Source organism: Chaetodon trifascialis, chromosome 23, assembly GCF_039877785.1.
Source record: "Chaetodon trifascialis isolate fChaTrf1 chromosome 23, fChaTrf1.hap1, whole genome shotgun sequence".
NCBI classification, from domain to species: domain Eukaryota; kingdom Metazoa; phylum Chordata; class Actinopteri; order Chaetodontiformes; family Chaetodontidae; genus Chaetodon; species Chaetodon trifascialis.
Window position 1 is genome coordinate 5,542,501 of NC_092078.1, and position 114,811 is coordinate 5,657,311.

General features: G+C 43.3%; 11 protein-coding genes across 16 annotated transcripts in view; 3 read left to right on the plus strand and 8 right to left on the minus strand.

Annotated features, from left to right (window-relative positions):
- The window catches only part of arhgef11 (Rho guanine nucleotide exchange factor (GEF) 11), a 19,205-nt gene extending 858 nt beyond the window's left edge, over positions 1-18,347 (plus strand). Inside the window, exons 1-42 of one of the 3 annotated variants that reach the window (XM_070992962.1) lie at positions 1-839; positions 3,106-3,120; positions 3,406-3,497; positions 3,585-3,689; positions 3,949-3,998; positions 4,087-4,144; positions 4,244-4,443; positions 4,562-4,633; positions 4,887-4,994; positions 5,172-5,220; positions 5,437-5,474; positions 5,597-5,689; positions 6,132-6,200; positions 6,319-6,423; positions 6,557-6,655; positions 6,811-6,853; positions 6,950-7,046; positions 7,138-7,260; positions 7,783-7,806; positions 7,982-8,108; positions 8,991-9,084; positions 9,315-9,344; positions 9,523-9,655; positions 9,752-9,958; positions 10,178-10,225; positions 10,442-10,590; positions 10,687-10,827; positions 11,108-11,184; positions 11,262-11,387; positions 11,495-11,612; positions 11,720-11,868; positions 11,975-12,050; positions 12,139-12,321; positions 12,411-12,492; positions 12,581-12,661; positions 12,783-12,838; positions 12,967-13,101; positions 13,193-13,426; positions 13,813-13,923; positions 14,056-14,354; positions 14,876-15,008; positions 15,106-18,347. The exon at positions 1-839 is cut by the window's left edge and continues 858 nt beyond it. In XM_070992962.1, the coding sequence (XP_070849063.1) occupies positions 805-839; positions 3,106-3,120; positions 3,406-3,497; positions 3,585-3,689; positions 3,949-3,998; positions 4,087-4,144; positions 4,244-4,443; positions 4,562-4,633; positions 4,887-4,994; positions 5,172-5,220; positions 5,437-5,474; positions 5,597-5,689; positions 6,132-6,200; positions 6,319-6,423; positions 6,557-6,655; positions 6,811-6,853; positions 6,950-7,046; positions 7,138-7,260; positions 7,783-7,806; positions 7,982-8,108; positions 8,991-9,084; positions 9,315-9,344; positions 9,523-9,655; positions 9,752-9,958; positions 10,178-10,225; positions 10,442-10,590; positions 10,687-10,827; positions 11,108-11,184; positions 11,262-11,387; positions 11,495-11,612; positions 11,720-11,868; positions 11,975-12,050; positions 12,139-12,321; positions 12,411-12,492; positions 12,581-12,661; positions 12,783-12,838; positions 12,967-13,101; positions 13,193-13,426; positions 13,813-13,923; positions 14,056-14,354; positions 14,876-15,008; positions 15,106-15,155 (4,314 nt within the window). In that variant the 5' untranslated portion in view covers positions 1-804 and the 3' untranslated portion in view covers positions 15,156-18,347. The remainder of the gene's footprint in view (positions 840-3,105; positions 3,121-3,405; positions 3,498-3,584; positions 3,690-3,948; positions 3,999-4,086; positions 4,145-4,243; positions 4,444-4,561; positions 4,634-4,886; positions 4,995-5,171; positions 5,221-5,436; positions 5,475-5,596; positions 5,690-6,131; positions 6,201-6,318; positions 6,424-6,556; positions 6,656-6,810; positions 6,854-6,949; positions 7,047-7,137; positions 7,261-7,782; positions 7,807-7,981; positions 8,109-8,990; positions 9,085-9,314; positions 9,345-9,522; positions 9,656-9,751; positions 9,959-10,177; positions 10,226-10,441; positions 10,591-10,686; positions 10,828-11,107; positions 11,185-11,261; positions 11,388-11,494; positions 11,613-11,719; positions 11,869-11,974; positions 12,051-12,138; positions 12,322-12,410; positions 12,493-12,580; positions 12,662-12,782; positions 12,839-12,966; positions 13,102-13,192; positions 13,427-13,812; positions 13,924-14,055; positions 14,355-14,875; positions 15,009-15,105) is intronic. The other 2 variants (XM_070992964.1, XM_070992963.1) reach the window with 2 other exon arrangements.
- A 1,003-nt stretch (positions 18,348-19,350) lies between these two features.
- On the plus strand, positions 19,351-29,300 carry LOC139351311 (vang-like protein 2). 2 transcript variants are annotated; one of them, XM_070993147.1, is made up of 8 exons: positions 19,351-19,690; positions 23,107-23,345; positions 23,580-23,703; positions 23,782-24,389; positions 25,184-25,320; positions 25,741-25,876; positions 26,176-26,422; positions 26,906-29,300. In XM_070993147.1, exons 2-8 carry the CDS (start codon positions 23,275-23,277, stop codon positions 27,161-27,163), a joined length of 1,581 nt encoding a protein of 526 aa, XP_070849248.1. In that variant the 5' UTR covers positions 19,351-19,690; positions 23,107-23,274; the 3' UTR covers positions 27,164-29,300. The 2 variants fall into 2 exon arrangements, with proteins under 2 accessions (XP_070849248.1, XP_070849249.1); XM_070993148.1 differs by lacking the exon at positions 19,351-19,690 and having other exon boundaries at positions 23,049-23,345.
- Positions 29,301-29,663: 363 nt separating this feature from the next.
- Positions 29,664-32,041, plus strand: LOC139351776 (CD48 antigen). Its single transcript, XM_070993780.1, has 4 exons — positions 29,664-29,727; positions 30,807-31,016; positions 31,102-31,212; positions 31,722-32,041. The coding sequence occupies exons 1-4, from the start codon at positions 29,694-29,696 to the stop codon at positions 32,039-32,041; spliced, it is 675 nt and encodes a 224-aa protein (XP_070849881.1). The 5' UTR covers positions 29,664-29,693.
- Positions 32,042-37,253: 5,212 nt separating this feature from the next.
- On the minus strand, positions 37,254-43,409 carry LOC139351545 (CD48 antigen-like). The gene is made up of 7 exons (XM_070993488.1): positions 43,299-43,409; positions 41,064-41,366; positions 40,363-40,635; positions 39,309-39,416; positions 39,099-39,160; positions 38,905-38,979; positions 37,254-37,742 (listed from the first exon to the last, which is right to left on the minus strand). The coding sequence occupies exons 1-7, from the start codon at positions 43,375-43,377 to the stop codon at positions 37,665-37,667; spliced, it is 978 nt and encodes a 325-aa protein (XP_070849589.1). The 5' UTR covers positions 43,378-43,409; the 3' UTR covers positions 37,254-37,664.
- Positions 43,410-46,516: 3,107 nt separating this feature from the next.
- Positions 46,517-49,793, minus strand: LOC139351634 (SLAM family member 5-like). The gene is made up of 6 exons (XM_070993612.1): positions 49,702-49,793; positions 49,248-49,550; positions 48,520-48,792; positions 47,724-48,123; positions 47,537-47,587; positions 46,517-46,574 (listed from the first exon to the last, which is right to left on the minus strand). Exons 1-4 carry the CDS (start codon positions 49,778-49,780, stop codon positions 47,999-48,001), a joined length of 780 nt encoding a protein of 259 aa, XP_070849713.1. The 5' UTR covers positions 49,781-49,793; the 3' UTR covers positions 46,517-46,574; positions 47,537-47,587; positions 47,724-47,998.
- A 1,558-nt stretch (positions 49,794-51,351) lies between these two features.
- On the minus strand, positions 51,352-63,482 carry LOC139351778 (Fc receptor-like protein 5). The gene is made up of 17 exons (XM_070993781.1): positions 63,417-63,482; positions 62,443-62,495; positions 58,183-58,331; positions 57,789-58,052; positions 56,935-57,201; positions 56,559-56,831; positions 56,216-56,470; positions 55,861-56,127; positions 54,647-54,922; positions 54,279-54,554; positions 53,874-54,176; positions 53,017-53,280; positions 52,569-52,808; positions 52,270-52,377; positions 51,781-51,831; positions 51,479-51,535; positions 51,352-51,359 (listed from the first exon to the last, which is right to left on the minus strand). Exons 1-17 carry the CDS (start codon positions 63,480-63,482, stop codon positions 51,352-51,354), a joined length of 3,177 nt encoding a protein of 1,058 aa, XP_070849882.1.
- Positions 63,483-64,138: 656 nt separating this feature from the next.
- Positions 64,139-66,396, minus strand: LOC139351779 (low affinity immunoglobulin gamma Fc region receptor II-like). The gene is made up of 6 exons (XM_070993782.1): positions 66,252-66,396; positions 66,025-66,060; positions 65,362-65,667; positions 64,943-65,206; positions 64,495-64,737; positions 64,139-64,269 (listed from the first exon to the last, which is right to left on the minus strand). The coding sequence occupies exons 1-6, from the start codon at positions 66,385-66,387 to the stop codon at positions 64,139-64,141; spliced, it is 1,116 nt and encodes a 371-aa protein (XP_070849883.1). The 5' UTR covers positions 66,388-66,396.
- Positions 66,397-67,128: 732 nt separating this feature from the next.
- LOC139351780 (Fc receptor-like protein 5) lies at positions 67,129-78,013 on the minus strand. Its single transcript, XM_070993783.1, has 26 exons — positions 78,006-78,013; positions 77,906-77,922; positions 77,455-77,760; positions 77,002-77,265; positions 76,607-76,849; positions 76,127-76,231; positions 75,828-75,922; positions 75,172-75,222; positions 74,631-74,662; positions 74,285-74,330; positions 72,908-72,977; positions 72,734-72,766; positions 72,381-72,647; positions 71,101-71,352; positions 70,751-71,014; positions 70,380-70,655; positions 69,917-70,222; positions 68,984-69,250; positions 68,622-68,885; positions 68,302-68,418; positions 68,184-68,199; positions 68,003-68,073; positions 67,857-67,907; positions 67,698-67,754; positions 67,523-67,582; positions 67,129-67,136 (listed from the first exon to the last, which is right to left on the minus strand). Exons 1-26 carry the CDS (start codon positions 78,011-78,013, stop codon positions 67,129-67,131), a joined length of 3,546 nt encoding a protein of 1,181 aa, XP_070849884.1.
- A 2,058-nt stretch (positions 78,014-80,071) lies between these two features.
- LOC139351781 (T-lymphocyte surface antigen Ly-9-like) lies at positions 80,072-83,968 on the minus strand. Its single transcript, XM_070993785.1, has 5 exons — positions 83,926-83,968; positions 83,434-83,727; positions 82,707-82,955; positions 82,461-82,510; positions 80,072-80,089 (listed from the first exon to the last, which is right to left on the minus strand). The coding sequence occupies exons 1-5, from the start codon at positions 83,960-83,962 to the stop codon at positions 80,072-80,074; spliced, it is 648 nt and encodes a 215-aa protein (XP_070849886.1). The 5' UTR covers positions 83,963-83,968.
- A 2,940-nt stretch (positions 83,969-86,908) lies between these two features.
- Positions 86,909-88,766, minus strand: LOC139351782 (T-lymphocyte surface antigen Ly-9-like). The gene is made up of 5 exons (XM_070993786.1): positions 88,709-88,766; positions 88,082-88,375; positions 87,359-87,607; positions 87,099-87,163; positions 86,909-86,926 (listed from the first exon to the last, which is right to left on the minus strand). The coding sequence occupies exons 1-5, from the start codon at positions 88,743-88,745 to the stop codon at positions 86,909-86,911; spliced, it is 663 nt and encodes a 220-aa protein (XP_070849887.1). The 5' UTR covers positions 88,746-88,766.
- A 2,344-nt stretch (positions 88,767-91,110) lies between these two features.
- Positions 91,111-103,887, minus strand: kcnj10a (potassium inwardly rectifying channel subfamily J member 10a). Of its 3 annotated transcripts, none has more exons than XM_070993585.1 (7): positions 103,461-103,887; positions 103,286-103,355; positions 97,697-98,089; positions 97,203-97,414; positions 96,902-97,033; positions 96,240-96,417; positions 91,111-93,376 (listed from the first exon to the last, which is right to left on the minus strand). In XM_070993585.1, the coding sequence occupies exons 3-7, from the start codon at positions 98,079-98,081 to the stop codon at positions 92,967-92,969; spliced, it is 1,317 nt and encodes a 438-aa protein (XP_070849686.1). In that variant the 5' UTR covers positions 98,082-98,089; positions 103,286-103,355; positions 103,461-103,887; the 3' UTR covers positions 91,111-92,966. The 3 variants fall into 3 exon arrangements, with proteins under 3 accessions (XP_070849686.1, XP_070849688.1, XP_070849687.1); XM_070993587.1 differs by having other exon boundaries at positions 103,286-103,325; positions 103,461-103,702; XM_070993586.1 differs by lacking the exon at positions 103,286-103,355 and having other exon boundaries at positions 103,461-103,753.
- Between the last annotated feature and the right edge of the window lie 10,924 nt (positions 103,888-114,811).

Below are 114,811 nucleotides of genomic sequence, written 5' to 3' on the forward strand. Positions count from 1 at the left end.
TGTGTATGGAGTAATGTCCAGTAGCTAGCCACATAACGTTACTCATGAGCAGAAATAGTCTCGCTATCAACATCACTTTGGGGCATTTCTGCTAGACCTTAACATAATCTATGCAAGCATATGAGAAGCGAGCGACATTGACGTGGTTCTTAGCTTGTATGGGATTATTTAGGTTGGCACAGCTCAACCTGTAAACAAGTCTGGCTGCGTGTAAGGTTGTGCTTATTTATTTCACTGCAGGGTATCACTATATATCATTCAAAGCAATGTGCTGTTATCTGGACGTCAGTTGCGCGTGTTGAAGCAGGTACTTTGAACTTATCTTCCAGGAATTAGCTTTGCACAGACCCTGAAATGCATGGGAGCTGTTGACCTCCTGCAGCATAGCGACGCATATCAGCCATTCATTCATGATTGATGACCTTTGAGGAAGCTCACTGTCCTTTATTCATTTGCCACTACAGCTGAACCCACATCAAGCCACTAACAGCCTTTGTTCTAGCGTTTATTTTCAACCACTAATGTAACCTAGTTAAAAAAAGAAACACTGGAGGAGGATTTTCTTTTCAAGTCTTACTGACACCTGACTGGAAGCACTGGCGTGGATGGGAACATGAGGAGCACTCTGTCTGATCTGAACCAGCTTCTGAGTAGCTTGAAGATCTGATCAAAGCACAACATAGAGCCCCATTGTGTGGACTGCAAACCGACGAGGAAAGAGATGATGGGGATGGCGATAAAAGAGGCCCAGTGACAGTGTTGATCCCACACCAGGAAGCAGAGGAGTGTTGCAAGGCTGCAGACATGAGTCTCCGCCAGCCCACCTCTACGCTGGACAGGTACGAGCCTCGCATCCACTACACGCTGCTGACGCTTTCTGTTTCTGTGGTTAAGGATGCAATCTCAACGCCTCGCTCAAAAATGTGGTACTCCCAGATCAGCCAATCGACGTGTCTTATCTGGCTGAGGTCCCGTCTGGCCACTGGAAATACTGGTCAGACAGGCTGCTTGCTGGGAAGTGATAAAACTGCCCTCTGCAGCAAGGAGAGGGAGAAAATACTGCATGCACGACAATAGCAGGAGTCTGAAATTTCTTATTCAAAACAACCTGAAATGAGATTTTGCAATTATGTGTGGATCGTTTCTAATGGGTAGAGGGAAATCGGTGCAGAAAAGGAGGCGATTCTTACCCTCTGTGGTTCAGAATCGATTCACAAAAGGCCCAAAAGTCTATTTCTGTAAGATGTTAATAGAGTTTGTTGAGGAGCTCAACAGGAAAAGCACCTGGACGATGTGCAGCTTGTGCATGCCGGAGCTATCTTGCAGGTCATCTTCAAGAAATGGTGTTAGGATGCATTTCGCATTTAATGACGTGATCATTAGATTTGCATGACCACTCCTGCACGAACAAACAAGGCGGGAACATGCTTCCAAATTCATGCAGTGATTAACGTAAGCAAGCTGCACACACACTTTTCTTTGCATTTTGGTGAGAGAGTGACCTGTAAGTTTATCTACCACTCGTATTTTATCTCGCATTTGTGGTGTAAGTGCAGACTTTTCTATTCATTCAGTCAAGAATCGATCCTGAATCAAATCGTGTGACTCCCTCAGACTCCCAGCGCTCTTGTTTATAGCGAGCTTCAGTGTCTGTCTGTTGCTTGGGCCTCGTGTTGTGACTCTTCTTCTGACCCGCCGTCTGGCGCTCTGCCGCGGCTCACACCTGATGTGGCGTAGCTCCTCCTGTTTGTCGCCGTCAGTCATCACCACATTCACTGTGTAGCCCTGCGCTGTGTTTCTGTGATCATCTCTTTAGATGCACCTGTGTCTTGATCATATGTCTTTCCTGTTTCTCCTGCTGTCAACCTTTTTTTTTTTTTTTCCTGTGTGCGTTCTTGTGCACGTGCCTACTGCTGTGTGTCATGTGACAGCAGGGCGGCCAATAAGAAAAACGCCCACCTGTTCAGGTAGGACAGCTGTTCGGTGAGCGCTTATGTCGGGTTGGGGGTGGCGGGGGGGTCATTGACATCTACAGATTGTACAGCTGCGGCAGCACATTTCAAGGCGCTTTTGGCTTGACGCAGCAGCGTAGGTGGAGTCAGCGACAAAGGCAGCATTTTCTTTTCTTAAACACACATAAAAGGCATTTCACACACTCAAATTGTACCATCTCATACCAAACTCATCTAAACGTGGCTCCGTCACATCGTGGCTTTACCTGGTCGTTCGGTCTTGGCAGGTGTGGCGAGCCAGTTTCGGTGGATGGGATCGATTCATTCCCAGCAGCTGCTTTTGTGTGAAGTGCTGACTCCACCTACCTGAGCTGAACACACACAGAAAAAAACCACAGCTAATCTAAGATCTCCCATCTGTTACTGAGAGTTAATCAGTCCATTCGGGTAGTTTTGGCTCTTTATATTGAGATGTGATAAGACTGGCCACAGGGGATCCTTTTCACGATCAGTGAATCCCTCCTTTGTTCTGGTTATTAAGATGAATTTGTAACATCTGTGTTGGACTGCAGCTGAAAAATAACCTCTCAGCTAACTCTGGCGCTTTTACAGCAGTGTTTATTAATGTGAACGGTCCCTGTTAACAACAAGCTAAAAGAGATTAATCTTCCTTTTCCAGAATCTAGTATGAAGTCTGCATTGCTTGTGTTGCCCAACCAAAAAGTCCAAACCCCCAAAGCAGTGAAAGTTTGCCGTTTTTCCTTAACAATCGACAGAAGTGATCACTGGTATCTTGGTATCTCCAAATCCTAGTAAATCCCACCAAACGTATCTGAATGGTTTCACTTTATTTTGGGCTGATTTGTCTCTTTTAAGCCAAGCTGTCAATCGACCTCTGGAGTTCTACTGAACCACTGCAGTGTTTACACCGCGGCCTTGCATCAGACACCCTTAGATAAACACGTTCTTGGAAGTGAAGGCTGCTCTCGGCGTTTACAATCTGTATGAGTATAAAGGGCGTGGGGATGATTTGAACTCTTTCTGTTTCCTCAAGGTTGGCCTTCATTCTGACTTTCTTTTCTCTCTTTTCTCTGCCCCCTCCTTCTTCCCGTTATCTGCCTTCTCCATCTTTTCTGTCATGCTTCGCTTGCAGTCCCTTTGCTGCGTGGTGAGTTTTCCTGTCCAGTGCTTTCTCGTCGCCTCTCGTGCATTTTCTCATATTCTCACTCCCTCCGCCACACTTTTTCCCACCACCCTTTGGATCGTCTGCCCCTGGCCTCCCTCTCTCCTCTCATGTTGCTCTGTGTCTGACTTGCCCTCCTTCTCTTTGACCTGTTCTATCACTTTTTATTCATCTCCATTTCAACGATTGTCGCTGTCATCAAAATCACCTGGTTTGTATAGTTTCATGCTCAGCCTCTCTCTCCCCCTCTCCCCCATCTCTCAAATCCAGGCTCAGCAGTCTGACCATCGGGGACTCTGAACGCAAATCCTCTGCTGCCCAGCAGAGGGAGCCAACAGCGGACATCCCCGCTGAGAGTACGGGTAATTACGACATACCGCGCTGGTTCGTGCCTTTATCATTAAATTTCTCGAAAACGGCCCTCACCTCCCTCCGTCCTCCTCCCGCAGGCCCCGGCCTTGTCCAGAGATGCGTGGTCGTGCAGAAGGACCAGCTGGGTTTCGGCTTCACAGTGTGTGGAGAGCGAGTCAAGCTAGTGCAGAACGTCCGACCAGGTGAGACTCGTGCACGGCTGTCGCGCTTTTTCTGTCACTTTGCACAAAGATGCTCCAACAAACAAAGGAGGCTGACACTTGTGGTGCAGGGTTCAGATACTGACGGTTCCCAGGTGCTGAAAAAACAGTGGAAACACATCATTTTTGTCTTAATTCGTACAAATTATTGCTTACTTTGGAGATTATTTCCCAAATGTAAGACACTGATGGTGATGGTGATCTTCCTCTACCTGAGCTGAGCCTGTGTTCGTCTTCACAGGTGGTGCAGCAGTCAAGGCCGGGGTCCACGAGGGAGACAGAATAATAAAGGTGTTAATTATTTCCCATCACAGACTTTAAATATGAGAGTTTTTTGGGGTTTTCAGTGTTGCTGACTTCCCTCTTTTCCGTCTGTCAGGTGAACGGCTCGCCGGTGTCCTCCATGTCCCATCAGGAGGTGGTGAAGCTCATCAAATGTGAGTTTGAAATATTGATTGTTGTGTATTTGCTGAAAAAACGTGTTTTCTTTCTATCTTTCTATCTAATTCTATCCCTTTTTTTTAATCATCCCACAGCTGGAACATATGTAGCTCTGACACTACAAGGACCGCCCCCTTCGACCGCTTCCTTACCCCTCGAGCCCCTCCCCACTGACCTCGCACCCAATCAAAGAACGTCTCTGGGTGGGGAGGCTCCACCTCCTCCACCTCCACCCTTGCCCTCTGGACTGAGCAGCACCCCTTCCCAAAGAATCACTGGACCCAAACCACTCCAGGTAAATGTCATTATTTTAAGGATTAATAGTAACAAATGGACTCTCACTTCCTGCTAAATGGGAGCGTAGTTTTTAGTAGCACAGCATCAAAATGATGCTGATTTTGCTTTTTTTTTAGGACCCAGAAGTACAGAAACACGCCACTCAGATACTCAGGAAAATGCTGGAGCAGGAAGAGGCTGAACTACAGGTACACACACACACACACACACACACACACACACACACACACACACACACACACACACACACACACTTCCAGTTCTGCTGCCTAACTGCATCCTCTGCAATCGAGGGAGGCTCCACAATGTCTCACCTTATTCTAGAATACGCTGCAGCATCCAACGTTAACCCCTTGTTGCATCGTTCCGTCTGCACAATGAGCTGTAGCGACGCTCTGCAGCTAACAATGCTGCTGATAATCAGACCTGACCGATTTACAGGACCTGATGGAGGAGCAGCTGAAGAACCCGTCGCCGTCACTGGAGGAGCGGATTGAAAGTGCCAAGAGGAGGGCTCACCAAGTCAGGGTCAAGGTTCAGCAAGATCTGGTGAGCAGACGTGACGTGAAAACCCCTCGATGTGTTTAAATATTTTACGGGAAATAGAATTTAATTTGCAGAAACGTTGAAGAGCCTTGTGTCAGACACCAGCCGACACCATGAGGAAGTGTTACTGTTACTGTTCTAATCATGTGATCAGATAAATGCTTTGTTTTTCTCCTCCAGGAGGGAACGCGATCGGAGTCTGCCTTGAGCTACGTCATGGCAGGAGAAGGTTCGTGTCTCTTTGTCTTTCACCTTTTTAATCACGTCTCTCAGCGCTGCAGAGATTCCCATGTTTAATTAGTCTTTTTGCCAGTTTGCCATAAATGAGTGGAGGTGTCGTAGGTTGTAGTAGTAGATTTCATGGTCGTGTTCAGAACCCTTACACACTTTATGTTTTAAAGTCATTAAAAATGTCGGTGGTGTAAAGCGCTCTGTGCTCTGGCAGGTCGACTGTCGGTGGACTCCAGCGAAGGCGACGTGGAGGTAGGCTGCACAGTCTTTGCATAAAGCAGTGAGATTGCATGTGCACGTTTGTGTCTGAGACGGTCCCACTCATCCCGTCCCCCTCGTCCTCCCTCCTGCTCCTCCTCCTCCTCCTTCCCCAGGCCTTTGAGAGTCCCCACTCCTCCCCCTCATCCTCCTTCAGGACCCCCCAACACCGCCGGCAGAACTCCGACACACACACCCTGTCTGATTCGGTGAGATGGACACACGCACTTGCATTCACTTTAAGACGGGCGCTGCTGGCTGTGACGTCCTCGCATGCAGTGTGAAGGCACGCTGCAGCCACGCGCCCCCTCCTGCTGCAGCCACACCGAACATAGAGAAACTCTTTGTCGACTTAGGAGTTGATCAGGTTGACCTTTTGTTTGCCAATGCCAATAAAGCTTATTTGAATTTGGAAAAGAGAGAGACAGGAGGAGAGACCTGAAGTAACGTCTGTACTGTACTTTAAGCTTTTTGCCTGCATCGCCAGCTGCACGCTTGAGGCCGTGTGGCTCTGCTCTTTCCTCGCCGCCTCCAGCTCATACCTCACCGACTCTTTCGCTCCGACGTGCTCGGACCTGCTGTCACGTGTCCACCGGCGTGTGGCTTTGCATTTCTTTAAACCTGTCTGTGTGTGTGCGTCTGTGTCCAAAGGGTGGAAAGGCCCAGATCATCGGCCCCGAAGAAGAGGACGAAGAGGACGACGGCTACGCGTTTAATGAGGTGAGAGGGCAGTTCTCAGCGTCTCATCAGCCCGCACTGATGTGATTTCCAGCCGATTTTCCTTTTCCTCAGCTGCGTTCAGCTCCGTCGATGTTCACAGCTTCTCCGTCTTTCTCAGATGGACGGTCCCTTCCAGGACATCGAGTTGTTGAAGTCCCGGCCGGCGCACATGGCCGTGTTCATGAGATACGTCTTCACCCAGCTTCTGGACCCCAACCCTCTGGTCAGTCTTTTGTCCTTTGAGACTGATTTTGCTCCTCTAGGAAGTGACATTTTTGGATAACATTGTCACCTAGAGTCCGTATGTATATCAGGGTTTGCTTGCTTACACTCATGCTTACGTGTGTCTTCGTCAGCTGTTTTACCTGTCAGTGGAGGCCTACCTGGGCTCCAGTCCTAAAGACGCCCGCGCACTCGCACCTCAGATCTGCTCCCATTTCCTGGATCCGGATGCTGTATGTACCAACACGCTTTCATGATTTTAAGCTGAAGTTCATTCATGTGTTACATCCCCGCAGTGGCTGCTAATGTTTATGTTGTCTTTGCATTTGGCACCACAGTCTCAGAGGCTGAAATCTAAAACAAAATGTCTCTTTTTTCCCCCTCACAGCCCCTGAAAATCAAAGTACGAGAGGAGTATCTTACAGATATAGGTAAGACAACTCAAAGCTAGTTTCACTTTAAGATTCAGTAGGTCTTCTTTCATGTGAGCAACGTGGCTTTAACGGTTCTGTCCATCACCCCTTCAGAAAGTCGACTTCATGCCCAGGAGGACATCAGGGGACCTCTGTCCGAGCTGCAGCAGCAGGTGCTGCCGGACATCCAGGACCAGATACAGGACTACAGGTACGTTGCTGCTTCGGCAGATTAATGACCGCGAAGGCCAGTTTTGACAGATCCAGGAGCTCCTAATAACCTGTGAACATGCGTCTCACAGGAACAAGCAGATGATGGGTCTCGGCTCTCTGTTTGGAGAAGGAGACCTGCAGCAGCTGGATGGAGACCCGGTGAAGGAGCGACAGGTGGTGGACAGACAGGTCACCGCCCTGTGGGAAATACTGTAAGTGTGTGTATTCCTCAAATGCTGTTGTTGCATCACGGTTTTCCCGTCGTTAACAGGCCAAGCCTTTATTATCAGGGCAAGCTGACAGCGTGTAAGTGTGTCAGACTAAAAAATCATTTCCGAGACTATCTGGGTTTACCTCATGTGGCTCTAAACAGAAAGTGAATGCGAGCACGTCCACACCGGGCAGTTTGCCTTGCGATGGAGTCAAGTGTTTTGGGGCCCAATAAAATTGTCATTACAAAGCAGCAGAAGGCGCTCACCTGAGCTGTCATAAAAAAAGGTCACTGCGGCTGCCGTAGAACTGGGAAACCACGTGACATTCACTCCTCTGACTTTACCAACGCGCAGGCCGATTAGCGTCACATGACCACCGGGCTGCAGTCTGTGTCTGACGTCGCTGTTTGCGAACTAAGTGGGCTCACCTTTGAGGAATTGAACTGAATCTCTCTTTGGAAGCCTGTCACATCTCCTGGAGGGAGTTAACCGCCGTTTTATGTCTTTCTGTTCCCACCGCAGATCAAAGCACGAAGAGGACAGAAGGTAAGAGACGTGTCTCATCTCTCGGAGGGGGACATCATTAACAGCAACACCTGCCTGCTTCATTCTTCCTCAACACCTTCTCTTTGTTTCCCTCTGTGGTCCTCACCTTTCCCTCCGCCGTGTTCGTCCTGTCTCTCTCTCGCTCTCTCTCCACCCCCTCGCTCCTCTCCCTCAGCTCTCCGCTGGCGTCGGCCGTTCTCCTCTACATGCGTCACTCGGGTATCAAGCTGAGAGACTCCAAGGTCTTTCCCGGTCTGAGCACAGAGAAGGAGAAGTGGCTCGCTTTCTTAAAGACGAAGAAGGTGAGAGGCACCTCTTTTTCAAACAGTGTTTATTAGTATTTAAAATCTGTTAGCTGATCTTTGAGGTCTGGTCCTTCAACGCTTTAATTGAAAGTTTTTGCAGTCATTCGTAGAAGAAGTCAGTCAGTAGGAAGTAGGGCTGGGCGATAAAACGATAGCGATATGTCTCGCGATAGACACTTAATCAAGATCAATAAAAATTGCGTTCGATGAAACATTCGATAATTTTTTTTTTCTTCGTCGAAAGAAACCTGAAGTTGCGAAGCGAGGTTGGTTGCGTGAACAAAGGCACTCGCTCTCAGGTAACCGAGCAACGGAGGGAGTAATCGCTGATCAGTGAGAGAGACACGCTAACACGCCAATCATGTAACATTATCAAGTTCGGTTGCGCCATCTCGTTGTCTCGTGTTTGATGCTCCACGAGGAGTGAGATGAGAAATAGAAAGTGAGCGCTGCAGCGCATAAAATACATATCTGAACACATTTTATTCAGCAGAAGGTGAATCAGTTTGTGAACTTTCTGCACTAAACCAGCAGAAAAAAAGTTCTCAGGTTTCTCTCTGTTTACATTTTTACACTTTTTTTACATTTATTATTTGAGTGTTTTCCATGGTTGTGTTGACATTTCCTTTCCTTTCTGCCTTGATAGCTGAGGGGATTATAATCAGAGGAAGGTTCAATTTAAAATAAAAATGTTTAAATTGAATGTATTTTTCTCCTGGTCCTTATTTTAAATAGGTAATAAAAAATATCAATAATTATCGATATCGACCAATATAAAACACTTATATGGTGATAGAGTTTTCAGCCATATCAGCCCTAATAGGAAGAAGGTGTTTGCATTGTTTGTATGACGCGGCCCCGTGGCTCCTCTCTCCGCAGCTGAGCGGGATCAAGAAAGAGAAAGATGGAGACGATAAAAAGAGGAATCCCATCCTGAAGTACATCGGCAAGCCGCGGTCCACATCCCAGTCCAGTAAATACGAACACACGCCTGCACTCATGAGTCATTGTTCCTCTGTCAGAATGCTAACATGCTAACACACACATGCAGTCATGTAAAATCTATCTGACACGCTCTCACTCAGCATTGATTTGTTTTTGTCCTCTGTTTGCCATTTTGTCGCTTTTGCAGGTTCATTTATTGATTTATGTAATTTTCGTTCTGATTTCATTGTTTCTGATTGGTTCATTTTGGTCTTGTAGCGTTCCATGTCCCGTTGTCCCCCACCGAAGGTATTTATGTTTTTCTCATTTCTCATACGTTGAATTTTGCTTTTCACCAAACACACTCAATCGTTTTTCTCCGTGGAAGATTCCACCTGTGTGCGTGCGTGCGTGTGTGTGTGTGCGTGCGTGCGTGTGTATGTGCACGCGCTGTTTTGTCATACTGTACGCCTCTCTGTGTGCGCAGTCCGTCCTGGCAGCGTGAGGAACATCATTCAGCAGTTTGAGAATCACACCGAGACGACGGGGGAGGAGGGAGGCGATGCCGCCGACCCCCAGAGGCTCTCCTCCAGCAGCCTGGGAGAGGACAGCATGGACAGGTAGCTTTGAAGTCCACCTGTCCTTTAGGTTCAGTATCGTCTTCTTGGAGCTCATTCAGAGTGTTTTTTCATTAATTGCTGCCTTCTCTCGCGCAGCCCCGCGGTCTCAGTGCGTCTGGCGCGTAGCGAGTCGTTGAAGGCTCAGGGAGAAGGGCGGCGGCGGGGCGTCGTCTCAGGGACGGAGTCGGTCCCTCGGTCCCGTAGCGACGTGGACATGGAGGACTGCGGGGAGGAGAGGGAGGGGCCGGGCCTCAGGCCGCTGCAGCACAGCGCCTCGTCATCTGCGTCCAGCAGCTCTGCACGGTAAAGACCCATCAACACTCCCAGGGGGGATTTCTTACAGATGAAACTTAATCACAGACATTTTTTGCACCGTCAGGGAGGGAAATAACAAAATAAGCTTCAGGGAATCAAATCCTCCCCTATCATGAGAGCTTTACGTCCCAAACACCCCGGACGTTTCCCCTGGAAGTGTAGTTTTCACCTCATGCCCTCTCTCTCTCCACTCTCTCTCAAACTCAGGTCTCTAGAGAACCCTACACCCCCATACACCCCTCGGTCTAGACGCAGGTGAGTCTCCGCCCCCATAGACGATTGATGGCTGACTTCTTTCCCTCATGCAAAACACGGAACTGGTTCACAAGAGAGAAAAGTGTTTTTTTTTTGTAATAGTTATGTAACAGTCCATTTGTCTCTGCATCCATACACATGCGTCTGTTTTCCACGTGCACGCCGCTCCGCCCCCCCCGCCTGCGCTCACGCGTCTGTTTGCATGTGGCCCCGCAGGAGCGTCGACTCGCCGCTGGCGCTGCTGCCGGACGCCGCGGCGCTGGAGGAGGAGGTGTGCGACGGTCAGAACTGGCAGGACACGGTCCCCCCTCAGCTGCTCGCCACCCTCACTCCGAGGGAGGTGGACAGACAGGCCGTCATATACGGTACGAGTCAGTAGCTGCAACATAAACAAATATGCGGTTGTGATCTGATGGCGGTGCGCTGATCTCCGTTTGCTGCTCCCTTCCCTTCATCCTCAGAGCTGTTCACCACCGAGGCGTCCCACCTGCGGACCTTGCGGGTCCTGGACCAGGTCTTTTTCCAGAAGATGAGGTCTGTGCTGAGCTCCGATGAGCTGGCCTGCATCTTCCCCAACCTGCCCCAGGTCTATGAATTCCACGGTCAGTCTGTGTGTGCGTGAAATGAGCGGAAAATGAAATGAAATGACCCTGTGCAGATCTGCTGTATTTATCGGTGTAGCTGCATGTTTTCTCAAGTGAAGAATCATTTTTTGGCTCTGGGTGGATAGGATCTTATTTATGGTGATGGAGTCAAGAGCATTTCAGGGAACTTTCAAATTAAAATAAAATATCATTATGTCTTTATTAGCAGTGTTTGAAATAATTGACCTGATGATGAAGCCACACATGCATTTGTCACTTCTGTGTCGTTTCTCTGCAGCGAGTCTGTGCGAGGCGATGAAGAAGCGGAGAGAGACCCCCATCGTTCAGGACATCGGGGACGTCATGCTGGCCAGGGTGAGTGAAGCGATCGCGTGAGAGGTGTTTCTGTGCATGAACGCGTGCGGCGCGCTGACGGCGGCGTGTTTTCGTAGTTTGAAGGTGCAGCCGGAGACGAGTTTCAGGAGCAGGCGTCGCAGCTGTGCAGCCAGCAGTCTCAGGCGCTGGAGCTCATCAAGAACAAGCAACGCAAAGACCCTCGCTTCGCTCACATCATCCAGGTAAACACACACACACACACACACACACACACACACACACACACACACTCTTAGCTCTGTTAGCGCTCGTAGCGTCACGCTCTCACGAGTCTCACGTATCCGTTCAGGAGTGCGAAGCGAGTCCCCACTGTCGGAGGCTGCAGCTCAAAGACCTGCTGGTGTCAGAGATGCAGAGACTCACCAAGTACCCCCTGCTGCTGGACAACATCATGAAACACACAGAGGGTAAGGAGGCAGGAGATGCAGCCCATAATAACCAGCAACACAGCAAAACATGTGGCCCAAAAAAGCTTAAAAAAAGTGTTTAAAGCGGATGTTTGTTTTTCCTTCAGCCGGCTCGTCGGACCTCCCCTCGCTGCAGCGCGCCCAGGCGTGTTGCCGAGGGATTCTGCAGGCCGTCAACGAGGTCGTGAGGGAAACTGAACACCGGCAACGCCTCAGCCAATACCAACGCAGGGTGGATGCCGCCCCTCAATTCAAGGTGGTGGCATAGTTTATGCTGGTTAAGCGGTTTTTGTATCTCATCTCTTCCGTCCGTTCACGCTGCCGATCGAAGGCTACCAACCTTTTCTCCTTCTCCCTCTCAGAGTCTGGACTTCTCCTCTAAGAGGATGATCCATGAAGGACCTCTGACGTGGAAAGTCAGCAAAGATAAGCAGATAGGTGAGCGCCTCCGTGTGGATTCATGCAGTTCCATCGGTTTGGCTTTAGACCCCTTTGCTCACACTCTGTCTCTGTGTCCCTCCATCAGAGATTCAAGCGCTGCTGCTGTCAGACTGCCTGGTCCTCCTGCAGAGGGGCCCAGACGACCGGCTGCAGCTCAGGTATCCATCCCGCTGGCTGGGCGGAGGCGGAGGGGGCAGCGGGGACAGCAAGACCTCCTTCAGCCCTCTGGTGAAGCTGGACTCGCTGCTGGTCCGCTCGGTAGCTACAGGTAAGACCTCGGAAGAAAGCAAAATGGGCTTTTTGTTGTGTCTGTTTTTGGTCCCGATCGCAAGCCTACATCTCGCCATTTCTCTCCAGACAACAAAGCCCTCTACATCATCAGCACCACGGAGAGGCAGATCTACGAGCTGGTGGCCGGGACGTCGTCAGAGAAAAACACGTAAGCTGAAAACGGCTCGCAGAGCGTCCGTCTGTTTTTCTGCGCTTACGTCTGCAGGATGTGTTGACTGTTGGTCTTTGTTTCACAGCTGGAAAGATTTACTTGAAAAGGCCATCTCATCGGCGGACGGCTCGTCACCACTGATCAATCACGGATCCATGCCGATGCCGTGAGTGCATTTATGTCTGTGAATAATAAATAAAGGAATGTGTTGCGCCTCCTTTCATTTGCTTCTCTTCTTCTTTCACACATTTCATATTTCCTGATGTAAACTGTTGTGTTTTCTGCAGTTCCCCCAGTCTGCGCAGTGCGTCCCCGGTCTCCACTGGCAGTAATGTGTATGCAGGTAATTAGGCAGCCATTAAAATCAGCATTCTCCAATAGTTGAACTAATAGTTCGTTCTTTCTGCCTTCGTCACCAAACTGCTGATGGTTGTTGTTATTCATACCTTTTTACCTCCTGAAACATTCCAGACAACTCCATGACGGAGCAGTCGGATTCCACACAGACTCATTCCTCCAATGACGACATCGCGCTCTCAGCTGACACACCTTCGGACCAATCAGAAAGAACAGCAGCAGGTGTGGCCGAGGCCGCTCTGCAAGACGGTGAGAGGGATTCAGAGCCAAGCTGTTGGATGTTGAGCTTATTTGGACAGTTAGCGTGTAAATATCTTATCTTGCTTTCATGCCTCTGCAGTTGAAACGCTGAGGCAGCTCATATTGAGAGATTTGGAAGAGGACGGTTGGAGCCATGATTCGGACGACACGCCCACAAACGAGACGGCCAATGAAAGGAGCTCGTTCACAGACCCGCGGCGGCCTGAGTCTCTGGAGCCGGCCCTCGGCTTAGGCACCGGCGCCTGGGAGGCCGAGCCCGAAGAGGTCCCGCCCCCGGCCGCGGAGCAGCCCAGCGTTAAGGTCGTGAGGAAAGGTAACGGAGCCGACTGAGAGGTCAGATGTTGTCTTTGATTCTTCGGCAGGTTGATCGCTCTGAGGTCAGCCAACGCTCAGAAGCTTTGTTTTCAGATAAATGGCAGTTATCGTGTTGGCTGAACTGAGAGTGAATCCAGCTCGCTGTGCTTTCTGCCTCTTTTTGGATTATCTGACGGCTGCCTTCATCTGCATGTCTTCTCCTCACTGCTCGGTGATTCGTTATTTTGTTTCTCACACACTCTCTGTTCTCTCCTTGTGTCCGCTCGCTCTTCGCACGCCGATGCTCCGCCCGCTCCCGCATCGACGCCGCCCGTCGCTCTTTCTCGCCCCTCTTCCACTCACACTCACAACACTCTCTGTCACACGTCTGTCCTCTGTGCATAGCTGTGGTTGCGGGTCCTTCTTCTTCTTCTTCTGTCCCTGACGACATCACTGATGATGTCGCCCTCCCCTCCGACCAATCGTCCAAGCCGAGGGGCGAGGCCACTGCGCAGGGTAATGATGGCTAAATTGATCCAGTGCTGTTTTTATCAGAAAGGCACATGACATGACTTTGACCTGGATGTTCGTTTTACCCCTGAAATTACTCACCAGCACGTTTTGTCTTATCACGTCTCTGTGCTCCAGGGAACACTTTCTACTTAATAATGCCTACAGAGCCGGGAGAGAGCATCACCGACGACCCTCCCACCCCCACCGCCAGCCACTTCCCCGAGCCTCCGGAGGAAGTGACGTCACCGCGGACGCAGCCGGAGGAGGAAACGCCCGCCCGCAGCCCCGAGCCCGACCGATCTGAGGCTACGCAACTGGAACAGGAAGACGAGAGGGGCCAATCGCAGAGCGGGCACCAGAGCCACGTGATCAAAAACGTGGACGAGATTTTCCACACGATCGAGGGGCTGATGAGCAAGCTGAGGCGGCTGAAGGTGAGCTGGTGCTCAGGCTCAATAGGGTTGTTCTGTCCTCTTTTTGTTCTGTCTCTAAATAGGTTTAATTGTTTCTTTGAAGGATAAACAGAGAGATGATACACACATACAGTGAACAGGCATGGGCAGCACCAGCGTCGGATGCTGTGACCTGCATACTGCTGGGATTTTTTCCTTTCGTTCATGAGACGTGAACATCTCCTCGCAGCCGGAGTTCGTGAACACATCCTCCATTCACCAACCGCCAGATCGTTTATTCAATTTTTTAAAATGCAGCAGAGATCAGCTTTCAGGGAGGGGGGAGTTAACACCGCAGCCTTGGAGGCGACTGTGATGAATGCAGCATTCATCATCTGCCTGAAATGGAGAACACCGGAATTTCCAGCTAAAGGGTGGCGCTCGTTCCGAACAGCAGGATGTTCTTGTAGTTTTAACCCACAGTGTTCTTGGGAGGTTGTTGCACGTGAGGACTTTTCGCTTCTCAGCGGCTAACGTTAGTATGTCTGTGCACCTCTTTGCAGGAAATAGAGAAGGACCATCACAAGCTTCTGAAAACCCTCAGAGAGCCATCTGCCAGTCAGGAGCCAGAGGACCGACGGTGTTCCTCGGCGACCGTCTCCAGAACGCCATCTCTGGACCGCGGCTCAGGAGACGGTGAGACGACCTGAGTTTGACTTTGCAAACACTCGCTGACGATGCAGTTTCAGATCGTTTCTAACTTAAATAATCATGTTTCCTTGAACCCAACCAGGCAAAGAGGGCAGTCCGGCGGAGCCCAAGATCCAGTCCACTGGATTCTGACGTCGCTGCAGGGTGGACTTACTCTTGATCGTTGGCACATGAACGCACCCTAACGTACCCACTGTCAGACTCGGGCACCTCAGCCCTGCCTCCCCTCCTCCCTGCATGCACTGGCCCATGGAACAGAGCCCAGGAAGGACCGTGGATGTTTTGTTTTGTTTGTTTGTTTTCTGCTGGGAATCCAGGAAGCTGGACGGACTCGCCAGGATTTCTGAGGTCGGCGCGACCTCCGACCCCCAGCAGAGCGCGAAGGAGTATAGGACGCAGCGAGGACGAAGCATGAAGGAACAAAAAGGCAGAAGACAAGTTGACTGGCGAAGAGAAAGGTCGGGAGAACTGAGGGTGGACACTGTTGGATAGTCGTGAATGGAAACGAGTCGTACGTGTCGCTTTGACGAGCTGGTTGAAAGAACGGAGCGGAAAAGTGTTGAAATGTTAATTTAAGGAAAAATCTGAGGGACCCATCACCCCTGCACTTTACCCACAATGCATCCCTCTGTCCACTGGACAGATCAGGGACTGGAGATGCCACTGGCCTCTGGGGGTCCCCTACCCCCCCACATTGGTTGCTTTACACTGAGTTCACCTGCCACCACGGCCGAAGGACTGTGTCTATATAATTCAGGTTATTTGCACTGGGTAAGGAAACACACACACACTCATTTAACTGTATCATTCATGTCAGACCTTCATGTCCCCGCACTGAGGGACGAACACTACACTTACTGTCAGAGACAGCTGCAGCCACACTGACATCATCATACTCATCCTTAAGCCTTCTTTTAAGCTGTGCGGTCGCTCGTCACGCGGCTCGTGTTCGTGTTTTTTTACGTTCGGGGAAACACTGCTGCGCCGTTTACTACTGAAATGCTGGCAGGTTTTATTTTCTCAGCGCTGCTTCAGAGGCGTGCGGGGATCTCAGCGATTTAAAAGGGCGAGCTCAGCAGATTCACGCGCGGCTGCTCTCGCTCGACGTTCGGGACACTGAGGGCGTTCGCGGGCCGGGACAGGCGGCGTCGACGGCGAGCGAGAGGAAACAGATTCAGACTTAGAAACTTGAATTTTCTCTGAAGACCTGTTCGCCACTCAATCAAACTGCTGCCAAATATCACCGCTGACGTTGCCTGTCGACACTTTAAGGTTCGACTGTGTCCTTCAGCCCTCTCTCTCAGTGTATTGTGTGTGTAAATAGCACGGTTGATACTGTGAACCAGCAACCTACCCCCCCCCAAACCTCCCGATCCTACCGCACATAGTGTTTATATCCATCTCGCCCACGTCCAAAGCCATGAAAGGACTGCGCTCTTTACCAAGTAGCTTTCCAGAGAAAGAGAGACACCCCCCCCACACACACACACACCTGCACAGAAAAGCTTTGTAAGATCTGATTTTACAAACTCAACTTTACGCTCGTGGTCCAAGTAAAAAAAAAAAAAAAACGCCATATGCAAGTGTTCCATGATCGCAGCGCAGTTACATGAAGCAAACGTTCATTTGAAGAAACAGTTTGACATTTTGGGAAATATGCTTCTGCAGAGAGCAGCACCGCTTTCGCACCTGTACGGTAAACGCGATGCTAGCACCAGCTGCTGGTTCGGTTAGCTTAGCTTAGCATAAAGACTGGAAACACGAGGAAACAGCGAGCTTGGCTCGGTGTGAAGCTCCAAATAGATACGTTACATCTTGTTAGGAAGTTACAAACTTGCTTTTAGCTTCCTGTGCTCAGCTGTTTCCTCCTGTTTCCTGTCTTAATGCTAAGCTAAGCTAACAGGCTGCCGGCTCCAGCTCCGTACTCAACGTGCAGAGACGACAGTGGTGCCGATCTCGTCTAACGCTCAGCGACAATTCCCCAAAATCTGTTCCTTTGACCGTTTTTGGATCATATGTAGGAGTGATTTAATGTCCTCGACGTTCAGAAACGTTTTGTACGTCTTGGGTGTAACCAGCAAAGACTGACACTAAAGCCAAGTGCTTTTTTTTTTCCCCTCCTCCTCGAACTCAATCTGTCAGAAACTAACTCTAACACACACTCGACAGAACGTATTTAAGCTGTTAAAAGGGAAGGACTTCTGTTCTTTGTGCGCCGGTTTAGATGTTCTTTCTCTGATCAAGCTGGGCAGAATCACACTGGACTGAATTTTATTTGAGCTGGTTTCAAATACAAAGCGAGGAGCGCACTAGTGAGCTTCCCAGCCTCTTCACCAGCCTCAAGACTGACGATACCAAACTGAACCAAACCAGAAGCCGCTACCAGCCGATGATTCTGCCATCCACGCTGATATTTCACTGCCTGGTGGAAGGTTTTCGCTCTTTAGCCAAAACACACCGACGTTTCACTTTACATATGAACAAAAAAAAAACAAAAAAATCAGAGCTACTGATGAGCAGGACGGCCGATTTCGCGGCTGACCCTGTTTGAACTTGAGGGATTTGTGCTAAAATGTGAAAATGTTCAACCAAAGTGAAATATCTCCTCAGAGGTGTTGAAGGGAGCACTGTTTTGTTTGTTTTGTTCACGTTTCGGATGCAGATTTTCGAGCAGCTCGGACCAGGAGACTCCCGTTTAGTCCAGGAAAAGACAAAGGTTCTGCAGTTTTAACACCGTCTGCTGGTCTGAGCTGCTGTCCGTGCATCTCCTCTTCTTTCATCCCACCTCTCACTACAGCATTTTTCATCCAATTTCTACCTCTACACTTCGGTTTCTTCATATCTTCCATCGTTTCCTTTCTTTTCACACCTTTATCTTGTACATTGACATCAGCGTTGTGGCCCGAACCGGCTGTGAAAACAAAACAAAACAAAAAAGCTATAACTGATTCCTTTTCTAAGAAAAAAAAAAAATGTTGCACAAACTTCCCTGCACGGTGCAAACTACTGTATGCATAAACACGTCTTTAACTATCATCTCATTGTCTTTTTATTTTGTATTTTTAAAGAAAAGAAATCACTCGTGTAATATAGAGAGATCAGACCCACTTGTTTTATATATGTTCATTTTTTTCTGTAAAGCCTTAGTCCTCGTATTTGATTTTATTTTTGTAGATATGATTAAAAAAAAGGATGTATAAATTATTTTCTTCTCCCTTGTTTTTAAAATTGATGAGATTGTTTAGCTGCACAGAAGGAAAAAAAGAGCTCATGTCTCAGATTCATGTGTTTTGTGAGATTAAAAAGAAACTGGACAAAGAAAATCAGTCTTTTATCTTTTATGTTTTTTAATGAATTAAACACTTGGATATGTCATGTTGCCAAAATGTAAACTTCGAGCTTCAATATGTATCATCATTTTTAACCAAAGTTATTTTTTTCAGCTTCCACCAGATTAACCAATTTGAGAAGAATTGTTCAGTTGCTGTTTGGGCTTAAAAGTTAAAACAAAAAACAAAAAACAACATCCTCTTTTTGCCGAAAGTGTTGGTTTTCCCTGATGGTCATATGAAAGGGAAGGTTGTGGTTTAATTTAGTTTTACGCTCTATGAAGCCTGAATGCGTCAAGTACGCTTTCCACAGCAGAGTGTGACCGGAAATGTAGCATTGGCTAAAAATAAAAGCACAACGTTTCTAAAGGACGAGAGTATCTTCACATACAAGTATTTTTGGATCAGTACAGGTAAACATAATGCTGATTTTCACTTTTTTCCCCTATTTTTTCCACATGCAATGTACTGAATACCGATATCAGATTTCAATATGTGAGCAGATACATAAATGAGTGTCTGACTTTAGCTTGGAAACAAGTCAATCTGTTTATTATTTGGTAAAATTGTACATTTAGTATAATAATTGTATATATGCTGTAATACACTTTTTGCCACTAAATTTTTGTATTTGATTATTTGATAAATAATCCTGCAACTATTTCACCGAGTACAGAAAGGGAAGAGAATCCCTTTGTAATTATTCAAGGGATTAACCACTTTGGGAAATTGTTTTGATTTAACTTGATTTAATATTTAAGATCAGTTGTTTATCTGATAAAAGCCAGCAACACAAATTTGAGGCAACACATTTACCATTTTAAGGGATGATTTATTTCAAGTGATGTGCGTGTAGAGCAGATAAAGGCATTTTAAAGGTTTTTTTTTTTAAGGATGTTTGGTTTGTTAGACAAATCAGCTTTTATTGTGAAAGTCACCTCCGGATGCTGTGCTTGTACTCTCTCTAACTTGACGGCGCGTGTCGCTCCGCCGGTGCTGGGTGTCCTCACGGAGCCGCTCAGCTCAGCGGGGCTCCGGCGGACAGCGGATGCGGCGCCGGGATGAGGTGTGTGTCGCTGCCTTTTGTGCGGCTTCGGTGCTTCGATTCGAGCCGCAGTTTCCAGCCGGAAAAAACAAAGAAAACACGGTGTGTTCACCAAGAGGAATCCGCTCTGCCTCTGGCTGTGAGTGAGCGCGAAGCCGCGGACAGATGAGAGTCGCGACGAAGTGAATTTGGAGGCACTTTTGTTGGAAACGCGCTCGGATCGGAGCTGCTGCTGGTGGTGGTGGTCGCCTCTTTGTGCTGCGGGCTTTCCCTTCTTTCCTCCTGTCAGAAAGGTAAGAGTTTCCTGCAGGAGTGATGTTTAAAATGTGATTGTAAGTAAATGAGCATTTATATGATAACAGTGGCTGCTGTGGCTTTAATATAAAAATGACCAAATTAATATTTTCTACCACTTTTTTCGCGAAAAAATTTAAATTCCTTATTTGTCCAGCTTCGCTCGTCTGTCAGGACTGATGAGTTGGCAGATAACAGTATTGATCTCAGACTGACTGTTCTTTCACTCCCGGTGTGAACGCGTCCATAAACCAGGTTTCCACAGTGACTCGGAGTCTTTTTCGAGTTTGCTCTCACTTTCTCCATGTTGCACTTTTACGCACTGAGTGCCATACGGGACACCGCGCAGCGAAGCCCGGTACGTTTCCATCCGTGCGGTCGCACGCAGGGGAGTTGTGCGTGCAGTCCGCGGTGTGTTGCTCGCAGCCGCATCACCTCATCCTGGGTGTGCTCCGCTTTGTCTCACACGCTGAGCCGCCGCGTTTCCGCTTCTGTGGACGCAACGAGTCCTGAGCGCTCGACACTTTGCGCGCTGGTAGTCCTGAGTTTTAATTCACGCTGAGGGGGTTTTGGTAACGTAAAGGCCTCGAAGCCTGGGCTCGGGTTGCTTGTGGAGTCGGCATTGAGGCTGCAGCCACGCCTCGCTGGCCCACCGCCACCCTGAGGCCTGGAGGCCCCCCCAGGAGCCACCTGAGGCTGCGCGCGCGGCCAGAAACCATAACTGAACGAGATGTTTCAAACCTGAGAGGTAAAGAGTTCACATCTGACTTGTTTGAAGGTGTAACTCTAATAAAAAGCTTTACTGAATCATCTCACAGCATCAGCAGAGATGAAGAAGAAGTTTGGCATCTTGTGACCAAATATTTGTAAATCCTTGACTTTTTCTCTGCAGTGTGGTAACAGTTTTATTCCCGGCCAGCCTGTGTCCACACTGCACGTGGAACCTCTCCCATCCCTCAACATGGAACCCAGTGTAAATCAATCAGCGGTGGATCGATTCCAGCGGGAGAGGCTCGTCAGTGGGATGGATGGGATCGACTGTCTCAGACAGGGTGGGCCTGGGCGACAGAGCACGTGTTGTTTATGCCACAACAATGCAGCTGTGAATGTGTGAGAAACCCAATGTGACGTGCACTGAAACGTAACACAGCTGCACCAACTGCCACAATCTGCACTGCACTTTTACTGATGAATGCTTGCTCGGCTTCGGCCTCTGTGTTGTGTCTGGCCCGGGGTTTGACAGCATACACTCAGGTCCTGCTGGTGAAACAGGCGTCTGCACGAGCTGCAGCAGCAGCAGAGACCAGCTTCGCCTCTGGAGAATCAGGGCTCTGGGATCGGCGTGATTTCCATTTTTAACCAGAAAGCGGGCGCTCTGCCTGACGTGATGGTGTGACAGTGGCCCTGTGTAGTCTCCTTTTTAAAAATGTAGAGCCGCTTCCCCCCCAAACAGCCTCTATAAAAAGTTTATTTTAAATGTTTTAGTGTCTCTATGGGCTCTCTGGGACAGTAACGTTGTTGTTTAGCCATCCTCGTGTAGCTTTGGCTTCACGCTTGGGCTCGTTTTCTTGCTGGAGAACAAATCTTCTCCAAAGTGGCAGCGTTCTTACAGACTTTCCTTCATGATTTCTCAGTATTTAGTTGCATTCACCATGCATTCATGTTTGGGATGATGTCCAAAATGATCAGAACCATGGTTCAGCTGAGACTGCTTTCTGGAAAACTGTAGCTCAAATCTCAAATCTTTTTACTACAAATATACCGAACATGCATGCATGTCCGACGACACTGGATTGAGAAACTCGCTGTGAAGCGCTGCAGATTCTTGGAACTGAAATACATTTTCATTGCCTTCCTTGAGTACAGCCTTGTATGCCTGCTCACAGATCACACGAAAGCCATTACTGAGAACTGCGATGTCTTAATGTGGAAAATGGAAGGCCACAGCACAAATTGAGAGCACGAGGAGATTTGTTATTAGATTAAGACTCTGCTTGATCTGACAGAAAGGCCTGTGTTCTGTCCAGGTGAAAAACTTCAACAGCCGTTTTTAGGTTTTTAACCTTGTTAACGTGTCTGTACGATGCTTTTTTTGTGCTACGGGACATATCGTGAGTGAGACTTGGAACTGCAGGGGACCAATGGCGGCCTCAGAGACACAGATTCAGACTGTCTGGGTTTCATACGTCACATATCAACGCATCAGTGTCACGAGTCAACATGTTGGCCAGTTTGTTTTTCTGTTGATTGTGTCCAGATAAATCCGCAGTGTGCTGGATAATGCTAGCCAGCGTTAGCCTGCCATGTTACATTCATGTTAACCAATAACGGGACATTTTAGATATCTCGGAGGTGCTGATGAAGAAAGTTCCAGCAAAGTCAAAGCAGTTTGTTCAATGACAGCTACATTGATGAGAAAGCTTCACATCAGTGCGTAGCGCTCAGTAGCAAACACACCAGAAAGTGAGCAGAAGTTTGGTGAGCTGGGACACTTCTGAGCCATTTTAAGGCACTTTTCATGGAAAACACTTCAAAATTGCAATTTTGAAAAACAGAGATGAGTTTTCAGGGGATTCATCGATGCCAGGGGAGGACAGAAACGGACTAAAGGGACTGAAAAATGAGAAAACATCATTAAACTGAAGTCAGAGTTGTGGTCTGGTGAATGATTAGTGTCTGCTCTGTCTTTTGAGGTGTGTATTTGAGGAGAAGGAGAGGAGGGGGTGTAGAGTTGATGTTCTGGTTGCTATGGCAGCTTCCCCCCTCCTTCCCCCGTCACCCCCAGCCTCCCATTCATCCCCATTGTAGTAGTTAAGCTCTGTTGCCCCAGGAGACTGCAGGGGACAGCTGGGGAATGCGGCGTCCGCATGTGCGGGTATGCATCAACCATGATCGCAAAACACTGCAAAAAGTTGAGACGAGTCGGCCTTTATTTGTTTAAACGAGACGCCCGGCATGCAGGTTTCAGCCTGGAGTCGTTCACTTGTGAAACTGGAGCGCTGTGGAGCTGCTCCGATGTTCCACCTCCCCTCCTGCGTTCCCTGCACACCGGAGACTCGTAGCCCAGAATAGACGGTGGCGTAATTGCCCTTTATTGGCTGGGAACACAGTCAGGGCCAAATCACTTGAGTTTGCTCATAAAAACTCCCTCAAAGCGGAAGAATGGGCCCAGCTCCGTCCTGTGTGCCTCAAAGCACACACACTTTCACACACTGCAGAGTGCCAGCGCTTCAACAATGCCGTCTCTCTTCTTGTTGCTTGGTATGTTTCCCTCCGAGATGCTTTTATTCCTGTCTGATATGACAAATTATCTTCCCTCTCTGCCTTCATTTCTCTTCCTGCCTGCCCTCTTTTCACTCCAAACCCACCATTTTTCTTACTTCTTCATCTCCTCTCGCTCCGTCTTCCTTCCCAGGCCTCCAAGATAGATTCCCTCAGGAGTAAAGTGGACCTGCTGCGCCTCCCTCTGGCCCTCTCCTCCAAGTCCATCAGCAGTCGCAAGAGCCAGCTGGGCATCTGGGAGAAAGGCGGCGGCTCGGGGGCAGGAGGGGCCGGGAAACCCCGACCACCGCCAGCCTCCGACATGGACAACGAGTCAACGTACTCAGGCTACTCGTTCAAGTCGTCCCACTCGAGAAGCTCCCGCAAACACAGGTAGCAGAGCACAGATTGTACCGTGCTGCAAGTAGGGCTGCAGCTAATAGTTTTAAGAACCTCCTGGTTACTGTGTTGATTTATCTTTAAAAGAGGAGCCCAAGCGTCCATTCAGTTTAATCGATAATGAAAGTATTGTTAATTGCAGCCCTAGAATAAACAAGACATGAATAAAACACATAAAAAGGCAGGAAGTTTGACATCATTGTTGTCTGAAATGTCCACTGTCTCCAGGGAGAGGCGGGACAGGCATCGCTCAAAGAGTCGTGACATCAGCCTTCGTGGAGACAAATCGGTGACCATCCAGGCTCCTGCAGAGTCACTGCTGGACGCAGAGTCCACCAGAGGAGATGACAGGGTCAGGGTTCAGTTTTAATCCGCTCGATGTGTAAGCTGTGCTCTGCCGTGCATCGCCAACACTCTCCTCTCTCTTCAGGATGACAACTGGGGCGAGACCACCACGGTGGTCACTGGCACCTCCGTGGACAGCATCTCCAATGAGGACCTGACACGGATCTCGAAGGACCTGGAGGAGTCTTCGCCGCTGGAGTGCCGGCGTTTCCTCGGACCAGCGTTGGGCGCAGTCCTCGGGTTCTTCGCTCTGGTGACTCCTCTGGCCTTCTTGGCCCTCCCGCAGCTCCTCTGGCGGGACACGCTGGAGCCTTGCGGCACACCGTGTGAGGGCCTTTACATTTCTCTGGCCTTCAAGCTTCTGATCCTGCTCATCTCCACCTGGGCACTGTTTCTCCGCCCGCCCAGAGCCACTCTGCCGCGCTTCTTCGTCTTCCGCTGTCTGCTGCTGGCCTTGGTCTTCCTCTTTGTGGCATCTTACTGGCTCTTCTATGGGGTGCGAGTGCTGGAGCCCAAGGAGACAGACTACAGGGGGATTGTGGGATATGCGGCCTCCCTGGTGGACGCGCTGCTGTTCATCCAGTACCTGGCCCTGGTGCTGCTGGAGGTCAGACATCTGCAGCCTGCTTTCTGCCTGAAGGTTGTGAGGACCACAGATGGAGCCAGTCACTTCTACAACGTGGGTTGTCTCAGGTTAGTGTGTGTGGAATATTTGTCTTCGTTCCCCATTTAAATCCGATTTTGTTGGATTTGCTTTATTGTTTTCACTGCCACATCAGTCCTGGATGTTTGTCAGTTTTAAAGCTGCAGCAATTCGTTGATCAGAAGATCAATAACACCACAAAATCTAATTTCTTCTGTTTTACACCCATATCTACTTTGAATATGTGTTGGACTCTGATCACTGCTAAAACACGGGTGACCTACACTCAATACTGTGCCTGAATGCATCCTTTGCAAACACAGGTGGAGCTCATAGCTGCTGCTCTGCTCAGACAGCCTCCTGTGCAGACACAGTGTTAGATGTCACCGTATTGTTAACCAAAAGTAGACACTGCTGCAACAACCTCTGCCTGCAATGTGCAAATATATTTAGGTGACACATAATCTTAAAACGAGTCTGCAAAATTTTATCCTTTTTGATCCTGTGAGCCTGACTCACTTACATACTTGACATAAGTTGTCTTTCTGTCTTTTGGCAGGATTGCAACCTTTGCACACATTAAAACCACAAATACAGACAATCATGCAGCATTGGCAGAAGCCTGAGCTATATGATGCTTTCATCAATACAAAATGAGCACAGGTTGCCTGAAAAATTGAAGGGTGAAGACTCAGATGAACTCTTTCTTTTCATAAGATCTCAGATTATTTTCCTGCCCCTCATCATCACTTTACCAAAGCTGGCTTGTGGCTGCCAACAGCTCTTTGTTTCGAAATATTGAAGAGGAAAGCTTTGTTTTTATCCTCTGTCTCATGCATTGCAGTATACAGCGGGCAGCAGTGTGGGTTCTGGACCAGTACTACAGTGACTTTCCAGTCTATAATCCCGCCCTGCTCAACCTGCCCAAGTCTATCCTCTCCAAGAAGATGACTGCCTTCAAGGTGTACAACCTAGGGGAAGGTACAGTGATCTTATGTATAGTATTTCATCTTTAACCTTTTTCATTCATCAGATTCCTATTGTGGATTTTTAAAATACGTTAAACAAAGGTGGGAAGCAAACGCTAAATTGCCAATGAAACAATCTTGTGTAGCCTGCTGCAACAGTGAAGTGGTACAGGTGAGTCTGCAGCATGTGATAAATGGCAATTGTTTACAAGGCAGTTTATATGGCAGTTGTTTACAATTCAGATGTAGAACAGCCATAACTCAGCAAAAGCTAAACCTGCCTGAAATGGAGCAAATTACCCCCTAAAAATTTACAAATTAGGGTGTAAATTCCTCAAATCATTAAGTGAATAAAAATGAAAATACTTTGCAAGCATGCCCAGGACTAATCAGATGTTTAGGTCGTCCTGAAGTTCAGTGTTTCCATCTACAGAGAATAGCACCAATAACTCTACTGGGCAGCCCAGATCCATGGTCGCAGCTGCTGCCCGGAGACGAGACAACTCCCACAACGAGTACTACTACGAGGAGGCAGAGGTGGAGCGGAGGGTCCGCAAACGAAAAGCCAGGTAAGGGCCTACCCCAAGCTTCATTAAAGCTTTATTAAAATTCTTTGTTTGGCCACTTGGGGGCAGCCCAACATGCTGAAAACACAAGATTGCCAGGAAATTCAAGTGTGTAATGTTTGTGTATTTGGTGCACACCTTTCAGGCCACAAAAGTTATTATCCTCACAAAATATTAAGCTGCAGGTAACATCAAGCTAATAGCATATGGCTTTATATGTAGTCATCTGACCCATTGTTAATATAAAGATATTGATCAGAGCAGCTGTAAACCCAGTGTCTCACTCCTGTTTCTCCTCCCAGACTGGTGGTGGCAGTAGAAGAAGCCTTCACTCACATCAAGCGTCACTTGGATGAAGAGGGCACAGTGTCCTCCCCCAAACACCCGCGGGAGGTGATGGACCCCAGGGAGGCGGCCCAGGCCATCTTTGCCCCTATGGCACGGGCCATGCAGAAGTACCTCCGCGCCACCAGGCAGCAGTCCTACCACAGCATGGAGAGCATCATCAACCACCTGCAGTTCTGCATCACGCACAACATGACCCCCAAGGTGAGGAGAGTATTTTTCTTTATTTCCATTTCTTTCCTATTTTAAATTTGCAGCAATTTTTGGATATTTATTTGAGCTCTTATAAGTTTAAGTTTTGTTTTTATTTGTAATTTACTTGGGTAAATGGGTTTGTCGTCTGCATATTGTGAAACTTTTTTGCGTTTACCCCCATTTTTTCCTTTTTAATTCAATTATCCAAATTATATAGGTAGTATAGCTGTCATGTGGCCTCTGTTGACCCTGTTTACCGGAAACTGTCCTCTTCTGAAAATCTGTGGTTCTCAAAGTTGTGCTCATATTTTCAGTTTCTACTCAAAAATAGCAAAATATGCACTCTACCTTCACTCTCCATATTTTCATTTTAATTCGCCCCTCCTCATGTCAGGTATTTTGTGTTACTGCCACATTTTTAACACTTTAAGCTGTTGCTGCATTAGCACAGCTGTTACTAAATTCCCACATGTTTTTCTGTGTGTGTTTCAGGCTTTCCTTGAGCGTTACCTCAGCCCAGGTCCCACCCTCCAGTACCTGGACACCAGCAGGGGGCGCCAGTGGACGCTGGTGAGTGAGGAACCAGTGACAGCCGCTCTTCGTCAAGGCCAGGTCTTCTCCCTGAGACGCCTCGACTTCTCTCTGGTGGTAACGGTGACACTCCTCCCCTTCCTGCGCCTGGGTGAGGAGTTCATCGACCCCAAAAGCCACAAGTTTGTCATGAAGCTGCAGTCAGAGACGTCTGTGTAGGAGGAAGGAAATGAATAATGGATGGAAGAAATGAGCAGGACAGTGAATCAAAGATACTAATCTTAGTGCTTTCAGGGTATGTTTTTATACCTTTCATTATTTTTCCTGATTTTTTTTTAATTAATTAATTTTTTTTTGTCAGCAAGCAGGACACCCAAATATGCAAAGCAGACACGGCTGAAATGTCATGACCATACTGAAAAAGACAAGGCAGCAGAAATACCCAAGTTCCTCTTTTGAGTTCTGCTGAACAGAAGCAGTGACTTGTTGTTGTGTTGACTGTTAACTTTTGATAATGACTGCTTCCAGTTCACACGATACTGACGAGGCAGAGATGTTTATAGCAGCATTTCACCACAAATGTAATGAAACACATTCTTTTGACAAGCAGTCTATAATTAGGCTTTTAGCTACATTTGTGATTCATGCATGTCAAGAGGACTGTCGGTGACAAGTTTTTTATACATCAGACATGAGGCTTCGCTTTAGCTCACTCTTAATCATATTTCTCTTTTTCTTTTACTTGAACTTGTTGCTTTCTGTTGAATCTGGCTTTTAGAAACTATGAATGAGCAGACCTTTTGGACATCAACTGGATTCACTGACTGACTCAAAAGGAGATGAAACTGCCTTTGAGCTCCTTTCTCTATTTCTGATTCCATTAAATCATTTACAGAAGACAGGAATACTGTCCACTCAAAGTATGAGGTACAAAACACAGGATGGACTTGATGCACTGAGTATATTCATAAACATGGTTTGTTTTCTGCTCAGGTTTTGTTGAATCAATTCTCCTTTCTGGAGTTCCACCTACAGAAATCTGTCATAGCTTACTAGCTAAGCACAATGTAGAACCAGTTTATGCCCACTAACACTGGTAGCAGAGGTTTTTACCTCTACATGTGAGGTTTGGATTGGATTTGAAGAGCTCCAGCACAACACGGCTGAGTGCTGCCAATGTGCGTCTTTTGGGCAGCTTTGTGTTAATTACTGTTTTTGATATTTTGTGAAGTGAATGTGAATTTGTGTGTGTGGTTGAGCATGACTGGATCACCAACTAGAACTGCTGTACAATACAAGTTAGGACGGGTCCTTCGTACCTTGTGGTCCTGCCTTGTAGAGTTGTCCAAATCTAATTTTAAGGCCTTAAAAGAGAACTAACACTGATGTAGCTTTGCACTTCTATAGCATTGTTGGATGAGCAGTTGATGCAGCAGAACCAGAGATGTCACCTTTTTATAATTCCACATGTTCTTCTTCATGGTTGAAACCTGGTACCCACAATGCAACTCGACTGCTGACAATACAGTTGGAGGTTTGCGTGTTTTATGCTACCTGCGGCCAATGCTTCGAGCTGTTAGCGGTTATTGGCGCGACAAAGGTGTGGTAAGCTCACTGCTTCTTAACCCATAACGCATTTGAAATAAGAATTGCACACAGACTTTTACGTGTAAATTCAGGGCAATTACCATTTAATAAGTTTAGAACTACTATTACTAAATGTACATTTGGGACAGTCCGTAATTATGAGTTGGTGAGCACTAATAATTCATGTTAGTGTTGAACTTTGGTTTTCACTGAATGTGATGTATTGGAGGCCATGCCCCCCAAAGACTAAATCACCTGTCCCAAATTTCACCCACTCTCACTGGTCACACTACTTCAAGGTACTAGACACAGCCCAAGACCTACAGATATTTGGTTATTTCCAGTAGCATATATTTACGTTTGTGAAGCCTGAGGGCCAATTACAGAAATAGTTACAAATCAATTTTCTCTTAAACTAGTTGATTAATTATTCCACTTCTAGAGTATCAGCTATGGATTCCTATTCCTATCCTATGGAGGAATGATGAAGCTGCTGTATATATTGGGGGTCATTCAGCAGGTTAATCCAGCCATGGGTTGATTCATGTGCACATTTGTGTGTTATTTGTTACTTCTCTCACTACAAATAGATTGTTGTGCCACTGACGTTTACATTTCAATGAAACGGTTGTATTTGTCCTGTTTTCCAATGGATCAGGTACTCAATCGAAGCTCCTAACACTTGTCTCTGAAGACAAAAAGAAGGTTGTTATTTACTGTTGCACTGTGTTTTTTAGGACTGAGTTTTTTTAATAAATGATTTCATCTGAAGTTGTTGTTTTTTGTTTTTTTTTATATTTTACCCCATGTGAGTCATAAGATGTCTCGAGTTTGTCTTTTTCCTGTGGAGCAATGAGAGGAAGTGCCACTTTCATGTAGGAGTATGTAAAGCTAGCATGACGTGTAAAAAAATTCCACACTTTTTACTGCACACTTGTACTGTTGGAATCCACCAAAACAAAAGGAAAAAATACCATACCAAATAATAAGTAAACTCTGTTCAGTCATGCTTGAATCTAAGCTGACAGATGGGAAATTTACTCGTCTCGATACGTCATTTGTAATTCAGGGTTGACCTCGTGGTCGGCATCACCACGAATAAAACAGGAAGTATAGAGTCGCTAGTAGCGCTACAACTCTTGTCATTGCTCCATCTGTCAGGATGAGACAAATTCTCCTCATTGTAGTCCTTCAAGGTAGGTCCTGTTTTTTTTAACTAAAAGTACCATAGAGCAGCAGCTGATGGGACATACTTTCAAAAACCTGAACTCATTAAAATGACAATTCAGAACAGAATAAGTAACTTCCTGAAACACTGTGACTGAGGGTCTTTGGTAGTTTAAAATTTTTTTTTTAAAAATTAAAAAAAAAAAACTAAATAAACATAATAATGCAAATCATTTTTAGCACCTGTAAGTTAAAACCTTTCAAATTTGCTTAGAAGTCAAAAGGAATGGAGGCAGTACTACAGTACTAGTACTAGTAACAGTATTAGTCATAGTCGTTCGCCATGTTTCCTGTCTGCCTCTTGGCTGTGCAATAAAATTAAAAAAGTTTTCTAAGATTCTATTGACTGATCCTCAGAAATTTCCTCTGGTGTCAACATGAGTTTGACATTTTTGCTTTTGATTTAAATATCTCAACAACTATTCTATGAGTTGCCATAAAATTGGCAGATAGACCTCAGATGATGATTAGTAAAAAGTCTGATCCCCTGACCTTTCATCTTGCTCGGTCACAAGGTCAAAATGTCATTTTTAGCACTTTCAGACCTGCAGACCCCATCAGCTGCAGCTGTGTTTTGGGTTTAGAGCTTATTAGCACATGTTAGCATGCTAAATTAAGAATGTGAACATGGTTAACATTATATCTGCTAAACATCAACATCCTATTAGTTGATTTTAGTCAGACTGCTAGCATGACTGTAGTCTTGTCTTGTTTGTATAATACCTGAAGTTGAGTGGTTTCTATCTATGAATAAGGAAGCAGACATTTCCCTTCTGTTGCCTTCCCTTACTGAGAAACAAAATTAAAATAAACCAGACTCCTTCCCTTTTGTTCGTCTAAATGCTCCCAAATGAGCAGTTACAAATATGTAAAGATATCCACCAAAAGGAGCTGAAACTCCAGGTTGGTGCTTAGTAGTCATTGCCATCTTACATTAAAAAGTAATCAAAGATCAGATGTTTTTAGGGGAAGCACTGCTTTTCTTATGTTTATTGCTGTATAAAAGTTATAGATATGTTGATTCATGTTGTATCTTTTTCTTTTACAGGGGTGTTAGTCGAATCCCTCACTGATGTCACTGGATACCTTGGGGATTCCGTTACCTTGCCCTCGGGAGCCGACCGATCATGGAATCTTTCCAAAATTGAGTGGTCAATATTCTCAAACAACACTTGGATCGCCACCTATCGCAATGGGCAGCAAAACATTGAACGCTTCTATTTGTATAAACGGAGACTCAGTCTCAACATCCTCTCAGGTACAAGCCCAATCTGTCGCCTCAAATCTATAAATGTAAATTAATTGTTATTTCATTTGCCTCTTTCATGTTTATTACTCATTAGGTGACTTGACCATCCATAATTTGACCGCCAAGGATGCCATGGAGTACAGTGTGGACCTCATCAACACTGAGGAAAAGGACGTCGGGAACAAGGTTAAGCTCACAGTGAAACGTAAGTGTCACTGACGTTCAAGACTGCCGCAAATATTTTGTCGGCAAGTGAAATAAATATCGTCACACATTGTATTTTCAGTTAGCTTGACTCAGTGCTTATTTTGATTCATTTTTTTCAAACACCCAAAAAGAAAAGCAGCCATAAATAGAATAAGACTGATATATTGGCAAAACTGTAATATAATATTCAAAAGTTCACCTTAAAGTGAGAATCATTGTGTTTTCATTACCTTAGAATGAGCTCTTTATATCTACAGAGAAAGCCCGTCCTCCATGTTTCTACAGTAGCCAAGAATGAACAAATCAAACACTGGCTCTGGAGAGCATCTTTTGCTTTTTTTTTTTTTTTTACAGCCACCGTACACACTGGACTTACACATGTGTTTGCATACAGACTTTCCTCACTGAGTTCAGCATGTTGCTCACATGTTTTGTTATTAATTACTGGAAATTTTGGGGGAGATTATTCTTTTATTTAATCAACAATTCCAATTCAAATCTCTGCAGAACGCCTCCAAAAACCAACCATAGAGACTGTCGTCTCACCATCTGTGAAAGAAGACTGTTGGGTGTTGCTGAATTGTTCTTCGGCTGATGAAGGCGTTGACTTCACCTGGCGGGTTGAACCTCCCAGTTTGGATACCTGGCACATGAGCGGTCATGACAGAAACTCTGCATTTTATTTAGCATTACTCTACTCGACACAAGAACCTGCTGAATTCACCTGCATCTCCAGCAGGAAAATGGAGAACGCCTCAAGTGTTATCACTCTAAAGTGTCATGGTAAGGTCACAATGGGCTTAAATAGACATGATACCATGACATGATGAGATGTCAGGAGTAAAATTGAACAGCTAATCAATTTAATTGTGAATTCCTTCAATGACTGAATCGGTCAATTGTTAAGGACTCTCAAAATGACATATGGCTGTTGAAAGCCCATGTTTAGATTTAGGTTGAACTGGACCTTCATTGTCACATGGTCACAATTTGATTCGATTTAGGCACCAAAGCTACTTGATTAGGTTTAGGAAAATCATGGTTTTGGTTAAAAACATTGGTATTATGTGTACAGATACATACCGCGGTCTCTTGGGTGACAGTCCTACGTATGTTTGTCTTAATCATGTTGTCGTCTTCTCCATGTTGTTTCAGATGATGAGACTCAGGAGAAGGTGTCACCTTCTTCATCCAGGGTTTTACATTTTCTTACATTTGTCATTGGAGTCATTGTTGGATGTGTCCTGCTTTCGATGTACTTTTCCAGAGGTGAGAGCAAATCATCATACTTGTCGGAAAAGTTTTGTCTTTTCTGTTAATTTAGGTTAACATGTAAACACAGATTCAACCTGGATATAGATTCAAAACTGGATACTAGACTCAAAATGATGCCCTTTCATTCAGGACGGGGTAGCTGAAATACATTTTTGGTAATTCTGCTTAGACCCCAAAAAGGCTTGAGGCTACTCAGATCTTCTGTAGATTATAAAGGATGTGGCTATACTTTATGTGCATAGCTTACTCAGTTTGATATGACACATTTCTCTGACTGCGGGGGCCAAGAGAAGGTGAAACTTTTGGTTGTGGTTTCTCTTGTTTTCCATGCAACACTCTCTTTCGTCAGTCAGAGTGACTCTCAGGGCTCCTCTTCTTTCCACACTACAACACACACCATGTTCCAGAATACAGCTAATTATAAACTGCTTTGATTTTACACAGTGCTGAGAACACATTGAACGATTAACACTGCATGTTGACATCATTTTTCTTCTGTTTTTACTACAGCAAAAATCAAAGCTGTGTTTGAAAATGTGTTCAAAGGTATGTAATTCATATATTTACCTTCAGTGCTCATGTTGGTCAAATGGTCACTGTCAGCATGATGTAAACGCAGGCTTGACTTTATAGCAACAACTAATAACACAATGTCATGATGTGAGAAATGACCAAATTTCTCTCCTCTTCCTACAATTAGCTGAATAAGACATGAAAGCTTCATGAAGAACATCATCATGTCCAAAGATGTCACCAGAATTTCTCCAATGCTAGGATTGTGGTATGTTGTACTGGTAACTGCTATAGAATTGCATTGGTGAAATTACAAGCACAATGTTTACAACACATGAATGAAAGAAATGAATGTATTTTCAAAGAACCTGCAGAGCCTGGATACAACAGAATGTACAGATGGAAATGATACTGAGTCATGTATATTTTGTATATACTATAAATATACATTCATGTTTATTTTTGTACATCCATGCATCTCTATGCAACACTGTTGCATTCTCTGGTTTTTGAGGTCGTCTTGTGCGCCTCACTGTTTTATATTTTATTATTCTGTCACATGTGAATGCTTCTTTTAATGGAAAGTTTCTGGAAGTGCTCTGAAGTTTTGTGAAATTTGTGTAATTGTAAATCTAGCCCTCAACCCCCTATGTGTGTGTGTGTGTGTGTGTGTGTGTGTGTGTGTGTGTGTGTGTGTGTGTGTGTGTGAGAGAGAGAGAGAGAGAGAGAGAGAGAGAGAGAGAGAGAGAGAGAGAGAGTGTATGTATTTTAAACACTTTGTGTGAACTTACTTTTTGTTTTATTGTGAGTATGGATGTCAAATCTTGTGTACCATTTTCACTGAAGTACTGAAGTAGTGTAAATACATTTGTGTGGACGCCCGAGAAGAGTAACTTCTCTTACTGTTACACTAGTTAAAGATGGTTACAGTTGATCAGTTCATCAATCACAAAAAACTATCCACAAAATAATCACAACAAATTTGACACAAGCGTACTGTGTTCATATTTAGTATAGTGGTCAAATTTAAAAGAGTTTCAAATAGCTGTCAGAAAAAAAAGGCTATAACATTGACTCACATACCTCTAAAACAGACTTTTGTAAACGAGTAGCAGAGCAGTGGTGAAGTCTGAGTGACGTCATTCAAATATTTCTGACTGGGGGAAGTGGAGGTGTGTAAAGCGGATCTCTTCCTTTAATAGTGTCATATTTCTAACAGACTGCTCTGGTCTGAGATTATTAGATGCTATCAAGACCAGTTTCCGCTTCATTCTGTACAGAATATTCAGTTCATAGCTGAAGTAATATTTACTGTGCGGTAATGCTGAAGCGGGGGGTTGTCTCCTGCACATAGGCAAATTAGAATAAAGCTTTATATCATAAGTTGATTACGTGCAGGGCTGAGCAAACAGTCCCAAAAACATGCAGCAGATCTAGGTTTTCCTGCAATGCAGTGCGAAATCACATTGAATTAAATATCTACTTTTGTCAAGTACAGAGCAACATTTAATTAATCCTGAGGGCAATTTACTATCTGTCCACCCAGCTGGCAAAGCTACTGAACAACCCAGCTAGACAAAAAACAACAATAAAATAATAGTATCACTGAAGCGGGATGGAAGGAAAATGTAAGCTGAGACAATAACCATATTTGAAATGCTATATGTCATCATGGCATTAACATACAGCTCTTGTGCTCGTTTGATGCATTTTGATAAAGAATCAGTTCTGCAGGTTCCAATAATCAAGCTGCAAAGAATATCTGACAGCTTAATTATTGAAGTGTAGCAGAACCGGCCTTTAACTGACCCCTTCTTTCCCTCCTTTTCTGGTGATAATCAAGGGAAATGGAGGTGTAAACCCGCCAACCGATTGAATTATAGACCGCCTGGTTTACCTATAATTCAATTCAATTCAATTCAGTTTTATTTGTATAGCGCCAAATCACAACAGAAGTTGTCTCAGGACACTTTCCATATAGAGCTGGTACAGACCAAGCTCTTTTATCTACAAAGAAACCAACAATTCCCCCATGAGCAAGCACTTGGCGACAGTGGCGAGGAAAAACTTCCTTTTAACAGGCAGAAACCTATAATGCAATCTGATTTCGAAGAGAGACAGGAAGTCTGGTTCAGTAAACTACTTTACTAACACACTGAAGAAAGAGAGCCAAAAGGTCAGCGCCTATCTCTAAACCAGGATGTCCCACTCTATGCTAATTACTTCCCCAATAGCCCGAGGACTCCATACAACAAGACTGCCTGAAGAGACAAATAGCAGGCCTCAGAGGAATCCACAAACATCAGCAAATGCTGATGGGTCGTAAACCGGATATCCCTTGAAGCAACTAGTGACTCATGTTTGTGTGCTTTTTCCCAATACCCCAAGATAACCAGACTTTTATGTTAAACTTCACTTTTCATGTTTTCAACTTGCAGGACTCGGGGTACGCATAATATTGATGTTTTTCCCGTATCTCTGACCTGAAGTATGACCAAGTTGTGATTTTAACGGTTTTTATAAAAGTTTGTATGAATTGTCACCACAAGACTATACTGCCATCCAGAGTTTCCTAACCGTCAGATTGAATATGCTTGACTTGGTACATTTATCGATAAGTAACCGTAATTGTGATAATCAATTTTTTTTGACAAATATAATCTGCCTCTCTCTATTCCTACCTTTATTTTTGTATTAGTTATTCATGGAGTTATTATACCTGTTGGGATAAAACTGTACCATGATTATCATTTAATGTTTTCACCCAACCATAGAAAGTGTCTAATGCATGCTGTGAGCAATGTTGAAATGCCATTGAAAATTGGTCATTGAAATTATATGTGATTGACCATAGTGAGAAGCAGATGAGCCCCTCGTATGATTCTTTGATTAGTCAGCTCCATGAGGCGAGATTACACCGCGCGTCACCAAGAGTCTCACGTGATTTGATGGCCTGCCTTTCGACACGCCCCGGAGCGACCTTTAAAAACTGCGTGTAGTGCGCGTTTCAGCAGTAGATTAGTAGCCTTTTAGTAGAGTTTTAGTTTTTGTTTTTGTTCCGTCTAAGTTTTGTTAGTTAAGTTTTTTTTCACGTCTAGTTACTCTCAGCTGAGTTCTTTTCTTTGCTTTTGTCTTAAGTTTTGCACAGTCGTTTTGCTCCTTAAGTTTTCGTCTTCGAGCTACTCCAAGCCATTCCGGGTAGCGTAAATAATCTTCAGAAGACGTATTCTTATAATTTGCCGTAAACTTCAAAGTTAACTTCCTCTTTAGCCCAACGTTTTGTTTTGTTTTCATTAGTGAATTTAGGCAAGTAATACTAATTTTGTAGCCTTCTTCGACCGGCCATCAAAGAGACTCTTAATTTGTACTATCAGTCTAAAATAATCCGTCACGGACTCAACCGAACCAAACCCTGCGGCCAGCTGTTGATCCTTGGTCCGGTTCATAACCATCCGGAGCAGTCCATCATCTGTAACCGACCGCCGAACCAGTTCCAGAGACGCCCCGTTCCGCACCAGTTTGTCATCTTGGAGGTCTGGGCCTTCCACTAGACCACCAAGTAGATCGAGCCGCGGACGAACATCTGGAACGTCTTCGAGCCAGTTCGGAGCAGAGCACAACGAGACGCCAGCAACCAAGTAGGCACGCTAAGCGGGTTTGAATAAGAGTTGGTCCGTGAGGTTAAGAGTAGGTCAATTCGTCCAAATTCTCTCCATTAATCGTTCTTTCCCTTAACTCCGCGTTCGCGTCCCCATTATTCCTTTTAGACTGCCTCTCACTATCGCCAATTTATTTACCCTTGTGTTGCCATAAGTCTCTTGTGTGTTCTGTCATATCACCTCCCATCTTCTGTCTTATTGTTCATGGTACATTACCCATTATCCACAATTCTGCTTAATAAATGATATTTTGATTTAAGTCCTGGTTAGACGGTGTCCTTTTGAACTGAATATCTACGATCCCTGTATCCAGAGTTTACACTTCAGGTTATCAGACTGGTTTACCGTTAGTTCATTCGTTAGTATTTATCAGCGTTATAGCAGTTAATTTCTGCAGTCCCTCTTAGCTGAGGAAGGTGGTGCCCCGACATTTTATCAACGAATGCAACATCAAATTAAGGTAGTACACACTACAGAAGCTTGAAATATTCTTTACATTACTCAGGTGAAATGTTGCCTATGGAATATGTGGTTACCACTTAAATAAAGTAACAACATGAGTACACAATAAAAATGTAATACAACCACCTTTGCAGATGATGAAACGTTGTTTAGGCAGGTTTCTGGAACAACACCCACAAAAGATTTGCATAGTACAGTACTTCCATTATATACAAAACACACAAAACATTTCAAAAATATAATCTCTGTATTTACAGAATTTACAATACGGTCAATTAAAGAGCTATATACAGTAGCTTGGGCCCTCAAAAAATAACATGATCAATATGATAAATGAAGTTAGAATTTCTCAACACCAAAAATAGATGTACAAAAGCATGATTTTGCAGTGTTGGACCTTTCTATCGTCATATTAGCATTGCATTTTTTTAAGCTGTGCCGTTTCCAAATGTCACACTGAACAAAGTATCTTGGTCTAGTATATTGTTTTTTACTCAAAGCTAATTAAGACATCTTAAGCTACACATGGAGCTGTGACTGTTTAAGAAATTTCTTGGTAGGGCGACACTGAGGCCTTCCTCATGCGACTGAACTGGATCTTGTCATACACAGTCTCGGGCTAGATGAGTGACAAAATGAGGTAAGGAAAAAAAAAACATCAGCTCAAGACTCATTTTAATAAGAATTAATTTCTAAAACACTTGCTGCAATAAGAGGCAGAAATGTCACAAGCATAAATTCATCACCCACCAACCACAATGTATGTAAAAAATGTATCAAGAAATAACACAATATTTTTCATTCAAATAAGAAATTCACTCCATCCATCCATTTTCTATACCGCCTATCCCTTTCGGGTTTGCGGGGGGGCTGGAGTCTATCCCAGCTGTCAACGGGCGAGAGGCGGGGTACACCCTGAACGGGTCGCCAGTTGATCGCAGGGCAACACTTAGGACATACAACCATTCACGCTCACACTCACACCTAGGGGCAATTTAGAGTTGCCAATTAACCTAATGAGCATGTTTTTGGTCTGTGGGAGGAAGCCGAAGTACCCGGAGAGAACCCTCGCATGCACGGAAAGAACATGCAAACTTTGCACAGAAAGGCCCTGCCTGGGAATCAAACCGGCAACCTTCTTGCTGTGAGGCACGCGCACTACCACCGTGCTGCCCAAGAAATTCACTCCTAAGTAATAAAAGTTTTGCTGCTAAAACCTTACTTGGTCCAGTATGACCAGTAGCCATACTAGCCTATGGTTACTAAAGTTAGCAAAGGCTTTTTTTTATTTATACTATTTTTTTATACTGCTGTTCAAATGACATTACAGTCAGTTTGCTGACATGATGACTCTCCTAAACTTGTACTACTGTGCGCTTCTTTTGAGCATTAACCATCATCCTGTAGTTGCCACTTATGGCCACGTTACACAGGCTAGCTTTAAGCCTTTTTTACACATGAGATACTCCAACGATCTTCGTGTCAATCACACCATTAGTATAAGAGTTGCTTTCTTCCAGTGCTGGAGATTTTTTTAGGCAAATTTCTTCAAATATAATATTCATGGTAACGCTGCGGGCAAAATTAATGTTTTTGTCAAAGGAGTCTGGTGGCGTCAAAAAGAGTGATATAACCAGTGTTTCTGCTGGAGAAAAAAAAATCCTACAAATTTGCATATCATTGATATAAAGGAGGGAAGAGTACGCTGTAGCCACATGCTTGGATGTAGATGTGATCTTAGAATATTGCAAGAACCTCAAAGATAAAAGTTTTGCTCTTACCCCAGGTGTGCGTGAGTTGACTCTGTTATCAATGGTTTCATACACTGAGCATGGCTTCATGGTAGCTGCGGTCTCCTGGAAGTTTGAATGCACATGCATCACAGAGAAAGGAAACATGAAAGTGGGTAAAACATGCATTTCATCCTCTAAAACAAGCACAAAATTCACACTGAAACTGCACAGAGCATACTTACGCCTTCAACTGCAACCTCAGAGATATCAGCGTACACAGTGAGATCATTTGAGTCACTACCTGCTGGTAGATTTTCACGAAAGATGGAAAAAGAAAAACAGTGATATGTCAATCATACATACATTAAAAAAAAAACTCTGAGGACATGAAAAACCATTTACATGACAAAGTTAAAACAGGGCACACTGCTCCTCAATGCAGCCTTTCTTACCCTGTTGACCTCGTTTGTAGTAACACACACCCACTGCTATTCCAAGTGCAATGACGACTATCATGCAACCTCCAATTGACGCACCCATGAGAAGGACAGATTTTTGGTCTGCAAATGGTGGTATTGTCACTGTTACTGTCATGACAGAAGAACAGTAATAGTGCTCACATTTGTGCAAACAGAATTAATAAAACAGGAATATGAATCAAAGTGAAATGGCCAGCCTGTCCTCTCCAGAAAAATATAGGAACATAAACACCAGCAAGACAAAGCCGAGGGTGACAGATTTCCACAGGAATGTCAGCATCGAGGGTTTGGACATTGAGATTATGGACGTGTACAATTACTTGGGTTTTCACCTTAACCACAAACTGGACTGGACAAACAACACAGATGTCCTGTAGAGGACTGAGAAAGCTAAGGTGAGTACATAGGACACTGTTAAGAACAATGACTCTGTGGTGGCAGCTGCAGTTTTCTACGCAGTGGTCTGCTGGGGCTGTGGTAGCTTTTGTTGCGCTATTGTTATATGTTTATATGTATGTATATGTGCAATTTTCAATGTGTTGTTTTGTTTTGTTTTTTTCAACTTTGCAATAGTACAAACACTGTATTTATTATCCATACTGGGAACAGCATTTCTATAATCTGTACATATTGTACACACACATAGACCTGTGCAATTAAATTTTTATGCAACAGCATTTCTCAAGTGCAATTCAACATTAGCAGTTTTTTCCTAAGAACATTGGCAATAGCATCTTTATGGGCAGTAGTATTTTTATAATCTGTACATAATGTACATACACATAGTTGATTTTTTATTCTGTTCCCTGTATACTCCTTATGTTTACTCCTCTATGCTACTGTTTTTGCTGCTTTTGCCTTTTAATACTTTGCTGGCTGTAACGACTTAATTTCCACGGCGTGAGATGAATAAAGTTCCATCATATCACTAATGTCATCACTATGATCTATGGTCTCATTGTCTGTAAGGCAAGCCATTAGACTGTTTATCAGTGAACACCCTCAAGAACTTAACACTGATAATTACCTTTTCCTTCTGTATTGTTGCTGCACTTCACTATTTTGAATGCAGACATCTCACTGACAGCATTGTAAATTGTGCAGGTGAAGTTCGTATCTCCGTCCTGCGGTCTGATGATGTACTGCAGCCTGGAGCCACTTCTGGTTTGGTTCCTCACGGTCCAGTTGTAGCTAACACTGCTGTCAGTGGTTGCACTGCACTCCAGCAAAACTGTACAGGATTCATTCAAGGTGTGCCAGGTGGAATTGGATGTCAGGACAGGCTGCTTAGTTATGGGCTCTACTGGGGTAGATGGGAGACAGAGAGACAGTCCTACTTAGCCATTGCAGCTGGCTGAATTTGATAAAAATACATTATATGATTATTATACCCACAAACAGAAAATTCTTCAGTCTAGCTTCTCCGGACAAACTCTTTTGTTAACCTCTAATCCAAAATCTTCTGTCTTTGCTTCCAAAACACAAATGTACAAGCTAAATGATCAAGAGATGCTGAATATTTGAAACACTAGATCAAAGATACCACCAACATTTAACAATAATACACTCTTTTGGTGCAGACAGCACAGAAAACACATGATTTCTTTCTGCTACAATTATTGTGGCATCTGTTGTGTGAATCAATTAATCAATTAATTAATCAATAATAAATTATGGTGTATCAACAATTATTAGGTTACTTGGTGAATGAAAACTTAAGTGTCTCACCGTGAACTTGCAGAGAGATGATGACTGTTGGCCTTTGTTGGTCGCCCGTCTCTGACAAAAAACTGAAATTTCCAGAATCTTGGAGAGTCAGTCCTCTCACTGTTAAACTGAAGTCTGTGGGGTTTAGGTATAATCTGCCCGTGAACTGTTGTTTAGAACGATTCTTATTTTTGTCTGCAATTATTACCCTTCCATACTTCCATCTTGCTTCAGTGACCCCTTCAGTCGGTGAGCATGACGAAAGCTCTACGCTGTCGCCAACTTTTTTATGGATGACATGCTGGCAGCTGGAAGCCTCCACATCTGAAACACGAAAGAAAACCACAGAGTGGGTATCAATGGAAGCCGTGCTTACAATATTGATGGTATTTTTGCTCTTTCTCTTTTAAAACACAAAGTGGATTTCTCAAGATAATTTATTGCGGAAACAACGTCATGAGATTCAGAAGAGTGGACGATAAAAAATGTACTCTCTTGTGATTTGATACGGGGGGAATGAATTAAAGCTTTTTATTGTAAGGGACAGGCTTACATACAGGGTCAACATAAAGCAGATGTGTTACTGCCCAGTAGACTACTAGCAAAAGAATTTTGGATTTTGGAATTGGCATAAGGGAACTGGAAAAGACACAACCCACTCTAGTGGGTGTTTGAATGGTGTAATGAAGTGTGAAGATAAATAAGTTAGATTACTGTGTAGTCTGATGTGTCGATCAGTAGGTAGTGCTTTTCCAGTTGTCAAGACACCATCTACTAGAATTAAAAGCAAAGGAAACAACCATTTGCTTTCATGTAATAATGGGCTGGTTGTCTCTCTAAATAACAAGCCTTGCAATGTCGAGATAACAGCATTGAAAAAACATTAGCAAGCTCGGCAGGTCTTGGCTTCCGTAGGTATCATCGTTTTGAAAGGTCATCTAGCAGTAGCATAGAAAAGCAAAGAAAGAAATGGAATTTTATATCAACACATGATATGACACCCATACAAAGGCATGAAATGGCATAAAATAATGAAATAGCATGACAATATTACACGAATGTGACGTAACATGCCAACAGCAAACAAAATGTCTTCTTTCAGAATAGCTTTGTGTCCAGTCTCCTCCTGCCTGCAGTCACCATCAGTTTCCTGTAACCACGACATAGACTTTTCCCTAACCACAACAAATTATTTCAGTCATCTGACTCAGCCATATACCAGCAGGGAGGATGAGAAAACATTCACGTAAGCCATGTCTTGAATTGTCGTTGAGTTTGGGGGATTTGTTGTGTCATTTAGAAAAAGGACAAATTAAAAGGGCTGAATCAGAAAAAAACAACAACAACAATTTCAGAATCACTGTGGCTGTGAACAGAAATCAATCGTTAGCAGCTGACGCTTGAATATTTTGGCACAACAGCAGCCTTATCATTGCCTTATGTCGACAGAAAAAGCGGTGCACCCACAGACTTCCACCTCTGTGACAAAGGTGACAGTAAAGCTTTCACTCAGCACTGATCATCACTTTTGGCCAGTGCTGCTGCTACTGCTGGAGAGTGTTTGGGGAGTTTTACACTCTCCTTTGCTTCTGCAAATACCCACTTCTTCCTGTCTAAGCAATTACTATTACCAACTATGATTAATCACAGCATACTAGAAGCATATTAGAAGGTATAACAAAATAACCAATCATCTCAGAAAAAATAGCACACATATGGAAAGGATGACCCATCCCTGAATTGTGTAAGAATTGTAACCAAGCAGCTGCAGCAGGAAAATTGCTGACACACAGTGAACTAAGAAAAATGCAAAGCATATCCGCAAATATAGACCACAAGATACAATATTTTACCTATTCATGCAATCACAACCACTTCAATCAATTAACATTAAGCACCATGAGGATATCATGAGTTTTTTTATCAAGAGAAAACAACGACTAACGTTTTTTAACATTTAAGAGCGATGCCTTGTATTCATTTCTTCCATCTGGATGGCCCAGTTCTCAAATTGGTATATAACTACTATAGCTTTGAAGGCGCAGCTGCATAGCTCACAGGTGCTGTTTAAACACCATTTTGCATTTGCAAGCACGCAAGACAAGCAGACTGCAGGCATCTTCCAAGGAATACACGTAATTTCCTGAAGTGGCATCCAGTAAATTCTGCAGTCAATTCTGAGCAGAGTGCTCCAGGCAAAGGAAAAGCACTCATAACAGCACAAATCGAATACAAAGCAAGCAGAGGTGTACATACCATGAAGGCAGACCCAAAGAAGCAGCACAGAAGTGCATGTGAAAAAGCAGGTGAAGCAACGATGGCAACCACCAGCCATCTCTGTTGGGAGAGGAACAACGTCTGCTTCCTCTTCTGGTCTATCAAGCTGTGCTGTGACAAAAAAAAAAAAAAAAAGAGAGCGAGGGTGTGGGACGGTTCCTGTCAAAGGAGAAGCAGAAGACGCAGCCTGGCTTTCTCTGTTATACTGCCAGATAAAAAGTAAATTATGAGAGAAAATAAGGAGAAATAAGACTTCAATTAAAAGCCATCGGTCAGAGTTTTTGCTAAATCACAGCTAGGTGTTTTGCATTAATTTGCACTGTATTACCATTGTACTAGTTATGTCTGTTAGCTTACAAAACTATTAGGTGACAAAAAACAAATGTTCAAGTTTGCTTAATTTGCCTATAAACTCTGGTAAGCCTGAATACATACTATATCAACTTAGTCCTACCCTGTTTTAACTCAAGCTAACAAAAATGTTCCTGCATACTGCGAGCAACCACATCCGAGCTTGATGTGCAAAGTTGTGTTTGAGGCGAGTGTCCAGCATCTGAAAACCTCTGAGCAGGAAGGAGCCACGACCTGTCATCTGATAACGCTAAATGAGCGGATGCTAAATTGATTACTGTTTCACACCAAGAGCAAGTGTCATCAGAATTATGGAGCACATTACATAAATAAAAGCTAGATTGTAAGTGTTACTTTAAGACTGAACAAGCAACTCATATTCAGTGCTACAGTAGAAGCTGAGGCATAGTGTAACAAGGTGGGTTTTTAGCCTGCAGCAGTAAATGGGCGATAAATGCAAGGAGGATGCAGCCTTTGTCTATTATAGCCCAAAGCATTGGAACACATTACCTATATTATATCAATGACTGATATGCAGAACCACAGGGTCAACTGTAGGCCAGCATCAGAGTCTAGATTTGAATACAAGCTGCAAAAGTGAGCGAATAGAGAAGCGAAATAGCTTGGAAAGACGTGGGTAGGTGCTACTTTCCTCCACATAATGCATAAATAAAGACCTGCATTTTTAGAGCTGGACTGACTGGGAAAATGATGATGTCAGGAGGGGATTCTTCAGAACCATAACCCCTGTCGCCACTGCAGCAGGTAGTGGAAGACTGCGGTTTCACTAGTCTCTACAAAATAGGGGAGATTACTGGTAGCCATCTCAACGATGTCCGCAACAGCCTTCCCCTTTCTGCACAATGTGTCTGCAGCGGTGGTCTTTGCAAGGCATCTAACCCACTTTGACTTCCTTTTAACTAGTAAGTGACGGCCTGTTCACAGTTAAAGAGTAGACAACCAAAACGTGCTTCATGCTTCACACAACTGTGCTACGTGTTTTACTTCTCCATAAAGTGACTGGTGAAGATTTTTTTTTTTTTTTCGAACGCTGTGACACTGAAATCTTTAGAATGTCACCACTTTACAGACCAACTGTGTTTAACCTCCTTGTGTCATGTCTGTCTTTTTTTTTTTCAAACCTACAAATTTTAAATAAACGGATCAATAATAATAATAAAAAATAAAGACCATAATTTTGAATTTTCCTGAAATTACAAATATTTGTGATAGTTGGTCCACCAGTGTGGTTCAGACTGAAATATCTCAATAACTGCTTGATGGACTGCCATGAAACATTGTACAGATATTCAGGCAACCGGCAGTTACACTACCTGCATTTCATTGTGCATTCCTGTATTTCATAATGACAATTAAGCTGATCCATGAACCCCATTTCCCATCAGCCTCAGCTGTGCTAATGAGCACTAAACATAAGCTAAAGGTTTGTGCTAATTACCAAGTGTTAGCATGCTAACACTAATTTAAGATTGTGAACAGGGTAAAGATCATCTGCAACCATCAGTATGTTAGCATGGTCACTGTGACCATGCTAACATGTCGATTTGTTAACTGCTCACAGAGCCTCACAGAGCTGCTAGTGTGGCAGTAGACTCTTAGTCGTTCTTAACTTTTTAGGGCATTAGGCGTCTGCTCTTACCCAAAGGCATTTTAGTAAAAAGATTGCAATCTTCAGGGCACTACACAATGATGACAGTGGGAGTTGGGAGGCATTTGCATTTAGCAGACTTATTTCCTTTTTTCTGACACATGGTCGAGTGGGTAAAATGTGTCAACTTCTTTTTTGGGAACAGTTCATATGATGGACACTCCCATTCTCCACTATGTCAAAATATTTTCAATTTCCAGAAACAATTTTCTATTTCCACTGATTTTCAAGTTTCCCTTCCGACCGTTTACGTGGTGAGGTTTAACATCACATGCTAACAAAGAAAAGTTTAACGTTCACGTCTGCTGAAATGTTTTTTTTCAAAGGAGAAGTGATACAGTGGCAGTAAAGTGACACTGGTCAGTGTCATTACAGAAACAGAACCAAGACATAACAACACACCCTAACCCTTGACATCCTTTAAAAAATCCCCGAATACAAACCAGATGAGTTCAAAAGTGCTTTGACATAAAGCTAATTTATTGACATAGAAATGTCTTTCACTGTAATTACATTACTGAATTGACTGTTAAATAAAAGACAACATTCATTGTTTAATACAAAGCAACGTGTGAAACAATGTGTAAGATTGCTTACCTGGATGGAAGAAAAACATTTTTGATTTCAACTTTTGTTTTTTTTGGTTTTTTTTGGATTGTTGAGAAGAATGTACAAAGCACTTTATCCCATGATATTACACAGTTAAATACACTAAATCTGCTTGTGCATTAAGTCATGAATCATGTGTGCACTCATTGGTGAAACTGTAAAAATATTTGACCACAAGAACCACCAAGTAGCAAATAACTGAAAGGAAAACCACATAGCACCACCAAGTGGCTAAAAATATAAACCTACATGCATGACAAAATTCAGTTCAATTCAATTCAATTCAATATTCCTTTATTAGTCCCATGAGGGGAAATTCCAATTATATCAGAGTCAAGAAAAATGCGTTCTTGAAAGGCTGTTTGTAAAAGGTAAAGCTTTAAAAGAGGATTATTGGCTCCATGATATAGAACGATCTATACAGTTGAGTTGAAAGGACAAATAAATGCACAAACAAGAAAACCAGGTCACTGAACTCTGCTGACAGTAACTCATTCATCCCTTCGTCATTGAGCCTCAAAAATCACGAAGAAACAACCAGGGTACTAAACTTCTATAACAAGTGATGTAAATGTCATCGGCAGGTGTCTTGTTTTGCAGATGATGATGCGCTTTTCTTCATGGACCTGGAACCAAATTAGAGGAAACAACAGAAGAAAATGATTGAGAAAAACAGAAAGCCTTTCAAACACATGCTTAACACTGTTAAACAGCTGCAGTTTTGTAAGGTTTAGGCAACAAAACTACTTGGTGATGTTTATGAAAAGATCACAGTTTGGGTCAAGCTAAGTACTCTTACATATACGTGACATAAGCTAAATCACAACAATGACTTTCAGCTGCAAATGGACATGAATCCCAGTCTCCTGGATCAAAGTCCGGTGTCTGCTCCATCCATCAACCATAGCCTGCTCTGACTGCTGACTAATTGCTCTTTATACTATATGACCTTGTTCTGAGTGTCTGATATTCCCGCAGATGAGCTTACATCAGACGGATTTTAAAGGGTACATTGTGATTTCGTATGACCTGAGAAAGAGAATGGCGTGTGACTTTTCACCTCCAGATATTGGCAGCCACGGGTGTAATAAACCAAGAAACTGTTTAGTGGGTGTAACTTGTCGCCACAGTTCCTCTTTCAGAGATGTGTTGGTGCGATAGCCACATTTGATCAGTGTTAACATCAAAGTGTATGCAGTATGTGTAAGAAAACAGAAACCATTGTCACGCACAATCATACTTAGTACAACGTAGTGACATTTGTTCATGGCCATCCCTGGAGATGCAGCATGCATCCACTGTGCACCCCCCAGGGACCAAAAATATAATAATAATGTGCACCCATAGCTTTTAGGCAGCACATATGTGTACCCCAATACACAGAGAGACTGAATGTATGTCTATTCTGGTTATCTTTATGCCTATTTTGGATTCATTTTAAATTTTATGTCACTTACCTGGGATCTTTGAGATGAACTGATGAAGATATTTACTGTATTGATCTGGTCATCCACCTGAAATCAGAATGTGTTTGATTACTTGAATTTTAACCACTGATTTATTATGTCAATCAATGTTTATACTGTACCTGTTCCATCATCTTCAGAGGCTCTCGCAGTTTCATAGACACAATCATCACCTATAGGTTGTAGATAATCAATGCAAGGTCATTTTAATGAACATTTGTATGTTCATTTTTAATACATTAATACATTTGTATTAAAACATTATTTTTTTTTCCTTCAAACGACAGCTAACTAAAAAGAGCAACTGACCATGGACGAGAGAGGAGTAAACAGGCTGTTGAGTTTCAGCTTGGTTGACCATATGAGACTGGTTGAGCCTGAAGAATGTAGTTAAACATGTATATTAGCAGCAAAGAAAGCAGTAAAGAACATGTATAATATATTGCTGGTGTTAAGTTGTAGATGAAAAGTGTCCCAACCTGTTACAAAACAGACCTGTGAAAAAGAAAAATGTTACCACTGCTCGGTTTCATGACTTCAGAATCAGGCAGTGATTTTGAATGATCAGTGTCACCCATCTAACATCAGCAAGAGGACGACTTACCCTTTGACTTTGTGTAGCAAAGCAGCAAAGACAGCAGTAGAATAATCAGTGAAATTCCAATAACCCGCCCGGTAATCAGTGGTAGAATTGATGAAGAGCTCATTGCTGCAATAATAAATAATATGTCCATCAATAAGCTGTAAAAGTACTCCACTGTAAAAAGTACATCAAGTCCATTTCTTGCATGAGCAGGCGGATCAGTGACAGATAAGGCACAGGAGTACCTGTACTTATGGTGTAAGATGTGTATATTATTAGCAGAATGTGAAGAATATTAGCATGCTAACCAGCTAGCTTCAGCCTGTTCAAATGATTAGATGGAACATATGGATTACTCATATCTCTGCGGGGTTCAGTTGTGGCTGTCCTTACCACCTTTGATGATCCACTATCTACTCATTCACGTGCCCCGTGACCCACGCGATCCCATTCACGTTCATTGATTTTGCATCAAAATGTGCATAAAAGTAAAGTAATTATATTTTCTTTCCTTGCACATACTTTTTTCTTCTGTATTGTTGCTGCACTTCACTGTGACAGACGCAGACATCTCACTGACAGCATTGTAAATTGTGCAGGTGAAGTTTGTATCTCCGTCCTGCGGTCTGATGATGTACTGCAGCCTGGAGCCACTTCTGGTTTGGTTCCTCACGGTCCAGTTGTAGCTAACACTGCTGTCAGTGGTTGCACTGCACTCCAGCAAAACTGTACAGTATTTGTTCAAGGTGTGCCAGGTGGAATTGGATGTCAGGACAGGCTGCTTAGTTATGGGCTCTACTGAGGTAGATGGGAGACAGAGAGACAGTCCTACTTAGCCATTGCAGCTGGCTGAATTTGATAAATCCATTATACATGTACATAAAAACACAGACAAATTCTTGTGTAGCAGAAGAACTAGACCCACAAACAGAAAATTCTTCAGTGTAGTTTCTCTGGACAAACTCTTTTGTTAACCTGTATTCCAAAATCTTCTGTCTTTGCTTCCAAAACACAAATGTACAAGCTAAATGATCAAGAGATGCTAAAGGGAATATATGAAACACTAGATTAAAGATACCACAACAATAATACACTCTTTTGGTGCAGACAGCACAGAAAACACATGATTTCTTTCTGCTACAATTATTGTGGGATCTGTTTTGTGAATCAATTAATCAGCTAATTAATCAATAATAAATTATTGTGTATCAACAATTTTTAGGTTACTTGGTGAATGAAAACTGTCTTACCGTGAACTTGCAGAGAGATGATGACTGTTGGCCTTTGTTTGCCGCCCGCCTCTGACACAAAACTGAAATTTCCAGAATCTTGGAGAGTCAGTCCTCTCACTGTTAAACTGAAGTTTGTGGGGTTTAGGTATAATCTGCCCGTGAACTGTTGTTCAGAACGATTCTTATTTTTGTCTACAATCATGACCTCTCCATACTTCCATTTTGCGTCAGTGACCCCTTCAGTCAGTGAGCATGACGAAAGCTCTACGCTGTCGCCAACTTTTTTATGGATGACATGTTGGCAGCTGGAAGCCTCCACATCTGAAACACAGACACAAATAACCCCTTATATAACGTCTTTGTCACTGTGAAATTGATCTTGATATTATTGCTAAAATAACTAAAACAAATAGCCTTTAATAGCTTTTAAACAGTAGATCTGCACAGCTTTACTGACCAGAGGTATACATACCATGCAGGAAGACCCCCAGCAGGAGCAGAGCACCGCATGTAAAGAAGCTGATTGAGTATCGGAGGCGGCCATCAACCATTTCTGAGATGAACGTCTGTTTCCTCTTCTGGTCTATCAAACTCTGCTGTGACAGAAAAAGAACCGATGGGGCGGAAGTCAGGCAGCAAGCAGAAAATGCACTCTGACTGCTGTCCAGGAGTTAGCTCTATTGTGAAAATAACAGCTGGATTGCACCATTTTACCATCACGCTATTCCATATTGGCAGGTGACTAAAAGGAAATGTTCAATATTTGCTGCATTACTAAAAACTCTGCTAATTGTATCCCAGACTGCATTATCAATTAGAAACTAAACAAGACTCTGAATTTCTTTTTTTAAGAAACTGTATCTATAGACTACAGTAAAGAAACATATCTGATCCAGATGTGTGTTGAGGTTAGGGTCTGCATTTGCTAAAGAACTCCCACTTTCCTCCAATTCAGTTAATTAGTTACTACAATGGTGTAAGCTACACAAGCGAAAGCTGCTGCATGTCACGACCAGAAGCTCCTCTCCAGCAGAGAACAGTGAAACAGAGGACAGTATAAACTGACCCATGAGATATTTTACCACAGTGAAAGCAAAGTTGCAGGGCGCCACCCGGTGACTGATATGTCAAACTGCAGGCATGAGAAAATTATACTGGTGTAGAAATAATAGCCTCATGAAGATTCATGAACTTTATGAAGCAATACACTGAGGAGAATAGTAAAGAAAATCCAGTAAGTAGTAAGTAATTACTATCTTTAAAGTAGTAAAATAAAGCAATTTTTGTAAATATGTGCGTTTTCTGAATTTGATGCCACAGAGAACCAATCAGCACCCTGCTCCAGATCAAGTGATTAACCAGAACAAAAGATATATTGTGTTGAAACCTGTTTACATATGTGAATGTAAGAGCAGTAAGCGTGTACTGCATAACATGTCCACTTTTACACACAATGAAAGGTTAGGTATGAAAGTGGTGTGATGTAATTAAAGCTCCTGCAGACTATCATGATAGTGTCTCATATACTGTAGTGGGTATTGTGTACAAATACTCTGTTTTTTTATGACTATAATATTCCATCAAATGGAAATAATCTTGATGAATTGTGCACCATTTTAGACACAATTCCCCAAAAAGTAGAGCCGGCAGAGGATGTTTGTGATGTTTCAGTGATTTTACCATTTGGGCATAATGTGTGAAAGAAGGCAACATTTTATTGATGGTAAAATTTTATAAATACAGTAATATACTCCAAACCAAAATGCCTTCTTATATAAAACAGTAATACTGACATTACCAAAAATGCAACCTAAATTACAAACACAGAAGACACATGCATAGATCTATGCCATCTAACCTACAAAATTATCACATTATTGCCACAAAAAATGTACATAATGAAAAATACCTAAAATGAATATAGATATAAAAGCATGTTCAGCAGAAATCAACAGAATTATTAACAGAATTATCATTCCTGCAAATGATCCCCCATCAAACTGTGTAAATCGCTGTACATCTGATGTTGGGGGGCAGCAGTTGTAGAAAACAGCCTAAACATGAATGTTGTTTTTCACATCCTTGTCCACGGTTCTCTTGTTCGCTGACGATGCACTTCTCTCTATGAATCTGCAACAAAATCGTAACAAATACAACTTAAAGAACAGTGACACCGAGGGCTCCTGACCAGTCGCCTGAACGTGATGAGGTGGGAGTGACATCTGGTTTTAACTAGAGTGTATTTGTACCTGAATCAAGACTCATGTTACCGTATTCACAGCTATCTGCTGGATCGCCACATATTCCTGTTAAAACAACACAATAAAAAATCAAGCTGTGGAAGAAGCTGCCTGGAGTTCACAGAGCCCTGACTTCAACTCCATCCAACACCTTTGGGATGACTTAAAACGTGGCCTGTGAGCCGGCCAGCACCAGTGGGTGGCCTCACTGATTCTGCTGTGTCTGGATGGGGGAACAATCCCTGAACAATGAATCTGTGTAGATCATATCATTTTGAACTGCTGTGCATGAATCAGAGTTTATACTGTACCACTTTCAGTGATTCCACTGCCATTGATTGTGTCGTAGATACAAACATCACCTACAGGCCAAAAATGTAACAAGACAAAATCAGATTAGTCCCTTCATGTGCTGTGCTGTTATTGCTATAAAAAACATGAAGCATTGAAGAGGACTGACCATGAAGAAGAGAGTATATCTGCTCATTTTCATCTTTGTGGTCATTTTGGACTGTAGCAGAGCTCTGATTGGTTCTCTGTGACTGGACAGGCCTGAAACATGAAGTAAAAGCACTGAACATAAGTAGTAATATGTAAAATAAATAAATAAATGTGTAAGTTGTGTTTGTTATGAGATGTTTTGTACGAACCTGTGACAACATGTGGCTGCAAAAAAGAATTAGAAAATTATTACTTCACATGATTTGGTTTCTGCAAACTGAACAACCACATGAGAATTCCTCAGTGGGTTTTCATAAGCAGACGGCCATTTATCTAAAATTAACAGGAAAAGGTCTCACCCTTTGACTTTTTGTACCAACAGAGCAGCAGCAGTGGCAGGAGAAGAACCAGTAAGATGCCAAAAACCAGCCCAGCGATCGACGGCACAGGAGAGGGAGAGCTGGGCGCTGCCATAAACGAATGATTCTTAATTAACTTTATGTATGAAAGTGTAAGATCACTAAGTGATGACTGAATTTTCCATGATGTTACTGATGCAGACAAAAAGTTAAACCACAATGTTTAACTGCTCTGAAATCTGTTCAAACTGAGGCAATTGTAGCACATATAAAAGACAAGCTGGATCAGCCATACTCACATCTCACCAACAGCCAGCTCTCTGACGACACGCTTCCTGAGTGCTGACACTTGTAGACGCCTTCATCTGACTTTGAGGCAGCAGAGATGTTCAGCATCGCGCTGCCGTCGCTTTGGATGACTTTTTCATTTTTGTAGAAAGTGACATTGGAAAGAGGTTGTTCTGTCTTCAGCTTGCAACCAAGAGAAACAAACTCTCCCTCGGCCACAGAATGGACAGGGCTCACCAGGATAATATCAACTGTGAAACCATTAAATATCAAGAAGATCATGAAAGACTGGACATTTCAGCTTGCATGAGCACACATGAATTCCTGTCAATCTGTTTGGTTGATGACAGTCACTTGCATTTCTCATGTAGCTCGTGTGTCCAATGCAAATACAATTCTAAACTATGAACTCACATACTGAAATGGTCGCCAAATGGAAGAAATGGGATGGAAACCTACCAGCTGCAGTGATGTTGACAGCATTGCTGAACTCTTCTGATTCAGACTCACACCAGTACACCGCACCGCTCTGCCAGTCACTGAGGTTGCATGTGGATCCGCTCATTGTCCCCCATTGAGAGCAGACTGACGAGTAACTGTTCTTCATAAGCTTCATCACTCTCCACCGTGTGGAGTTTCCCTCACAGTGCAGTGAAACCTGGACGGAGATGAAGTGCTGCACTCGGTCAGGACTCAATGTGAGAGACGCTTCTGAATGTAAATCTGAAAGACAACATGAATGAGGAGTAAAACAAACAATGCAAATTTCACAATATTGAAAAGACTTTAAGTTTATGGTGTTTACGTCATTTTAAAGGACCAGTGTGCAGAATTTAGTGGCAAACAACTGAAATTAAGCCTCAACCCTTCTTTTCAGATTCAGGAAAACTTTATTGATCCCCACAGGGAAAACGACTTGCTGCAGTTCAAATTGGTCAACACACAGTTAGAAAGAAGGACAAAATACTTTAAGGGATAGAAAAAAAATGTGTTTGGTTTGTCTGTTCTGGGCTTCTGTAGAAACATGGTGACACAACATGGTGAACTCTGTGGAAGAAGACCCTCAGTGGATATAAAGAGCTCATTCTAAGCTAACGAACACACAGCCGTTCTTATTTTCAGGTGATTATACGCTAATGAAAACACACTTGTGACTATTATAATTTCTGCCAGTAGATCCTTTAACTCAGCAGATTTCCTCTACTGGGGGCATGAATGTGCACATTCAAGCCCTTTTTTGGCAACAAACGACATTTCACAGACACAGATAATGACGTATTTATTGAGAGAATGATGGTAGAACCAAGCAAACCCACCTCCAGAGAAGACAAACTCAGGTTGACTATAATCAGTGAAATACACTGAGTCTCCTCTTCCTGCTCTGCACAAATATCCCGCTGTGCCCGTCTGTCCACGAACAATGTAGGAACCCTGTTCAGTCCCGTTGCTGTTGCCAGGAAGCAGCTCATAGGTGTAGGAGCTGTCAGACAATGTGGGAACAGCCTTATACCAGTAGAACCTCCACCCTGCAGACGGATGTTCAACCTCACACTTCAGAATAACGGAGTCTCCAGAGCTCAGCCAGAGCGGAGACACGGTGAGGATGGGCTTCGGTTTATCTGTTGAGAAGTGTTTTTCTCAGAATGAAAACATGTCTACAGTCTTGTTAGTGGATTCTATGTAATGCTCAGACACTACACATTTCACAAAAATACACTTACTGTTATATACCACCAGACTGAAGTTACCACTCCATGCTGTTGAGCCGTCTTGGGACCTTTCCAGTCGGCCTTTACACCAGTATTCCCCACCGTTTAACTGAGAAACAGAATTAATCCTGTATTCTTTCTGGTTTGGAGGTTTATTTGAGCTGGTCGTTGCCCATTCATACTCCCACTCATCTTCTTCTCCCTGGATGTCACATCTTAGGCTGACGGCCTCTCCGCTGTAAATCTTCGGCCAGTTGGATCGCAGGGTCACGACAGCCCGGTTTGTGGCTGTTGACGTTCAAAATTCACCAATAAAGACACAAAAATGACGAATGAGAAATATCATGTCCAAGCAGAATTTTGAGAAATGGCACACTTACCAACTGCGTTAACTCTGACTGGGTCACTGAACTCTGTGTAGTAAATTGGGTCTCCTCTTCCTCCTCTGCACCAGTACAGGCCTCTGCGAGAAACACTGATTTGACTTGTTCGGAGTGCAGCATCTTGTGCCGTCAGGGGTTCAGAGGTTTTGTGTCCTCTGTACCAGAAGTATTCCCAGGCAGATGATGACGGGCTCACGGTGCAGGTCAGGGTCACACTGCCCCCTACTGGAAAGGATCCGTCTTCAGCGCTCAGGTTAGCTTTTGGTCTGTGGGCTGTGCAGTTCAGAACATGGAAATGCTCATTACTGCAGAGCTCAGTGCACATGGACAAATGCAAATTAAGAAAACATCTTCACCAGTTTGACAAAAAAATGCTGCAAACATAGTTTCATCATGAAAGCAGACAGACAGCGTATTATACTGGATTATAATAATATTCAACAAAATGGAGAAGAACACCAAAAGACAGTAATTACACGCAGCTGTTGTCAAGAAATGCAACAGCAAGCAATAAAGAACAATGGTCAAAACTAAAATGGCAATTGCCAAAATAATGTACTCATTTCTGGACACTAAGGAGTAACTTCTGCATTTTGAAACAGACTCAAACTACTCAGTCCTCTGGACATGCATGTTGGGAAATGTTTTATCATTTACCACTCACGCAATAATCAGACTCAGAAGTTGGGTTATTCTGTTTGCAGCTATAGCTGAAAAGTGTTTTCTTTTCACCATTTTAGAAATTAGACACTGATATTTTATATTTTGTCAAATACTTTGTTGAAAATTTGCACATAGATTCTAAATTAAAGGAGAAAAAGGAGTAACTACTTTTTAGTTTTTAAGTATATAATTCAAAACATAATAAACAGGCTTTTCCATGTGGTCATTTTACTTCAATCGTTTATTAATTGAATTAGCAGAAAATTAGTAATTTAGCTACTTTTTAATGAGGTAATTAGTCATTGTAACTACATTTTTAGTAACTAGTTGTGGATCTTCTGCAGTACTGCAATACAGACTTTTACCAAAGAAATCTTCATTTAGTCACTGCTCTAAATATCTGTGCAGCGTCCTCAGTGGTGGTGTCATTATGCAGAAGAAACATGCATCCTCTCAACAACATGCCAATAATTACCACAGCTGAAATCTCAGTCACAGGAAACGACAAACTGAGCATGAACGGCATGACGGTGCACAGCTCAACTTACGTGAAACTGTCAGCGCCATGACCTCGCTCCACTCAGTCGATGAATACCAGTCTGATTTGTGTTTGCCCATGCACCTGTAGTTCCCGCTGTGGGACACAGCGGCACTGATTGTGCTTCCATTGTGAGCTGGAAGTGTGTTTGAGTCGGGTTTGCTCCATTCGTACTCCCACTCGGCGCCTCCGTCAATGTAACACCTCACAGTGACCACCTCACCAGCGAAGATCAGAGACCAGTTGGGTTCCAGGGACACGACAGGCTTTTTAGAAACTGTTCACAAATAAAAACAGAAATGAAACAGAGGGAACTTAAAGCTTTATTTCTGCTGTCTTGCTCCAGAGTAAGCACTAACTCTCACCTTTTTTCTCAATAATGACTGCATTGCTGTCCTCTGTGAAGAAACTCTGGCTTCCTCTCCCTGCTCTGCAGTGGTAGATGCCTCCTTGTAAGATAGTGATCGCATTATCTAGTTCGCCATCTCTAATGATCTCATTCTCAGAAAAGACTGTAGGACGTCTGAACCAGTAGTATTTCCACTCAGCAGAGTCCTCCACAGAGCAGGTCAGTATTTCGACACCTATTGTCCTACGGACCACGGCTGTGGGTTTATGTGCTGAAAAATGTTTGTGAAAAAAAGCAATGTTTTTCAAAGGTGGACCAAAAGACATGACACAGTAAGAATGAAAGACAATCTGACTCACATGACACTGTCAGCTGGAAGGCCTCGCTCCACTCTGTTGAGGTATACGAGTCCTGTCTACCTTTACACCAGTACTGTCCACTGTGGAAAGGAGAAGCGCTGCTAATCCTGTACTCTCTGTGTGCTGGCGGTGTGTTTGAGCTGTCTGTCCTCCATTCATACTTCCACTCAGCGTCTCCTCCTCCTCCCTCGATCTCACACAGGACAGCAATTTCCTCACCACTGAATATGTGAGTCCACTTCGGCTGTATGGTCACGGAGGCCCTGTTGGACACTGCTCAACACACAGTCAACAATCAGATGGAAACATAACGCCAACAGAGGAATATCATGACTGCACGCTGCTGTGTATGAAAAATAAAAGTTGCTAAACTCACAAGTTTTCTCAAGGCGCAACACATCACTGTCCTCTGTGAGGAAAGCTGGGGTTTTTCCTCTTTTTCCCCGGCACCGGTAGAGGCCATGCTGCGAGATTCTGATGTGGTTTTCAGTTCCAGGCAAAGGTTCGTAAGAGTTTGAGGCATTCTTGATTGACCATTCGTAGGACCAGCCAGCAGAGCCATCCACCGAACAGTAGAGCGTCACAGTGCTCCCTATTGGTATAGATTTGCTGCCTGCTGTCAGCGTGGCCTTCGGTCTGTGTGCTGTTTGGTTAGAAAATAAAGAATAGGAAACAGTTTTTAGTGCATTTCTTGAAAAACTTACTAGCTTGCTACGTTACTGCAGTATTTGGAGTATTGCTCTTGTAGGACAGGGGTGCACATAACTACTATGCAGGGACGAATTCGTGGCAAAAAAACAGAAATGAATAGCGAGGAAACTTGTCTTATAAAACCGGCACCACGCACAAAAAGCTGACTTTTAGTTAAAATGCAGTCTGATGGCTGGCTACGTTAGCCACGTTAGAGTCATTAACTGTGACGTAAATAGATGAACTAGATGCAAATTTGGTGATCGCGTCTATGAGAGGTGAAGCCACCAGAGTCCACTAAAAGAAGCAAACAGATTTTTTTTCATATTTTTGGAACAGACAGGCATTTTAATATGGGGGTCTATGGGGACTAACTCACTTTTGGAGGCAGCCTCAAGTGGCTATTTGAGGAACTGCAGTTTTTGGCACTTGCTTGAATCCAGTTATCTTTTTCTATTATTCTGTTGATTATGTCTGCAATGGTGCAGCGATTATCTCAACATGGCTGCCAAGACAGTGGTGGTAAATTCATTATCTTACCTGACACAGACAGAGTGACATTATTGCTCTGTTTTTTGAAATTTTCCACGTTCTTGTGACCGATGCACTGATAAGTGCCACTCGAGTGAGCCATCAGGTTAAGCGAGTACAAGTTCTTTGTACTGAAGGAGGCAATTTGTCGATCGTCCTGGTTGAAACTGTAATGCCAATCGGTGACCGCCCCCTCTTTCATGTCGCATCTGAAGGTCACAGACTCTCCACTAAAGAAATTGGCCAAGTTGGGTTCCAAGGTCAGCTGAGCATCTAGAAAGTAGCACAAACACACACAATGCTCAGTTAAGACAACACACAAGTATGATCGTTCGAGGTGACACAGTCCGTGGAGACTCATCTTTAATAGACAAACACAGAAACGAAAAAAAAGTTCAATCACCTTGAGTGTGTCCACAGTCGAGGAGCGTAATCAGCACTGTAATAAAGACTGACAGCACATCAGAGGTTATCAAAGGGACTGAACTCAAACAGGTAGTCAGCAACCTCTCACACTGTGTTAAGATAAGATAAGGCGCTATTCTTCCCACACTGGGGAAACGGTTACAGCAGCAGGATAACAAGAGGTTTAAAAATTAAAAAAAACAGAAGAAGTAGAACAAAGCAGGCAATAGAAAGAGATGCAAGATGAAATATGAAAAATAATTTTAAAAAATAAATTAATTAATTCCCACACTGGGGAAACAGTTACAGCAGCAGATAACAAGAGGTTTAAAAAAAACAAAAAACAGAAGAAGGAGAACAAAGCAGGCAATATAAAGAGATGAAATATGAAAAATAATAATAAAAAAAGATTAAAAATCGGCTATAGATTTATAAAAGAAAAAAAGCTAAATAAAATCAGCGATGTACATAACACAGAGAGAGCATAAAGAATAAAGATTGCCAAATTGGGTAATTGCACAATAATATACATATATAGCAGAGGATTTCGTAATGCGCGCCATTCAAAGAAAGAAAGCTGCTGATGTACTCACAGACACACGGCACGCAGCACGGAGCTGGCCTCATCCTCACATCCAGCATCGACACTGAGAAACAGACAGAGCGATGCTGCCTTTAGCACATCTCCGCTTCCTCCTTTCACTACTGCAATGCATCTGACCACATCATTTTGACATGTTTAGGCTTACACAAGACACCCCTGGCCCCTGCATATTTAATAATATTTACTGCAATTAACTGTGGGACAGCATACAAACCAAGAGTGGGAATTCATGATCACATGAAATACAGTGAAATCTACAAATCCAAGATTACAGCTTTCTTGGTGTTAAGTGACCTGAAAGATGAAGATGTTTTTTGTTTTTTTTTAATGACAAATCATGAAAAAACTCAGCGTTCACATTCCCACTTCTCAACTGATTAAAAGGCGTCTTGTGGATTCAGTGTTTGACATTAATCTCACACTGGCGTGTTGGAAAAATTCATGAACGTTTTGCCACTGAGATCACAAATAATGAAAGTGTAGACTTGTTGCTTGCAAGGTTTTTACCAGTAAATCCATCTGAGTGAGCGGCTCTGTGACACAATGCAACTCAAGGGAGGAGGTGAGACAGGAGATAACACCACGCGCATCGTGAGTGAAAGTAAAAAGTAATAAAATAAAAAGTTGTTTTTTTAAAGCGAACTAAATCTGAAAACAGAATGGGGAAACATCTGTATTGTCTGTGATGCGTCGTGCAGAGAAGTTCCCATGCGGTTGCATAATTTGAACTTCTGCTGCACAAACACAGGAAGCAGTGACCTCAATTTTAGGGCTAAATTTGAAAGATCCCCTAAATAGAAAAGAGCAAGCGCTCTGTCTAAATATCATATCTTTTTTCTTTCTTAACTTAATCACTTAAACATCAGAAAACATAGAGAAATCACACTGGGTGCCAATTTTCATTTGGTTAAAAGCGCTTTGGATAATTTAGATAACAAACATTGAATTGTTTTTGCCAATAGAGCCTGAGCAAAACAAGCCAATACACCGCTTAAATATTACTGGTGCGTACATCCCTCGTGCCCACCGCTTGGTTTCTCTGACCACAGTGTGGCCTCCCTGCTTCCACAGAACGGAACTGAGGCGTCACAAGCCCCAGACCTACAGCGCCCCCCGATGGAGGACAGCACCGTGCAATTCCCGGGCTCACTCGCCTAAATACACTGAACTTTGAGTTCAGTGCAGCAGCCGCTGGCCCATAGGGGGCGCTGGGGCTCCGCCCCACCAGCTTTGGAGTGGAAAAATATCTTTTGCGTTTTTTAATCAATGTCAGTTTTTACTTAATAGTGTGTGTGTGTGTGTGTGTGTGTGTGTGTGTGTGTGTGTGTGTGTGTGTGCACGCGTGCCTATATGCAATTTAAACAATTAATTTAAACAACATTTCCACCAACTGACACTGACACTGACATGATGAATAATTGGCCTATCAACATCGCCAAATTTAACGCCTGTGCAGCGCTGGAAATGTAGCCCCAACTGCTACGTAAAATGTGTGAAGGTTTAGGATTGCTAGAGCTACATGAGGAGCCAGTTTCGTAGTGCAACTCCCAGACTCTGTCCTACAGGGGGAAAAAAATACGGTGACGAGGAAGAGAGATGATGGCGATGGCAGTAACAACTGGAGTTTAAGAGCAGCTTCCGCCGAAAGACGGACGACGGAGGAAAAACTTCTCATTAAGGAGCTGGGACCCGACAAGCCTGAAATTGACTTTTCCCAGCAAACCAAGGAGAAAGATAAACTGTACAAACAGAGTTTTTGTCAGAGCTGGTTCAACCGTAAGACGTAGCTGGCAGGTTGTGGTGCAGCCTATGCACTTTTCTGTTTCCCCTGTATCCTCTTCAGAAGTGACAAATCTGATTCGACTTGGACAAAGGCTGGACTAACTGACTTAAAGCACCTCTCCGAACGGATCAAGAAGCATGAGAGATCCAGAGTTCACATGGAAAACTGCGTAAAGCTAGCTGTGTTCAGAAAGATTAGCATAGCAACGTAGCTAGATGATGGGCACCGCATTGCTGTAAAAAGGCACAATGAAGAGGTAGATAAAAACTATATTTATAATATTTTATCTATTTGACAGCATAAAGTCTATTATAGCTGCTATTATTATTGTGGAACTGTAGTCATTTTCCGACTGTTCATTTGAATGCTTATGCTAGATTAGGCAGGGAAATCTGTTGGCACACCAGCCCCGCCAAGAATTTTTTTCACCAGCCGCCACTGGTTCAGTCTGAGATGATTAACCGTCACTTCCTTTTCACACCTGAAAAGTTGGTTTAGACGGTGTCATCATCAGATCACCAGAGGCTGTATTTCTACATACATCAAATTACTTTATAGTACAGAGGACAGCTGTGCAATGAAAATTTTATGCAGTTATACCGTATAATAAAATAATAAAAAAAAGGGCCGTTAATGAGGCTGTGAATGCAACTCTCTGGTGGTTTAATGAGGAAGACGATGGCTAAAATCGATTTCACAATCTCAATCACAGAGAAAGTGTTTTAACACTCTTAAATATACGACACATCTGTTCTGAGGCAGATGTTAAAAAACCTGTTTTTCAAAATGTATGCGACACATGGATAGACATTTAAGTTATTTTGCACTTTATTGATTCCTACCTGAATCATTTAGGAAGTGAAACTCTTAAGATGTTTCCTCACTTTCACCACAGCAAGCCCAAAATGAAATAACCAGGTCAGTTATTTTCAGTAAAGATATAAATAAGCTGGTGGCTCAGTTTGGAAAGTGAAGACACGAGAGCACCCGAGGCCGAGCCTAATTTTACACACAGGCCTAATCCTGCTAACCTACGCTGTATGACAAGAATACCGAAATAATTATAAAATAAATGCATCGATAAATACAAAAGCAAAGCAACCCTGCAGTTTGTGCTGAGATCAAGATACGAACACATCTTCTGAAGGGAGCCTGGTTGCTAAAACCTTGCAGCTAGCTGTCACTCAAAGCCCATAATTAGGCATAATTTTAAGCCCTAAGATAATTTAAACAATTGTACCGGGCTGTAAACATGTGTGTTGCTGTGTTTATTTCTGCTGTAAAGTTGGGCATTTTAATATGTGGGTCTATGGGGATTGGCTCGCATTTGGAGGCAGCCTCAAGTGGCCGTTTGAGGAACTACATTTGTTGGCACTTCCACGTCAGCTTCATGTTTCAGCCCTATCTATTACAGCCAAGAATGCTTAAACGCAAGTATATTTTTTGTCTTGTTTTTTTGCCGATGATGCACTTCTCTCCATGGACCTCAAGCAAAATGACAATAAATATCTAAAACTTGAAAAAACAGAGATATGAAGATAGAATGGCTTTATTTTGCATTTATATTATCTGATACAAAGTTGGTCCAAGTTAGACCTTTAAAACAACAGTTACCAGTTATTAAATATGTTTGAAATTTGACATGTTTTACATTAGCAACAGAGAGAAAAAAGATACGATTCTGATCTCAAAAAACCTGAACACTGTTGTGTAAGTTCGCTCTTGGGTGTATCTGATTCTGTTTACTGCCAATTAGAGAAGCAACAAGCCAAGTCACAGCTCGTCAGTTCCTCTTTAACACACAGAGAGATGTGCTGCCATGATAGCCAAATGCAGACAGTGCAGACACCACAGCTAGCACGTTTTCGCACTTTGGTTTGGACGAATGCGGCTGCTGCTGCTGCTGCTGCTGCTGCTGCTGCTGCTTGAGATGGCAAAAGTTCACATTAACAAAAGAACGGGGGTCCTTTTTGCAGTTAAATGAATGGTATGAAAATATTTGAAGCAGTAAGACACAAATCCATGTTATATATTAATTCCACGCAAGTTTTGAGTACAATATGTTGTGTTCACACTGAAAAAGTGACAAAACAGTCAGCGTGCTCACTTAAAAAAAGTTGATTTTTGAGTGCGCTGTCGAAACAGTGAAGCTGCTCACAGCTGGAAAGAAAAGTGAATTTTATTTATATATCCCAGAGTGACAAGTGGCTTTGCAAACTCTTCATTCTTCTGACGCTCAATCTTAATCAGGAAGAAAACGTGGGTTGACTTCCTGTGGACTCTTTGTAAAGGCAGTCTGCTAACAAGACTAGCACACAGGGCAGTGGTGAAAGATGAAGATTTAGAAAGCCCAAAATAAGCTCCAGGTACAAAGTACATGCAGTATCAGTCCACTTTTAAAAGATGAAGTAAAGTTCATTATACCGTGTATGACAAAGTAATACACTTCTCTTTAAGGACCTGGAAGAAAAGCAGAGAAAGGAGAGACAAAAGGTTATTTAAGACGCAGCTGCTTCTCATTAAAGGCACAAATCACAACATGCATGGCAGCATTATTACCAAGAGCTAGGTTGACTTCAGAATAAACAGTTTCATCCGTCACCGCAGCAGACGATTTCCCTATGAATGGAGAGACGGTTAGTCTACGAGAAACATCCCAGATTACATTAAACAGATGGCGATCTAACAGACAGGCACTACCCACAGCGCTCAGAGCAACCACACAGCATATCCATGACGTAACATATGCATACACAGAAGGTGAGACGTTCCAGGTTACAACAATATTATTTAAGATAAAGGTTAAAAGCTGCTACGCTGGGCTCATATTATGACAACCTCTTACTCTGCTGACCCCTGGTGGTGGTATGTGGTACCTACCTGAGATGATCTGAACCATGTGCAGACGCATAATCACCCCCAGGCTCATTTTCACTCACATTTCCTGCTTTAAATACAGAATATTGGACGGACTTTTGCCAGTGGCTTTACCTGCAGCTGATCCTTTCTTCAAGTTGGCGTAAACGGTGCTCTCCTCAGGTGAAAAATGCTGTCCTGTTCAGATGATCAGATGCGTGAAATGGCCTGAAAACGTAGCTCTTAACTATAGCATGTGCTGCTTGCATCTTCAGGACTCACCCGTATTTTTAATATTTTTGAGCTGGAGCAGAGAGTACGTGATGTCGCTGGATTCATCCGCATCTGAAATACACATTTTTCTTAACTTAGCTTAGTCCTAAGTCATTCTGTTCACATGTTTGGAAATCAGAAAGTGAGTGTTTAATATAATAAGATGATGACCATGTAGATGAGAGAGTGCTTTAGGCTGAGTTTGACCGTGGGTCTTTCCTTGATCCAGAGCAGAGGCCTGATTGGTTCTCTGAGTACTAAAAAATATAAGAAAAATTAGGCTAAAATTTTGTAAGAACAGTGAATTTAATAGTGCTGTCAAGAGAGAAGAGAGCTTTGTACCAACCTGGCATCAAATGGATCTGTAAAAAAAGACATTTGTTGTTGCATCAGCATTCATTGATGATTTTCAGTAATCAGACTGTAATCCATCAAACATCAGAAGGACGAGGTCTCACCCCTTTTCTTTACGCAGCAACACGACAGCAGCAGGACAGTAATCAGCAAAACTCCACAAATCAACCCAATGATCAACAGCAGAGGGAAGGAAGAGCTTTCTGGCCTGGATACTGCAGTAATTTAAAAAGACTAAGTATTAATACTTAACTTTATACACTCACACATGCAGCATTTACTTCATATGCAAACATGCAAGCGCATACATGATTTAAACATATATTAAATGGAACATACACACCAGCATGCTTACAGAAATTCACGCTCACTCATGAACTTTCTCATTATATTGGGTGAATATTAATACAATATATATTCATACAATATGTTACACTCACATTTTACTGCCACCCAGCTCTGCGGTGACTCGCTTCCTGAGTGTTCACACATGTAAAAGCCTTCGTCCGACTTTGACGCCGCATAGATCTTCAGCTCCACTCGGCTGTCGTTCTGGACGAGGTCTCCGTTCCGATAGAAAGACACGTTAGAAACTAACGCCCCCGTCCTCGGTTTGCAGCCAAGAGTGACAGAGTCTCCCTCGGTCACGGGATGGACAGGGGACACCAGGATAATATCGGTGTCTGGAAAACAAAGAATATCGAGTTTCAGCTGCAGATGTCTAGCAAAAATTTGCTCTTTTAAAGATCTTTTTAACGGTTTGTGATGAACAAAATGAGAAGTTCATTGGTAAAATAAGCATACATGAGCAGTGGCATTGCTGTATTCATTGCATTGGTTATGCAATTGAAATATAAGATGTTAAAAGATATTTTAAAAAGTCCTCACGCTGCACAGTGATGTTGACCGCATTGCTGAATTGACCTGAGCCGGTTTCACACCAGTACACTGTTGTTTTGTTCTTATGCGAGTGGATGCTGCACGTGGATCCCTTCATCGTTCCCCAGCCAGAGCAGTTTGACAGATGGCCCGCTTCTGAATACCTCCTCACCGTCCACACAGCCGAGTTCCCCTCACAGGTCAGCGACATGGACTCAGAGAAGAAGTGCTGCGCTCTGTCAGGACTCACTTTGACTGACGCTGAGCGGGAATCTGAAAAAACAACACAGAACGAGGGGTTTGATAGTGAAAATCTAACCTCTTTAGATATAGAAAATCAGGATTTTCAACAAGTTGCCTCCTGACATCTTTGTTCTTTTGCTGTAAAGTGGCACATTTAAAAAAGGCAAATAAAGGAGCAAGCTGACCTCCAGACCAGACAAACTTTGGCTGACTATAATCAGTGTAATTCACTGGGTCTCTGCTTCTAGCTCTGCACTTATAGCCCGCTGTGCCCGTCTGTCCATGAACGACGAAGGAATCCTGCTCAGTGCCGTCGCTGCTGCCGGGTAGCAGCTCATAACTCCTGGAGCTGCTCGAGCGTTTGGTTGCAGCCCCGTACCAGAAGAACCGCCATCCCGGAGACGGGTCCTTAACGCTGCAGGTGAGAGTTACAGAGTCGCCGGGACTCAGCCATGACGGAGTCACAGTGAGATTAGGTTTGATTTTATCTGCTGGAAGGAGATTTCACAGAATGAATGGCTGTAGCAAGACAACGCTGTGCAGCTCTTACACAGTGTAAATATACACTGCTGGTGTAACTATGAATAATGCTTGTGGTTATGTTACTATATACAGAATAAAATGCTGGATGTGGTTGCATATAGGACATACTCTGTGTGTGTGAGTGTGTATGCATATATTGAGGAATATGTGCAAGTTAGCACTCCTAAGCTCTTGTTACACACATCCTAACTTGCATGGATGAGAATGACACACGCACTGAAAGATGATGCAATCAAGACTGAAGCATAGATTCATCTGAAGTGATTAAACAGAACGACGGAAAGCAAGGGAGATTGTGCAATTACCTGTGGCATGTTCACAGCGGATGAACGTGTTCAGCACTGAAATAAAGACTGATACCATCAATCACACAGTCCTTCACCGGAAAGACAGCTACCAGCTAAGACAAAAACACGGCTTACATAAAAACACATAAAGTGCAGTGAGACAGTAGAGTGTTGGCTCTAAACATCACAACTGAAGTTCACTCTCTTGAAACTTTCTGAGAAACTTTAACGACAGACGTACTCACAGAATAACCCCAGCAGGCAGAGCAAAGTGCGTCCCATCCTCACGTCCAGCAGTCGCTCCGCCGCTCTTGAAAGCTTGAAAGGATATGAGCAACACTTTGAGCAAACTGCAGGAGAGAAGAAGATGCAAATCAACATGGGTATGAGCTCATTGGTGCAGTTTTTTCCATAAACAGCCCGTCTCTCCTTCCTTCCCTTGGTCACCAAGCTGACACAATTGCAATTACTGTGATGCGTTCACTTCCTGCTCAGGCAATGCAGACGCTATTAGCAAAGATACAGTGATGTGGTAAAGTTTGCATGAGACATCAGAGTGAAAACAACGTATGAACGTATGCACGATGACATTTTATTTTTTGACATATTAGTGTTGGACAGGCACAGAAGTTTAACTCCACCATAACAAACATTGTCATTCTTGGCTTGACCTTTCCGGCGATCTGAGTCCCATTTGTGTGAAAACCATAAGAGGAAGATCAGGATTCATTTGTTTCATCATAATAAGCATAATGAACGCTTTCTGTTCCACCTCACGGGAGCTCAGATGTACAAATCCTCTAATGAACTGAACAAACCATCTACTCTATTTCTTTATTTTTCCTCGGTGTTGCAAAGGTTATTTTTTGCGACTACAACCGCAGAAGAAGCCACAACTCGTCAGCATGAGTGAATGAAACTCAACGTCGCAGTTCCTCTTTGCACATTCAGGGACATGTTGTTGTGATAGCATGAATTCAGACAGCACAGTCATCACAGTGTGGCTGGCGCCGTCAGGATATCCGTGAAACTTGAAGGCGGTCAAGTGGCAGAGAGTAAACAGAGACAGGCTTTAAGAGTTTTTCACGTTGTCCGCAACAGTTGGTTTTGTCACAGATCTCTTCAATCATCTGGAAGAAATACAGAGAAAAAGAGATCTAGAGTTATTCTAGAATTAATGATGACATTTTACTCCCAGTCCCACGTCAATCAGTGCATCATTACCACGAGCTGCTCCTGGTTTGACTTCAGAATAAACGACGTCAGCATTTGATTTTCCTACGAAGGGAGAGATTCATTTGTTTTCTGTTTGTCAGTTTACGCTGATAGTGATATTTTTATAGTTTTGCAACCACACACATTCACAGTCCTACACACAGTATGCACTGTAAGGGGTGTTTTTGTTTGTCTGTTGCTGACATTGGCGACTGCTTGTGGTAATACTCTTTAGCCAGCAGCACAGAACCCAAAACAACATTTATTATATTTTTCTATTGTCTGTTGTAGTTGGCTGTACCTGCATCTGATCCTATCTTCATATTGGAGTAAACAGCGCTCTCCTCTGGTTTATTCATCCCTGTTAGGTGAAAACATAAGAAGACAACTTCCTGTACTTCATTCGGGTACTGCCAGCCGACAAAAGCATCTCAACTACTGCATGTAACTCTCTCCACGTGACATAAAGCACTCACCCGTCTTAACGATGTGTTTAAGATGAATCAAAGAATATGTGACATCATTGGGTTCATCTGAAATACATTTTTTTTCAGTCATCAGTTACTTTAGAATCACAATATTATGCATTTCTAACTGCGCCATGTTAAAAGATAAGAAAAAGCCATATACTGTACCAATTTCAGCTTCTTTAGGGCCTTTCACTGTTTCATAGAAACAAGCGTAATCTACAGAGAAAATCAAGCAAAAGGTCATTTTAACCATTTTAATCCCATTATATGATTTCCATAAATTAATGAAGTGACTCAGAATTGCGGCTGACCGCCGACAGAAGTGTACTCTTTGTCCTGGTTGATCGTGTGCTCTGCAGAGTCCTGATTGGTGCTCTGAGACCTGGTGGGTGGACCGAAAACATGCAGTAAATACAGTACAGAGGATTTCATAAAGAGCCTATAATGTGCTGCTGTTATGTGGAGAGTGAGAGAAGAGAGAGTCGTACCAACCTGATTAAACACGATTCTGTAAAAAAAGACATTTGCTGTTACGTTGTTTTGTACTGCAGATTGTACCATTGTTACTGTAGTACATGTCAATCGATCTCGTATCAGAAAGGTATCTCACTTCTTGACTTTGTGTAGCGGTGCAGAAACAGCAGCAGGAGGATAATCAGCAAAGCTCCACAAACGCCCCCAACAATCAGCAGCACAGGGAGCGGAGCGCTTTGAGGGCTGGACGCTGCTACAACCAACAATTCACACTAATATCGGTTTACACGGCACACAGAGGGCAAAGGTCACGCCAAGCCTGAGCGAGACATGATGACTGATCCAGAGCAGGGACGATAAACGGAAACGCAGATAACAATATCCTACATATACACTCACATGCTTCTTTTACGCAAACGTATTCAAGCACAAAAACGCTGCTTTAAACAAACTCACGTTTTACTGACATCCAGCTCTCTGGTGACGTCCAGCCGAACAAATTTTGCAGAGCAGCTTTTCCTTTGCATTTGTAAAAGCCTTCATCCGCCTTCGACGCCGCAGGGATCATCAGCTCCGTCCTGGTGTCATTCTGGATGACTAGGCCGTTTTTATAGAAAACCACGTTGGAAAGAGCATTTTCAGACTTCAGCTTGCAGCTCAGAGTGACAGGATGTCCCTCGGCCACGGGACGGACGGGGCTCACCATGATCATACTGCTGTCTGTACAGAGATGAAAGAACATGAAGATCTGGTCAGAGATCAGCTGCTGTAGGTAGAACAAGTATAACTGCTAGCAGGATGATTATATCATAACTCACACTGTCCAGTGATGTTGACTGCATTGCTGAACTGCCCTGTTTTAGACTCACACCAATACACTCCATCAATGCTCCGTGACCTGTGAGTGCTGCATGTGGATCCGTTCATGATCCCCCAGGAAGAACAGGAGCCCACGTAGCCGGATTTAGGAAACCAGTTCACTCTCCAGCTGGAGGAGTTTCCCTCACAGCTCAGCGTCACCGACTCTTTGGTGAAGTGCTGCACTCTGTCAGGACTCACAGTGAGAGCCGGTCCTGAATGACAGTCTGAAAAACAAAAGAATTACGACTGAGAGGTCATATAATGGAGGTAAATATTAAGGTTTCTTGTGGGTTTAGTCATTTTAATTGTTGAGTGCATATTTATGCCATTAGCAAATAGCATTTGTCCCCCCTGGGAGGGAAGTGATTTATAAATTTGGTAAGCAACAGTGATTAAAGAGAGCTAGCTGGCATCGAGAGGCGGGTGTAATTGGTGCAACGCATTTTGGAGAGAACTGTTGGATGTAAAAGTACCACAAGGTACATTTATGTAAAAGCAGAAATGCCAAAATGAACAAACGTCCCATTATCACAAAAAGTCCTGTGTTTAAAGAAGAAAGAGGAAATGGACAATGAAGGAAGGAACAGATGGGGGCGTGAAAAATTAAGTTCCAGGACCACGACCATAGACTAAAATTCACATTTAAGTAAAGGTATCTGTATCTGCATGTCTCCAATGAAATGAAATGAAGTGCAACCATGAGACGTGTTTCCTAATAAAGTTTTTACAACATTAAAAACCTTTTAAGGAATTCAATTCAATTAAAAATTAAACGTAGTTGCAGTTTGGTGAGCTGAACGTTTGACTCGGTGTGAAAGAAAATGTCGCGGAGTCACTACAAAAACCATTTTTCCCACTGTGCAAGCATGGAGGAGCCAAAGCAAACCCACCTCCACACCAGACAAACTTGAAGTCACTGTAGAAGGTGTAATACACCGGGTCTCCTCTTCCTGCTCTGCACTTAAATCCTGCTGTGCCCGTCTGTCCATGAACAATGAAGGAGCCCTGCTCAGTCCCGTTGCTGCTGCCGGGCAGCAGCTCATAGTTGTAGGACAGGACACCCAACAGGTTGGGAACGACCTTATACCAGTAGAACCTCCACCCTGCAGACGGATGTTCAACCTCACAGCTCAGAGTCACTGAGTCTCCGGGACTCAGCCATAGTGGAGACACGGCGAGGACAGGCTCTGGCTTATCTGTTGAAGTTTTCCCAGAGTGAAATCATGTTATGATGTACGCACAGTGGATCACATGGTCTCTACCCATCTCCAAATATCTGACATGAACGTGAAGGCGATCTGAAAACGTAACCACCAAATACAGCATTTAGCATTCCCCATTGATAAGACTTACTGGCTGACGGTGTCAGCGTGAAGACGTCGCTCCACTCTGTGGAAACCCTGTCACCTCTCATTGTGCCCATACACCTGTAGTCTCCACTGTGAGACGGCGGAGTGTATCTGATCAGATATTCCTTGTGTTTTTGAGATGTGTATGAGCTGGGTGTGGCCCATTCGTACTCCCACTCAGCATCTTCTCCATCCTTGATATCACATATAAGAGTGACCGTCTCTCCATAGTAAATCTCAGGCCAGGTGGGCTGCAGGGTCACAGCAGCCCTGTAAGTGACTGCTCAAGAGGACACACAAAAATAATTAGTCAGTCATCACCGGCCATACAAAATGTATTGTTCTGCATTGTGTGTTTGCCTGTTTTGTCAGTACCGACAGCATCACTGAACTCTGTGTAGTAAACCGGGTCTCCTCTTCCTCCTCTGCACCAGTAGGCTCCTCCCTGTGAGACACGGATTTCTTCATCGGACAGGAAAACAGCGTCTTGTGCCGTCAGGGGCTCAGAGGTTTTCTTGCCTCTGTACCAGAAATACTTCCAGCCAGACGATGGGGGGCTCACGGAGCAGCTCAGGGTCACATTATCCCCTACTGGAAGGTGCGATCTGTCTCTTCTCAGCTCGGCCACCGGTCTGTAAGCTGTTCAATTCAGAGCAAACACGCAGAAATGGTGATTATCACAGTCATAACTGAACTTTGAGAGTCTGGGACAAAAAGCCACTCACACTCCACTTTCAGCTTCACCGCTTCAGATTCGTCCTCGTCGAACTTGCACGTGTACGCGCTCCCGCCTGACAGCAGCCCGATCCTGATTTCAGCGGTGTTTCTCGACGCGATCCGTGACTTCTCGAGGAGCGATCCGTCCTTGTAGAAAGCAGCACTCTTCTTTTTGTTCTGAGTCCGATGCCGACAGCGCAGAGTCACTGTCTCTCCTTCATACAAAGGGGATGCGGGATGCTCCAGGATCACATCTCTGTCTGTGTGACACACATTTAGAGTTAAATTCTTCCTGTAATGAATAAGTGCGTGTCCTCGTGTCCACACTCACCTGCCCCGTTTCACACCTGACATATCATTTATAAGGGAATATTGCTCACAGTGGAAACATTAGGACGGGTTCATTTCTAAAATGTGTTGTCCTGTACCGCACCAAGGCATGAGGTCCAGTAGAGCAGTGATTCTCAACTGGCGGGTCGCGACCCAAAAGTGGATCTTTGCCTGGGCAAAAAAAAGAAGTGCTTTTATTTTGAAGGGGATTTTTTTTTTTGCAGCAGAGAGCCGTCTTTTTTTTTTTTTTGCTTTTTTTTTTTTCTAGATTTGGGTCGCAGCTTGTCATTGAGGGGCGATGGTGGATCCCGAAGCCAGACCAGTTGAGAACCACTGGTTTAAAGGAGGACAAAGTTCGCCTGAGCGTGCCGTGGTCGGCATTGATTGTTTTAAGGAAGTAGTTATTTTAAGCCAAACCATCTTTCCTAAAATGAACAACAGCAAACTTTTGCACCATAACTACTGCAGGAGGATTAAAAAAATCTCTGATAATTGAATAATTAGCCATAATCACTGTTTAACTGTTGTATTTTCACTTCCATGTTTGATGGAGGAAAAGTATTTCAGATTTATGATTCATGGCGCTTTAGTGTATAAATGCATTTGCAGAAAATCAAATCACTGTGCTCATTATGACGCATCTTCACACATGCTTACACAAAGCACAGAGGGAGTTACGCTTTGCTTCACCTAGGTGTGAAATGAGCAGGGGTGCAATAGCAGCAGGCAGGCCATGATGATAGGAACAACGTATGAATTTAACATAAAGAGCAGCACCACTGTGACAGCTCAGTGAGGCTGATCAAACTTTCAGGCTTCTGACTCTCAGCAGCTTTTCACACCATAAAACTCCAATCATTCACTATATTAGCACCTTCCCAAACAATGTGATCATACCACCATGTCTCTGACTGCTTTTAGTGGTTTTGGTCATGCTGGTCAAGCTCTGATGGCTCACCTGAAACAGTGAGAGAGACTGTGTTACTTTCTTTTAAAAAATAGTCTGAGCTCTGCCGTCCAAAGCACTGGTATTCACCGCTGTCGCCTCTAGCCAGAGGCTGCACTGTAAAGTTCCTTTTCGTGTTGCTGGGGTTGAATTGTTGACCATCCTTCGTGATTGCATAATACCAGTGAGTGTCTTTCCCGTCCCTCATGTCACATATGAACATCACAGACTCGCCGGTGAAAAAAGTGGACCAGTTTGGCTCAATGGTCAGCAGAGAATCTAGACACCAACACAAGATGCGCAGAGTGAAATGATAAAGTGATGCTGAGTGAAGAGTTTAAGAATAAAGAAAACTGTATTATTACCTTGAGCATGTCCACAGTAGAGGACATTCAGCCCTAAAATGAAGTTTTAAACCTCATCAGACACATCAAACGGACAGAAACAGCCAAAAATATTACAACCACAGACGTCTAAAAGCAACTGTTCTATTAATGGCAGCTGTGCTTTTAAGGAAAAGAAGTCAATGATATACTCACAGAATAACCACAGTACGCAGAGCAAAGCGTGCGTCATTGTCCCACCAGGCACTTCTGAGAACTCCTTCAACTTATGTGAAGAGAAAGCTTGAGACGGCAGCCGCAGCATATGAACAAAGACCAGGAAATGTGGGGAAACGAGAGATGGTGTTCATATATATTTCAGTTTTCTCCAACTTCTTCTTCCAAGTCCAGTCTGACTGTGCTTCCTTCCCTTTTACACAAACTGGATCTGAAAACACTGACGTGTTTTGTGCTCATATACAAGACATAAGCTGAATACATGATCTCATTAGACCTAGTCCTTAGAATGTGGATGTGGTCAGAGTCTCTATATGGACGACGTGTTACTATTGACCTCCCTGTCCCATGAATGTCAGCCAAATCAAGCCAATTTGATTCATATAGCACAATATTACAAATCACAAATTTGCCACAAGGGGTTTAAAATCTGTCCAGCAAACAACGCCCTCCATCCTTAGACCCTCGATTTGGATAAATTCAGAAACGGAGAGTTTCTGGAAGTGCCAAACACGATGGTCACATGATTTGTGAGGTTTTGTAGAAATAGACATTTCAGTTTCCTTCCTGATATTAATGTGATCGTACTGTAGATCACTGGAATTCTTCTTCTTCTTCTTCTTCTTCTTCTGTGAAGGCAGCTGCATCAGATGGTTAAAGTCAGGGGTGTGAAATCTAGCCTTCCTCACCTCTCAGGTGACAGCATGAAAGCATCAAACTGGTTTCAGGCTTGATCACGTCTTCACCCACAGGAAGTGACTGAGCTAGAGCCACCCACCCCCTACCCCCACCCCACCCATCAGTGGGTGACTGAAATCAGTTTCCAGAAATGAGACACTGTAAGAAAAGAAACAAAAGAGTAAAAGTCGATGAGACATACAGTGACATCAAGGGACATGAAAAGTCCTCCTGTGCTCAGTGAATGTGAACATCCAGTCAAAAAGTAAAAACACAACTGACAGCTCATTGCAGGAAAAAAAAAAGTTTATTGATACATAAAATCATCAGAAAGGTTTTTAAAATACAAAATGCTGTCAGCAAAAATAAAATACAATGTGGAAAAAAAACGAAACATGTTCGGCAGCAGACTTTGACACCTGGGTACCGAAACTCAAAGACACTGTACGAAACTGTCGGAGCAGCTCAGAGTGACAAAACAGCGAAACCAATAATAATGAAGTGCATAAAATCGAAGTGGGGATAACCTCAGCAGTCTTGTGCTTTGAGCTCGAAGAGCCTGATTAAATCCACCCGATTTCCTTCTTTCATATAACCTGCAAACAAATTACAAAACACTGAGACGTTCAGAGCGACAGTGAACGATAACGACTGCGGGAGAACACACACGTCACTCACCTCTGTCCTTCTTGCCTTCATCGCGGTGGTTGGGTGTGCAGACCGTCTGAAACAGAAGACACACTCCTCAGCTAACATGCCTTTTCTTTGTTTTTTTTTGGTTGCTGCATGCCGATCCGCACTGACCTCCAGAGGAATAATGTCTGACACACACGTCAGATTTGACTGTACCTGCAGCTCCCGGCTTCACTTCGGTGTAATCGTGGTCCTCCTCTGGTTCAGGGCGGTTCCCTGTTGAGATGATCAAGACTTTTTTTTGGCAATGCACTTTGAAACATCTGTTTTCTACGTTTTGTGCAAACAGGGAGTACTCACCCTTCTTTCCAAAGTTTTTAAGCTCAATCACAGAATATGTGACATCCTGGGATCCATCTGCGTCTGGGATGTAAATGTTTTACGATCAGTATTTTATATAAATTACTTGGAATCAGTCCCCTTAACTCATGTAGCAGCTGCCTTTCCAACTCCATCGTTATTGGTCGTGTGTGTCATCAAAGGTGATATTTTCACATTGTTAATAAAGGAAACAAAGAGTTCACAGCGGCCATGCTTTGAGATAAGTGCTAGCATGATTAACACTGAACGATCAGCAGTGGTGATTGTTTAATAATGAAGACTACAACTCCCATCATCCCACACTGCTCCACAACATCATCGAACTATGTCTTGTATTGTATCATTTTTGTCATTACTGTTTTGATTGAGAGACCCCGAGCAGCATAAATTACATGCTGTGTGCTTCAGACTCATTGACTCATTTTAAGAAATGAAGTTGAAAATCACTTCCTGCACTGGCAGCCAAACTTCCTTGTTTTAATAAAAGAAAGCTCATGTGTAATTTGAAGAGACAGTTTTGCAGTGGTTGACAGAAAGGGTATAAGCTGTACCATTTCCAGGGTCTTCAGAGCCTCGGACTGATGCGTAGAGGTGAGTCTCACCTACAGAGCAGTGAAAATCAAGCCACAGTCAAAGTCATCTTTTTCATAGTTTGATGCTCATAAAACATCCTCTGATTTTTACGGAGCCCCTAAAGTGCCACGAAGAAAAAAAACTATATCGTGCACACGAGATACTAAAACGTGCGCATGTTTAAGCTAAATTGTGCGCTCGATTTAATGAACTTGTTCATTCATACAGACAGGCGGCAACACAATAGACAGCCGGGCTCCGTTGAAGTACTACACCTACAAGTACACCTACTTCAAGTATTGGTAAGTTAATCTGATGATATTGCGAGTGTAAATCATTCTGGAAAGAGACAATTAGGTATGCAAACAACCTTTGTGCATGATCGTAGCTCAGTGCACACTGAGTGCGTTTGTGACTGAACATCTGAAGTGGTCACTACGGAGAGCCGTGTGCAGGACAAGTGTGGGAGATAACTGTATCTTGCACATTTTAGTATCTTGTGTGCACGATTTAGCTTAATGGCGCGTACGATATAGTTTTTTTTTTTTGTCTTTGTGGCACTTTAGGGGCTCCGTAGATTTTATAAAATGTGTCTTTGAAAGGTGAGAATATATAAATTAGCTTCAAAGCTTACCATGGAGCAGAGTACAGTATCTTTCATACTGAGCCTCATTCTGGTTGATCGTATGATCGTCAGAGCCCTGATTGGTGCTCTCAGACTGGACCGGCCTACAACATGCAACAAATACATTTAATAATTAACACAGAGCGACTTGCTGTCATCTTCAAAATGAGAGTTGAGTGTGATGCACCAACCTGATAAAACACAAATCTGTGAAAAAGACATTTGTCGTTACATGGTTGTATTGTATGTTATTATACTGCACTGAATAATGAAAGAATGAAACATCTAACAAGTGAAGAAGGTCTCACCTTTGGCCAATCTGTATGAGAGGAGCAGAAGAATGAGAAGAACAAGAGCACAAACCAGCCCAACAATCAGCGGCACAGGAAAGGAAGAGCGTACAGGCCGGGAATCTGAGATAATAAATAATTAATATACATAATCAATAAATAAATAATTACTGATAATTAACTTATACAACACTATGTTAAAGTTACAAAGTGATTTCTCACAGTGATTACTCTTACTATTACTTTGTATCTACATACTCTGTATGCACGAGTAATGAAGTCACTCTTTAAGGGCCACTATGTAGGATTCAGTGGCATCTAGTGGAGAGGTTGGAGATTGCAGCCAAATGAATCAACTGAACCCGACCCTCCCTTTGCAGTCATGTAAGAAAACCAACAGCAGCTGTGACACACTGAAAACACAAAGGTCCTCTGGAGCCAGTGTTTGGTTTGACTGTTCTGAGCTACATAAAAGACAGTTCTTTGTATCCTACACACCCTTTACGGACATCCAGCTCTGTGGTGACACTTCTCGTGAGTGCTGACACTTGTAGAAACCCTCATCGGACTTTGACGCCGCAGATATTTTTAGCTCACTTCTTGTATCGTTTTGAACGACTTCGTCATTTCGATAGAAAAACACGATGTACACAAATTCTCGTCTTCTTAATTTGCAGCCAAGACTGACAGAATGTCCCTCAGGCACAGGGCGGACGGGGCTCAGCAGGATTATATCTCTGTCTGTAAAACAATCAAACAAGATGAGGCTACAGTCAAACATCAGCTGATTTAAGATGCCATGCGGCAGAGACATGTGGATGTACACAACATCTACAGTAACACATGCTGAAACAGGATTTTTAAAGGGAAAAGACAACGTCATGAAACCGTACTCTGTGCAGTGATGTTGACAGCGTTGCTGAACTCTCCTGATCCAGACTCACACCAGTAAATTGCCTCAGTGTGCCAGGGAACGCCTAGTTTGCATGTGGATCCGGTCATTGTGGCACAGTGGGACAAATAGGATGAGTATTTGTTCTTGGTAAACCTCATCACTCTCCACCGTGTGGAGTTTCCTTCACAGTTCAGCGAGACAGAGTCAGAGGTGAAGTGCTGCACGCTGTCAGGACTCACTGTGAGAGACGGCGAATGAGAATCTGAAACACAACATGTGATAATGTGTCAAACAGAACGCAGTGACGAGTGCATTTCCTGTAAAAACAATCAAAATAAGCAGTAAGATCAGCTGCGTTGTCAACGCAGGCAATGCAATCACAGACAGAGGATGGATGAACTGAGGCGAAACATCCGCTTCTTAAGAGAAGGACAGAGGGAAACAGACTGACCTCCAGAGAAGACAAACTCAGGTTGACTGTAATCAGTGAAATACACCGGGTCTCCTCTTCCAGCTCTGCACACATATCCCGCTGTGCCCGTCTGTCCATGAACAATGAAGGACTTCGGCTCGGTCCCGTTGCTGCTGCCGGGGAGCAGCTCATACCTGTAGTACAGGAGGTTGTCCGACAGGTTGGGAACAGCCTTATACCAGTAGAGCCTCCACCCTGCAGACGGATGTTCAACCTCACAGTTCAGAGTAACTGAGTCTCTGGGACTCAGCCATGATGGAAACACGGTGAGGACGGAGCTTGGAACTGCTGGAAAATGATTTTTCAGAATGAAACGTGCAGTGATTATAGATCAAATGTATCCTGCTCAATAACACGAGGGTTTCCTTTAAGAATATTTATGAACTAAAACAGCCTTTTAATGAACTGCACTCGACGTGCTGAGACTTACTGTGTGATACGGTCAGCCTGATGGGATCACTCCAGGCTGTTGAAAACCGCTGACCACTTTTCACTGTGCCTATACAGCTGTATAATCCACTGTGGGATACACTTGCATAACTAATTCTGAGTTCACTTAAATGAAGGTTATATGAAGGCTTTTTTGACCCGTGTCTTGTCCATTTGTACTCCCACTCCTTGTCTCCTCCGGCCTTGATCTCACATCTCAGAGTGACCCTCTCTCCTGTGTACCTGTGAGGCCAGTTTGGTCGCAGAGTCGCGACAGCTTTGTTTCCAGTGGTTGATGGAGGATTCCCAGCGAGGATACAAAAATGACAAAACATTGAATCCACATCACAGAAAAACAAAACAAAAAACAAGACTGGCATATGACATGACTGATACTGTCTGCCCAGTGTCAAACACGATGATCATAGCAGCATTGCTCATGAATACATAACACAGACCTGCCAGATACAGTTAAAGGACCAGTCTGTAAGATTTAAGGGGTTCTTTTGGCAGAATATGCAGAAATGGAGCATTCACACATTTCCATTTGTGTATATTCACCTGAAAATAAGATTGATGTGTTTTAACTTCATTAATATTAGAATTCGTTAATATTCTGTGGGCCGGATGGGATTGCAGTGAGCAGCGGACCACCAGTTGATGATATGGGCCAGATCCAGATTCAGATGCAGTTTGGTTTGGATGTGGACCGAGATCCGGACCTCGACGAGCCCTGTTCTACTGTTTGGCAGCCACTGTAGGTTCTCCTGCACGCTGGGAAAGTGAGGCGTGAGGTGAGGGAGATTCAGCTGGTTGCAATGTAGAACCTCAGCATTAGATGCCACTAAATGCTACGCACTGGCCCTTTAAGAGTGACTTCATCACTCATACAAACATACAGAGTAATAGAGGTTTTAACAGAGGGTGGGCAGTCATGAAGGTTTATAGTGTCACAAAACTTTACCAAGACACTTTAGGTTGGTTTATAATTTGTCAAAATTTGTATGTGAAACATTTGGCAACTTCCTACTAAGACAGCTCTGACTGACTGACTGACTGACTGACTGACTGACTGACTGACTGACTGACTGACTGACTGACTGACCTGTTGGTCCTCTCTCCACATCAGAATAATCAAGACGATCCTCAGCACTCTCTTCATCATAATCCTTCCCTGTATGAAGGTGACGTCCTTCAATAAATACACAGCTTGGCATCAGCAACAGCAGAGCAACAGGTCTCCTCTCATACACATGCAGATAAAACTCTTTAGTACGAATTTGTATTGACACAGAGTAAAATGATACGTATCGGTAAAACAGAAATGCAAAAAGAGGAAGTGACCGAGAGTGATACAGCAAGTGGAGAATTCAAATGGTCACCTTCAGCATGTCCGCAGAGGAGTGTACTCAGCACTGAAATAAAGATTAAAAATTGATCAGACATTTAAAATCCAGCTGGAGTTTCATTAGTGGCTACTATCAATCAACAGTATCACACACTGCTGTGATGATATCCTGTAAGATGGTGATGAAATATAGAAAATAAAAAGAGAAATAAAGCCAAATCAGCCACCAAGTTCATGCCTCCAAACTAGCATGTTGGTAAAAGAACATGCATGAAACCAGCGCTGTACTCACAGATGAAGCCCAGAACACACAGCGGAGTGTGTCCCATCGTCACCGATCTGCTGCTCTGCTCATGAGAAGACGTTCTACGCTGCATTACAAATAATGCCGCAGAGTCACATTTCATAGAAGCGTGAGAACACAACTGTTGTTAACACTTCTCCTCCTGGGCACGTCCTCAAAGTTCAAACCACCCTTGTGGCTTTGACAGCAGTGTACTTTGACGTTACCCTTCCTACCAAGTGTGAAACTATATATTAGCTTGTCTCTTGAGCAAAGGTTTGTGCCTGGTCCTGGTGCCATGGGACAAAAAATAAGTAATGATTGCACATCCATAGAGCATAAAACCATCGAATTTAATCACATCACACCCTGTACTAACATTTTATTGCTAATTTGTGCATGGCATGCAGAATGTGCACATTGTTTTTGCGTGCAGTGCCTGTACTGCAATAAAGGTGTGTGTGTGTGTGTGTGTGTGTGTGTGTGTTATATTGCAGACTTATCTAGCCACATAATGACCCAGAGACAAATTTCAGTCAAGTAGGAGACACTTCCTGCAAAGCAGTGGGACTTTTCAAATGACACACATTTGCACAATCAGAGTTGATTTCGATGTCATTTTAAAGGTTTTTAAGGGTCCCCCCCCCCCCCCTTGCTGTTCCTTGCTGTTCTCTTTCTGTTTCTCTCTTTGTATTTTTGGGTTGTTTTTAACCATCACAAACAGAGATAGTGGCATATAAAGAAAAAATAATACTACAGCCCATGGATTATTGAAAGAGTATGACACTGTGGTTGTATCCATCCCTTTTAAACCGTGCTGCAGACAGATAAGCACTTTATTAACTCTTCATTTTAGAGATATTAAACTCCAGACTTTTACCATTTTATGCAGCAGCCTTTACAACAGCATCGAGAAATACTGACTGATCGTATCGTATCAGGAAGGAAACTGAAATGTCTCTGAAGCCTCACAAATCATGTGACCTCCACCACATTATTCTAACCTATCTGTTTGTCCATTCAGTACATGTTAGTCTCTGCAGCTATCCACATATTTCTACTGACCCGTCGTCCAGTTTCAGTCCATTAAACTTGAAAGACGCCATGATGACAAATGTGCTAACATCAGATGATATGTGTGGCATAGTTACGTTTGCGGCTCGAGTCCCAAATGTCCACCCTCCTGCAAATATCAAGTATAAATGTGAGAAAACTTTATGTCTCCCCTGACGACCGCTGAGGACCTGTTTGCGATGCTCTCTGGCACTTAGTATTTGTGTTTTCTCTCCTTTTAATTTCTCTGTACTGACTGATGTAAAGCACTTTATAAACCGTGTCTGAAAAGGTGCATATAAATAAAGTTTTGCTCGCCCGTCACCATGCCAACCGTCCACCGGCGGGCCATAGGAGTCGTTTTTTATTGTTCTTTCTGTCTACACAAACGCTGCGTTCATGTTTACAGTCATACTACACACCCTGAGTAAGCTAATATTCTCAGGAAGCAATCAATGCAAACCATTTCGAGATACAATCACAGCAGGAGGCACAGCAAACGCCAGCAGACAAACATTTTAAAACACTAGAGCAACTCACCAAATACGTCTCTCACTGATCCACACATCCATTACAATCCTACAAAAATTGTCTGGAAACATCGACAAAGGTTTAAACGATCCACTGCAGTAAAAATACTTAGTCCAAAACTGTCCAAAACAAAAATGATAATAATCCTCAGAAGAGTTTATATTCTTTGAAATTAGCAGGCATATGCTCCTCTTCAGTTTGACGTCCGTAAACTTCCAGAAACATCCAGAAATGACACTTCACCTGGCCAATCAGAGGCCAATAGCAGTCAAAATTGAACAGAGAGACCGCCTTCTCTGCGAGCTAATCACAACGTTTTGCAGATGACTGGCGCTTCCAATAGCCAATGAAATTCTGAAAATGCTGATCTGCCACCTCAGTGGATTATTTACAGCTCAAATGAGGGAATTCAGTACAAGTAGGGATATTACAAACGGTTTTATGTGATGAATACAGTAAACAGCCTAAATATGCAGACATATCACAAAAATGTACTTACATACATACCTTAAATATGAATGTAGATGACCCTTGATTTCATGCATATAGATATGATAAATTCCTTTTTTGGAGAACATCACCATATACCATTTGAGAAAACATGAAAACATTCAGTTTCAAGGGGATTGCTATCATTGTGTTTATGATTTTTTTTTTTTTTTTTTTTTTTTTTTTAAACTTGGACTAGGGTAAGACTAGGTAATATTCATAATACATAACTACACCAGTTCTTGTCACACTAATGCCACTAAATCCCATTCACCGTTTCTTTAATGCTTGGTTTGCAATGCAAACAGCTGGTAACGATACTGCCTGATGTGTAATAGTTTCATGAAGTCCTGGTTATGCATGTCTGAAACGTTGCGATAAAGCAGAACCTCTCGTTGTTTAGCTGGTAGTCCATCACTGTAGTTGCCACTGACAACACTGGACATTACAGTGCATGATTTTACAGTAGTAGCTCAATACACTTCATTTCTTGTGCTTGCAGTTGACAAATTGGCTTTTTAAAAAAAAATATATATATTCAAGTCACAGTCTTAATTTCAGATCTCAAAGAATTGTTTCGGATAAACAAAGACCTCCTTCAGTAATAGGAAACTCAATTTCAAATCTTGAAGAATTGTTTTGGTTACAATCATCTGGAAACATCTGACTCAAGATGGAGGTACACAAGTTTACATGGTCAGTCATATCACAAAGATCAATTAAATGTTGCGTAGTAAATTCATCTTACCTGATAACGATTATTTTCTACTGCAAAAGTGACACCAAGCAAAAAAAAGCCAAGCCAATCAATGCAAAGATGAATACACATACTATTATTATTATTCGTGCTACAATGGATCCTTTTAATGTCACTTCTTGTTCAGACTTAGATTTATTGAAACCTGTAAAGACACAGAAAAACAGATAAAAAAAAAAAACACAAGTTAATTATTAAGTGATTAGGTGTTAGCCCAAAAGTGACGAAGAAAGAAAGAACTGAATATGTATTTTGTGGATTTAAAGCTCGGTGAAACTCGGCTATCACTGATCGTTAAATCTACCAACACACACTACTTAAAAACATCACAGTGTACTCACACATTGCCCCTAAGATTTCAGAAGCACTGCTGACATGGTTGTTGCCACTGCAGACAATCAACGCGTTGACAACAGAGATGGTGATGTTGACCTCACTGAAGGATCTCTGAGACGGTGTGCAGCTGTCTTCATCACAGACAGACCACAGCCATCCACCCTGGATGGAGCAGTTCACTGTGATGTTGCAGATTCCAGCAGATTGGTTGGAGAACTTTTCTGACATCCAGATGAGAGGTGTGGGAACAGGTTCTGCAGCAACAAGCAAAGCAGATAAATTAATGGACTTGAATGGTTTTCTGCACCCTCTGGTGGCAATTTGTAGGAACTACAAAATCATTATGTCTCAGTTATATATGCATGTATAACTGCAAAGCTCATTTGCTTATTTCTTTGTTTCATCAGTGCCCCCAGCATCCCAAGTATTCACCTAGAAATGCTCTTTCACCAAATTTACATGAAGGTTCAAGCCACGTTTTTTATCAGACATTTAAAAGACATAAAACCCTTGAAACTGAGACCACGGGGAACTGAAAGAGCTGAAATAAGAGAAAAAAAAATCAAACTTTTCATGCATTGTATGAAATAAGAAAATGAATCATTTAACGGGGGGGGGGGTGAAATCTTAAAGACAGTCTTAAGATAAAAACTGCAAGATAATTTGTATTATTAGGACTCTCATAGTAATCTTTAATGAGAGACTAAAGGCAAAGAGGTATTAAGAACTTACCTTGGATGATCAGACTGTGGGTCTCCTCTGATACGTCAAACTCAGGATCAGTGACTACAGCCTTATAGATGCCAACATCTGTCTCAGTCAGGTTCCTGATACACAAGGAGTGGTTTCCTGGACTATAATCCACTTTGTCTTTGAACGCAGGTCTGATGTTTTTTTCAGAAACAATAATTTTTTTAAAAAATTTCCACTGAACTTCGTGATATGGTGGTGATTGTACAACTTGTAGACATAACGAGCTGCCTTTCACCCGGTAGTGCTTCGTTAGCAGGTCCTCTGCTGCGATCCCTGACAGGAAAAATGGCATGAAGAGCATTAAAACACATTACAGCATATTGCCTTAAATAAATGTACATTCAGCAATAATGTCCCTTGATGGACCTTAAATAACTTCCCTTCACAATCTTTTCTAATTTTTTTCCACCTGTGTCCTCCTCTGGGTGCTTCTGACATTTAACATGACGATACAATTTTTATTTATCTTACATGCAATAATCCAGCAGCTCAGAAGACAAAGAAGCATTTTGGATCCACTCGACTCTCTGCACATAATGTCGACGAGTCTGAAACTGTTTAACAGGAAACAGTGATTGCCAAAACACATTAACGTACCAATGAAAGGCAAATGCAGGGGGGCCAAACTCAAATGCACAGAGGGCCAAAATAAAAAAAAAAAATGTTCCAAGTCGAGGGCCGGACTGGTTCAATGTTTATTGAAAACTGATTGAAATGACCATGTTGCACATATTGAACGTGGAACTAACACAGCCTATAAGTTACTCCCTATAAAACAACATTAATCATTAAATAAATGAAAAAGCAGTTGCGTTCATTTCTCATGGCTTTATCTGCAGCTTTCCATAGTAATTTCAAATGAAGACATTTTCCCACGGGCCAACAACAGCCAAAAAATCATGTCCTTCAAACAAAAACCAAAAATACCCAAAGAGTGCAAAAAGTCAAAATACATTAAACCTGAGCGTGCTGCTCTCTGGTGCGCACTAGTCTCAGTCAGACACTTCTTTCTTCTGGCTCTTTATGCAGCTTTTCCAGACTAATTTATCTGTCATGGTGTTTCGTTTCATAGTTTTTCTCGAGGAGAGGGTAGCTGAGACTTGACCACACCACGGGTGACGAGCTCCATCAGGCTGCTGACGAACGAGCGGCAGTGACTCGAGCTCGCGGACCTTTGATTGACGTGCCAACGCACTGGCAGTGCATTGTGGGACTTGTAGTACTATTGGTGCGTGCAATACATTGACGGACCAGCTCTAATAATAATAATTAGATATTATTATACGGGCCAAAGATAATTCCATCGCGGGCCTTGAGTTTGACACATATGGTCAAATGTCTCTCAAAGGCCTGGAAACCACACGCCTGGTGCAGCTGTGACTTATAAAAAAGTTCAAATAAAAGAGAACTGACACATAATGCGTTTAAATTCATTTGAATACAACCCACATACACTCAAACTGTAGAGTTACCGCTGCTCTGTTCATTCACAGTTACTCATTCGCTTCAATTGAGAGACCAGATTTCAGGTAAACCAGATTGTGTGTTGTCACCTTGAGGTAGTCGCGTTTGACAGTCAGCATACAGCCTTACCTTTGCCCACAATTACCCTGTCTGTGACGATGAAGCCAAAACGCTCCCATGCATCACTTCTCAGATGTTCGGTGTCACTATTACTTCGGCTGGATTTGGAAAGATCCAAGACTTCATCCTCTTCTTGACAGACGATGTTTTGCCAGTTCTCTCAACTCTTGTCTCTCTTCCTGTGCGTGTGTGTGGTTGATTAGCAAATGTGTTTCCTGTGGTTTGAGCAGGAGCTGCAGCGTGTTTTCTATCTTCATAAATCAGCCTACCTACCAGCCTGCAACAGTTTCTTCCAATTAGTAATGCTTTGCAATATCTGTTTAAAACAAAAAAACAAAAAAAACAAGAAAAGTACAGTGTAAAGATGACATCAGTGGGGATTTTAAGTCATGGAAAATAGAGTTTAAAAAAAAATAGTCCAAAACATGACAATAATCGTCAGAAAGAGTTTATCTCCTTTGAAATTAGCAGGCGTGGACTCCTCTTCAACTTATCGTCCGAAAACTTCCGGAAACGTCCACAAATGACAGCTCACGTGACCAATCAGAGGCCAATAGCCGTCAAAATTGAACAGAGGGTCCTTCTTCTCTTCTTTTATTAAGATCGAGCCAATCGCAACCATTTTGCAGATGACTGGCGCTTCCAATAGCCAATGAAATTCAGAAAATTATTTACAGCTCAAATGAAGGAATTCAGTGCAAGTAGGGACATTACAAACGGTTTTAAGTGAGAAATATAGCAAACGGCCTATTTATACAGACATAACACAAAAATCTATTTAGATATTTATCTTAAATATGAATGTAGATGACCAAAACCTTGATTTCATAGATATTCATGTAGATAAATATGATAAATTCCTTTTTTGGAGAACATCACCATATACCATTTGAGAAAACATGAAAATATTCAGTTTCAATGGGATTGCTATCATTTATTTATTTATTTTTTTAACTTGGACTAGGGTAAGGCTAGGGAATATTCATGATACATAACTACACCAGTTTTTGTCCCACTGATGCCACTAAATCCCATTCACTGTTTCTTTAATGCTTGGTTTGCAATGCAAACAGCTGGTAACAATACTGCCTGATGTGTAATATTTTCATGAAGTCGTGGTTAAGTTATGCATGTCTGAAACGTTGCGATAAAGCAGAACCTGGTAGCTGGTAGTCTATTACTGTAGTTGCCACTGACAACACTGGACATTACAGTGCATGATTTTACAGTAGTAAATAAAAATATATACAAGTTACAGTATCTCTTCTGAAAAGCAACAACTACCACATTAACAAAACACTGTAAAAACAAACTGCATGGTCCATAAATATGTGTACATATTGCATGAATGTCCATATCATTCCAGTTTTCACAGTTTCACTTCATGTCAGGTTCACCTCTTTGGCTTTTGAATATCCTGTTTCACCTACAGGTGCTGCTGTGACTTCATATTTTGTGGCTTTTGCAATGCACAGTACAGTGTGTCGACTGGCAGTGGCTGCACTGCCTCCTCCAGGGTGACAGTGTGTGAAGTCAGAGCCTCTCGTTGCTTCAGGTGTCCTCTTGTGTGTGCACTGCCGTCAGTCCTGCCAACAGATGTATTTGATGCCTGCAACAAGCTGTAGATGGTATCTGTGTTCTGAGTTTGCACGGGCGACTGTGTGGCATCCACATTTTCATAAGAGGCCTCAGCTTCACTGGAAGAAGATATGGAGACTCTTGCCACGGGATGTGATTGATTTTCTATCAACTGATCCGGTGATGTCTGCACCTAGAAACAATGCAGTAAAATATGTTTTCAGTCTTTAAACAAAGACCTGCAGTAATGGCAAACTCAATTTCAAATCTTGAAGAATTGTTTTGGTTACAATCATCTGGAAACATCTGACTCAAGATGGAGGTGCACAAGTTTACATGGTCAGTCATATCACAAAGATCAATTAAAATGTTGCGTAGTAAATTCATCTTACCTGATGGTGATTATTTTCTGCTGCAAAGCGCCTCCAAGCAAAACAAGCAACACAGCCAATCAATGCACAGACGGATACACATGCTGTTACTGTTATTACTACTACAATGGGTAGTTTTAATGGCTTTTGTTGATCAGAATTAGATTTATTGAAACCTGTAAGGACACAGAAAAACAGATTAAAAAAAATCACAAGTTAATTATTAAAGTGATTAGGTGTTAGCCCAAAAGTGACGAAGAAAGAAAGAACTGAATATGTATTTTGTGGATTTAAAGCTCGGTGAAACTCGGCTATCACTGATCGTTAAATCTACCAACACACACTACTTAAAAACATCACAGTGTACTCACACATTGCCTCTAAGATTTCAGAAGCACTGCTGACATGGTTGTTGCCACTGCAGACAATCAACGCGTTGACAACAGAGATGGTGATGTTGACCTCACTGAAGGATCTCTGAGACGGTGTGCAGCTGTCTTCATCACAGACGGACCACAGCCATCCACCCTGGATGGAGCAGTTCACTGTGATGTTGCAGATTCCAGCAGATTGGTTGGAGAACCTTTCTGACATCCAGATGAGAGGTGTGGGAACAGGTTCTGCAGCAACAAGCAAAGCAGATAAATTAATGGACTTGAATGGTTTTTGCACCCTCTGGTGGCAATTTGTAGGAACTACAAAATCATCGCGTCTCCTCTATAATGCATGTATAACTGCAAAGCTCATTTGCTTATTTGCTTGTTTCATAAGTGCCCCCAGCATCCCAAGTATTCACCTAGAAATGCTCTGATGTCACCAAATTTACATGAAGGTTCAAGCCAACTTTTTTATCAGACATTTAAAAGACATAAAACCCTTAAAACTGAGACCACGGGGAACTGAAGGAGCTGAAATCAGAGAAGAAAATCAAACTTTTCATGCATTGTATGAAATAAGAAAATGAAGCATTTGGGGGGGGGGGTGAAATCTTAAAGACAGTCTTAAGATAAAAACTGCAAGATAATTTGTATTATTAGGGCTCTCATAGTAATCTTTAATGAGAGACTAAAGGCAAAGAGCTATTAAGAACTTACCTTGGATGATCAGACTGTGGGTCTCCTCTGATACGTCAAACTCAGGATCAGTGACTACAGCCTTATAGATGCCAACATCTGTCTCAGTCAGGTTCCTGATACACAAGGAGTGGTTTCCTGGACTATAATCCACTTTGTCTTTGAACGCAGGTCTGATGTTTTTTTCAGAAACAATAATTTTTTTAAAAAATCTCCACTGAACTTCGTGATATGGTGGTGATTGTACAACTTGTAGACATAACGAGCTGCCTTTCACCCGGTAGTGCTTCGTTAGCAGGTCCTCTGCTGCGATCCCTGACAGGAAAAATGGCATGAAGAGCATTAAAACACATTACAGCATATTGCCTTAAATAAATGTACATGCAGCAATAATGTCCTTTGATGGACTTTAAATAACTTCACTATCTTTTCAGAAATGTTTGGAGGACAGACGCTGATGTTATGCGAGTTTTGTCCTCTTCAATCTAAAAGAGCTGATAACCATCAAATAAGAATAACAATCAATTTTCCCAACTTCTTCAAGTGGAAACACCTCAGACCTCTTGTTTAGCTACTTTGACCTCACCTGTGTCCTCCTCTGGGTGCTTCTGACATTTAACACGACAGTACGATTTTTATTCATCTTACCTGCGATAATCCAGCAGCTCAGAAGACAAAGAAGCATTTTGGATCCACTCGACTCTCTGCACATAATGTCGACGAGTCTGAAACCTGACAGGAAACAATGAACACGTACCAAAGAAAAGCATTCAAAGGGCTGGAAACTACACGCCTGGTGCAGCTGTGACTTATAAAAAGTTCCAGTAAAAGAGAACCGACACAGAATTTGTTTAAATTCATTTGAATACAACCCACATACACTCAAACTGTAGAGTTACCGCTGCTCTGTTCATTCACAGTTACTCATTCACTTCAATTGAGAGACCAGATTTTAGGTAAACCAGTTGTTGTCACCTTGAGGTTGTTGCGTTTGACAGTCAGCATACAGCCTTACCTTTGCCCACAATTACTCTGTCTGTGACGCTGAAGCCACAATGCTCCCATGCATCACTTCTCAGATGGTCGGTGTCACTGTTACGTCGGCTGGATTTGGAAAGATCCAAGACTTCATCCTCTTCTTGACAGACGATGTTTTGATGTCTCTCAAGTATTGTCTCTCTTCCTGTGCGTATGCGTGGTTGATCAGCAGTGTTGATGATCAGCAAACAAACAATGTGACTGGGATTTCCTGTGGTTTGAGCAGGAGCTGCAGCGTGTTTTCGATCTTAATAAGTCAGCCTACCTACCTGGAACGGTTTCTTCCAATTAGTAATGCTTTGCATGTGTAAAAAACAAGAAATGTACAGTCTAAAGATGACATCAGTGGGGATTTTAACTCATGGAAAATAGAGTAAAACATTTCACCTGATTGAAAAAAAAAGACAGTGATGAATGGGGGACAGTGATTTGGTCACTACCAGTGACTGTGTTGTAGAAAACAGGTAATCAGGGAATTTTTTGTTTGCTTTAAAGCGATACTCCACTCAAAACATGACTCTGCCTCCGGTAACTCCATTAACAATGTGAGGCAACACAAAAAATGCCTGTCACCTGAATTCATCGGCATTTGTAGGAGAAATTTCTTACAGTTTAAGGATTTCTGGATAGCGTGTTTTGCTAATCAGTGCAGTATTTAAGCTGCTCTGCCACACTCGCTCTCGGCCAGACTGTCATTGTTCCCCTGTTTCTCATCTCCTGTTGCTGAACCTGCCTGTTCCTGACTACACCTGTTCTCCTGTTCCCAGGTAAATATCTTAGCCTTTTGTCCCTGACCACGGGTCTTTGGTTTGCCTGAGACTGATGACTGCGGTGTTTGCCGCACAAATCATGAAGAGAATCACGAGACTTGATATTGAGCACTTCCTGAATCTTTGCCTGCCGGTGGCTGCTTGGTGTTTGATTCACTGAGCGCTGAGATTAATGCTGATCTAAGCTGTGTCCGTGGTGTGGTGCTTCTGCGCTTGGGTGGAGGCCCCCCCATCCCCCCGTTACGCTCACTTGGATTCACACGAGTTCCAACATGTGCATCAACAACATACCAGACTGAGTTTCAAAAAAATTCAAAACTTTCCAAAGTGTTATTTTTGTTTCCAGTTGTTATCATCAGGGGAATTTAAAGGTGAAGCACCAGTTTTGGAATGTTTCTATGTACATTTACGTCTTGTCGTTTGGCATTTCCTCTTGTTGATCATATTGTGATATTTAGACTAACTAATGTGTAATAGTTGCCGCTAAGATAATGCAGTTTAGCCATTATATAAGCCAAACAGGGCTCTCTGCATCCTTGCCAGGCGTATGTGCCTATTTGTTATTATGATAGACACCTCCCAATGTAATGTTATGGTAATCTCCTTCACCTCCCACACATAGTGTATTTTCGGTTGTTATGAGTTATGATACACCAGAAGTTAGTGGGTAGGCTACATGTCACTACAATATTTTGTCCACCAGGCTTGTTTACTATGCGGACAAAACTGTTATCAAGACAAAGGACCACATTATTTAGCATCTAAACCAGGGGTGGGGAACGTCTAGCCTCCGGGCCGTCCACAGCCCACAAGACCATTTGATAAGACCCTCAAGACGCCTCACCTAAAAGAAGCAGCTCCAACCACTGCTGAGGTTAGTGTGATGTATGTGTCAGCTATGATGCATCTCTCAGCTGTTTTACATAGGCTTAATTTATTTGGGAATACAATGTCTTAAAAGATAATTAAAACCCAATTTGGGATTTATACTGAATCTACAGGTATGTCCCGATGGACCCTCATCTAATTCCGTTAGCATTAAAATTAGGCTAATTTCACAGGCCTAAGGGCTTTATTTTAAAGATAAAACAGTCTCATGTTTTTGAGCTATGTACATTAATCTTATATTGATATTCACTGACATTAAGTTAAGATGCACATAAAGAATTCATAAAATAAATGTACAGAGAGGTAACTGTTATAATGTATATTCAGCCGTGGAGGCACACACACACACAGACATGTTGCAAATAATACATTTATTAAGAGTCTTAAGAGGTGCGTTCTTAGAAAGTTAAACCAATGAGCTTCCAGTATTATGAGTGATCCATATACAATAGACTTTACGGTATAAACAAGCAAAACCTCTCACCAGACACTGATACAGAAATCTTTTCAGTTGTTTTGAGTATTGTTCATCAGACTTGTCTGCAGCAGCAGAGGGTTTCATTTGAACAGTGGCATTTAGTCTCATATCCGATTATCAAGAGCACAAACTTACGACAGATCATCAGATATATCTTATATCACTGGTTTTAAATAGCATACTATGTTTGCCAATCAAAAAAAACACTTTGAGGTATAGAAAAAAAAATGCAATCAGTCTGCATCTTTGTTATTTCTGTCCTTTACCTAAAAATTCAGACGTCTCATTTTTTGTTACCTTTAACCAAATTTTCACTTGTCCCCTTAAACAGGTACCATAATTGATGTATTAATGTAGACAGAAGAGAGAAAATGTAATTTTTACCCAAATATATGTACTCATACAATATACATACTAATACAAAAAGGCAACTGATTAGACACACAGTGGCAGCATCCACAGATACCTTCATAACCACATATTAAAGTTACAGCAGTAGAAAGATGGAGTACTGTACTTTACAAAAATAACATTATGCATTGACCGTTAATATGGTATCCTGAAAATGTGGAGCTGTCTATCAAATGTCAGGACAGAGAGAGATGAACAATGTAGGAAAAAATGTTTTTATACACTGTACAGAGGGACATGAACACGTGCTGTACACAGAGTTTAAGGCAGTACATCAAAAAGTTCATACAAACAATATTATCGCACTCACCAAATTACCCAGTTACAACCATAAAAACACACTCGCAACAAGATTTAATCAGTTATTACAGTGCATTAAGTATCAGTTAGTTCAGTTAGCCGCCTTGTGTGAAATGCCACTTTTCTGTCAAGTTAAAGTGCTTTTAGTAATATTACTAAATATATTTACCCCAATAAAAACATTCATATCAAAGAGCACAATATTTCCTGGTGCAACAAGTATCAGTGTGGTTAGAAACTATTGAGTACAGAAAATATGATACATTCCTTTAAAATCCTTTGTTTAAAAAATAATACGCTTCCAGTATTTTCGCCACCTGTTGCAGGTATTTTATTAATTAAAAAACAGTACCGTGATTCAGTGATTAACATCCATAGCAGACGTACACTGCGCAAAACTGTCTCGTCAGGTCAATTCGCATCTAATTGGGTTCGTGTTTTCTTAAAACGGGAGAAAAATCTGCACGTGTGGTGAGAATAAACGTTTTCAAGCTCATTTTTTTTTCATTGCTTCTTGGTTCAAGGACGAGACATCCATTTTCTAATTCATTTATTGAGCTCCTCCTGCACCCTGTCGGGCTAAACTGGAACAGAAATGACCTGATAAGATGATTTTTGCAGTGTTTGACGATTTCTCCAGTTAAAGTAAATCAAGTCCCTTCCAAAAAATAGCATAGAAAATGGTTGACTTGATGTTGTGCTGTACATTTATACATGTTGGGTTTGTAACTCTCTCCCTTTGAAGGTGGTTGCAGACGCTGATATCTTGAGTATGGTCTCTGTGATCTGTGTTTAACACATCAGCAGTGTGTCTGTGTGCGGTTGTGAGACCACCGTGTCACCAAGGTGTTGACTTTCACATCTCAGGTATGCGTGGGAAGAGTTTTGCACGTACCACTAGGGAAGATGGTGTTATGAGAAAGCTCATCGTCTTCTGTTGAGCAGCGTCTTTTTTTCCTCCCTGTCTTTATCTTCAGTTTCACATCAACTTTCCACCACCTCTTCCTGTCTCGTGTTTCCCTCACACATTGCTTATTCGTACGCTCAGCGGGCTGCTATCTCTGATGCGTCCCCTTTCTCGCCCCCTCTCTTCCCCCCTGTAGCTCTCCTCCAGCCGTACCTTCTCTGGATCCCTCCCGTCCTCTTTCCCGCCGTGGAAATGGGACGCCTGTGAAGGCGGGCTCGGGGGCAGGGACTGCTTGAAGAGAGGTGGGGTTTTGGTTTTGGCCACTTTGTCGAAGAAGGCGAAATCAGCCACATATTTTCCTGACGGAGACAGGGAGACGACGGGGGGAAACTCGTAACCCCAGAGGATCTCATCTGGAAGGTAGGACGTTCGAACCTGGCAGGTGGCGGACGTCGGCTCAACCGTGGCGCTCATGATCACCAGCAGCTCAAAGTCAGCCAGCTCCGGGTCTGTCCAGCCGCCACCTGGAGATAAGAGGAGACTTTGGGTCAACCAGCGAACTGAAACAGTACCATTGCCTCAGTGTGTTGTCATCATCCAAGAAGTGGTTGAATTATTGCACTCAGTCTGCGCTGCGTTTTAGAAGTCAAATGCGGTTGATTTTAAAGAATGTAAGCTTAAATCACAGATGGATTCGTTCAGTAAAAGTCGGTCATATTATGTGGGTAGGGAAAGACACACACACACACACACACACACACACAAGGGGGTTTTCATCACTTGTGGGGGCATTACATAGAGGGTTAACCCTAACCCTATAGCCCTCATCCAAACCTAACCCTAACCCTGACCTTGCATTGATTTCCTGGAGACTTACCCTAACCCTGACCACTATTTGCCTATTCCTAACCCTAACCCTAACCTGGCCTTACCTAACCCATAACCCTATCCTCAGTCTTTACCCTAAAATGTAATGATTTAAATTGTGGGGACATGCATTTTGTCCTCACATGTGACTGTAAGCAGATTTATGTCCCCACAACGTGAGTAATACAAGGGCACTCATTTCCTGAACCAACCTAAACACTACTTGCTTCGTCCTAACCTATAACCCTATCTTTAACCCAAGCCTTCACCTTAAAATCAATGATTATGTCCCCATAAGGAAGGCAAGTCTCTATAATGTCAGTAATGCACACACACAAAAGCACACACGTCCTGAAATTAAATTAAAACTCCGCACTTACAGACACTTACAGAGCTCATCTCTGAAATTTGAACACACACACACACACACACACACACACACACACACACACACACACACACACACACACACACACACACACACACACACACACACTCACACACACACACACACACAGAGTAAAAGCTGTCATATGCTGGAAACGCTCCAATCATAAATGTTCAATCTATTAACAAAAACACACACGCAGGATATACTTCAACACACGAGCCCAGTAACACAAAGGACACACTACAATAGAAGACATGCACTCAAACAAGCACACACCTGCATCAACAGGCCTCACTCAGAATGCAGACTCTGTCATCTGTCTAAACAGTCCTTACCCTAACCCAGACCCAGGACCGCTCCCACCGGGGACAAAACACCAGGTTTCGCAACCGCTTGTCCACACTGCCGCAAACTGGGTTGAGGGATTCTCTATATTGGTTTATAATGGGGGCTAACAAAGCGTGGCTACAGGAATATGTCCATCTATTGGTCAGTTGGTCCCCCAGTTTGCTCTGAAATATCTGTGCAGCTACTGCAGGGATTGCTGTCGCCTCGTGTGGTACAGTGCATATACAACCACGCTGCAGCTCAGTGGTTTGGACAGCCATGACCGCGCTCCCACAGGCTGCACTGCCGTGTCCTGACTCACAGTCACATAATGCCAACAAGGTTCACACACTGTTGCGCTGTTCAGTCTTTCTGAGTGCAATTTCCTGCTGATAGTCCCTTAAATTTAGTGCATGTTGAGAGCATAAAACCAGCTTTGCAGGGAGCTCGAGAGCTGTGCTCAAAGAAGTGCAGACTTTTAAAAATGTCCATTCAGTGCATCCATTCAACCATCCATCCATACGCAATTATGCTGTGCAGACTCACACAGAGCTGCGAGCCATCCCAGGTGGCTCCAGGCCAGAGGCAGAGGACACTAAACGAGTTATGTATTTGCAGTTTTTAGGCGATATGAATGATGTCTTTGTCTTTATGGACTGCAGACTCGCTCACACGCTGACACAGATATGCACCCTTTGACATATTTTCAGTGCTTTGCATGACCGCTTTTAAAGCATCGTTTCCTGGACCCATGACAGGAAATAACCCAGATGAAACAACACTGGCAAACAAAAACTGTTTACTGTTACAGTTGGCACTTAGAATGCAGTTTACTGTAGTACTATGGACTGTGTTACGTGAGCTGTGATGCAATCCGTTAAATAGGGTAACATTTAAATTAACTGGAATTTTAATCATGACAACAAGAATAAGAAAAAGGGATGCTACTGAAAGGGAGGTATAATAACAAACAAAAAACTGGCAGATCAAAGTTTAATGGCAGAGCATAATGGTGCAGCAAGGACATAAAGAAGCTGATTATAACACATCAGAAAAGGAAGGAAAGCAATGACGGAAGCTGTTGACAGTAAATGAGCGGTGTGAGTGTGAATAGCACTGCGATCAGAGGCCGTCAGTGCTGAGAGGTCTGTGCTGCTGTAAGTGGATCTGCGCAGGCTTCTTGTCAGCACCCCGGACTGTACGGCATTGTGCTCTAATGAGGGGTGTCTCTGGCGGTCTCTCTCACACACATTCCAGCCAGCGAAACCCTCTCCTCCAGTGCCAAACCAGCCCAACTCCGGGCGGTTAGAGGCAGCCAAGCATGCGGCACATGACCGTAAATACCAATACACCTACATGTACAAACATACCGAGAGTACACTCATCCTCAGGAGACATATGACACTTTGATTTCAAATAAAGATATTGGCTGTTTCGTCAAACATGTTACACTTTTCGCCATTAAATGATCGCTAGTCGGAAAATATACTCAAATTTCAATAATAAGCAATAATAATGAAATTGCTTGATGTAATTTCTTATGAATGCTGTGTACCGATATTTACGCAAAACCCTCAAAAAAAGTGAAATGAATGAGCTGAAATAAATAAAATAAATGTCAGCACGATGACACAAAGCTTGTCTTTGCTGCATATCTCCAATGCATTTGTTTCTGTTTATAACGTAGCACTGCAATTCACCATGCATTCATTACGCAACCTGCACAGAAACTACAAGCTACAGTTATGCTGCACTATATACGCTTTAAAAGTAGTGTGAAAGACATTATAGCCATGATCTACCTTTATCCGCCCAGGCCCTGAGGGGGCTGTTGTCGTCAATGATGTGGTAGAAAGTCAGGGGGATGATGAGGAAGGGGCTGTCGCTGGACGTGTCCACCTGGAACGGCACATTGCGCTGGTCCAGCCGCACCGTCTCGCCCTCCTTTGTCAGGGACGTCTGAAGCAACTTCCCCGTCACCTGGGAGCCAAGATGGAGTCAGTAAATGAAGCCAAGAGGTTGCAGAAGGCATCCTGTAACCAGAAGGCCTCAGGTTTAATACCTGCAAAGGCCAGTCCATCAAAGACGCTTTGTTCTTTAGCACTGTGTGACTGACATGCTCAGCCACAGACTGTCGTTAACCACATTTCCTACCAGCTAAACGAAGCATTCAAAGGACTAGAAACAAATTTATTGACAGGATGTGACTCATGACACACATTTTCAAGCCTACTGCACACATAATGTAATCAGAGTTCAGTCAGAGCTACTGTATCCACTGCAGTCTAGATTGAATGTGTGCCTATAATTGACATTACAGCAGCTCTTCAAAAGAGCTTATGGTTCTCATCAAAGCTTTAACTCTTCTTTTTCTCAGGCGCATCAAACACAGAAGGTGTTTCGGGTTGCAAATCTCAACCACCCTGATAGAAAAGAGAGATGTGCCTAAAAGCGACTTGCACACCTGGCATCCTAACAGCAGGCTTTTGCGCATGTTGGCCACTCGGATCATGAGGCAGGGACGTCCCTCGTGATTTGACACAACTGCGTGTTGGCTAAACTTCACCGTCTCTCCTCTCTTCTTGGGACGAGCGACCTGCAGGAGGAGGAAAGCTCGTCAAAGTCTTCGAACCACACGCTGTAAACACTCAGCATAAACTTCAGCAATCATCTGTGTGGGCTTTCCTCTTTCCTTGTTCAAGACAACCTGACCTCACAGGGTGTAGAATTTGAAAATTTGTAAATTTGCCACCCACAAGTGGTACCTTGGCAAGGAAGGTGCCAGTGATGAAGATCTCCATCACCATGGTGATGACCAGCTGGAAGATGAGCAGGACGATGGCGACGGGACACTCCTCGGTGATGCACCGGAAACCGTAGCCTATTGTGGTCTGAGACTCCAGAGAGAAGAGGAAGGCTCCTGTTAGGGTCTTCACCTCCATTACACATGGGGTATGGTTGGAGGGGGGGTCAAACTCTAGAGGACGGGAGGAAGAACAGAAGGCGTAAACAAATTATCAAGGAACATTTTGTTCCCTCGCTCAGCGTTCTTTCAGGTCTTTCTCATGCTCTTTCTTCGTGTGTCTTTCTTCTTGGTTACTCATTCACAAAAAAGTACTTGGCGAGTCCTGTTTTTTACAGAAAGCCATTACATCATCATTACATTATTACAAAGGAACAAAAAGCCTTTCCTGCTTTCATTTTTTCTTAATTTCCTTTCTTCTCTCCTCAACCTCCATCATCCACTCCTCCGTCTTACCCAGCAGGTCTCCATGCACCATTGCCACCAGGTACCAAAGCACTCCAAACACGAACCAGGTCCCAGCAAAGGTGGCAGAGAAGAGGAAGAACTTGTACCGCCATTGCATGTCCAGAAAGGTCGTCCAGAGGTCACGGAGGTACAGAGCCCCTCGTCCGCTCACGTGCTCGATGCGTACATTGCTGCGTCCATCTTTGGAGAGCACGCGGCGCCTCCTTCGCAGAGCATTGGGCCCTCCAGCTGCTGTTGCTACTCCACCTGCACCAGCACCTCCGTTCCCTCCTGTGGAGCCCAGCAGGGGCTTGGTGATGTCAGTCTGCGTCTGGGAGTGGCATACTTTCTGGGGGGAGGAGCCCTCAGAGGAGGGGGGAGTGGCTGAGGTCATGGCTGGCACTGCAGGGGGTTGGAGTTGGAGACAGAGAGAGGAGACAACGGGAGGTAAGGAAAAGAGGAAGAGTGAGGATATAAAGAGAGGTATGAAGGAGAGACAAATGGGCAGTAAGATCAAGTGAACAGCAGGTGAGTCCAAATGAAAAGGTGCAGGATGTGTGAAAAACAGATCAGACTTTAACCTCATGAATGAGGAAAAACGACAGAGTGGAACATTCAGGAGGAGAAGAAGAAGAAGAGGAGGAGGAGGGGAGGGATTAGAAGCAAATTTTTCATGTGGACAGTGTTGTGGCTGTCCACGGTGGTCCACTTTAAGCCCCTTTTCTCCTTTCACTGGAGGCAGCTGGCCTTGTCAAAATAAAAGCCTCCTTTCAGCATGAAGGCACAGCTGCTCTTTCACATTAAAAGCTGGATGGGACAGGCTCATTCACGTGTCGGTTGCACAAGACAGCTACTGAATTGAGATAAGGAGACACTGGTGGCTGTTATTCCACATGAGAAAGATTAAGAAAAAGAAGTCTTCTACTGGTGCATTGCTGAGAGCTGTTTTCATACTCTACCTTTCCCTTTTGGCCGACTTTTTCTTAAAGAGAGATGTCAGTTATGCAGCATTTGCGGCAGATGTGACTTACAGATGTGCATTACATTACATCTACTTTTTGAGAAGTTGTCAGCTGTGGAGAACTGTCCAAAAAGTCAATGAACACCCCCGTCCGCTGACTTTCAGCGTAAGGTGACCGACCTCACTGATGCTCTTGTGGCCGAATGGGACCAAAGCCCTGCAGGTTGCTTCCTAAATCTTGTAGAAAGCCTCCCTTGAAGAGGAAAGGCACACTAATGCTAGTCGTCTCTGAGTGAGATCAGTCAAATATGAGTGTCCACATACGTTTGGCCGTAAATGTGTGTTGAATATGGCTGAGTTGAATGAGTGATGCCGTACTTGCATTCCCATTTGCTTAAGCGCTCAAGTGCTCATTGTCAATGAGCACGTGTAAAGTGAATGCCTGTGTCAGAGACTGGTGGCGTGTCTGTGGGTCTCAAAGTGTCAGCAGTATATTGACATAATGAGAAGCCCCCCCACCCCACCCCACCCCTGGGTGCCATGGACACTTATTGTCACTGTATTGGTCATTCCCTGTACTCTCTTAACAGTTCACTCTCATCTGGGCTGCAGTTTCTCTCTCTCCACGTCCTTTTTCTGTCCTCTCTCGCAGGCTCTCACTCACTGTTGGCTAAATGGCCCTTTTGTCTCAAACGGCCTCTGCTTTCCGGAGTGAATATAACAAAACCAAAAACAAAACAACACAAACAAAAGCCTGAGAAGCGAGGCGATCTGATACGCTCTGTCCTTTCCTGTCCTTTCTGACCCTTCTCTCTCCTCTCTCCGGGCTGGAGCTCACACTGAGTGAATGAATAGAGATCTGTGTTGATGTCTGTGCTCTGAATACTAAGATATGGAGGGGGAGGGAGGGGAGGGAGGGAGGCGGGGTCAAGAGGAGGCCCACGTGATTGGCCGTGTCCATCTCCAGCTGAACTCTGAACCCTGCGGAGCTCCTGCCTACACATACAGTAAACACACACTCGCGCATTGGACATATAGACCTTTTGAACAGTTCGACCACAATACAATACCATTTATTGTCCAAAGGAATGTTTGAACCTTACACGCAACACGTATCATTTGTAGTAATCTATTCATTCATACTTAAACATTAAGGGTGGTGTATTCTGCGGCAGCCCCACCATTATATGTCACCATCAAGATCAGTCCATTTTTCAGCTCTTTGTTCCTTGTGAAGATAAATACATTTGATAAGTAGCATTAGCTTATCTTTTTGGCCACAGCACAAGAAAGCAATATCGCATGTAAAGTTTTTCCCCTGATCAATCAAAGTTTAATATTCATTCTGCTTTTAGCTCTGTTTTAGTCTCCACCAGCCTCAGAGGGAAAAATCTGTGACTTTTAGCAGCTTTGTGCTCTGCTGTGTCCGCTAGCTAGTTGCTAACTTCGTCCGTTAGCAGTTGGCGCTGGGCCGCTAGCGTACGGCGGGTTTATCTGAGCTTTTCTGCAGAAAACAGCCGAGTCTGGAAATGAGTTTCATGACACCAGAGAGAGTGAACCAAAGGAAGAACAAACTTGCACACCATAAAACCAAAGCATTAAGTTTTAAGATGCTAAGACGCTTGTGTAGTATCGAGCATGGTCATTTGATGCATCGCTTAGGTTTATCATAATGAAGGAACATGTCGCCCTGCAGAACGCTGTGGTTGATTCATTTGTTTTTAGGACAGTGGTGTCGCAATATTTGTTCGAATTCTCGATTCATTGTTGGTCTTATACGATTTGAGAGGTGTATCAGTCTCCCTGACAGCTACACTGATGGATTCCCTCTCTTGTAAAGTGACTTTTTCCACTCAATTGACAACCACACTCAAGGTTAGGATCTCTTCCTCTCTGTCCGGCTCTCCGTCCCTCTCCTTCCCTCTGTCCTGTGTGCACAAGAATCCTTTGTTTTCCATGAGATGAAAGGGACAAAAGCCACCATTGAAAAATACGACTGGCTGAGTGAAAGAGGGAGCAACTTAGATGGGGAGAGGAGAGCGGTACGGAGCGTCAAAGTGTGTGTGTGGTGTGCGTTTGCGACTGCGTTTGATGGTGTGTGTGAGTATGCGGTGCTTGACGTGGTGAGGGGGCAGAGATGGGAGGTGGGGCTGGGGGAGAATAATTGGTTTCGGGTGACAGGAGGAGTGAAAGAGGAAGAGGTTGAGAAATGGATGGTGAAGGAGAGAGAGGAAGGGCTACGTGGAGTGAAGGTGGAGGAAACAGATCGGTGACAAAAGGCGGTCATTAGTATTCCAGAGGAGAGAGTAATCCCTTCCACTCAGTGCCCCTGTCCAGTGTCCACGGCCATAAAAACCCCAGCAGCCAGAACAGTGCACTGAAAAGAGTCAATGCAACACAAGCTGAATGGCTGTGACTACTGTCCACACCGCAGCGCTGGACTGAAAGGACCGTCTAAACATGGACACAGGCCGTGCCAAGAAGGCATCTGCTCAGCCAACACAAGACGCTGAAAGCCCAAACTTAGTGGAGCCAAAGCAAGCAGCGCACACTGCCATACAAATGAGCTGCTGCTGTGTCTTTATATATATATATACAGTGAATGATTTCAGGCAGCCTCATTAGGAGGGAGCCTCTTCTTTCTCATTTGTTCCATTTCCGGGTTTTGTGTCTTCGCTCGTCTTGCTGTTTCTGGCTGCGGTCCTGATCAGTTCAGAAAGTCTACTCTAAAAGTCAGGAACACGTGTCGACATGACCCCACCACAACCTCCACAGAAGTCACTTTAAAAGGACCATCTTTGGTGCAAATTACCGCAGATTTCAGCTATTTTACAGTTGCAGCAATAATGTGTGTTTAAGTTATCAAGGATGATGCATGTTATTGTTAACAACTTAAAAGTTTTAACATTGTTTGCAGTTGCTTTGCTGGTCTACGAGGTTATAAAGTATAAATAAATACATTTATTTATTATGTAAATGTGGAAAATCAGTTTGTTCCATAATAACAACCCCCGCTAATGTAATCTGGTCAGTGCGTAACGATGAAATAGGTCCCACAACAACTCCAACTAGACACGAAGCTAGAAGACAAAATTATGGAGTCGGAGCCTAGTTTCAGCTTTTTCAGCTTGAATTCAAGCACAAAAAACAGACCTGACCAACCACCAGTCGCACTTAAAGCCTTATATATCTAATGGCTTCCTTAATCTATAATGATGTAGTCAGACTTTTCAGATCATTAAATGACTCATATCGTTACAAAAAACTTGTTCGTAGGATGTGTCATCGACCACATCGGAGGGCAGAAGTGAGTACAGCTTTTCCAAGCAGCCACCCTCGCATGTGGTGTGAAAAGTCACACAGAGGTGATAATGAGTTAAATAGAGCTAACCGCACACACTTTTCAGACAGCCGCTCCTGCTGACTGCATGAAGACGACATTAGAGTCAGATTGTTGATTTCTTAAAGCTACAGAAACTTATTGGATGTAGTCGGCCAATCAGAACATCAGAAAGGGTTGAACCAGGGTTGCTTGAAGCACACTGACGCTGTAAAAGTAGCAGTAACAGTCAAAGTGTAATGTAACAGTATATAAACTTCATTCTGTGCCACTGCAACTTTAACTACATTCATGTTCACATAATGCACCTCATGGGGATTTTAACAACAGGAAGTACTTGTGACCAGTAGCCATGGTGATCAGACATTTGTCTCAATGTGTCTGTGCAAACTTCCACCTAAATCTAACACCGTGAACTACTCGCCTCCACTTCCTCGGCCCAGAATTAGTCGAAGAGTAACGACGTTGAACTGAATTAAACAACGGAGAGCAGCTGTTTGCCGCTAGGCTGTAATTTAAAGACTGACTTTTACCGTCTTCATCCGAGTCAGCGGTGGCCAAACGTCTGTCCCTCTGCTGTAAATCTGACAGATACACTCCTACTCTGGTGCTGATGAGGATTCCTCATGGTCAAAACACCATCACGCCTATTCTTTGCACAAACTCTCCGATATTTTCTGCCTCTCCACAGCTTGGATATTGTTTGGCCACTTTTTACGCACCTGCAGCCGAAGCCCAAATGTTAGTGTCCACGCAGGACAGGTGCAGGTTAGCTAAACCTTTCATTTATCAATGATCTCTGACTGCAAAACTTTGTTGCATGCAGTACAGTACAGTATTGTATTGATTTATGGGGGTTTTGGCTATTAATAAAAAATATAATACAGATTTGATGGTGCAACCACACGCTAGTAATATCCCTTGTGCAACGGAGCACCTGTTTGAATGCTGACCTCAAAGCCACGCATCAAACAGTTCAAGGATATGCAGTTTCCCACATTACAACCCTTGTAAACATTACAAGGACAGAAAAGCCATATCTAAGCAAAAAATAAGAGTTTACTGGGATGTTCGAGGAATATCACAGTGCAGTATTGTAGGAAAATATCAAAGGAGGAAACAAACTGTAGACATTATGAGTACTTAGAGGAATGTTGCAGGGATTGTTATAACATTGAGGTGACCGTAGCACAGCTGCACGGTAAGTTAGTAAATAAACAGAACTAACAGATCTGCACATTATGTCCATATTTGAATCAAAAAAAGACTGATTTGAAGATGTCCACGTGTCTCTTACCTCTCTGTTGACTTGTAGCAGAAGTTCGCTTTGACCACAGCTTGGAGATGTGAAGATTTAGTTAGTTTCACTGTGCAGCAAACATGTGAAAAAGGCAGATGATGTTAATCTGTCATGAGGGGGGGGGGGAAGAACAACGCACACTTGTTGACAGGTCGAGCATGTCTGAAATCACCTCACATCTTTTTCCTTTCTGCTGTCCCCCTGCGTCGTTGTCATCTTAGATTTCAAAAGAGGAAAAACTCAAAGAGAAAAGCGTCCGAGCGGAGGCTGAGGATTAGCCAGCGGTCAGTCAGTCGGTGTCTCCCAGCACGCTGGTACTGGCAGTACCGGTTCTGGCTCACTGTTACTGGGTCATTATGTAATCGGATGAGCGCAGTCTGCACTCCTTCTCGCATGTGAAGCTGAGAGGAAGCCCTGTGCGCTCGCAAAGGGAGAAGTTAAAGAAGCCCGGCCTGTCCACTCCTCCAGGACCCCCCTGCACGCCTCTCTATATAAACCCAAAAGTATTCAGGCGGCCGCTGTTTCACGACATTTTTAATTCATTAATTCAACTCTCCTCCCAGCTTCTCCTCCTACCCTCCCTCTCCGTCTCTCTCCCTGACTGTACGCTGTAAATGGGCCTCTTTGTTGCGAGGCCTCCTCCGCTGTTTCGGCCTTTGTCAACTTTCTCATGTAAATGTTTGATGGTTATAAGATACAAGCCTGGAAGTTGTTGCAATGCAGTGGAGGTATTTACAAATCAAAGGCAGAAAGGAAAATAACAGGGCTTTTCTTGTGCACTTGGCTCCGTGCAGTTTTGCGTTGGCCGCCGTGCAGTGAATGGATAATGTCGGTGCATCTCTGTGAGGCTGTGCCATGTCCGCCTGCATGGAGGGGGCACTCGTAGAGGCGAGTACACATGGGCCTGCTGTGAATGGACAGCACGGGATGAATTAATTCAGCAAATGTGTGGTGGGACGTGTTGCAACTTTCACCTCGGACGTCGAGAGAAAGCTCGTGGAGAGTAACCCAAAGTGCAAAGTCTTGTGCTTTACTTAAAATATTATTCGCACTTTAGTTACTTTGCAGAGCAAAACTTGATGTAGTTCCAATCAACAAATAAAATAATGCATTTTTATACATTTAAATACCCAACAGTGTTTAAAGTAGCTCAAATTAGCTCCACCTGCAACATTAAAATGCTGCTTGCACATGAATTCATCATATAAATATATAACACTCTTAAACTTATCTTCTGATAAGTCTTGTAATGGGGTATTTTTAGACAATAGTAGTATTATTTTTATTTAGAAACTTCATGATGATGGAGATTCTTTAAAAGTAAGAAATTTCATCTTAATTCTGTCCTGCATTCAATATTAAACACTGGATTTAAGGTGTCAGGGATATAAACTCTTATTATAGATGAAATAAAATATATGGTTTAATGTTCTATGGGAGCAACCGAACAGAGTTTTTTACACTAAAGAAAGTGGAAAGGGCAGCTTGTCAGCCCACCATTCAAAGCCTGCCTATTAACTTTGTTTTGACGGGGGTTGAATTTACCGTATGTTCAGATGAGAGTCCCCGGGCGGGGCGCAGACGCATGAATCTGCAGCTGCGACGCACCGCACAATAAACCCAACGCTGCTCAATATCAGGCCCGGCGGGATTCACACGCACATCAATCTGCGGGGCCCCTCCAACCTGCCAGCGGGTCTTGTTCCTCCTCAACACCCTCTCCCTTCCTGCAGAGTTTGGGGCTCCCCTTATCCGGAGTGTGGGGGCCCTGCATCCACAGGAGGGCAGATTATATATGTGTGTTTACCTTCTGGGTGATGATTTCATGAGGATTTGGCTCCTTTCAGGTCCCAGGCTTCCTGGGTGGGGTGCCTCACCTGAGATATACTGTAGAAGACCTCACTGTGGAGCAATTTACTGTGCTTATATTCAGGGGTTAGAGTGGGCCGGAGCCCACCGGAGCTGAGCTCCGCCACCTCAGAGCTGAGCTCCGGCACCCCGGAGCCGAGCTCCGCCTCCTTAGTCAAATAAATAAAAGATTCAATTCAAACTGGCAGTAGCGCCGCGGACTACAGATCATTTTCACACGCACAGTCTGTGAGGCTCTCTCATCACCGAGACGCTCAGCAAATCAGAGCGCAACATCACCCTCTGCTGGCCCCGCCTTCTTTGACACGCAGCATCTACCTGTCAGTGTTATTGTTTGAATGAGAGCATGTCCGCGGGAGCTTGAAACGGCTTTCAAGCCAAAGTAAGTGTATTAAGTTAAATTTACATTGATGGAGAACTTCTGTAATATTCAACAATTCAAACAGGCCAATAAGAAGAATTTAAATTTAAAAATGGCTAGCTGCTTTAGATTATGTGCCTTGTGTAATGGCAAAATGTTAACGGTTATCCCGGTTAACTTAAAGGCAGAAGCTGTCTAGGCTACCTATGGCTGTTACTGGCGAGATTGTTATGTTTATGATTATTTATTTAGCCGTTGGAAAACGTAATATCTGATCATTTCGTTGTTAAAGATGGAGGATGAAGAAAAGAGAGGGCACAAAAGAAGAATCACTGATTATTTTCAGAGGTAAGGATTTGAAAAAGATAGATCACCCAGTGAGAAGTCCATGGAGTCAAAATATTGTTTAAGTAGAATAATGGTTTTATTTGATTAAAAATAATAGCAATTACTTTAGACCAGTGTTTCCCAAACTTTTCACAGCCCGTACCCCTTCAGACATTTGACCTTTAGCCACGCACCCCCTACTCTCACGCACTTATAGCAGCTAGAAAAAGAAATGTGTCTGTAAGCCTGCTGCCACCTGCTCCTTTTTGACGAGATACTCTCTCTACCTGAGGCTGCCGCTGCATGCTTTCCCGCATCAGGAGGCTCTGCATCCGACTCCTCATCGCTGTCCGTGGCTATGCTAGCAGCTTCGCTAGTAGCTGCTACTAGCATCCCAGTCAAAGGTAGACCTTGAAGTTGAAGAATAACCTTGGTTGTTGTCGTTGGCAAGTGCATCTTCCACTTGATCCATTTTAGCCATTTATCTATTTTCGGCAGTTAGCTGGGCGACCAGTATGAGTGACAGCGACTTAGTTGATCTCCTCATGTGTTTCACCTGTCTTGTTTCACTCACCTGTGTGTCTGTATAGGTTTAGTTTTCACTTTAGTCTTTGTCCGAGTCTCTGTGTTAGGCTGTTAGTTTGCTGTGTTTCTCTGTGTTATTTAGCCATGTTAGATTGCTATGTGTGTGTTTTGCCTGTTAATCCGGCCTGTATTTTTCTGTTGAGAATGAAGCCAATACAGTTTTTTGCAATCATTTACGTAATTTTCCCTACTGTGTCGCAACACCGAATTTTAGGGCTTCCCCCACCTGTCAAATCCCACTTTAACCACTGCTTATATTATGCATATACTGAGCTGAAGAACCCAATCTCACTCCTGCTCATCACTTTGTAAGCACTTGGTAGCCCTTTAAACAAAGGACACAAGTGTCTTTAATAGTGGCTATGACCCTGATCTGACCACAGTGAGCCCATATCATTGACTGGGAAACAACAAAGCTGTATTTTTCCTCCAAAGAAGCTCTAACCGTGCGATGAAACAGGCCATCTTAAAGTGCTTATATTCAATTCTGCACATTATAACGGCTCAATATTCCTCTGTACCGTATTTAACCCGCTTCATGTGAAAGAATGTGACCTCACTTGGCCAACACAATCCAAGACATCGCCTCTCTGTTTTCAGAGCGGCGAGAGTTTTAGGAAAACTATGTCATGGAGGTCAGCAGTCACTGAGAGGAGGGAGTAGAAAAAAAGAGAGAGAGAGGGAGGGAGAGGAGGAAGAGAGCACGAGATACACCGTAAGAGAGGAAGGAAGAGGGGGGGCAGGAGACACTAAGGAGGGAGGAGAGAGGAGTTTGTGGAGGCGATGAAAGAGGAGGTATGGAGGAAGGAGAGAGGGCACATGATGGTGTGATGTCGACCGGTCGGAAGGCTCCCTCCTTTTTTCTCCTCCATCCTCCTTTTTTTCCACCCCTCTCTTTGTTGATCTGTCTCCTTGGCCCAGGATGAGGTTTGTGTTTCCATCACATGTCGCACGAGGTGCCCTCCCCCTTTTTTCTGCTTTCATTCTGTCGCTGTCACCACCCTCCAACCTCCCTCCACACACACACACACACACGGGTGTAAGGAAACCTTTTCATGCATACTGCAGATTAAAGGGTGTGAAAATGTGTGCACACAAACACACAGAAATGCAGGAAAACAAAGAAATAAAGAAATAAATCTAAAACAAATTAAATATGCAACTACTATAAAACTCCTTAGTAAGTTGATCTGAAAGCTTGTGAATTAACAACGCGTAGCATTTACGCACAGACGTGCAGGCGACGGTGCGCAGATCCTGCAGAGAGCATCCGGGGAGGTGCTGCAGAAGGAGCTGGCCTGGCGCCAGCACCATAGAAGAAGATATGACCGAGCCCTCTGCATCAATAACAACAACCTGCAGCCTCAGCAGCTCTCTGAGAAGGAGTCTCTGAGCATCCTCGGGGTGAAATCTCATAAAAAAGCAGAGAGAAGGTGAAAATGAGTGATTACACTTTGCATTAATGCACATTTTTAATATCCTACATCCAATAAATTGTGCTTTTATCCACATAAGAGTCAAAGTCATAAGATTAATTCATTGAAAACCAAAATTAAACAGCTGTCAAGTTGACAAAGTCAGAGTAGGTAAGTTGAATGCGAATCTCTCGCTCCATCTGGTGGTCACACATATCTGACACACACTCATCAGAGGTACAGTGCGAGCAGTAGAGTGCGTGTAGGGAAAAACTACATATTCTATAAAGACTGTAGGTTTTTTTTAATATGAGATAAATACAAGGAAAAATGTCAACAAGGAGTATTTCTGCATACTTAAAAACTTCTTCATCCACTTGTCTCATAATTATTGAACCAGTTTCACTGTAAAATGAGAATAAGATTCAGGAATAAACATGAAAATCAGAAGCTTAATACTGTGCTGTGCATGCATGGTGGCCAAAAATCAGAAGTGCTGCAGTTCAATGGTCCATCGCATGAAGACCACTTTCCTGCTTGATGCTAAACGAAAGGCAAACTTAAAGAAGAAGAAGAAGAAAATCCTGTCTGAATCCACTTTAATTACCTTAGCCTCATTAGCAGCCCCAAAAACTTAAAGGGAATACTTTCACAAGAAATGAAGTGTGAGCTGTGATCAACAGAAGCAGCCTGAAGAGGTCACAGCTGCTCTTCAGCAGACTTGGCCCAAACTAAACTGCTCTCGTTCAATCATGCGATTAAACGACCTGCAGGACAAAGAAAAGATTATTATGATCCCAACTTATGACTGGAAACCTAATTTCCACTCATGTGACGTGCAGACAGGTCTGCTTAAATCTACAAGGGCTCACTGAATAATATGTCTCAAGGTGACTGCAGACCATTGAGAGGATTTATTGTGACACGCTGAGCTTTGTTTAGTGGCCTGAAAGCTTCTTCTTCTTCTTCTTTCTGAAATGTTCATATGTTTGTTACCTCACTGAGAAGTTGGAGGTGTGCAGCCTGCAGCTCTTCATTCATTTCCCGTTTCATTTCTCGTGACCTCTTCATGGCAAGATCGACTCGTGCTTCACCAGCTGCAGCATGTGTTCAGTTTGCATTAGCTGTAGCTTAATTAGCTGTAGCTTAATAATCTTATAAAGCACTCAACGGCTATCTCAATCTAAAGGGAACACACATACACATAAATGAAGATGCGATCTCTCATATCTAATGCGCTGCAGCGTGGCAGTCTGCAAATAGCTCATCTAATTTCTGCCTTCACGACACAGAGTCCAGTTCTCACACTGAGGACAGCCTGATCTGACCTTTCCATGTCAGCACACTTGTACTTCTGATACCCTGATCTCTAATTTCTTCACCTTCCTCCGCTCTCGGTATTATTTGCCTCACTTCCGATCAGTTGCACAGCTGTGAGAGATTTGTGTTTCCGCTGCAGCTCAGACCCGATGTGGCAGGAAGCCACATTAGCCTCAAACCAGCTGTTAATCCTGTGAGACCACTTGTTAACAAAGTTCATGTTTTGAAACGTGTGGCAGATAATCCAGAGCCGCTTGCTGCACGCTGAGCGAATTATGTCAGCGCTCCTCTGTGTGTCGATTAGATTTTCCAGGGATTCACAAGGACTTAAGTTTTAGCTGGTTTACCAAATGAAGTCCATGAGGCCAAGAATCTTGCGAGACAGTTGCAGATGTTGTCTTAATCTTCAGGATCCATGAGGTTTTTGTATTAAAGTAGAAGTCACAGCCCTAAATTCCAGCAAAAATTTTGACAAAAATTTTTCTTACTTCCAATAATTTTACCTTCTCAGATATTTTAAAGCACTGGTTCCTTTTTGACTCCAGTGAATCAAGAACGCCTGAACTTGTTGCTTCCTTCTTCAGATATTTCATGTGACACTTATTTCAGGTTAGATACTAAATGCAGGATAACCACTCATGTTACACCCCTGTTTAAAGGGGACGATCCCGATCATCTCAATAACTACCTTTCATAGTTTGTAATATTTGCCTAAAGCTCTGGAGTCCTCGACTGATAAACAAATCAAGTACCAGGTGTTTGGTTTTAAAGACACAAAGACAGTTAGTTTTGTACTGCAAGTTTCCTGAAACTTTAAATGAGGCATTATATAATTAAATGTGCACTAATTTGCATAAATTTAAAGAACAGAAATCACAGAAAACAGAAAATATTGTCACTTTCGCCCTGTTTTCAGGAATAAATCGTAACATAAATCAGACACTGAATGACATAAGAGCAGACCTTTCAGTAGATCCCTTCAGAACATTGGATTAAAACTGGAAAGTATGGTGTAGGGCTGCACGGTGGTGCAGCAGGTAGTGCGCGTGCCTCACAGCAAGAAGGTCGGCGGTTTGATTCCCGGGTCGGGCCTTTCTGTGTGAAGTTTGCATGTTCTTCCCGTGCATGCGTGGGTTCTCTCCGGGCACTCCGGCTTCCTCCCACAGACCAAAAACATGCTCATTAGGTTGATTGGTGACTCTAAATTGCCCCTAGGTGTGAGTGTGAGTGTGAATGGTTGTGTGTATGTGCCCTGCGATCAGCTGGCGACCGGTCCAGGGTGTACCCCGCCTCCCGCCCGTTGACAGCCGAGATAAGCTCCGGCCCCCCCACGGCCCTGAAAGGGGTAAGCGGCATAGAAAATGGATGGATGGAAGTTTGGTGTATGTAAATGCTGAAGTGGAGACTTCTGGCTCAGAGTGTGAGGAAAAAAAAAGACTCATTTTGAGAATACAATGAATGAACAACCAATGAACAAAGAGAGAGAAACGTCGTTGGATGCGCTGCCCGCTGCAGTTCCGCCAGAGAGGTGTGAAGACGAACCATTCAACAGGTCGGTCTTCATACTTGGATGCTTTCAAGATTAAGATTAAGATTCACTTTATTAATCACACACAACACAACATGCATATGCCATGCTTCGGTGAAATTATTTCTTCCGCATTTATTCCATCCTTCCTCCGTGGCAGACCAGGAGCGGTGGGCTGCCAGCTGACAGCGGCGCCCGGGGACCCAGTTCCTCTCGTCACCATTGGTCAGGAGCTGATCCTCTTGCATGTTTTTAGTGGGGGTGTTTTTATGGAGGATACCCCAGGTGAACACGGGGAGAACATGCAAACTCCACACAGAAAGGCCCCATAAAGAGCAGCAGGCACCGAAGGCATGGTGGAGGACACGCCCTCCAGCGCCCACAGTGCCCCAGGCGGGAATCGAACCAAAGACCTTCTAGCTGAGAGGCGACAGTGTTGCCACTGTTCCACCGTGCCACCTATAAAGTTCTGTGTTTACTCTTTTTACGATTATGTTCATGACAGTTTTCTCTTACTGCTGCTTATGTCAGCTTCTTTCATTACTGCACTTCATCTTTTAGAGCGTGGTTTATCCTGTAACGCGGACATCTTGCTGCCCGGGTCACGCTTTCTGCATCGCCATCGTGTTGCTTCCCAGCTCTGACTCCCTCTCTCACCTATATTTCTTCACCTGATCATTTTTGGACGCGGCCCAGCTGATCCAGAGCGTTGGCACAGACAGCTGAAAAGACAAACATGTGGGTCACCTGTTACATAACTGACTGCAATGACCATATGTGTCCCTACACACCCACGCTATTCGTGTGTCATCGGTCAGTTTACACACTTTTTTCTTCATGCATTTTGCAGAGCGGTCCATGCTTCTCTTGAAACAGAACATTTTTTTTAGTTATTAAAATCCAGGAATCGATTGTGGATGTTTTTGGCCTCTGAAATGAACCTTTTGGAAAAAGGATGAAGATATCCAGAAACTCTGTTTGAATGTGTTGACGTGTAGACATGACAAAAAGTTGTTGGCTTGTAACGACAGATTGTTTGACGTCAGAGTGGGCGCCGTTATCTGCTTTGTTTACATGAGGCGGTTTTGTGCAATGGCAGAAATGGCCAAAATAGTGCTGGTGCTAACCTTGCTAACAGGACTTTTTTACATGTTTACACATAAATGTACAGTTAATCTTTCACTTTTATTGAGGGGCGGAGGCGTCAGAATGCACCACAGAGGTCACTGCTACATAATCCAACGCTCACCAGTTTTGGAGGAGACCCAGTTGGACCTGTTCTTGTGGGTAGACGACCGGTAGTAGCTTTTTTTTTTTTTTTTGGAGAATGAAGGTGGAAGGTGTGAACTTAATTTATGCTACAATAAATGCCCCTAACCCTAACGCAAACAGCATCAATGTAGCATTATAAGGTCCAATTGTAATTCTAAAGCCTATTTTTTTTTAGTTATTAGTTGAGTTAAACCAACAGCAAAGATAAGACAGACAGTATTTTTTTCCAAGGATGGCGAAGGCATGACCTGCCGAACTCTGCGTCTGATAGGCTTACCCTGATATTCCTACCCAAACCCCAACCAATCATCACTCCTCATGCCTAAACCAAACCTCCTCACATCTAAACCTAGCCAACTCAACCAATAAGGCAACAAGTACGAGCCAATCAGAGGCAGACAAGGGCATATCACACCTTTGCCATCCTAGGAAAAGAAATGCAGCTCACTACAGAATGATGCACATCAGACGGGATGTAGAAGTACGCTGCATACCTGCATCAAACCACTGGGAATCCTGCAGCAGTGCACATATCCTTAAGAATCATGGTGCGTCTCAGGAATCCAGTGGATTTAGACATCTTCATATAATGGAATTGAATTGGGGTTAATCCAAGTCTAACCCGAGCAGGAATAGTAGCTACAGTAACTAACATCTCTGCTAAATTAAATCAGTTGCTCTGAAACAAAGTTTTGTTCCATAAAATTCCAGGTAATAATCCTCTAGACATGGTTTCCCACCGTATGAGTAAGGTCAGCGTGTGAAAATGAGAGCACATGATTCTGTTTTCACATGTAGGCTCAATGTCCCACTGATACAAACCTTTGCAGCTGCATGCATACATGTGGAATGTGTCTCTATTACCTCCCGAGCTCTTTCACTTATACTGTACATGTAATGCATAGAAGAGCTCCAAACCAGTGACTGAAAGATTACTTCATGAGATGCTGAGATTGCAGGATTTTAAAAGTAGAGCTGAGTCAGAGCACAGTTCAAAGCCCCACCAGGCACCCAAAGGAGGGAGAAACGGATACCATCAGACCCACACTGATGTGTACGATCGAGCAAATATCCATGTAATCATTCTCATATTCACAGTACTCCTGAGCGAGCTGAAGATTCAGCGCTCTGGATTTTTTCTGAGTATCATCTAACCCTCCATGTCTGTGCCGCTGTCAAGGTAAAAGCCCAACCTTTGACTTTCATCCAGTCGTCGCTCACATGCTTGTTTTCCCAGCGTTATCTTTGAGATAAGATGTCTGCAGGTTATGTAATACACAATTCCCTCACTTTAGGAAATATTCATGATAAAGGACTCTTCAAATCTTGATTCACATTTTTTTTTTAACCTGCCATAGATCTATTTCTAGTGCAAGTTTTTTTTTTCTCTGTTGTTTGTATTTCTCATCTGCATGGTTTTTATTGCCAAGCAGAAAAAGTAGATTTTTTTAAATTTGATTTCAAATTTTTAAAGTCGCCATGAAACCTTGAAGTGATGTTGAGAGTGTGTTTTCATCGTAAATGTCAAAACACACTGACAGTATGTGGAATTCATTGCACTGGAAGTTCACAAGCACTCGTCATGACCTACTGCTGATTAACAGGCAGCACTTCAGTTTTATGTAATTCCTTTTATTGCAGGAATGACACCAGGAGACGCTAAACATTTGCTTTGTTTTCCGGGAATTCTACTTTTATGAGGTCATATTGTAGTTTTATTGCTCGGACAGACACAGTGTCAAGGCTGCAAAACAAAGCGTGACGCGTAACGTGTAATGAGAGAGCCTACACACGCACAAAAACACATGCATACATGCATGCATGTCCTCGAGTGGCTCCACAGATCGTTCAGCCAGTTGAACACATAATCAAGACTGTGTACATGAGAACATTCTGGCCGTTACTTGAGTGTCATGTGAGGCTTCACTTCTGCATCATTTTACACCTGCTTTACTTATTGTCCATCCAGACTAGATGCAAAACACGCGCTGCCCATTTTCCCCATGTGTCGCAGCAGCTCATGAGCAGCTTCACCGGCTCATGACTGCTGACAGCGTGTCTCACCACATCGCAGTCCACACGAGCTCTTCATGGGCACTTTTGCTGACACAGCACATTTTGCAACTTGATTTAACCCATCATTACTCCATTTTGAGTTTTACCTTTGGAAGGACCCCACGCTGCTCTACTGGATGAGTTGTGAAACAGATGAACTCATGAGTGCAAAGCAAGTTCATGTTCTGGAAGAGCAGCAGCAGTTACCAGATGTGAGGGAATTAACATAACAGCCCCGAATGTAAGAATTACTTTAGATCCAGCTCAGTTTTCTCTTCCAGTTTTCTCTTCTAGCATCGTTTGGTACAATATTTATAATACAATATTTAAGATTTTGACCCCAAATTAGCCTGGTAGGTGTAATTTGTAGCCTTCTCTTATTATGTTTTACAGTGTCATTTTGTGAATAAACAGTTTCAAGTTATCATTTTAGTTTTTTTTTAATTATATCAGCTTATGTGTTGTTTTTAGATCCTTTTGGGGCACATCAAGTCTTCCACTTTAAATTTCCTCCTCCTTCTCAGGCTAATCATCACCTTCAGTTGTGCATGGGAGGTGCTTAAGTGATAAATCATCTAATTGCCCTCCATGATTTTGAAAGTAGGTCATGAGTCCACAGCGGGTCAACCTCTCACACACAAGTTGTCCCAAGTTATATGGGGACAGTTTACTTGTAGGACACTGGGAACAGAACGTAACAGCCAATTCTGTTCAGGTCTGTATGGGACAGGTGAAAGGCTAATTTAGGTGTTTCATCAAGAAGTGCGTTTGTACAACCTCGGGTGTCTTCA

Excerpts from the sequence above, each read along its gene's own strand:
- kcnj10a (XM_070993585.1), bottom strand. The coding sequence starts at position 98,081 with ATGACCTCAGCCACTCCCCCCTCCTCTGAGGGCTCCTCCCCCCAGAAA. Across the intron at positions 97,034-97,202 it reads CTGGCACCTTCCTTGCCAAG|GTCGCTCGTCCCAAGAAGAG; the intron begins GTACCACTTGTG and ends CTCCTCCTGCAG. Across the intron at positions 96,418-96,901 it reads GCCTGCTGTTAGGATGCCAG|GTGACGGGGAAGTTGCTTCA; the intron begins GTGTGCAAGTCG and ends CTTGGCTCCCAG.
- LOC139351779 (XM_070993782.1), bottom strand. The coding sequence starts at position 66,387 with ATGTTGATTTGCATCTTCTTCTCTCCTGCAGTTTGCTCAAAGTGTTGC. Across the intron at positions 65,207-65,361 it reads AAAGTTTGTCTGGTCTGGAG|ATTCCCGCTCAGCGTCAGTC; the intron begins GTCAGCTTGCTC and ends TTGTTTTTTCAG. Across the intron at positions 64,738-64,942 it reads GGTCAACATCACTGTGCAGC|ACACCGATATTATCCTGGTG; the intron begins GTGAGGACTTTT and ends TTTGTTTTCCAG.
- LOC139351634 (XM_070993612.1), bottom strand. The coding sequence starts at position 49,780 with ATGGTTGATGGCCGCCTCCGATACTCAATCAGCTTCTTTACATGCGGT. Across the intron at positions 49,551-49,701 it reads GCTGGGGGTCTTCCTGCATG|ATGTGGAGGCTTCCAGCTGC; the intron begins GTATGTATACCT and ends TCTGTGTTTCAG. Across the intron at positions 48,124-48,519 it reads CAACAATACAGAAGAAAAAA|CAATGAGCTCTTCATCAATT; the intron begins GTATGTGCAAGG and ends TTATTATTGCAG.
- LOC139351782 (XM_070993786.1), bottom strand. The coding sequence starts at position 88,745 with ATGCTTCTTTGTCTTCTGAGCTGCTGGATTATCGCAG. Across the intron at positions 87,608-88,081 it reads CCACAGTCTGATCATCCAAG|AACCTGTTCCCACACCTCTC; the intron begins GTAAGTTCTTAA and ends TTGTTGCTGCAG. Across the intron at positions 87,164-87,358 it reads TGAAATCTTAGAGGCAATGT|GTTTCAATAAATCTAATTCT; the intron begins GTGAGTACACTG and ends GTGTCCTTACAG.
- LOC139351545 (XM_070993488.1), bottom strand. The coding sequence starts at position 43,377 with ATGGCTGGTGGTTGCCATCGTTGCTTCACCTGCTTTTTCACATGCACT. Across the intron at positions 41,367-43,298 it reads TCTTTGGGTCTGCCTTCATG|ATGTGGAGGCTTCCAGCTGC; the intron begins GTATGTACACCT and ends TTCGTGTTTCAG. Across the intron at positions 39,417-40,362 it reads CAACAATACAGAAGGAAAAG|ACCAAAAATCTGTCCTTCTC; the intron begins GTAATTATCAGT and ends CACCATTTGCAG.
- LOC139351778 (XM_070993781.1), bottom strand. The coding sequence starts at position 63,482 with ATGCGTCTGCACATGGTTCAGATCATCTCAGGTAGGTACCACATACCA. Across the intron at positions 58,332-62,442 it reads CCGCATTCGTCCAAACCAAA|TGTGGGAAGAATAGCGCCTT; the intron begins GTGCGAAAACGT and ends CCGTTTCCCCAG. Across the intron at positions 51,832-52,269 it reads TTGGTACAAAAAGTCAAAGG|GTGATGTTTGTATCTACGAC; the intron begins GTGAGACCTTTT and ends TTTGGCCTGTAG.
- LOC139351781 (XM_070993785.1), bottom strand. The coding sequence starts at position 83,962 with ATGCTTCTTTGTCTTCTGAGCTGCTGGATTATTGCAT. Across the intron at positions 83,728-83,925 it reads GAGCTGCTGGATTATTGCAT|GGATCGCAGCAGAGGACCTG; the intron begins GTAAGATAAATA and ends TTTTCCTGTCAG. Across the intron at positions 82,956-83,433 it reads CCACAGTCTGATCATCCAAG|AACCTGTTCCCACACCTCTC; the intron begins GTAAGTTCTTAA and ends TTGTTGCTGCAG.
- LOC139351780 (XM_070993783.1), bottom strand. Across the intron at positions 74,331-74,630 it reads CCCAGGATGTCACATATTCT|ACGGTCTGCACACCCAACCA; the intron begins GTGATTGAGCTT and ends CTTCTGTTTCAG. Across the intron at positions 70,656-70,750 it reads AGAGTTCAGTGATGCTGTCG|TCACTTACAGGGCTGCTGTG; the intron begins GTACTGACAAAA and ends CCTCTTGAGCAG.
- LOC139351776 (XM_070993780.1), top strand. The coding sequence starts at position 29,694 with ATGAGACAAATTCTCCTCATTGTAGTCCTTCAAG. Across the intron at positions 29,728-30,806 it reads CCTCATTGTAGTCCTTCAAG|GGGTGTTAGTCGAATCCCTC; the intron begins GTAGGTCCTGTT and ends TTTCTTTTACAG. Across the intron at positions 31,213-31,721 it reads GGTTAAGCTCACAGTGAAAC|AACGCCTCCAAAAACCAACC; the intron begins GTAAGTGTCACT and ends AAATCTCTGCAG.
- LOC139351311 (XM_070993147.1), top strand. The coding sequence starts at position 23,275 with ATGGACAACGAGTCAACGTACTCAGGCTACTCGTTCAAGTCGTCCCAC. Across the intron at positions 24,390-25,183 it reads TACAACGTGGGTTGTCTCAG|TATACAGCGGGCAGCAGTGT; the intron begins GTTAGTGTGTGT and ends CATGCATTGCAG. Across the intron at positions 25,321-25,740 it reads GGTGTACAACCTAGGGGAAG|AGAATAGCACCAATAACTCT; the intron begins GTACAGTGATCT and ends TTCCATCTACAG.